General features: G+C 51.2%; 4 protein-coding genes across 16 annotated transcripts; 2 read left to right on the top strand and 2 right to left on the bottom strand.

The window, feature by feature from the left end:
- Nucleotides 1–5,059: 5,059 nt before the first annotated feature.
- Nucleotides 5,060–18,130, top strand: TMEM161A (transmembrane protein 161A). Its single transcript, XM_022558771.2, has 12 exons — nucleotides 5,060–6,510; nucleotides 9,372–9,475; nucleotides 9,912–9,992; nucleotides 10,380–10,477; nucleotides 10,590–10,746; nucleotides 11,594–11,745; nucleotides 14,105–14,165; nucleotides 14,262–14,405; nucleotides 14,509–14,622; nucleotides 14,764–14,938; nucleotides 15,057–15,153; nucleotides 15,532–18,130. Exons 1-12 carry the CDS (start codon nucleotides 6,337–6,339, stop codon nucleotides 15,783–15,785), a joined length of 1,611 nt encoding a protein of 536 aa, XP_022414479.2. The 5' UTR covers nucleotides 5,060–6,336; the 3' UTR covers nucleotides 15,786–18,130.
- Nucleotides 16,125–44,236, bottom strand: SLC25A42 (solute carrier family 25 member 42). 4 transcript variants are annotated; one of them, XM_022558407.3, is made up of 9 exons: nucleotides 42,220–44,236; nucleotides 31,052–31,166; nucleotides 26,976–27,081; nucleotides 25,443–25,468; nucleotides 25,150–25,251; nucleotides 24,584–24,750; nucleotides 24,074–24,190; nucleotides 23,437–23,588; nucleotides 16,125–16,600 (listed from the first exon to the last, which is right to left on the bottom strand). In XM_022558407.3, the coding sequence occupies exons 1-9, from the start codon at nucleotides 42,543–42,545 to the stop codon at nucleotides 16,515–16,517; spliced, it is 1,197 nt and encodes a 398-aa protein (XP_022414115.2). In that variant the 5' UTR covers nucleotides 42,546–44,236; the 3' UTR covers nucleotides 16,125–16,514. The 4 variants fall into 4 exon arrangements, with proteins under 4 accessions (XP_022414115.2, XP_022414111.2, XP_022414114.1 ...); XM_022558403.2 differs by lacking the exon at nucleotides 16,125–16,600 and adding an exon at nucleotides 19,306–21,635 and having other exon boundaries at nucleotides 42,220–43,994; XM_022558406.3 differs by lacking the exons at nucleotides 16,125–16,600; nucleotides 42,220–44,236 and adding exons at nucleotides 19,306–21,635; nucleotides 32,510–36,377.
- A 3,299-nt stretch (nucleotides 44,237–47,535) lies between these two features.
- Nucleotides 47,536–62,207, bottom strand: ARMC6 (armadillo repeat containing 6). 3 transcript variants are annotated; one of them, XM_089905321.1, is made up of 9 exons: nucleotides 61,862–62,207; nucleotides 57,468–57,637; nucleotides 56,226–56,308; nucleotides 52,658–53,231; nucleotides 50,815–50,960; nucleotides 50,005–50,136; nucleotides 49,493–49,630; nucleotides 48,066–48,306; nucleotides 47,536–47,636 (listed from the first exon to the last, which is right to left on the bottom strand). In XM_089905321.1, exons 2-8 carry the CDS (start codon nucleotides 57,592–57,594, stop codon nucleotides 48,094–48,096), a joined length of 1,413 nt encoding a protein of 470 aa, XP_089761447.1. In that variant the 5' UTR covers nucleotides 57,595–57,637; nucleotides 61,862–62,207; the 3' UTR covers nucleotides 47,536–47,636; nucleotides 48,066–48,093. The 3 variants fall into 3 exon arrangements, with proteins under 3 accessions (XP_089761447.1, XP_089761448.1, XP_022414089.1); XM_089905322.1 differs by having other exon boundaries at nucleotides 47,536–48,306; nucleotides 52,658–53,039; XM_022558381.3 differs by having other exon boundaries at nucleotides 47,536–48,306; nucleotides 61,862–62,206.
- Nucleotides 61,795–93,044, top strand: SUGP2 (SURP and G-patch domain containing 2). Of its 8 annotated transcripts, none has more exons than XR_002642651.3 (12): nucleotides 61,798–62,306; nucleotides 63,763–63,894; nucleotides 67,896–69,503; nucleotides 72,474–72,594; nucleotides 78,478–78,965; nucleotides 80,014–80,125; nucleotides 83,976–84,493; nucleotides 86,337–86,398; nucleotides 89,355–89,491; nucleotides 90,130–90,250; nucleotides 90,769–90,862; nucleotides 92,786–93,044. XR_002642651.3 is itself a non-coding variant. In XM_022558376.3 (11 exons), the coding sequence occupies exons 1-10, from the start codon at nucleotides 62,276–62,278 to the stop codon at nucleotides 90,248–90,250; spliced, it is 3,330 nt and encodes a 1,109-aa protein (XP_022414084.1). In that variant the 5' UTR covers nucleotides 61,795–62,275; the 3' UTR covers nucleotides 92,786–93,044. The 8 variants fall into 8 exon arrangements, 6 of the variants coding, with proteins under 6 accessions (XP_022414084.1, XP_022414081.1, XP_022414082.1 ...); XR_016391480.1 differs by having other exon boundaries at nucleotides 90,769–92,540; XM_022558376.3 differs by lacking the exon at nucleotides 90,769–90,862 and having other exon boundaries at nucleotides 61,795–62,306.
- The last annotated feature ends 30,336 nt before the right edge of the window (nucleotides 93,045–123,380 follow it).

Here is a 123,380-nt window from a genome sequence, read left to right as displayed (position 1 = left end):
TCTCTGAAGTCAGTGCCCACAGAGTAAGTGCCGAGTGTGGAGTTCATAAAAATGTGGGCTGCTTTCAAACGCTGGGGAGAGGGGCTTCCCTAGTGGCACAGTGGTTGAGAGTCCGCCTGCCGATGCAGGGGACACGGGTTCGTGCCCCGGTCCGGGAAGATCCCACATGCCACGGAGCGGCTAGGCCCGTGAGCCATGGCCACTGAGCCTACGCGTCCGGAGCCTGTGCTCCGCAGCGGGAGAGGCCACAACAGTGAGAGGCCCGCGTACCGCAAAAAAAAAAAAAAAAAAAATGTTGCATTCAAACACTGGGGAGCCCCAGGGCCATTTGGTGTGGCTCTGTGTCCTCATCCCTGGGAGGCTGCACTTTCACCATCTGCCGTTAGGTGGCGCCCAGTAGTGCCCTTTGGATTCTGAACTCCCCAGTCAAAATTTTAAAATAAAGTGGAAATAAGAATAAGCAAATAAAATATATCTTGGCTTCCAGGGAGTCTGCCCCATGTTTTTAGTCTATGAGCCTGGGGAACCAAAAAGGGCTGTGTCACATGTCATGTGTGTGTGACTATACATGTACAGCTTGAGGTGCTCTGGGCCATAAGGGGACAGTGGACATGCTACTAGGTTCTGGAAAGGCCTCTGGGTCCAGATCCTATCTCTGCCCCTGCTGGCTGTGTGGAGGAGGAAGCAAGGAGGGTTGTGTGGAAGTGTCCTACTGCTAGTCTTTCTAAGGACACCATGGTGATGTTGGCCAGGGCCAATGCCACTATCAGATGGGTTCCAAGTCTCCCAGGGGCTCGGTCACTGGTTGGAAGCACCATGGGAAGTATGGCCTGGGTACGAACATGATGATGGGAGTCAGAGATCTGAGAGATGCATTTTTGAGAGCACCATAGAGATGCATTTTAGAGAGCACCATAGAATGAAACAGTGTGGAATGAGAGTGTGGACCTCAGTGTAGACAGAGGTTGTGGAACATTAGCATAAACAAACATAGGGAGTGTCCAGTGAGGATCAAGGAAAATGGAATATCCAGTGTAGGACAGAATGTGGATTCACCCAATGGAGAATAGACAAGGAAGAATGTCCAATGGAGAACAGAAAACATAGCACATGAAATGTAGAATAGGAAGTGAAGAATAGTCAATGTAGAACTGAGATGCTGAGCAAACAACGAGGGATGGAGTACATGGGCCAAGAGGAGAGTTTGGCATTTGTTCTGCGTGAGGTGGGAGCCATGGATGATTGTGAGCGGAGGAGGGACATGGTCTGGCTTAAGTGTCAACAGGTGCCCTCAGGCTGTTCAGGGGAAAACAGACTGCGGGGGGTGGGTGGGAAGCGGGGAATGGAAGCCACAGGAAACCAGAGAGGAGGGGACTGCAGGTGGGAGATGGTGGAGGCTGGATTGGGTGGAGGCTGTGAAGGGAAGGAGGCTGGTTGGGACAATAGTTACACTGGGAAGGTGAAGCCATCAGGAGGGGCTAACAGGTCAGGTATATAGCAAGAGAGAGAATTCAAGGCCAACTTCAGAGTTTGGGGATAAGCACCTGGAAGATGGAGCTGCCTCTTCTGCAATGGGGAGGCTGCAGAGGGAAGATGCAGAGCTCCTGGGGCCAGGATGTGTGTGAGCTGCCTGTGGCTCACCACATGGGGGTGCTGTGGTGCCTGGACTCGTAAACCTTATGCCCATAGAAATCAGGGTGTGAATTAGATTCGGGCCTCTCAGAGTCTCAGTATCTTTATCAGTTTAATGGGGACAATTGTCCCAGCACCCTGAACTGCTGGAGAAAGCACTTGAGTCAGCCCCCCAGCTTGATGAGCAATGGGCCTGCAACAAATGTCCCCCTTTTTTTCTTGGTCCACCTTCTCTGACACCCTCCCCAGCTTCACTGGATCCCACCTGGATGCTGTAGCTCTGAGGAGTGTCTCATGACCCCCATGTAGGTCCTGGGAAATCCCAGTGACCCTCACTGCCACTGCCACCCACACTCTCTCAAGCCAATGCTCTGAGTCCAGAGGACCAAAGTCACAAATAGTTAATCCCCTGCAAACGGACATCCACATGGGCTCATATACAAAGACAAAAACACCCACGGAGACAAGGCAATCAACTATACACGATCCAGCCAAAACAATCTTGAGGGAAAAAAATGGAGCTGGAGGAATCAGACTCCCTGACTTCAGACTATACTACAAAGCTACAGTAATCAAGACAATATGGTACTGGCACAAAAACAGAAATATAGGTCAATGGAACAGGATAGAAAGCCCAGAGACAAACCCATGCACCTGTGGTCAACTAATCTATGACAAAGGAGGCAAGGATATACAATGAAGAAAAGACAGTCCCTTCAATAAGTGGTGCTGGGAAAACTGGACAGCTACATGTAAAAGAATGAAATTAGAACACTCCCTAACACCCACGGGCCTCTCACTGTTGTGGTCACTCCTGTTGCAGAGCACAGGCTCCGGGCACGCAGGCTCAGCAGCCATGGCTCACGGGCCCAGCCACTCCGTGGCATGTGGGATCTTCCCGGACCGGGACACGAACCCGTGTCCCCTGCATCAGCAGGCGGACTCTCAACCACTGCACCACCAGGGAAGCCCGGAAGAACACTCTTTGACATAAATCACAGCAAGATCTTTTTTGACCCACCTCCTAGAGTAATGGAAATAAAAACAAAAATAAATGGGGCCTAATGAAACTTAAAAACTTTTGCACAGCAAAGGAAACTATAAACAAGATGAAAAGACAACCCTCAGAATAGGAGAAGATATTTGCAAATGAATCAACGGACAAAGGATTAATCTCCAAAATATATAAACAGTTCATGCAGCTCAATATTAAAAAAACAAACAACCCAAAAAATGGGCAGAAGACCTAAATAGACATTTCTCCAAAGAAGACATACAGATGGCCAAGAGGCACATGAAAAGCTGCTCAGCATCACAGATTATTAGAGAAATGAAAATCAAAACTACAATGAGAAAAAAAAAAAACTGCAATGAGGTATCACCTCACACCAGTTAGAATGGGCATCATCAGAAAATCTACAAACAACAAATGCTGGAGAGGGTGTGGAGAAAAGGGAACCCTCTTGCACTGTTGGTGGGAATGTAAATTGTTACAGCCACTGTGGAGAACAGCATGGAGGTTCCTTAAAAAACTAAAAATAGAATTACCATATGACCCAGCAATCCCACTACTGGGCATATACCCAGAGAAAACCATAATTCAAAAAGATACACATACCACAATGGTTCATTGCAGCACTATTTCCAATAGCTAGGTTATGGAAGCAACCTAAATGCCCATCAACAGATGAATGGATAAAGAAGATGTGGTACATATATACAGTGGAATATTACTCAGCCATAAAAAGGAACGAAATTGGGTCACTTGTAGAGATGTGGATGAATGTAGAGACTGTCATACAGAGTGAAGTAAGTCAGAAAGAGAAAAACAAATATCATATATTAACGCATATATGTGGAATCTAGAAAAATGGTACAGATGAACCAGTTTGCAAGGCAGAAATAGAGACACAGATGTAGAGAGCAAACGTATGGACACCAAGGGGGGAAAGAGGGGGGTGGGACGGTGGTGGTGGTGGGATGAATTGGGAGATTGGCATTGACATATATACACTAATATGTATAAGATAGATAACTAATAAAATCTACTGTATAAAAAATAATATTAAAATAAAATTTTTTTAAAAGTGGAAAATTACCATTAAGCAAACACACAGGAATAATTGTTGCAATCAAGAATCATCAATGGGGGCTTCCCTGGTGGCGCAGTGGTTGAGAGTCCGCCTGCCGATGCAGGGGACACGGGTTTGTGCCCCGGTCCGGGAAGATCCCACATGCCGCGGAGCGGCTAGGCCCGTGAGCCATGGCTGCTGAGCCTGCGTGTCTGGAGCCTGTGCTCCGCAACGGGAGAGGCCACAACAGTGAGAGGCCCGCGTACCGCAAAAAAAAAAAAAAAAAAAAAGAATCATCAATGGGCTTCCCTGGTGGTGCAGTGGTTAAGAATCCGCCTACCATTGCAGAGGACATGGGTTCGAGCCCTGGACCAGGAAGATCCCACATGCCGCGAAGCAACTAAGCCTGTGCGCCACAACTACTGAGCCTGCGCTCTAGAGCCCGAAGCCACAACTAGAGAAAATCAGCGTGCAGCAACGAAGACCCAACACAGCCAAAAATAAATAAATAAAAATTAAAAATAAAATCATCAATAGATGCTAAAATTAGAGGTTTATGGTATGATGAGAAACAAGATATTTGGTCAAGAAGTACCTGTCCATAAGATACCTATCCATTACAAAGGGAAAACTAGTAAATTTACCATGGGGATGTCTGTCAGATAAATGATCAAAGATGACAGCAGTAAAGAGACATAGTCCCCAAAATATAATTTATTCACTGTGAAGTCCCCTGCTTTCATTCTCCTTGTTGTACTTGATAGTTGCTAAGACAGTAGTATTAAATGTTCTCACCACACACAAAGAAAAGATAATTAGGTGCTGGAGGTGGTAACCAATCCTATGGTGGCAATCATTTTGTAATACATGTGTAGCACATCATCACTTTTAAACTTACACAATGTTATATGCCAACTGTATCTCAATAACGCTGGAAAAAAATATACACAATCTAGGCTTTTGTTTAAATAAACTGTTTAATTTAGAACAATTTTAGATTTACAGAAAAACTGTGAACATAGTACAGAGAGTTCGCATATACCCTACACCCAGTTTCCCATATTATTAACACCTTGCATTAATATGGTACACTTGTGACAATTAATGAACCAATATTAAAAATTGTTATTCCTTAAAAAAAAACACAACTGGGCTTCCCTGGTGGCGCAGTGGTTAAGAGTCCGCCTGCCAATGCAGGGGACACAGGTTCGTGCCCTGGTCTGGGAAGATCCCACATGCCGCGGAGCGGCTGGGTCCGTGAGCCATGGCCGCTGAGCCTGCACGTCCGGAGCCTGTGCTCTGCAACGGGAGAGGCCACAACAGTGAGAGGCCCGCGTACAGCAAAAAAAAAAAAAAAAAACCACAACTAAACATGATCCACTCACAGGCCTCATAAAGACCCTCAGACAGTCACACCCACATAATATGTCCACACGCAGGCAAACATACTTATCCACAGAAACAGAGCTGAAAAACTTGGGCTCGAAGCCCTTTCCTTTAAGCCTTGAAACAGAAAACATCAGATTCCTGAGGCTGACATTTAGTCCTTGATCTAGCCACGCCTGAAGCTGACAATGTTTTTGGAGTTTTCTGTTACATTAGCTAAATTTTTCCCTTTTTTGCTGGAGCCCATTTAAGTTGGACTTTTTTTTTTTTTTTTGGCTTGCAACCAGGGTTCTGGCTGATAGAGATAAATAAGGCTTTTGCCAGGTGAAAAAAAAGGGGGGAGCGGGGGAGGAAGGAGGCACCCCAAGATGGAAGATGGCATTTACAGAGGCCTGGAGATATAAGAAAGTGTGGCCTGTGGCTAGCTGTATTATAGCGCGCACAATAGTGTTGGCGGCAGATTGAAGTCAGGCAGAGGGGTCTGAATTCAGTCTGAGCAACTGGAATCTAGTCACTGAGGGCCACCGAATGTTCTTTTTTAATTTATTTTTTATTATTTATTTATTTATTTTTGGCTGCCTTGGGTCTTCCTTGCTGAGCATGGGCTTTCTCTAGTTGTGGCAAGCGGGAACTACTCTTTGTTGCAGTGTGCGGGCTTCTCATTGTGGTGTCTTCTCTTGTGGACCATGGGCTCTAGGCCCGCGGGCTTCAGTAGTTGTGGCTCGGGGACTCTAGAGCGCAGGCTCAATAGCTGTGGCGCTCGGGCTCAGTTGCTCTGCCGCTTGTGAGATCTTCCTGGACCAGGCCTCGAACCCATGTATGCAGGCAGATTCTTAACCAGTTTTTTTTCAGTACGCGGGCCTCTCACTGTTGTGGCCTCTCCCGTTGCGGAGCACAAGCTCCGGACGCGCAGGCTCAGCGGCCATGGCCCACGGGCCCAGCCGCTCCGCGGCATGTGGGATCCTCCCGGACCGGGGCACGAACCTGTGTTCCCCGCATCGGCAGGCGGACTCTCAACCACTGCGCCACCAGGGAAGCCCCCACCAAATATTCTTGATCAAGGGAGTTCCACGCTCAGAAATCCCCAGCGGGAGACAGTGATTGGTTGAATAAGTGTATTCCACTCAAACGTGAGAAATACGTGCAGGTGAGGAGACTGAGACTCAGAGACACCGGTCACCCTGGGGTCCCAGAGACCCCGGTAGGAGCTCGTTGAGCAACTTTGAACTACAACTTCCGGCATGCAATGCGAGAGACTCCTTGTCCTCCTGATTTGCTCCCCCCCCCCCCGGCTCCAAGCCTGACGATTGGTTGGGTGGGCTGCTTGTCAGACCAAAGTCTGGTTGATTGGTCGAGTTCCGAGCGGGGCTCCGAGCTCCAGGCCCATGGGTCCCGGCACAGCGCTCCAGCAGGCAACATGGTAAGCCGGCAACTCTTAGCATGGGGGCCCCTGAAGGGCTAGGGGTTCCGCCGAGGGGGGTCCGGGGAGACACCGAGGAGACCGGGATCCCATTGTGGGCACTGAGGTCTCTGAGGGATTTGGGATCGCGCTGAGGGCCGTGTTTCCCTGTTTGGGGTCAGGGTCTCACTGCGGGACCTATGAGGGGGTCGGAGGTTGTACAAGGGAACTGGAAGGCCTTGAGTGTTCTGGGCTTCTGACAAGTCTCTGGGGGGCCCTCTAGGGGCCTGAGGTCCTGCTGAGGGTGTCGTCCCGTGGAGGGTACTGGGGATCTGAACACCTTCGGAGCCCCGTGAGGGAGATCTGGGGTCCCCCGGGGTCCACTCTGGGGATGGTGTCCTGCGGGAGCGTGGGGGCCACGCCGACACGGTCCATTGGGGCTCCCTACGGGTGTGGGGTGTGCCGAAGGACCAGGGAGAATCCTGAGAGGAGGGGGCCATGCGGAGGGGATCTGGGTGGGCTCAGGGCGGGGGAGGGTCCCAGAATTGGAGACAGCACAGTTGGAACCCTCAGGTCTCACGTAGTTCTGGGTCCAACCCATTGAGTTTATTCTTCAAGCTTAGCCTGGCCCCTGTGGGTCAGGCTGGTGCTGGGCGAGGGCGGAGACCCCCCAGCCCCTAGGACTGGACAGAGGGAGAGACAGGATGGAGGGGCCAGGAAGGCGGCCTGAACTTGCCTGGGGTGGGGGGTGACCCCGAGGAGGGGCGCTGGAGGTGGGTCTGAAGTAAGAGCATTGATGCAAGGGGCTGATGAAAGTGGATGTCGTTCCAGGGTGCGGGATGTTGTGGGAGGTGAGGGGAAGGGCTCTCGGAAACGGGATGGAGGAAAGTCGCATTGATGTTACTTAGCAGGATTCTGGGATCACAGATCCAGGGAAGAGCTTTGAGCAGAGGAGGGACATGGGCTGATAGGATGCTTCAGAGATCTTTGGAGATCTGCAGAGCGTGGACCCTAAGACTGGAGGCTGCTGGGGGTGGGCGGTGAGAAACATCCCTGGACAGACCTCGGGAGCCTTAGGTGGAGGGATGCATGTCTTCCCTCCTTCCCTTCTCTTCCTTCTTCATCCTTCCTCCCTCTTCTTCTCCCTTCCTCTCTCTCCCTCTCCTTCCTTTCTAACGTCCTTCCTCTCCAAGTGCTGGGATCGCAGTTTGAACCATGGGTCTCCTCCCTGGGAGGTGTCCAAGGGTAATGGGGTCAGCGATGGAGAGCCCGGGGGTCTGGGAGGGTCTCTGAGACCCGAATGGTTGGGCGCAGAGGACGCCAGGGGAGAGAGCCAGGCAGTGAGGCGGGTTGGTCCTGAGCTGGGTCCGCCTGGCCTTGTGGGCTGAGGAGCGGAGTTGGACGTTTACTATGAGACTGGGAAGGGCCTGGGCTGCCTGGAGGAGCCGAGAGCAGTGTCCATGGGAGTGATGGGTGGGTGCTGGGGCCTCCAGGGAAGGGCCTGGAGGAGGCATGGTCTGCGAGCTCGGCAGAGAGGTTCTGCCAGGGGATGATGGGTCACAAGGGAGAGGTGTCTGGAGAGCCAGGGAGACTGGGGAGCAGCTGCTGGGAGGTGCTGGGTTTCCAGGGAGGAGTGGAGGAGGGGTCCTGGGAGGAAGGGCGGGGCCGCTTTGAGGGGCCCAACTGTGCTCTGGGTCATTAATGCCTGCTAGCCAGTCTGCACTTGGGTGGGGGGAGGGTGAGCAGTGAGACCAGAAAGATGACGCCCCACCTCATTACTGAAAAAACGTTCCTGGCCTCAGTTTACAAGTCACAGCATAAAGAAAATATCCTATTAGTCTTTTATTTTAATGATGGATTTCTCAGCAGTCATTCTGAATTACAGTGCTAGGCCCGATAGCCATCACATTAGAGCTTTCCCTATTAAATTTAGCTTATTTTTGCCTGATTAAAGGATAATTTTAACAATTAGTTTTAATATTAATGTAATCTTTATTTCATTTTAGTTGTTAATACCATAATACTAGCAGACAGCCCTCCTGAGCACTTAATTTTACATAATTACGAAAGCAAATTGGTATTTACTGCATTCAAGCAGGAAAACCCAGCTTCAGACTGATTACCAAAAACATTTTTTCTAAAACGTTTTAAAATAAGTATATGAAAATGTGTTATGAATTGTTGTTTAAAAGTTTGTTAGTAGAACTTGGTAAGAAAATTCCTAATTAAAAAAAGTCATCCCACTCAAACGTGTAAGTCTTTATCCTGAAACAGGTAGTGGGCCAGAAATAGATCGCTTTCCTCCTTGGTTGATTACAAAGGGAGGGAGAGGGAGAGAGGGTGACTTCAATTATCAGGGATAATTTAAGATGGGAAAGACTTGGGGGACAGAGCCACCTGGGTGAACGTTGAAACTACAAGCTCGCCTGAGACACAGTTACAAAAACTGCATCTGTGGGACCGTGGGAGAAGAGCGCTTCCACTGGGTGTGCCCGGCTCGTTGTAGGTCCAGAAGGTGGTCGTGAGAGTACACGAAACAAAATAGGAAGCACCCCATTTCCAGATGAGGAAAACTGAGGCTTGGGGAGATTTAAATCCTTAAATCCGTAGCACAAGGAGGAAAGCGAGCCCCAGTGTCTGCTCCAGCACGTGCTCTCCGCCGCCCCACACCCCAGCCAGGTGGTGGGGAGGGACGTGCGTTTTGCTGGGGCTCGCAGGGTTGGGTCTGAGCCCACCCCAGGACCTTTCCCCAAGAAGCAGCTTGAGCCAGGGTGGCCCTGCCTCCACAACCTGGCCCCAGAGTCTCTATAAATAGCCGGGCTTCCGAGGCGGGAGCTTGTGATCCTCTGGCTGGCACTGCCCTTCATGTTTCCTCCCCGCAGGCTGTCCTTGGAGTGCAGCTGGTGGTGACGTTGCTCACCGCCACCCTCATGCATAGGCTTGCGCCACACTGCTCCTTCGCGCGCTGGCTGCTCTGCAATGGCAGGTGAGCCACACCCCCTCCCCGGGCGGTGGGCGGAGCCCCTAAGGCCCCGCCCTCCCTGGTTTTTCTCCTAGCCCCGCCTCAAGCCCTGAAAGGTGAGGTTTTTTTGTTTTGTTTTGTTTTGTTTTGTTTAAAACAAACAAACAACTTTGTTGAGATGTAATTGACGTACAGTAATCTGCAAATATTTGAAGTACACAGTTGGATCAATTTTGACAGATTGTACACATCGCTGAGACCATCTAAATACTCAGAAGAACAGCTGCTTCCCCCACTCCTGCTCTCCTTCATCCCTACTCTAGCTGTAGATCTGTTTCCCGAAACTCTTTTTGTCCCGGTTTGGGTTTCGGACCCTTTCTGAGAATCTGGTGGAAACTGTGAACTCTCTAGGGCAATTCACATGGCAGTTCCTTTCCTGACTGCCTGTCTCTGCCCTTAGTCTCTTCCGATACAAGCACCCTTCCGAGGAAGAGCTTCGGGCCCTGGCGGGGAAGCAGAGGCCCAGAGGCAGGAAGGAGCGGTGAGTGAACCCCCAGTCTTAGGTAAGTGGCTCCCTTCCAGGGGAGGCCATGAGGGCACAGGGCCTTACCTGCCCACTTCCAGGCACTGCTCTGGGCACAGGAGAATTGGGGACACCCCAGGCTGAGGAGATGGTCACTGTCATTCACTGGTTGCCTCCAGTTGGCATCTAATGCTTATTGGAAGTTTGCTGTGGGCCAGCCCTATGGGTGGGTGGTGGCCACCACCCTGGCATTCAGAGGACACCCAGGCTGGGGGAGAAGGTACCTCCTAGGCCTCCTGTGCTCTGAGGGTGACATGGTAGAGCCTCTCAGGCTGGGGTGGGGTGGACTGCCAGGGGAGGGGAGGATGGAGGATGCTGTTCTGACACATTCCCCCCTCCTCCCAGGTGGGCCAATGGCTATAGTGAGGAGAAGCCATTATCCGTGCCTCGTGACACCCCTTTCCAGCTGGAGACCTGTCCCCTCACAGCCGTTGATGCCCTCGGTAACAGCTGGGTCCCCAGCTCCCCTGGCCCTTGGCTCACACCTTGGTGGGGTTGGTGGGGGGAGCATCCTGGACGGGCTAAGCTGGGGACTCAGTTGCATCCTCCCCGCAGTCCTGCGCTTCTTCCTGGAGTACCAGTGGTTTGTGGACTTCGCGGTGTACTCGGGTGGCGTGTATCTGTTCACAGAGGCCTACTACTATGTGCTGGGCCCGGCCAAGGAGACCAACATCGCTGTGTTCTGGTGCCTGCTCACCATCGCCTTCTCTATGTATCCTTCCTCTTAGCTCCCCAGGTGGGGAAGGTGGAGGCGTGTGGAAGCTGGACCCCAGGCTCCTTGTCGCCCCAGAAACTCAGTGGTGTAAAGCAGTCACTTTTTTATGTTTGCCTGGGCCAGGGCTCAGCTGGGTTGCCTCATATCTGCTCCAAGTGGGCTTGCCTTTCAGCGGTCTAGAGCAAGCTTCCTCACCACAGCGGCCAGGAAGGAAAAGGCGGCACTGCAGGCCTCCTGAGGCTTTGCCTGAAGTCGGTCCACCCAACCCCTGTCCATTCTCTGGGTCAAAGCAACTCAGCAGTCCAGAACAGATGCAGGGGCTGGCAAAGAGACGTCCCTTCTGTAATTTTTTTCGGAAGCTGCATAGAGAGCAGAGGCAAAACTGTGACTCTGAGGACCCAAGTCAGAGACAATGTCCTTGTGGAATGGGCTTGCAAAGAAGGGCAGATTGGAGATAGAGACTGGTATCTCTTTTAGCCTCTCAGAGGAACGGGAAACTCAGGAGCTGTGAATTCAGCCAGGAGGCTGAGTGAGTCAGGGAGACTTGACCTCCTGACAGACAGACAGACAGAGACAGAGTTGGCCATTTCTAACTGACCACGGGCAGTGTGATGAGGCCAAGCTGGAGGCCTGGCTCAGGACCGCCTGCTCGCTGATGACACAGGCCTGAACAGCAGTAAGCCTCGTGTCCTGGGCTTGCCCGGCAGCTCACTCCTCTGCTCCCCAGGACTCCAAGCCTGAACTTCCATGTTAGTGCTCTGGAGTTGGGGGGTCACTGGTTGGGGGTGGTGGATGGGGGAGGGGTCACTACAGGCACTGGAGGCCTCCTTAGCCCTGCCCCCAGCAAGGTGTTCCTGACCGTGACCCGGCTGTACTTCAGTGCAGAGGAGGGGGGCGAGCGCTCAGTCTGCCTCACCTTCGCCTTCCTCTTCCTCCTCCTGGCCATGTTGGTGCACGTGGTGCCGGAGGAGACCCTTGAGCTGGGCCTGGAGCCAGGTATGTGCAGTCTGGGGCCTGGGGTTTTTGCTGCAGTCTGGGGCCTGGGGTTTAAGCCTCTAGGTTATTGCTGTCAGTGTTTACGTATTTTGAGGCTAATTGACGAGGTGTTTACAAGTTTAAAATTGCTACGTCTTCCTGGCAAATCAGCCATTTTTTTCATGATGTATGGACCCATTTTGATTCTAATGATACTTCCATCTTAGTCTAGTTTGTCTGGTATTAATATAGCCTTTCCAGCTTTCTTCCTTCCTTTCTTCCTCCCTCCCTTCCTTATTTCCTTCTTCCTTTTTTTTTGCGGTACACGGTCCTCTCACTGTTGTGGCCTCTCCCGTTGTGGAGCACAGGCTCTGGACGCGCAGGCTCAGCGGCCATGGCTCACGGGCCCAGCCGCTCCGCCGCATGTGGGATCTTCCCGGACCGGGACACGAACCCACGTCCCCTGCATCGGCAGGCGGACTCTCAACCACTGCGCCACCAGGGAAGCCCCTTCTTTTCTTTTTATTATTATTTTATTTATTTATTTATTTATTTATTTATTTATTTATTTATTTGTGGTACGTGGGCCTCTCACTGTAGTGGCCTCTCCCGTTGCGGAGCACAGGCTCCGGACGCGTAGGCTCAGCGGCCATGGCTCACGGGCCTAGCCTCTCCGCGGCACGTGGGATCTTCCCGGACCGGGGCATGAACCCGTGTCCCCTGCATCGGCAGGCGGACTCTCAACCACTGCGCCACCAGGGAAGCCCTTCTTTTCTTTTTAAATTGATATACACTTGACATGTTATATTAGTTTCAGGTGTACAACATAATGATTCAATATTTGTGTATACTGCAAAATGAGCACCACAATAAGTCTAGTTAACATCCATCACCGCACATAGTTACAATTTTCTTTTCTTGTGATGAGAACTTTTAAGATCTACTTGCTTAGCAACTTTCAAATATACAATACTACCTTTCTTTTGATTAGTATTTGTTATAGCTTTTTGACATCCCTTTACTTTCAACCTTCCAGTGACCTCATGTTGAGGTATGTCTACTTTAAAAAATAATAATAATAAATATATAGATATAGATATTTTCTTTATTTTCTTTCTTTAATTTTTCATTTGGCCGTGCTGCATGGCTTGCGGGATCTTGGTTCCGTGACCAGGGATTGAACCTGTGCCCTCAGCAGTGAAAGCTCAGAGTCCTAACCACTGGACTGCCAGGGAATTCCCTATCTGGATATTTTCCATCAAGTCGGATAGTCTGTATCATTTAACTTCAAAATTTAATCCACTTACATTTATTGTGTTTTCTGACATATTTGGCCTTGTCTCTACCATCGTACATTTTCACTTTCTATTTGTTCCTTTTCTTTTGTGCTGTTGACAGTGGCTGCCAGCTTAATTGTCCTTCTTTTTAGGTGATCTGTCATAACTTCTGACTGCTTTGTGAGCTCTTTGTTTTTGGTATTCTGCAGTTTTGCCACAGTGTGTCTAGGTATGGATTTCTTTGTATTTATCGGGTTTTATATACTTTGTATGTATCATCCATTCTGCAGACTTCTCAATAATTACCTTTCAATATCTCTTCTCCTTCATTCTCTCTCTTCTCTCCCTTTGGGGTTCAGACTTGACTTATATTGAACTTCCTATTCTGTCCTCCTTATCTCTTAATCTTCCATCACATTTCCCACCTTCCTGTCTTTCTTAGTTGGAATCTGAGTGATTTCTTCAGATCCAATTCATCATTTCCTCTTTTGGCTCCTTCTAAGATGCTGTTTAACAACTTATCACTTCAATAATTATATTTTCCTTTTGGAAGAGCTTAACTGATTCCTTTGCAAATCCACCTGATCCTCTGAGGTAGTCTCATGTCACCTGTTCTGCAATTCCAACTTTTATTTTCCTCAGGCATTTCACACAGAAGCCTTGGGGTCTAAACTTGTCCTGTTTTTTTTCTCCTGACTCACCTTTATGGTAATTTATTGTCTTGTGTGTTTGGTGATTTTGGTTGTGAGCTCACATTATTTGCTTTTACTCCGTGGAAAATGTGGGGGCCTGAACTGAGAAATCTTTCCAGGACTTTGATTTCCTCCTGTGGAGCCCTTCATGACCCTCCAGCCTCGGGGAAGCTCAGACTCAGTGCCCTCCGCCCCCATGTCCCTCAGTCCAGTCAAGGGTGTCTGTCTAGCACATTCTCCTGAGCTTCACATTAACTGGAGAACAAAATTGTCCTCATGCTTGTCACAGGGCCTGGCTGCCACTAGTGTGTTCCTACCTGGGGAACAAAAGGATGTCTGGGAGGGGGGCAGAGTAGGCTCTGAGGCCCCAGGGGTCTATTTTGGACACCACCCTCTCTTTGTCTTCCCTAGGCCTGGCCAGTATGACCCACAACTTGGAGCCACTTCTGAAGACACAGGGCTGGGACTGGGCGTGAGTCCTGGGAAGGGAGGGGGAACAGCGGCATGCTGCGACCTGCAGGCAGGGTGCTGACCTGCCGCGGGGCCCTGACCCTTCTCTTTTTCCCAGTCTACCTTTGGTCAAGCTGGCCATCCGCGTGGGGCTGGCGGCAGTGGGCTCCATGCTGGGTGCCTTCCTCACCTTCCCAGGCCTGCGGCTGGCCCAGACCCACCATGATGCACTGACCATGTCAGAAGACCGGCCCATGCTGCAGTTACGTGGGGGACCGGGTGGATGGAGCGTTAGGGCGCCTAGGGAAGGGGCCGGTGGGGATGGTGGGTGCCCAAGCCTACCCGCTCTGCGCCCTTGCCCCCAGGTTCCTTCTGCACACCAGCTTCCTGTCCCCCCTGTTTGTCCTGTGGCTCTGGACCAAGCCCATGGCGCGGGACTTCCTGCACCAGGCTCCCTTTGGGAGCACGTCCTTTTCTCTGTGCGTATGGAAGTGGGAGGCAGGGCAGCTGGGGCCCCCTCTGGCTACTCCAGACTCTGAGACTAAGGGAGGAGTGCGTCCTGGGGGAGGATCCTGGGGCAGAGGGCAGCCTCACTAGCCCCCTCGCCCCTCTCGGCGCAGGCTGTCCGACGCGGCCTTCGACTCGCTGCGTCTCTGGATGCTGGTGGCACTGTGCCTGCTGCGGCTGGCGGTGACCCGGCCCCACCTGCAGGCCTACCTGTGCCTGGCCAAGGCTCGAGTGGAGCAGCTGCGGCGGGAGGCCGGCCGCATCGAGGCCCGAGAGATCCAACGGCGGGTACCGGCACGGGCGGGGAGGGAACCTGGGCCTCAGGGCGGGGTTCCCTGTCCCTCAGGCGTGGGGTTACCCGGAGCCCGAAGGTCCCCTGCTGCAGCCACTGCTACCTGTCCACTAGGTGGTGCGGGTGTACTGCTACGTGACAGTTGTGAGCCTGCAGTACCTGACTCCGCTCATCCTCACACTCAACTGCACGCTGCTGCTCAAGACGCTGGGTGAGAACCCGCCTGGGAGACGGCGGGGGCGGGGTCTGGAGTTGGAGCGGGGCGGGGCTGAGCCTGGAGCGAGGGGCTGGAGTTGTAGTTGGGTGGGGGAGGGGAGGGGAGGGCCGGAGATTGAGCGAGGCGGGGGCGGGGCTTGGCTATAGAGGGGGCGGGGCAGAGGCTGGAGGGCCCTGAGATGGGGCGAGGTCAGGGGCGGAGCCTGGGGTGGGGCCCGAAGATGCGGTGCGGGCAGAGCCTGGGGTAGCCGAGGTGGTGGAAGGAGGCAGAGCCTGGGGCGGGGCGGGTGAGTGTCAGCATGGGTGGGGGTCCTGGAGGCCAACTCCGCCTGCGCCTCCACCCATCCCTCCCTCCACCCTGTTTCTCTCGCAGGCGGCTACTCCTGGGGCCTGGGTCCCGTCCCCCCGCTGTCCCCCACCCCGTCCTCAGCCCTCGATGGCCCGGTCGGCCCCGAGGAGGACGAGGCCCGGCAGACCGTGGCCCTGATCGCCGGGGTCCTGGGCAGCCTGCTCACGCCACTCTTCCTCCGCGGCGTCCTCTCCTTCCTCATCTGGTGGATCGCCACCTGCCAACTGCTCTCCAGCCTCTTCGGCCTGTACTTCCACCAGCATCTGGCGGGCTCCTAGCCCGCCTGCAGACACTCCTGCAGCCCCAAGGTCTGGTCCTGGGCCAGCGGGGCGCGGGCCACCCCCTCAGTGTCCCCAGGTGCAATGTGGTCCTGGGAGTCCCAGATGCGTCCGCTGTGCCAGTCCCCTTCACTGCATGCCTGAGCCGTGGCCACGCCTTGGACCCTGAGCTTCTGCCTAGAAACTGATTCCCCAGGCCCAGCGGCAGAGGGTCCCACGGCCAGCCATTGTTCCCAGATTGCATGTGCCCAGTTTGACTGCAGTGGGGGTGGGCGTGGGGGTGGAAGGGGGCACTCTTCTGAACAAATAAAGGAGCAAGCCGATTTTTTAAAAAATTAATTTATTTATTTTTGGCTGCTTTGGTTCTTTATTACTGTGCACGGGCTTTCTCCAGTTGTGGCGAGAGGGGGCTACTCTTGGTTGTGGTGTGTGGGCTTCTCATTGTGGTGGTTTCTCTTGTTGCAGAGCATGGGCTCTAGGCGCGCGGGCTTCAGTAATTGTGGCACGTGGGCTCAGTAGTTGTGGCTCACGGGCTCTAGAGTGCAGGCTCAATAGTCACACGGACTTAGTTGCTCTGCGGCATGTGGGATCTTCCAGGACCAGGGCTCGAACCGGTGTCCCCTGCATTGGCAGGTGGATTCTTAATCACTGCACCACCAGGGAAGCCCGAGCAAGCTGCTTTTTACAAAAAGGATCCAGACGGTTTGGGAAGCGGCTTTCTGCATGCTGTCAGGTTAAGTGCTGCAGGCTGGGTGGGGAGTCCGGGGCTTCAGTGCTGAAAGAAGGGAATGATGGAGGGACAGCATAGCAAAGGCCTGGGAGGAAGAAACAAAGAGAGAATGAAAGGGCGTGAGAAGAAATGGACCAAGTGTGAGAAGTGAGAGAAATGGGGGGAGAGGGAGGTGGGTGAGCCCATGGTACTGGGCAGGGGGCCATGGGGGATACCGCCCTCTTCCACAAGTACAGGGGGCTGCCTTCTTATCAAGGTCACACACAGCAAATGGGCACATTGTTGAGGCCGTGGTGACCTAGGAGAAGGAGGACGAGGGTCCATCACCAACTGGCATTTTCCTGTAGCTGTGGCCATGCGGTGGGAAACCCATGTGCGTGCACGTGTGTATTCTAATGTACATGTTGTTAAAAATCCAACAGTACATTTTAAAGATCTTATTGGCTTTATATAACAATTCATGAATCGGGCTGCATCCAATCCAGCAGATAGAAAGGAGTTCTGAGGAGCTGTATAAAAGACTTTTGTAAGGCAAAAGGGAGTGGGAACAAGGAAGTTATATTAGCGAAAAGTGGACTTGTGGCAAGGTCCCTTTCCTTTAGGGGATGGCAGCTGTCTATCAGGTAGATCACCTTACTTGTGCTGATCAGGCAATTTCTGATTGACTGGTTTCAGAGTCCATTTCTGGACGAGCTGAAACTGTAATTAAGTCTCGGTTTGGTGACATAAGCCTTAGCGTAAGTGACTCCATTTTGAGCCCGTCTTGTTTTTTTCAAAACGTAAGCTATGTAATCTTTTAGCATATGTAAAATGTACATTAAGAATAAAAATGACAAGGTGGGACTAACCTGGTGGTCCAGTGGTAAAGAATATGCCTACCAATGCAGGGGACGTGGGTTCGATCCCTGGTCGGGGAACTAAGATCCCGCATGCTGCGGGGCAACTAAATCTGCACGCCACAACTACTGAGCTCACGCGCCTCAACTAGAGAGCCGGCGTGCTGCAAACAACAGAGCCCACGTGCCCTGGAGCCTGCAGGCCACGACTAGAGAGAAGCCTACACACCGCAACGAAGAGCCCGTGTGCTGCAGTGAAAGATCCTGCATGCCTCAACAAGATACAGAGTGCTGCAACTAAGACCCGATGCAGCCAAATAAATAAATTAATAAATAAATATTAAAAAAAAAAAAGACTAAAGAAGACAAAGCAAAGCCATTTCCCTCACCAGGGTGGAAGCCAAGGGCCTAAGTGATGGTGTGGGACCCAGCATAGCTGCCCAGCCAATGCGGCGAGCGTGACCCACCTCGGGGCCTTGCACTTTGCTGCAGGCTCCCTCACCTGTGTGTGTCACCTGAGGGGAGAAGCGCTCTCACCAACCTCTCCTCCCAAGCCCAGCTGCCCCACTGATTTGCTACATATCTTGTACAAGAACAAGCAACAGGGAGCATGATTTCACTTAGGGAAGTGAGGTTATAACCAGACACCCGAAGAAAGTGCTGACATGTGGGGTGGGGGAGCTGGGAATGCTGTTGTCCTGGCCCCTAGATGGGTGTTTGACTTTTGAAACTCTGTGCTTCTGTTGCATGGATAAAAATGAAAAGTGTGTTAAACACAAGGCTTAAAGCGAACTAAATGCATCCTCTCGTGTTGATCCTTCTCAAAACGCTAGTAAAAGTATAGAGGCTACAGAACATTCCGAAGGTGGGAATTAAGAGAGGAGCCACAATTGACTGCCTGGTCCATGGAAGGCAAACACAAAGCCCAGCCAGATTTACCTGTAGAACCTTCCATAGGCACTGAGTGCACCAGGTCCCACTGGGCTGGGCTGAAGATGGCAGTGGAATATGGAGGCCTCTGGTGTGGAAGCTGTTCGGGAAGTTCAGGTACCTGTGTCCCTCCCACAGTACCACTGGGCAGCCAGAAGGAGGGAAGCCAGGCTTGGTAGGGGGTGTGGTGGCAAATGGGGTTAAGTGACTACACATAAAGCTAAATGGAGAGAGCCACTATCCCTTACCCTGTGTGCAGATTACAGAATCTTCCAGGCATGAGACTGAAGACTCCTGGGGAATCCAAATGGCCAAAGAAGAAAGAGCTAAAGACACTGGCACATGGAGTTCTCAGCCGCCAGTTGAGCTGTGCCCCCCCACCCAGTGCTTCCTGAGTACCACATGGTCCATCCCGACTGACGTCCCCAAAGGGACAAGTGTGTCCCTTTGTGCACAGGATCTCTCTGGAAGGAGACACGAGAAGCTGGTAATGGGAGACATCCCTGCAAAGGGAACTGGGAGGTAGACCTACTTTTCATGGTAAACTCTTTGTGCAGTTTGCACTTTCTAGCCAATCATTTAACAGTCCAAACAGCAATTACATTAAAAAAAAAAGTTTATTCAAAAATCTGTCGATGGGGCTTCCCTGGTAGTGCAGTGGTTAAGAATCCGCCTGCCAACACAGGGGACACGGGTTTGAGCCCTGGTCCGGGAAGATCCCACATGCCGCGGAGCAACTAAGCCTGTGTGCCACAACTACTGAGCCTGCGTGCTGCAACTACTGAAGCCCACATGCCGCAACTACTGAAGCCCACGTGCCTAGAGCCTGTGCACCGCAAAGAAGAGTAGCCCCCACTTGCTGCAACTAGGGAAAGCCCACACGAAGCAACGAAGACCCAACACAGCCAAAAATAAATAAATTAAATAAATAAATTTTTTAAAAAATCTGTCGAAATAACTTCAATCCTGTTTTTGGTTCATGGGGGGTGAGGACCAGAGCCGAAGAAGAGACATGGGCAGGAGAAAAAGTCATTTTAATTTTTATTAAATATACTCTCTTGTCACAAATCTTTAAAATATATAAACATTATATATAAACAAAGTGTCTCCATGGCGTCAAAATGTAACTCCAAATCAGGCCAGGCAATCAGTGAGAGGGGTGACTGCCGAGGGTGCAGGTCCAACTGTGTGCAGGGCTGGGGGTGGTTGGGGGCGGTGCTGCCGAGGCTCGCTTGGCTGGGAGCCACCTTGGGGAGGCACACTGGGGCCAGCAACCCTGGGGTACCCTCCCCGCTCCTGCCCAGCCTGCAGCTCAGAGGAGGGTGCTGCCTAACCATCTATTTGGTCTCACCCACCTGGGGTGGACTGCCAGTCCCTGCTGTTCTCGCCTGGGGGCCCTCACGTTCCCATCCTGTCTCCCTGTGAGGGACGCCCCTGCCTCTCCTGAGCACTGGGCAAGGCTGGGGGAGAAGGTGGGTCGGATGCTTACCCAACAGGACAGCCATCACAGGCTGCTTGGGCCCCCGGGAATGAGAGTCTGGGGACAAGACTGGGGCTGGCTGGTGGAAACATGCAGGAAGGACAGAAAGAGGGGTCTTCACACCCACGGGACTAAGGCAAGAAAAACAGAAACAGGACAGAACGAAGGGAGGAAATGAAAATCACAACTGGAAATGCATGTGCGGCAACAAAGATACCCTCTCAGACCCTTTCACACATCATGGCTACTGAGCCCACTGTGAAAACCGACCCTCTGGTGGTCCTGGTCCTGGAACCAGACTGGACTGGTCAGGGTTTACTGTGTCTAGGCCCAGGGCCAGCCAAATTGCAAAACCAAACCAAAAAAAACCAAACTCCAAATGTCATTAGGAAACAGGTGTTTCCAAGTCCCTGTGATTCCCGGTGGGCCCTGGGGGGCCTCCTCTGTGAGACCAGATCTCTGGGGTACCCTGACGCTTCCAAGCTTCCTGCCCCCAGGCCAGATGCTGTCTCGGGCTCTCACTTTGGGAGAATCAAGGCGGCCAGCTGCCTCCATGTACTCCGTTCACGAGAAATCAGACAACCCCACGGGCCTTAAATTGCCCCATGTCCCAGCCAAATAACTGCTCAGGTGGGGAGCCAGGGATGTGCCAGATGCCATGGGTCCCCCCCACGAGCCCCATACCTATGGGCAGAGGGTCAGGGCCTGAGGCCCAGCCTCCATCAGTGCAGCCAGTGGGGCGGGGATGAGAGCTTCCTGGCAACCCAGGCAGATGCTTCAGGCTGGGGCTCAGACCCAAACCCATGGCAATTCCTCAAACCCTGTTGCCCGGAGGAGGCGTGACCCTCCTGAGAACATTACAAACTGGGGCGTGGGGGGGCGCAACAGAGGGGAAGCCAATCCCAGGGGCCCGGGATAGTGTCTGGGATCGGGGTAACACTCTTAGGAGAAGGCTGTGCCCAAGCTGTAGACTGGGACAGACAAGGAGTCGTGTTACCAGGGAAGTGGTGAAGGCAGGAAAGGCGGGTCAGGCAGGGCGGGGCGAGAGATTGCATTTGTAGCCACAGCTGAGCAGGAGGCTGGTCTCATGGGGACAGGGCAGGAGGCCAGGCCTCAGCCCCACACTCTCTGGGGCTGCCCCCACCACGGACATAGACTCGGAACAACAAGGGGCAGGCGGGGTCTGGCTCTGAGCCCAGGGGGTACCAGGTCACTAGAACCAGGGGCCTGTCCAAGGACACAGAGTGCACCAGGAAGCAGTGCTGGCCCCTCATCACTCAGGGCGTTCACGGTAATACCTCCCGGGGCAGCCCCGGCCCTGCTGAGGCGGGAAGAGGAGAGCACGGGAACTCCGGCCCCCTGGTCCCAACAATGCACTTCGAGGGCCACTGGCTTTCCCCTCAGACCTGTGCGCACTGAGCCCAGGCCCCCCAGCTTGTTCCACAAGGCGCATCCGCGCACCTCCTGGGTGGAACCCAGCGCACCCTTGCTCGCTGGGCTCAGAAACAGAAGGGGTCAGCGGTCCACCGCGAACTGAAGCTCGAGAGCAGCCGACCCCACTGGCCCCTAGCTCTGCAGGTGCCGCAGCAGGATCTGCATGAGGTCAAAGGTGGTGAAGCTGATGCCCACAGCGATGGGACCCTTGAGCCAGTTCATGCTCAGGCCTTTGTAGAGGCCGCGCACCACGCCCTCCTCCCGCATGATGGTGTGCATCGTGCGCGCGATGGAGGTGCGCTGGTGGCCCGTGACGCCGGCCGTCTGCATGCGCCGCCGCACCACGTCCAGCGGGTAGGAGGCCGACTGCCCGATGAGGCCCGCGCAGGCCCCGAAGATCATGCGCTCAAAGGGGTAGGGCTGCAGGCGGCCACTGTACTCTGCAGGGGAGGGGGGGAGGGGCTGTGAGGGCGATGGGAGGGGGCGCACACCCGTGCACCCCTGCGCCCCGCGCTCACATGCGCTGGCAGTGTCACAGCTGCATTTCAGGACCTGACCGGCTCTCCTGGGCCTTCCCACCCAGGCCATAGCTCCCCTACTTCCTCACCTACTGGTCCCTCGTTTTCAATCAAATTTGAGAGACAAAAGATTTTTACAAGACAGAAAAGCACAAAGAATCATATAACCAAGTCCTAAGACCAAGAACGAGCCCACACCCAGTCACTCTTGTTTCTCGTCTAGTAAAGAATAAACATCACTCAGTGGGAAGCAGCCGCATAGCACAGGGAGATCAGCTCGGTGCTGTGTGTCCACCTAGAGGGGTGGGATAGGGAGGGTGGGAGAGAGATGCAAGAGGGAGGGGATATGGGGATGTGTGTATACTTATCGCTGATTCACTTTCTTATACAGCAGAAACTAACACACCATTGTAAAGCAATTATACTCCAATGAAGATGTTAAAAAAAAAAAAAAAGGGCTTCCCTGGTGGCGCAGTGGTTGAGCGTCCGCCTGCCGATGCAGGGGACGCAGGTTCGTGCCCCAGTCCAGGAAGATCTCACATGCCTTGGAGCGGCTGGGCCCCTGAGCCATGGCCGCTGAGCCTGTGCGTCCGGAGCCTGTGCTCCGCAACAGGAGAAGCACAACAGTGAGAGGCCCGCGTACCACAAAAAAAAAAAAAAACTGGAAAAAAAGAAAACATCACTCATGTCTGGAACCCTCTCCACGGCCCAGCCTGCCTGACAGGCACCCTCCCCTGGGTGCTGTGAGGGCAGGTGGGCTGGAGGGAGGAAGGGGCAGCAAGGGATCATTCTTTAAAAATGTGTTGTAAATTGGAAACTAAGAATTAAAAACAGGGAGATGCCCTACTCACTCAGCAGATTGGCAAAACATTAAAGAACCTGCCAGCACCACCAGGGGTGAGAAGGGGGCAGGGCGCCAGGGCAAGAGCAGTTACTGGAAGAGCAGAGGATGGAGAGTAAAACCAAAAAAACGGGGTCTCACACCCACACAAGGAGAGGAGCTCTTGATGTCAGCTGATCACAGAAAACCCACAAATGGCCTCACGGCGCCCCAACGGGGGACTCCCCCCATCCACTGCTAAAAGGATGGGTCAGAGCTGCACTACCCAGAAGTGTAGGAGGTGACCGCTCACTTGCTTCCCATAACCAGGAAACAGCACAAGGCTTGTTCCCGCTACACAAAAGCGCAGGTAGAAGGGTTTCCAACGGAGTTGAGGGGTGGAGCCCCACCCCTAATAAGGAGGCTCAGGGGAGTGGGGCTGGGGGTTCTGGACAAGGGATCTCAGCTTTACCTGGACCGTTTTCCTTCTTTAACAAAAAACATCCTGGAGCAAATAAGGCAGTTTGTTAATGACTGATCGGACCAGGCGGGGGCAGGTATGGGTGGGGTTACAATGTTCTTTGTACTTTTCTAGTTTCTCAAAATTACCAAAACACACGAGGGCACTTCCCCTCCGTCTAGGTTTTACCCGTAGGCTTGTGTGCGCACCAGGGGCCTCCAGCCCTCTGGGTGACACTCTGGACTTCACAAGGTTGCTCTCAAAATGAGGCATTAAAGGTCAGGAGTCCAGCTTCCCCGGGGCTGGCCTGATATGTGTCTTCTGATCCAGACCCTGGGCCCCTGGCCTGCCCCTCCCAGGGGAGTCTTAGCGCCCCTCTGCCTCCACCCGCCTCCAGCTCTGTGTGACCCGCGGAGGTGCTCCCCGGGCTCCACACTCCTGACCTCTGTGCAGGCTCTTGAGTGTCTCGTAGGTGAAGAAGCTCAGGCCGGCGTAGGGAATGACCCCCAGCACGGTGGGAATGAATCCGTGGTAGAGGGTCTTCAGCCCCTCTTCTCGGGAGATGCGGATGAAGACGTGAAAGATGTTGCTATACCTGCAGGACAGAGCGGGGGGCGGGGGGAGGCCTCAATTCACTAATTCTCGCCTCTTCCCACGTCAGCGGGAACAGGCCTGGATGCTGACCGACAGAGCCTCACAGAAGTCCTGGCATTCGAGGGGGCCATGCACGCCCAAGGCCATAGCCACCTTCACCACGGGGATCACGCCGCCGTGCTCAGCGCTTGGCTGTGTCTGCCTCCACATGAACACTTCGGGTTGGATGGAAGCAGAAACTGATCCTCAAGCTAAGAGACCCAATTACGGCCTTTCTGGAACAGCTGTGGAGCCGCACACCTGGCCCGCCCTGCGGTACCGGGGGAGGGGGAGGTAGCAGAGCCTCAGCCCAGCTCTGTCTGCAGCTGGATGTGGAAGCCCAGACCCAAACCCCAGAGGCCCAAGGGAGGGAGCCCACCCGGGGACCCCACTAGACACAGAGCCCCCGCTGCTGGTGAAAACGTCGCCGTGGGTGGTAGGACTCACATTTCCTTTGGGGTCACGGCCATCCGTGCCCTGACCAGGTCCAGGGGGTAGGTCAGCGAAGCGGCCGTCGTTCCAGCCAGTGCACCAGCGAGGAGGCGGGGCCAAGGGGGCAGGGCTCTGAAAGAGGGTCGGGGAGAAGGTCAGGGGCCAACGCCCCGGGTGCCCACAGGTCTGGGGTCGGGGAGGGATGGAGGAACGGCACCGGCTGCAAGGCAGCCAGCCGAGTTGAAGCGGGCGGCGCGGGGGAGAGTCTCTGGGTGGACGCCATTTTTAAGTTCCCCTGGCTGCCTCGCCTTTCCCCCTCCTCGTACGAATGAATGAACAACGAGCACCTTCCCTACCCGCTCTGGGGCACAGGTAGGATCAGTGGCCGTCCTGGGACTTAGGTTCTGAGGGGAGACCGGATAAACAAGAGAAGTTCTGAAACGCTGAGCAGGTGGAAGACAGGAGAACAGGGTGATGTAATCGCGCTGAGAGGGTTTTTTTGGGGGGGCGGGAGGGAGGGCTCACTCTCCGCGGAAGCCGTAGTAGCTGCCCAGCAGGCGCTTGTACTCCTCGTGCGCGCTGAACTGGATGGCGGCGTAGGGCACCACGCGCACCATGGTGGCCGAGTTTCCGCGCCACAGGCTGAGGAAGCCTTCGTTGAGGTAGGTGAAGTAGAGGACCCGGAAGGCCTCCTGGGGGGAGGGCAGGGGAGAGGGGCAATGTCAGTGCCCTCCGTCTCTGCCTGAGCAGTGCCTTTGCTGGCAGACCGCTGGACCTCCCTGCCCACCTTTCGTGGCCCAGCCCTGCGCCTGGGGGCAGCCATCGTCCCCCTCCCCCGCATTCTCTGGGCTCTGCGCTAGGAACCCCCGCACGCCCAGCCCCAGTCCTCCGGCCCTGGGAGCTGGAAAGCGAGCCAGAGGGAACCAGGCTTGCAAAGCAGGCTCAGAGCCCTACAGAGGGTGTTTTGTTGGCATCTGGTAGTCTAGCTTTTTAAAATATTCTTCTTTTCCTTTATCAAGGTAACACCTGCTCCGTGTTTAAAAATAAATCAAATATGACAACTGTGAGTTTAGACTGTCAAGTCCTCTCACCACTACCCCAAGGATGCGGGGGGCGGGTCTCCCGTCAATTCCCAGGGTGGGCTGTGTCCAGGCAGAGCTCAGGGTGCAGATGGGTGGGCTTGGCCCTGGTGCCTGGCAGGGGAGGCCTTGGTCACCCAGCGGCCCTGCAGCTGGCCTGGGGCGGGGGTGGCGGAGAACCAATGGGAAAAAGCACGTTGAAAAACGCTTCCCCAACCTCTACCACCCTCCTCCTCTGCCGCTGCCAGCCCAGCAAGGTGGAGGTGAAGGTCCTAGAGCAGGGGCTCCTCGACCTAGTGGCTCACCTTGGCAGAAAATCTTTTCGAGGACACTGGAAAAAACCAAAACACAACACAACAGAGAGTGTGAGATATGAAGGATGGGACCCTCCCCCCAGTCTGCATGACCCCCTCCGCAGGGGTCTGGTCTGAGCATGGGGAGTGAGAGCCTCCCCTGGGAATGCCTCCCCCCCAACCCCTACAAGGGCTGAGGTGGGGGCCTCCGCAGCAGAGTCAGCCTCCTCCCAGGAGCCTCGTTACCGCCCCCGGCCCACGTCCAGGCCCCTCTGCACACCGGCTTCTCCCGCTGCCACCTGACCCCCAGGACAGTGAGGATCTCTGTAGGGGCCTGTGGGAGGACGCACCCCCCCGGGGTTGACACCCAGCGGTCCCCACCCCTGCTGGACCCCCTTCTGCCAGACCCATTTGGGGGAGGCATCCCAGCCACCAGCCATGCGGGGGTCAGCCAAGGGGGTGTCTGACATCTGCGGCCTGCCCTCTCCTCTCTCTTCTCCACGGCCTGGCCCAGGCAGCCCTAGTGCCTGCCCACTCTCCCGCTCTCCAGGGCTGCCTGGCTCACCCCCCGATCCCCCGCTTCCCAAGCATCGGCTGTGTTCCCAGGATAGCCTTGCGCTCCCGTCTGTGTGGACGTATGCACACCACCTGCCTTCGGAGTTACACCCAAGCTCCCTGTAGGGCGCTACACTGAGCATCTGTTCCAGGAACAGCACAGCTGCCTGTGTGTGTGTGTGGTGGGGAAGGGACGTGTGCTCAGCTGCATGCCCATCCTTTCCCACGTCAGCTCACTCCTCCACCCCCTCCTCCTCAGGGAGGTTGATATCAATGCTCCTGTTATATGGATGAGGAAACTGAGGCCCAGCAGTCCTCTCCTCCCAAACAGCTGAGGGGCGGGGGTCCCAGGTTGTGACCGTCCTCCTTCCCAGCACCCCTCAGGCACTGGCCACCATCTGCAGGATAGAAAGGCCTCATCTTCAGGGGACCCTGTGCCTGCTCAACCCTAAGAAGGGAGGGAGATGGATTCTTGAACTGTGTCCTCCCCAGCGATATATCCATGTCCTCACCCCCCGCACCTGTGAACACGACCTTAACTGGAAACAGAGTCTTTGCAGATATAATTAAACTGAGGTCACACTAGAGGAGGGTAGGCCCTAATCCAGTGACATGGGTCCTTATAAGAGGAGAGGACCCAGACACAGAGGGGAAGGCAGAGACTGGGGGGAAGCGGCCACAAGCCAAGGATGCCTGGAGCCACCAGAAGCTGGTCCACCCTCAGGGCCCCAGCAGGAACCAATCCTAGAGACACCTTGAATTTGGACTTTTGGCCTCCAGAAAGTGGGAGAATAAATTCCTGTTGTTCTAAGCTGCCTGGTTTGTGGTACTTTGTGACGTCAGTCCTAAACACTAACAGACTTTCTAAGTGGATTCTACAGAGGCGTTTTAAAAACCACTTTGCAGAGCAGTCTGGGGGGCCGTGGAGGGGGAGGAGGATTGCTTGGCAGCTTCTCTATCACACGGGATAGATGGACAGGCAGCGTTTACCTTGGAAGATTATTTTGGTTCGGTCCAGGGGAGCTACCGCCGTTTTGGCAAGAGCGCCAGCCAGGGCCCCTGACAGGAGGGAGCTAAGAACTTGCCTGTGATCAGTCTGCAAGAAAACACACGAACACGCAGTCTGTCATCAGAGAGGAAGAGGAGGCGTCTGTTCTGCTTGGGAAAGTTTCCTGAGTGTCTACCGGTATTCTCCCCCTGGTCCAGGGCTGACAGACACACAGTGGCCAGAGTGACACAGCGCTGCTAGGCCCTATGCATGCTGGACACGGGCTGAGCCATGGTGGGTCCAGCAGCCACAAAGCCTGGTGGGACACAGTGAAAACCTCCTGGGCCACAGGGACCAACCACATGAGAGGTCATGCACTGGCTGGGCTGTCCCGTGAGGTTCCAAGTTCTCGGAGACGGCCTACGATGGGACGAACTCCAAACATAAGCGTCACCCTTGACCTGTCCTACTTTCAAGCCTTGGTTCCACCCACCACCTGTGTGTGAGGGATTCTCCCGTTGCAGTGTTTCAGGGTAAAGGTTCCTGGTGGTCTGGGGAGTGGGTGGGGCATATTAGGCAAGCAGACCCTGACTGTTCAGCGTGTCTCCTTTCCACAACTTTCTATCAGGACTTCAGGGGCTGGCTGGCATCTGTGGCTCTTCATCCAGCCAAGGCAAGGGCGATGGTGACAGATGTGGCTGACCAGCACTGTGCACTCCTGTGGCCAGCCTCAGAGCCAGTGCTTTCCCAAGTCTTCCTGTGGCTCCCCGAGCCCCGGCTCCAACAGCCCTCCTTCCCTAGAGGCCCAGGGAGACCTGAGTTGTCACACAGGAAGCCACCTGCTCATCGGGTTGGAGTCTCCATCCCCGCTGCTGACTCAGCCACAGAACTTTCTGGAAGTGCTCTTCTGGACACGCCCCACATGTCCTCACTCTGCAGCGTGCAAGGCTGGTGAGGAGCAGGTAGCTCAGTGATCCCGGGAATCTGTGAAGTCTGCTCGGACCAGGCGCCCTCAGGGGCCTAGAGACACATGGAGCGGGGCAGGGGCATGTACAAACCTTCACCACTCCCCTCACGGGGCTGCCAGTCCACGGGGGGAGCCAGACATGAACTAACTCTTCAGACAAATGTGTGAAGAATCACCAGTCTGGGAGGGGCTATGAGGAGGGGGCTCGGGGCTCCAGGAGAATGCGGGGTGAGAGGTAAGGAACCGAGGTTGAAGGATGAGGTACACCTAACTGCAGGGCTTGTGTGTGTGTGTGTGTGTGTGTGTGTGTGTGCGCTCATGCGTGTGTGACACTCTTAGAGGGGGAGGAACGCAACACTCAGAGGCCCCAGTGAGAAGGAGTGGGGGGCCCTGGGGGACCACAAGGAGGGCAGGGTGGCTGACACAGGGAAAGGGACGGGCACAGGGAAGAGAGAAGAGACGAAAGGTGGGTGGGGCTGGACCCCACAGAGTGTGGAGGCCTGACAAGGAGGCTGGTCTTTGCCTAAAGAGAAATGGAGAAGTGTGGAAGGCGAACAGGCTATTTTAACTGGAACCAGAGAAGAGGCAGCTCCTGTGAAACCCAGGATGGAGATGGCAGAGGATGGGACCAGGGGAGGCTGCGAGAGGGGTGGGATGAAGGGGCATTTGGGGGTACAACTGGTGGCCTGGGTCCGAGTGGGCATGGTGGAGTCCAGGGCTACGCCCCAAGTTTGCTCAGCTCAGCGGGTGGCTCAGGGGGAAGGGCTGGGTCTGTCCACACTCCTGGCCTGAGTCTGGGCTCGGTGCTCCCTTCACCAGCCCAGCTGACCTCTCCCTAAAAGAACAGAGTCCCGCAGCAGTGTTTTCCCCTCTCAGTTTCTGAGGCCAAGCTTCACCAGGGGGTTCCATCTTCTTGCTTCACAGAGGCCTGTCACGGGGGACCGCTGCCTTTTCTGGGTCACACAGCAAGGTTCTCGTCCTTTGGTCCCATTGGCTTTGAGGGTTGTGGACATCTGATGCCAGAAGGCTCAGTGGTGTTCCTGGCACCAGCTCCGAGGCCCTGTGCCTCAGTTTCCTCTCTGTGAATCAATGTGGTGACAGCTGACCTCGAGCCACCGTGAGCAAAGGGAATGCCCTACGGGGAGTCTACGTGCTCTGTGGGCACCAGAAGTGGAGCCGATGTGTACCTTCCATCTCCTTCACCAGGTTACTTCCTGCGCAACCTGTGGTACTTACAATCACAAAGCCAGCTCTGCACATGGGGAACACACATCCTTAAACCCTAGCTCTCAATGTGGCGCTCCAGGGACATGCTGTGAGCCCCACTTCACATGCTTAGTGGAGAAGGCTGCTGCTGCCTTCGGCAGACGCTCCCACTGACTTTTTTTTTTTTTTTTAAAGAGGCATTGGGGCAGCACATAGCTTATTTATTTATTTATTTATGGCTGCGTTGGGTCTTCACTGCTGTGCGCGGGCATTCTCTAGTTGATGACAGTGGGGGCTACTTTTCATTGTGGTGTGCATGCTTCTCACTGCGGTGGCTTCTCTTGCTGCAGAGCACGGGCTCTAGGTATGTGGGCTCAGCAGTTGTGGCGCACGGGCTTAGTTGATCTGCGGCATGTGAGATCTTCCTGGCCCAGGGCTCGAACCCGTGTCGCCTGCACTGGCAGGCAGATTCTTAACCACTGCGCCACCAGGGAAGCCCCCACAACTGACTCTTAAATGACCACAGCTGGCTTATTCTTTAAAGAGCTTGGTTGGCATAGGCATCACTGAATGGTCAAAGTCTCCATACCCATCATATGGAGAGATCCTGCAAATGAAAAAAGGAGGCAGGCAGCCTGACGGAGAAGAAACAGGTGATCCACAGATGGGATCCACACCAGTGGTGAACATCACAAGAAGATGCCTGGCTCCTTAACTAAAGAAATGGGACTTTGCAGAGTGAGCTCCCTGCACTGGGCTGGCCAAGCAGGCCAAGACTGACGTGGGTTGTGCCAGCCAGCGCAGAGGAAAACCGGCGCTGTGTATGTCCCAGTGCACGTCAGGCACGGGGGCCTTTGCTGGGCGTGTCCGCTTGGCGGGATCCATCTGGCCAGTGGAGGGAAAGCCACGTCTCCCTCACACTCTGACGCGAAGTTCACTCAACTGTGAGGGATGGGTGCCTGCTCTGGGGCTTGCCCCTCCCCGCCCCCAGCACGGTGATGGTGGCCCCGAGAACCAGTCCTCCTGCCCACCTGGCGTTCCACAGGGAGACTTGGAATTTGGGGAAAGGTCAGGAGGGCCAGAGGATGATGCTGCTTCAGGCTTTGAGCCCATGGACTTTGAGAACTGCCTGCGGGTGCCTGAGCCAGCCTGGCAGTGAAGGTGGGTTGGTTAGTCCATGTTCTAGGTTCAGCTGGGAGAACTTCTACTGGCTTCTATGGTGAACAAGCACAGGGCTGATCCAATTTCTTCTCTTTTTTCTTTTTCTTAAATATTTATTTATTTGGTCACGCCGGGTCTTAGTTGCAGCGGGTAGGCTCCTGCAGGTGCAGCTTACGGGCTACTTAGTTGCAGCACATGGGCTCCTTAGTTGTGGCATATGAACTCTTAGTTGCAGCATGCATGTGGGACCTAGTTCCCTGAACAGAGATCGAACCTGGGTCCCCTGCATTGGGAGCGCACGGAGTCTTCACCACCATGCCACCAGGGAAGTCCCTGATCCAATTTCCTTATGAGGGAATAAGGCTTTTGTCTTCAGTTGAAGGGCGTAATGGGAGATGAATTTCAGAGCTGAGGGTAAACTCCTCCCTGGAGTGAGGAGTTCCCCTGCAGCCCACCCCACCTTTGGCTAATTCTTCTGCGTTGGCAAATCTGAGTGAGAAAAGGGGCTCAAGGACACCTTCGACATCCCAGCCAAATTTGGGTGAGGTTTTGGCTTCTTGCCAAGTGGTAGGGCAGCTGGATCCACAGCACAAATGGGGTTATAAAAATGGAATAGGAGGCGGCCTGCATCACCCCCTCACTCCCCGGCCTCGCCCTCAGCGTGTTCGGGGTGATTTGTAATGGGGTGTGAGTACAGAAGAGGGACTGGGTGAGAATGCCCAATGGGGGGGCCAGGGTACTTGCCTTTGAAGACACATGAGCGGGCAGGATGGGCTCGGCATCCTCACGCAAACGCACCACGCCTTCCTTCACACCATTACCCATTCCAGGCCTGCTCAGGACGGCGGGAGACTCAGTCCTGGGGAGCAAGAAGGGACGAGGTGAGAATCTGGCCTCCTCCACCAGCCTGGGGCCTCTGATTTATCCTCAAGTGGCCCGATGCCAGCATTGCCCCAGTGGCACGCTTCTCCTAACCTGGCTTCTGTCTCTCTGCAGGATAAAGACACCCGAACCTACATCTGGATGTCACAGTCCCCTGACCTGACTGCTTAATCATTTACAAAAGCTCTTCTCATCAGCTCTTTTATTTCATCCTCACAAATGGGCCTCTGAGTCCTCTGTTTTTTTACCCTAGTACCAACTGCCCAGATTGGCTCAGAGAGGTTAAGCTGGCAGCAAGGTCACACAGCAGGAGGCAGGGGCATGGCAGGGTGTAGGGTGTGGAGGCTGGAGGGCTCCACCTGCCCTGGAGCCCAATGCTCTCTGGGCTTATGCCAGCTTGGACCTGAGACTCCGTCCACAGAAATACTTTTAGAAAATTAATCTTTGTCCTACTGTGTGGCTGCCTGCCCTTTGCGGTCAAGTTATAGTAAAGTGTCCTAATACTTGAGGATTCCTCCCTGGAAACCTGTAAGCAGATAAGTTAGGGGGTCCCCGGAGAAAGAGAACCAGGAATGGCTCTCTTGACATAAGAGAAGCCATTTTGGCCTAAGCCATCTTGTGAGCTAAGCCTGGCAGCAATGCTTGCCCTTGAACATGTCTCGGTAATTAATGATCTAAAGCGAACAAAGGAATGCAGGAACAGAGAAAAGGCAGTCAGACAGTAGTGCAGTGATAAAGCAGAGCCCTAGTTCCTCCTCAAGGGATAGACATAATAATAAATATATCTTTGAGTTCTCTGGGAACTAAGGCCCCCACCCAGGTTGAGGGTGGAATGATGTTGACCCTCTTGACTTCAATCAACTAAAGCTTGGACTCTGTGGACCTTTGCCCCAATTCTATGCTGAATTCTCCTCTGTTCAAGCCCCTTCATGAATATGCATGTACCCTGAGCTTAAAACTTCCCCAATTTTGCTGTTCGGGGAGACACTGCTTTGGGAAAAGTCCCCGGTGTTCCCCTTACTTGCTGAAAGTCATAATAAATCCTTACTTTTCCCCTCCCCATCTTTGGCTTGGTTGTGTCTATTGGCTTGACACCACCAAGAGATGAACCCAGTTTTCAGGTAACACAGGCTCGTGTCCAAATTTCCTCTTATGAAAGAATGTCTTTTCCTCTTGTAAGGACACCAGTCCTATTGGATCGGGGTCCACCCTAACAACCTCAAGTAATACATCCTTCCTTCTCCCCATCTTTGACTTAGTTGTGTTTATTTGCTTGACACCCACCAAGACGTGAACCCAGTTTTCGGATAACAAACCTACCTTTAACCTCCTAGTGCAGGCGCACTCAGAGCTCAGCCAACCACACGGAGGGGACCAGGAGGAAAAGAGGATGAAGGACTGGTGTCACGGAGATGCCACTGGGCACCGGTATGCTTGGAGGTATCCCTTGCTTTAAAATCACCCAATGAATCAATATGCTTTCCTGTAAAATGATGCAAACGAGGCAGATGCCCCCCTGAGCCAGCTCTGGAAGCCCCTCCTGCCCTCCAGGTCCTCCCAGGCACCCGCTGGTACAGAACATCCTAGGAAGCACAAGCAGGATTCTGTTCCAAGTGGCCTCTGCCGCTGTTTCCTACCTAAAATGGTCCCTGACTCGGGGATGAACAGCTGCTTCTAAGATGGCGCCAGAAACTCAACAATGAGCCTGGACCACCCTGAGGTGTCAGGCAGGAACCAAAGTCAATGGGACTGTGAAAATGGGACACAAAGGCAAATCAAAGAGCCCCTCGTGGCCAAAGCAGGAACGCTGAGCAACAAAATCAATAAAGCAGTGTTGGGTTTTTTTTGTTTTTGTTTTTGTTTTTGGCTGCACCAAGGCATGAGGGATCTCAGTTCCCTAACCAGGGATCGAACCCGTGCCCCCTGCAGTGGAAGCACGGAGTCTTAACCACTGGACCACCAGGGAAGTCCCAGAAGTGTTGGATTGTAACCCAAAGTGTAAGATAAATAGCCGAGAGTCCACATGGATATAAATAAATGATTGAATAAATAAATAAATGAGGGAGAAGAGACAAATCTCCCAGGCAGAAGAATCCCAAATAAATTACACAGATGCTCAGTGCTGGAGGAAGGGAAGCGTAAGCATGACCCCTTAGGTGTGGGCCACGTGGCAACTTCCTTCCAAAGGGCACAGCACAGAAAGGGGGGAAGGGAGTAACCTTACAGTGAGGACGCCTGACAGACACCACCTCAGCCACGTGATCAAGGTCAACACCACAGTGATAAGTCACACTGACGGCGCGCGTGCCCTGGTCACGTGTGTGTCTGTGTGTGTGTGTGTGTGTGTGATGAGAAAGGCACTTCCCCTCTGTGGTCCTCCGCTCCAAAGCCCAGTCCAACCATGAGAAAAACACCAGACAAATCCCAACCAAGGGCCAAGGGCCATAGAACACCTGACCAGTTCTCATCAAAACCGTCAAGGTCGTCGAAACCAAGAAAGTCTGAGAAACTATCTTAGCCCAGAGAAGCCTAAAGAGATGTGACGACTAAAGGTAATGTGAGGATCCTGGGACAGAAAAAGCACATTAGGGAAACACTAAGGAAATGTGAATAAACAATGGACTTCAGTTAATAATAATGGATCAGTATTTGTACATCAGTTGTGACAAATGTACCATACCAAAGGAAGATGTTATTAATACGGGAAACTGGGTGTGTGCAGTGGAGGGGAACTCTGTATTACTTTTGCAATTTTTCTATAAACCTAAAACTGCTCACAGACAAACAAACAAAGAGAAACTAGGCCTTAGGGATCTTTTCCAGCCAGTGGCTGGGGTGTCAGTCTGTGGAGGACACTGTGACTCTACCACCCTCCATGCGTCCGGCTGCTGCTCAGTGGCACCCCCAACACTCTGGACCCCGGGGGACTGTCCTCACACCTGGGCACCCGGATGCAGATGGTGCAGCCTTTCTTTGTTTCTTCTGGCTGCGCTTCGTAGCATGTGGGATCTTAGTTCCCCGACCAGGGATCGAACCCGTGCCCCCCGTGCCCCCTGCGCCCCCTGCAGTGGAAGTGCGGAGTCCTAACCACTGGACCGCTGGGGAATTCCCAGTGCGGCCTTTCTTAGGGCTGGGTCAGGCGTGGTGAATGTGGACACGTTCTGCAAAACTGCCCTCCTGAGAAAGGATCCAGCCCTTTAGTCCTGTCCTCATACAGTCTAGAGTCTGAGCACTTGCCTCCCTCCCTCCCCTGGCCCCGGCCCAGGGCCTGCCCTGGGAGCTCTGCAGACGGCTCAGACAGAGCCTCGGTGTGGTGGACGCAAACAGAAACAAAGGCACCACACAAACCAGTGCAGACCTACAAGAGCGTGTCACTGCAGGTGACAGAGCGCCAAGGCTGAGTCCCGGGAAGGCACCTGCAGGGGGCTGAATGGTGGCACCCCCCCGCCCCAAGACATGTCTCCCTGGAATCTGTGAATGTGGCATTATTTGAAAAAAGCCTTCACAGATGTAATTAAGGTAAAGGTCTAGAGATCCTTACCCTGGATGAGGGTAGGTCCTAACAACAATGACAAGTGATCTGATAAGAGACAGAAAAACAGACACAGGCAGGGAGGCCGTGTTTAGACAGTGGCAGAAATTGGAATGATACACACAAGCCACAAGCCAAGGAACACACAGAGCATAAAAGCTGGAAGAGACAAGGAGGAATCTTCCCCTAGAGCCTTAGGAGTGGCTCTACAGGAGGATTAATTTGGGATTTCTGACCTCCACAACTGTGAGAGAATAAACTTCTGTTGTCTCAAGACAGTTTGTGGTGATTTGTTACAGCAGCCAAAGGAATCTAAGATCCTTTTTGGAGGAGAAGCTGGGGTGCCTCAGGCTCCCCAACCCCAAGCAGAAGGGGCAGCCAGAGTCTGCAAGCTGCTTCCCTCAGGGCCCGGTGCCTCCAGGAAGCTCCCCAGGATTGCAGGGCAGAGAGAAGGAGATTCCTGTCCTGGGGCAGTGGTGGGGTTGGGGTGGGGGAGGTCTCAAGTTTTTGCCTCTTAGGCCAAAGGCTATTTTCCTAGGAAGTAAAGAGCTCTTTGCCCTTTCATAAACAAAAACAAAAAAACTCAAGACAAAGGCAAAGAAACAGCTGGGTCACTGGGAAGGAAAAAAAATAACTTAAAAACATGACAGGTACCAGACTGCACTCATAATGAGAAAAGTGGGTTTAACCTTTGGTGGGGGGCTGTTGGCATGTGTGGGGACAGTAATGCAACTGGTAGATGAGACTGAGGCAGATTGCGGGGAGCATCTCTCTGCAGGTGATTTAGCAGACGCCTTCGAATGTGTGCTGTGCCCCCAGACAGGTGAGCATGAAGCCTCATGGGCCAGTAAGGCCACAGCCAGGTGCTGGTCCCAGTGAAGGTATGAAGGTCTGGATGGGAAGCTATGGGGGAGCGAGGAGAGGGGGACAGGGAGAATGTGTGAGCTCAGCCCTCACAGGAGGACGCCACCTAGCCTGTCACTAATGAGTGAACCTACCTGAACCCAGGTGGGAGGCTGTCCCGATGCAAAGACTGGAAGCAGACCAGGTGTTTATAGAGTGCTGTCAACAGTGATGGGGGGACTTCCCTGGTGGCTTAGTGGTTAAGAATCTGCCTGCCAGTGCAGGGGACACGGGTTCGGGCCCTGGTCCGGGAAGATCCCACATGCCGCAGAGCAACTAAGCCCGTGCGCCACAACTACTGAGCCTGCACTCTAGAGCCCATGAGCCACAACTACTGAGCCCGTGAGCCACAACTAATGAGCCCGTGAGCCGCAACTACTGAAGCCCGTGTGCCTAGAGCCCGTGTTCCGCAACAAAGAGAAACCACCGCAATGAGAAGCCCGCGCACCGCAACGAAGAGTAGCCCTCGCTCACCGCAACTAGAGAAAGCCCGCACACAGCAATGAAGACCCAACGCAGCCAAAAATAAAAAATAAAAATAAATAAATAAATAAATTTATTTTAAAAAACCCAAAAAAACAGTGATGGGGACTCTCCATACAGGGGAGGAGACAAGGGCATGGAGGGAGCCTGACTGTGGATGTACATAATTTCCAGCAGTTGGCATTTTGCCTCCCGCCACTCACCTCTTCAAGAATAACAGAGGACACGACCCACGTGTGGCTGACCCAACCCCCGCTGTGCCCTTCCCAGGTCAGAGCCCCTCCCCCTGCACTCAGGCACCCCCACCTGCCCCCTACTGGCTTCCTTCCCCCAAACGGCCACAAGGTTCTGAATTTACCCCCCAACCTGCCCCGAGAGGCCTCCCTCACTGAAATGGGGTTCCCACTGCCCACACAGCATCCATACTCAGGACAGTTGCCAGGCTCCCTCTGCCACCAGCGTGGGGTCACCGTGCCTGGGACTTCTCCGCACCCAGCCCCCCAGGTTGGGCCCCCTTATCTGTGCCCAAGAACATGGGCTCTTTTGGGTGTTGTCTGGAGTCCATCATTGGTCAGATGGTGACCAACAGCCCACGTGGCTGAGGGTGAGGCCCAGAGTATATGGCGGGTGGCCTCAGCTGGCGGTTGAAACTCTGAGGCCAGAGCCCCCTCCCTCCCGACTTCCTCGAGCCCCTGCGGCCCCTGCTGCCTCCCTCTCTCCAGGGCAAGAGGCCTGGGCTCTGCACCAAGGCAGGCAACTGGGCCAGATGGTTTCTTCACATTCTTTTGTTTCTATTGTACCTCGTCCCTTCTGTTGTTGCCAGTAATACCGAATTTTTAAAATTTATTTATTTATTATTATTATTTTTTGGCTGCGTTGGGTCTTCGTTGCGGCGTGGGCTTTCTCTAGTTGAGGTGAGCGGGGGCTGCTTTTCGCTGCAGTGCGCAGCCTTCTCATTGCGGTGACTTCTCTTGTTGCAAAGCACAGGCTCTAGGCGTGTGGGCTTCAGTAGTTGTGGCTCGTGGGCTCTAGCGCACAGGCTCAGTAGTTGTGGTGCATGGGCTTAGTTGCTCCGCGGCATGTGGGATCTTCCTGGACCGGAGCTCAAACCTGTGTCCCCTGCATTGGCAGGCGGATTCTTAACCACTGCGCCACTGGGGAAGTCCCTCTTGTTTTGTTTTTGTTTTTTTACCCGGCTCTGCCCTGACCCTGCTGGCCTTGTCTTGTCTGAAATAGCAGAGGCTGCTGGACAAGCACCTTCTTCAATAATGCCCTGCCAAGAATTCTGGCTTCACAGCTGTAGGGGTTACATGAGGTCTTCCGAAGTTCATGTCCACCCAGGACCTCAGGAAGTGACTTTATTTGGAATAGGGTCTTTCAGGCATTATTAGTTACGGATATCACGATGAGATCACCTTGGGGACTTCCCTAGTGGTCCAGTGGCTAAGACTCCGTGCTCCCAATGCAGGGGGCCCGCGTTCGATCCCTGGTCAGGGAATTAGATCCCACAACTAATCCCACAATTAGCCGCAACTAAAAGACCCTGCGTGCTGCAACAAAGATCCCATGTGCTGCAACTAAGACCCTGTGCAGCCAAAATAAACAAACAAACAAACAAACGAACAAACAAATTAATCAATTAAAAAGATGAGATCTGGGCTTCCCTGGTGGCGCAGTGGTTGAGAGTCCACCTGCCGATGCAGGGGACGTGGGTTCATGCCCCGGTCCGGGAAGATCCCACATGCCGTGGAGCGGCTGGGCCCGTAAGCCATGGCCGCTGAGCCTGCGCGTCCGGAGCCTGTGCTCCACAACGGGAGAGGCCACAACAGTGAGAGGCCCGCGTACCACAAAAAAAAAAAAAAAAAAAGATGAGATCATCTTGGATTTGGTGGACCCTAAATCCAATGATGGGTGTCCTTATAAGAAGTCTCACACACACACACACACACACACACACACACACACAGGGAAGAAGGCCATGTGAAGATGGAGGTGGAGATTAGGGTGATGTGGCCAACAAGCCAAGGAACTCAAGGACTGCCTCTGGCAGCCACCAGAGATGGGGAAAGATTCTCCTTCAGGAGCCCCAGTAGGAACCAACCCTGCTGTCTTAGTTCTGGCTGCTGTGACAAAACACCACAGGCTGGGTGGCTTATAAACAATAGAAATATATTTCTCACGGTTCCAGCGGCTGGGAAGTCTAAGGTCAAGGTGCCAGCAGCTTTGATGTCTGTTCAGAATGCTTTTCCTGATTCACAGATGGTGGCCTCTCTGTGTCCTTACATAGCACAAGGAGCAAGGGGGTTCTCTTGGGCCTCCTTTAAAAAGCCGTTAATCCCATTCATGAGGGCTGCACCCTCATAACCGAATCATCTCCCAAAACCCCACCTCCTAATACCATCACACTGGGGATTAAGTTTCAACATATGAATTTTAGGGGAGACGCAAGCATTGAGTCTATAGCACTGGCCGACACCTTAATCTTGGACTTCTGAACTCCACAACAGGGACAGAATAAACTTCTGCTGTTTTAAGCCACCCAGCCTGAGGTTGTTTGTTATGGAAGCCCCAGGAAAATAATACAGCAAGAGTCTGAGACCAAGGCCCCCCAAGTGTGTACTGTCCCTTGGCTAGTGACCTGCCCATGACCCCGAGGTCACTGCACCTCTCTCTGGACCTCACAGGTTGCCCAGCTGGCAGAACTTCAACAGAAAACCTGGCTTCTCCTGATCTTTGTTGAGACCCTGGAACCCAAGCACTCAGCCGCAGCAAAAGGTATTCAGTGAAGAAAACAAATGTTGACAAGCATATTTTAAAAATAGCACAGGGACCAGGGAGGGGCCACTGGGGGAACATTCTACTTCTTAAACTGGGTGGTGGTTTCGTTATGCTTTCTACCGTCTTTCTTTTCATGCACACATTACACACTTGTATTATTAAGAAGTATTTCACACTTAAAATAAAAAATACAATGCATTTTTAAAAGAGCTGGCTTGCAAAACCCAAACAAGCTAATAGCTCTGATCATCTCAATATTCCTCTAATGTCTAATTGCCAAAATAGAAGAGAAGAACCAAAAAACGGGATGACACATGGGAAAAGGTCTGCCCTCAGTCTGATGACGCCCTCCACCTGGCACCAATAGTGGGAAATCACCGACAACTCAAGAAAATCTCAAGACAACTTCTCAAATAGGTTTAACATCTGACTTGTCTCAATCTCATCTGACACCTTCATTCTTTTGCCAGATCCCGGTGCTTAAAAAAACCCCAAAAAACAGAGCAACAGCCAACATCTCAGACCTCCCTTCCTGGGACTCCAGGTGACGCCTGCATCTCCTTCTCTAGAAGGACCGCCTCCCCTCCACCCCAACCTTCAGAGCTTTGCAGAGGAGGGACTCAAATATTTCTTGGACTGAGCTTTAGACTCTGGAAGAGAAACAGAAATCTAATGTTTAATCACCACCCCCATGGGCCAGAACACCTCAGAGACAAGATAAGAAGACTGGAGAGACCAGAACACTTGATAATAACCGTCCTGGCTGCTGGGGGAGGAAACAGGCATTCCAACTTCACAGCTGAGAGAATACTGATGACAGCACAGCCTCCACAGAGGAACATTAACCATTTAAATGGACATGCCCTTTGGCCTGGCCACTCCTAGGAAGTTGCTGCAGTTGGATGTTAAACTCCATGAAGACAGAGAGGTTTCCACATGTCTGTGCACTGCTGGAGCCCCACACACGTTTACTACATATTTGCTCATGCAAAATTCTATCTATCCATTGCAGTTTGGTTTGTAAAAGCGAAACACCAGCAACAACTTAAAAAGCCATCAGTAAGGGACTTGTTTTAAAATCACTCACCCTTTTGGTAAAATTTGATACAAATTTACCAGTGGTTTAAAAGGGGTGGTGAGGGGGAATATGCACATCTTCCTCACAACCATAGACTATCTCTGGAAGGGAACATTATCATACAGGAGAAACTATTAACAATGAGGGCCTCCAGAGGGGGATGGGGAACCAGCATGGGGAGACCTGCCTGTTTTTTACTGTTATGCCCTTCTGTACTGTTTGATTTTATTTATTTTTTTACCATGTACATCAATGACCTTGTCAAGGTTTATTCATATATTCACACGTGTGTGTGTATATATATATAAAATATATGCATGTACATACGTATATATAAAATGTGTGCATGTGTATATATGTACATATAATATATATGCATATACATACACACACATTTTAAATGACTCCTTTTGAATCTGGACAGAAAACCCCAATGGCTTCAGTTTCCACTGAAGCCGAAGGTGACAAGACCCTCCAGAACATTCCAGCACCATCTTTGCAGGGAGAGACAGGAGAAGGATAAGAAGTACTATGCAAGCGTTACAGGAAACGGCATGTTATCACTTTTTTAACAGTAAAGCCACCAGCCTCTTTCCATACTGCACGCTTGCAAATCACCCACCAGGGAACTTGAAAAGTTCCAGAAAAATCTTTATCCCCAGCACCATGCCAGGCTCCAGTTTTGCAGTTTGTGTCTAAGCGGCTGAAACATTAGCTCTCTCACTCTGAAGAGTGTTGCCTTACTCTCTCGGTTTATCAGCTTTAAGGCCCCAGGAGCTCTCCCGGGTCAGTGAGGGGCCTCAGTCTGTAAGAGCTGGGCCAGAGGGTGGAAGCCCAGCAAACCCCACCACCACCCCAGGCGACCCTACCAGCTGGGCCTGCGGCACCCTAGGTGTTGAAGCCCGGCTACCACAGGGCCCCCGTCTCCACCAGCCCCAGGGCTCTGAGACACGTGTTCAGAAAGCGACCAGGGGCCACCCCTTCCAGCTCAGCCTTTCCGGACCCAGTGAAAGACAGGACTCCTGAGGAACAGCTGCAGGGAGGGTGGGGGTCCCCTCCTCTCCCCTCCCCTCCCCTCCCTTCCCCTCCCCTCCCCTCCCCTCCCCTGCCAACCCCTCAGAGATAAACACAACAGATGGGCAAAAGTGGAGGAGGTCCGCAGAGAAGGGTCAGCAGCAATGCTCAGGAAGGGGTGGGCAATGCCACCCCAATTCAAATCGCTTTAGGTTTGTTGCTGGTAAAATGGAGATAATTCCGGTTTTGTCTGGCCCATGGGATTATTCTAAGCCCGGAAATCACTTTATAGACCGTGATAAGTGAAAAGATAACATCTGGGTGCGCTTTTCCTTGGGGGTGGTGGTGGAGGTTGCAGTGATCCTGAGATAGCAAGGCTTGGGTGAATGCTGGAAAACCTGGATTACGGAGGGGGCACAAACACAGGTGAATGTGGAAGAAAGTACGGGTGGGTGCACAGACTGGGGGTGTTCGAGTCAGAGGGGGCTGCCAGGGGTACTGGGCAGGCATGTGCATGTGTGGAGGGAGTACCTGAGGGCACTGACCCAGATTACTTAAGGTGGGGGGGCAGTGAGAGGGGCCCAGACTTGGCTGTGAGAAAAGCCAGCGAGGGGATAGGAACAAGCACAGATGTGAGTGGGGGACGGTGAGTTTCGGGTCACAGGCTCAGGTGCTGGGTGTGGAGGTGCAGGCCCACGTGTGGTGGCGCGGGGACCGGGTGTGTGTGTGTGAGGACGCCCTGTGGTGTGGGGCTGTCATCGAGGGGAAGTCTCAAGCGACGTGTCGGTGGGTGTTCATGAGCCGGGGGCGCGGTGTCAGGTGTGTGAAGGGGAATATAAGTGCGGGCACAGAGTCAGGTGCGTGTAGGGGTGCAGAGTTAACTGTGCGGGGCGCCTGGGGGCGCGGCCCCAAGGGGGTGGGGGATGTCAGCGAGGCGGACAGTCTCAGGTGTATGAGGGGAGATGTCAAAGAGAAGGGATGTGGTGTCAGGTATGTGTGGGCTGACGGAGAGAGGCTCCGATCCGGCTGTGGGAGCCCCAAGGGGGCACCAGACTAGCGGTGTTGGGGGCGGGGGGTGGGGAGGCTTTAACCTCTCCCAGTCCCCGCGATGCTGCTGTCACGCCCCGCCTCGTCCGCCCCCGCCCCGGGCCCATGACAGCAAGGGGCCTCGCCCTAGGTCGGCCCGAGGGGCGCGGGCCCCCTCGACGCCTGCGCCGCCCCGCGCCCCGCGTGCCCCCTCACCGACTGGGACGTGTCGCTGCCGCCGCCGCTGCCGCCGCCGCCACCTCCAGCCGCCACAGCCCCGCCTCGCGCACCCTCCGCGCGCGCCGCGGGAGGGGTCCACGCCGTACTCCGATTGGCTGCGTGCTGGCCAACCATCTCTGGAGACAGCTGAGATTGGTAGACATGAAGCGGACGGGCAGCTCCTGAAGCCAATCATTGAGGAGAAGAGGCGGGGCTATCGGGAGACACAGTGGGTCCCCAGGGTGGTCCTGCTGGGCGCGAGGTGCTGGGAGGCTAGGGCCTGGAGGCGGGCGAAGATTGGAGCTTTGGAAGAAGACGGGCATCCCTGGTGACCAATCGCTGCGGAGTAAGGGCGGGGCTCCGAAGAAGCTGGCGCTACTGGCGCAAGAGGAACGGAGGGCGTAGCCCGGAGAGCGACGGAGACTGGCTGCGATGCGAAAGACGGGCAGGGCCGGCGGCCAATCGTAGGGGCCGTGCGCCCTGGCCAAGACTTGGAGCAAACGAGGTGCAGAGTTTGGCCGCGAGCGCGGTGGCCGGAGGCGGCCTCGGGGGTCACGCGCAGGGTCCCCTGAGGCTGTGGCGAAGTCAGACCCTCGGGCCACCCAACGCAGAAGCAGGACCTCCAACTCGGGCCCTGAGCTTGGCCATCACGGCTGAAGGACTCGTGGATAATTCTTCATCTCCTCACTACCCGCTGTTCCCCTGCAAATGATACGGAGAGGGCAGAGACTCGCTGGAGGTCACTCAGCTGCAGTTCCGGGTAGTGCGAAGACGTGGAAATAGGTGGAATCCTACTCACGCACTTTGTGATTTTCTGGAAATGTTTGACTTCTCCGAGTTCAAGCTTTCTCCTCCACAGGATCAAATGACCTCCCTGTCGGAACCACCTCCCTGCTAAGCCTTTGGTGAATTAACCGAATCCTAACCACAAGCCCATGAGGTCAAAGAGACCACTGGCCCCACTTTACAGAAATCAGAGCACAGAGAGGTCAAGTTCCTTGCCCCTTGTCACACTGCAGTTCAGCAGGCCCAAAGTAGCCTGCTTTTTGGAAAAGGGGTAAGGCAGTGTCAGACCACAGCCACTGGGGCCCTGAGTGACTAGGGTTTGAATACTTGTCCAGCCACTGTCTGACTGCATAACCTTGAGCAAGGCATTTATGAGCCTCAGTTTCCTCACGGGACAATGATTCCTACACCTTCATCTTTCCTTTCTGGGGCTTCACCCCTGGGAGAATTTATATTCCAGCCCTCACCTTGACCTTCTGGTGAAAGCCTTTGACCCTCTGCAGGTCACATCTGGCCTGTGAGCCCCAGCTTTTCTGTGAGGTGCGGGGTCATGGGATTCTTTGCAGATAGGGAGGCAGCTGCTGTCCAGTGCTAGGCTGTGTCATTGGCACCTCCCCCAAGCCTGCCCTGTTCTCTGACTCACCAAGTGCTAGGGCAGAGAGGATTACATATGTTCCCAGATACTGGCTCTTATTTCCTCTAGGTGTGGGCTGGGGTTGGTGGAGATCAGGTTCAGAACCAGGGAATCCTGAGAGGGAGCAAGGCTGAGCTAGGCCCTAATAATGGCTCACATTTCAGGGCTGTGCAAGCCCCCTGCTAAGTGCATAATCTATAACTTCTCAAAGGGCCCCTGTGAGGAAACAATGCGGGGCTCACAAGTGGGAGTCACTAGCCTGGGGCTACCATCTGCCTCCTGATATTCCCAGGATACTCCCACCTGAGCCTCCTCTCAAATATCTCCCAACTTGGTTGGCTCTCCTGCAACTTCCAGGCCCTGGTCTCCATTCTACCCTCTGGAGAAGAGGAGGAGCTGACTGCTGAACACCTACTGGGTGTTAGGTTTTTGCTGAGCCAGGCACTTCTCAAATACCATCTCATGACCTGACTTCCAGATAGGGGTGATGGTGCCCACTTTGTAGATGGGAAAACTGAGCTTCATGCAACCACTGTTTCTTGCTGGAAGGGCCTGGGGCTGGGTTTGAATCCCTGCTCTTCCTGACTAAGCTGGCCACAGGATCTTCAGCAAGTGACTCAAACTCCCTGCCTCAGTTTCTCCAAGTAGCTCCCAGGGTTGACGGGAGCATTAACGAAATGAATGAATGGAAGCAAACCACAAACATGTTGGTCTACAGCAAGTGCTTGCTGAGTGTTGGTTGGATAAACTGTTCTTTTCGGGGCCTCTGTTTCCCTCTCTAAATAGCACTTGATGGAATGTAGACACAGACCAACTATGGGCGTGGTTTGCCACCCAAAGAGGGAGATATTTATACTGGAGGAGTCCCCACCTGCAGCACCCACCTGCCAGGTCCTGTGAGGGAGGGAGTAAGCTCCTGGAAGGTCTCACAGTACCCCCAGGGACAGTGCCAACTGAGGCCAAGTGTCAGGCAGTGGCCCAGCACTGGGCTGCCTCTCCTGATGGTGCCAGTGGCGCTGGCTGGGCTCTGGCTTCTGTTCACTCATCAGCAAGCTGGTGCTGGCCAACCTCCCTGCCACCTCCCAACAATGGCAGGCAGTGCCTCTTGGTATCAGCAACTGACACCCCCCACCATGGGCACCTCGGCTGTACCTGGCGAGGGTGCCCAGGGGATCCCAGCTTTTCCCTGGGCAGGACACTGACTCTCTGCACCGCCAGTTCCCGCTACTTCTCAGGAATCCCAGGAATCATCTGACACGACGGCCGTGAGCCAGGCCTGGGCACGGTGACAGGGCTTAATCAACCGAGGCTAGAGAGCCATTTGCCCAAGGTCATGTTAGCAACGCTGGCAACAGAGGAGGGGCATGGAGGCAGGCCGAGCCAGGTTCTCATCCCATATCGGCCCCTTGAATGCCAACGAGTCTGTTTCTCATCTGGAAGATGGGGTTCACAGGCCCTGCCTCTCAAATGTGTTCACAGTGAAAAAGCAACAGTGTTCCTTTCCCAGGATGCTGGGCCCTTCCCTGGCTGGAGGGACACATCCTTGACAGAGACGACAGTCAAGACTAACTGGTTCAAAGGCAGCCTCACTTAGCCTCCCAGAGGCTCAGAGAGGTCAGGCCTCTCCTTGAAAAGCACACAACAGTAGAGGCAGAACTGAATGTGCTGACCCCTCCCTTGTAGCCGTTTCCCCCTTAGCCCATGTTTCTGTGTCAAAAACAAGGACAGGACGGCAAGCACTCGAGTGCTCTGTGCCAGGCACCCCCTGAACCAGGCCTTGCTGTGGCCCTGTGCAGTGACACACTTAGCTCATTTCCAGGTGAGGAGGCAGAGGCTCACCTGAGGTGGCAGAGGAGGGCCTGGAACACAGGCCTGGCAGACCTCAGTGAAATGTGGGGTCTTCAGCTGGAGGCGGGGCCTCACCTAGCCCGGGGATGTCCAAACAGGCCCTGACCCACACCCACTGAAGAGGCCCTCAGGCAAGGTGGGGAGGACTGATAAGCAGGAGCCACCCGTCCTGGAAGAAGCCTGCAGCTGTAGGAAGGCTGGTTGAAAGCCCAGGGGAGGGGACTGCGGCTGCAGGGGCAGAGGTCTTCCCTCCAACCACCCTGTGTACCTATTAATTTATTCAGGTGTACATTCAAAAACATTTATGGGAAACTGGAGCAGAGCGGGGACCCAGGAGCCTGCCCATATGGAGCTCATGGATGGGGGGGAGGGGCAGACAAAGGAGAAAAGCCCACAAGTGAGGTGACCTTAGATGGGGTCAGAGGTCAAGGACACAGCACAAGTGGTGATTGGCCGGGGGAGTGGGGTGGTGGTGGTGTGCCAGGGCAGGGGAACAATAGGGGATCTCTGAGAAGGCAATGTGTGATCTGGAACCTGGTGCCAGGAAGGAACTGGCCACAGGGAGGGCTGGGGAAGGATGCTCCATGCAGCGTACATGTGCAAAGGTCCTGAGGTGGGGAGGCTGGAGTGACTGGAACTGTGATTAAATGGGAGCATGGGGAAGATGCGGGTGGGAGGTGGGTAGGGCCTGGAGGACAGTTTGGTTTTACGGAGAGGGCAATGCGGAGCCACAGGCAGGTTGAGAGCAGAGCTAAGGCAGGAATTACAGGGCTGGCACCTCAGACTTCCCCAGAAATGGACTAGTAGCACCACCCCCCCCCCACGAGACAGATGAAGAAACATGATGCTCACGGGGCCCGAGGACTGCTCCAAGGTCACAGGAATGACCTAAGGTCACATGGGTGGCCAACCTAGAAGTCAAATTGGGGCAGCCTGCAGCAGGTGTGGCTGAGTCCCCAGTGAGGAAGGTCAGGGCCGGGTGACGGGGTCAGAGGTTCTCATCAGCCCCACTAGGCTGGCAGCGCCCCCCCCACCGCCACCGATCCAGGGGTGGAGGAGGTCTGGACACCACAGGAAGGCGGGACCAGGGTGATGCTCTCCCCATAGCTATTCGCATGGGCCAATTTCCATAGAAACCAGAAGCCTTCTGGGCAAGGGCCTGAGTTGATGTCAAGGACTGAACTCAAGACATTCTTCAGCCTAGAGGAGGTGAATGACCAATAGTGGGGTGGGGACTCCGAGAGGTGAGAGGAGCTCCTAATGTATGAGCTGGAGGTGTCAGGCATGGTGCCTGGAGCCCACCAGGGGGCCTGAGGCTGCCCTGACCCTGACTGGGCCACGCGGGATGCACGAGCTGCCAGGTGACCACAACATGACCCCGAGGGTGAATGCAGAGAAGCAGAGCTGGGGTCTGCCAGGCACCGCTGCCTGGTGACCCCTCCAAGACACTTGGGGAGGATGGGCACTGGGGGCAGCGACAGTGATGCCCACTTTACAGATGGGGAAACTGAGGCTCAGAGAGGAAAGCCACGCTGCCCAAGCCAACCAGTGAGCGAGGACCTCAACGTGGCCAGGCGGGAGAGTGCAGGATGGTTCTCCTAGGGTGACTCGGGTGCTAAAGCTAGACGATCGGGTGTCTCCCATGTGCCCAGCTCTGCTCCAACACCCTTCGGAGGGGGCTCTATCCCCTCCCCTCTCCCTGCTTTACGGAGGAGCAAATCAAGGCTCAGAGAGGTTAGGTCACCAGCTCAAGGCCACAGAGCTGGGTGGGGGCTAGACACTGAGCTCTCCAGCCCCCGAAAGTCAATGCACATTGAGGAACAGCAACCTTGGCACCCTTGGACCCCAAGTCTGACAATGACCCCAGCAGCCCACCCCTCTGAGGGTGACAGTGAATCATACATCCCATGCTGCTCTCAAAACCCCTTCACTTTCATCAGTGAACCCATGACCTCCCCAAACATGCACCCCTCTCCCCTGTTCTTTGAAGCCACTGGCTGTGGCTCTCATGCCGCATGGTGCTACGGAAGAGACCCTTCCATTGATCAACCAACAGTCTTTTATTACCGGGCATCACTGGCTGGCCTGGGACACCAGGAGACAAACGAGCCTTGGTCCCTGCCCTCTGTTCAGCACAGCAAGGCATCTGTGATCCATTTACAGGTGAGAGAAGCAGTAGCAGGGATGAGAACGGACTTGTAGGAACAGAAGTGGGATCCCTGCCCTGCTATGAGATTGGCCAGTATGGTTTCCAGGTTTCAGACAGACCTCTGGCCGTAAGCAATGCTGAGGGGGCGCTTCTACTAGGAAAGGGCAGTGAGGTTGGGTGGCACAGGACGGATGAAGCCGATGCTGTCAGCCGGTGAGCGGAACAGCATGCGGGGAGGCCGGGACCCAGGGGCTGCTTTCTGCTGTGTAGGCACCTCACTAATGCTCCCTTCCCACCCCTTGGCCAATGCTTGGTACCCGTCAGAAAACACCTGCTGTTAATGGGGGAGGAATCTGGAGGCAGAGTAGCAGGACATCATTCCTGCCCCCACCCTCTCCCCAGCTGTTCCTGAGTCACATGACTCACCCAGTCACAGCTCACACTGAGCCTGGGGTCATGGTGCCAGGTTACCCTTCTGGCCTGTCCACAGCTCTTGGAGCTCGACGTGGCAGCCCAGGTCCCTCAGGGCGGCCTTGGCCACGTCCTCACAGTCGCGATGGGTGGCACGGGCCCGCGAGATGAGTGCCTCAGCCCCCAGGTCCAGAATGGGCTGTGAGAAGGTCTGGCTTCGGGCCACCAGGTTTCGGATCAGCATGCAGGCCTGTTTCTAGAAGGGAGAGCAGAAGGCGAGTGGCTGTGAGCCAGCAGGTGGGAGCAGGGGGTGGGGTCCACTCTGACCTCGGAGTCCTCATCATAAGACAACATGGCTGTAGCCAACATTCAGCAGGTGCCTACGCTATGATTCATCAGGCTAGACTCATGCCTCCACTTCATCCTCTTGGCAGCCCTGGAGGCAGGGCTCATCACCCCAGCTCCCAGGTGAGGAGACTAAAGCTTAGGGTAGCCAAGTGCTTGGCAGGTGGGGCTGGTCCCTGAGGTGTGAGACCCAAAGTCTCAGAGCAACATCCCCTGAAGCTGGCAAGAGCCTGGCTGGGCGGCAGGGGAGGAGGGCAGGGAAACAGTGGGAAAAGTGGGGTTGTGTACAGGGTCCATCTGTCAATTATACTGTTATTCATTCAGTCGGCATCTGTGCTCTGTGTCTCTGCCGGGGGTGGGTGCTGAGAAGCACCCCAACATGGCATCCACCACCAGTGGGAGAGCAGGTGAGAAGCAGGTGAGGTGTGAGGGCCTGCCCGGCGGGGTGGTCAGGAGCGGACAAGGTGATGGGCCAGCCAAGGGCACAGCATCCTGGAGGAGGGAGTAAAGGTCCCCCCAGTGGGACCAAGCCTGGTGTGTCTCAGGACCAACAAGGAGGCCCCTGTGCTGGGAGGGTATGAAAGGTGGGAGGCAGGGAGTGCGCTGGGGGCTGCTGCAGGGAGGAGTGTGGGTTTCTGGCAGGGCTGTGCATTGCCCTGTCTACACTTCACCTCTGCTGACTCCCCAGCAAGGCGTGGACAGTGGCCCCACGTGCAAAAACACAAAGCAGCAGCCTAAGGTGGGGCAGGGAACCTTTCCCAAACCCCAGCAGATCCCCAGCTGCTGGTCCCCCCAACTCCTCCTCCTCCTCAGATCCCTCTAAAGAGGCTGTTAGGAAAGGAAAAGAGCAAATGCAAGAAGAGCAAAGAAGACAGCAGCGGGCAGAATTCAGCACATTTCTGGTGGGTGGTAAGTAGATGCAGGACATCAGGGGCTGAGAAGGAAGGAGACCCTGGAGTCTTGGGTCATGATGGGGATGGGACAGGGACAAAGAGGACCTGCACCCTCCCCTTCCCGCCCCCAGCAATGTGCACGCTGGCCCCTTGCCCCACCTGCCCACCAGGCTCCCGTCCCCTCCTCCTGTCCCCCACGCCTACCTGCACGCCAACCTCCTGCGGGTGTGCCTTCATGGCCTGCAGTGCAGCCAGGGCCCCGCCGCCCTCCACGATGACCCGGCTGTTCTCTGGCTTGCGCAGTGCCAGGACACACAGGGCCGCGCAGCTCTGCTCACACACCTGCGGGGTGGGTCACGGGGATGGCTGAGAGGAGGCAGACAGGCCCCCACTGTCACCAGCTCCCCAGGTGAGTGCCCTGCAACCTCACCTGGACAGACCTCTGTCAGTCCACGTGTGTACTGGACCAGAAGTAACAGAAACGACAGCAGGTGCATCAACCAAGCTCTTAGGGGTGACGGTCTCACCCCAGGCCCCTTGCTTGCCCCACCCTGGCCCTCACTCACGCTGCCCCCAGCCTCTTGCTCGCTGACCTCACCCTAGGCCTGGCCCTGCTTCGGGAGATGGGAAAGACCATTTTGTAGATACAGATACTGATCTGGGACTCCAGCCATGCAACCCCACCTTGTGTGTCCCCCCTGCCCTGGGGTGGGTACCTGGGGACTGGCCAGGTGCCGGGTCATGGCAGACACAATGGGCTCTGTCCCGCCAGCACGGACAATGGCATCCTTCACATCATCGTTGCCTGCGATAGCCCTCAGGGCGCTCAGCACTTGCTTCACAAGGTCCTGAAGAGAGGGCAATGCATGGGTCACACCCGGCCACACCCCTCTCCTGAGAGGCACCCAGGCATTAACTGCTTGGTTGCTGGATTGTGGGAGGGGGTCTCGAGGGAGTGTCTGGGGCTGTTTCAATGTCTGCTGTCTGAACACAGGTGGGGCCACCTCAGGGTGTGCAGCTGGCATGGAAGAGCAGGGTTATTCATCACTTGCTGTATAGAGAAGGCAGGGGAGGCTCGGGGAAGTGGACCCTGTGGTTCAGGCCACCTGCATCCAGGCGAGGCGTCTGGATGATTTCAACCCCCCCAAAAACACACACAGAGGGGCGTGTGGCTGGCTCAGGCCAGCGAGCAGAGCACGGGTGGCCTCACTGAAGCATCACACACCTGAGCTGGGGTCTGGACCAGCCCCCCCACCACTAAAGGACAGTGAGAGAGAGTGGGTGGGTTTGTTTTCCCCCTAAATTTGAGGTCCTTCTCATGGGTCATGAGAAGTGAAAACTGATCTTTGGATCTGGGCTCAGCAGACAGGGCCAGAGTGTTCTGACTCAAGCCTGGCTGGCTGATCGAGGCCTAGAGGGGCAGAGTTCACTGGGAGGCCCGGAGCATTCCCCAGGTGTCGGGAGAAATGACAGAGTGAAACTCAGGCAAGAGGACTTCACACCCTAAGACAGCTCTGGACGCCCACCTGGTGGTCATTGCAGTTGGCCAACAGGGCCACCAGGACGTTGAGGCCCCCGAGGTCGACGACCTCCTGGCAGAACTCATTGCGGACAGCCAGGCGGGACAGGGTGCTGCAGAGATCACTCAGGATGCTGGGGTTGTCGGGGAACGCTGCAGACGGAGGAGAAGGAACCGCTGGGGTGAGGAGAGAGAAAACCAGCCCGCGCTCCGAGCCAGTAGTCCTGGGAGGAATCCCGAATCCCGCTCCACCAGCGAAGCCTGGCCCCTCTGCCTGGCTGGGGGGCCGCCAGTACGAGGAGGGCCCCAGGGACCACAAGGTGCGGGGGTGGGGGCGGGGTGCTGCCTGGGCCTGCAGTGCCCCCTGCTGGCTTCTGGGGAAGACACAGGACTGTGCCCCAGATAAATTCCAGACCAACTGATGATCTCGGCTAAAAAAAGAAAACCATAATAGTGCTGTAATAAGACATCCGAGACTATTTTTATGATCTTGGGTAGGGAACGACCTTTCTAACTGCAACAGGACACCTAGAAGCTGCAGAGGGACATATGGATAGAGTTGACCTGAGCAAAATTAAACACAGATGCTGAAGACAAAGCTCAGAGGCACCAGGGAGGAGAGGCATGACTGAGAATGATGGGGGGAGGAGAGTTAGGGAGTTAGCAAGGGGGGCACAGAGAGCCATAATGACACAGAGCTCAGTGATGGTCATTTATAGGGCCCCCTGGCCAGGACACAATCCCAGTGACTCCATGAATACTAATCCAGGTGTGCCGTGGAGGCATTCTCTAGATGTGGTACACCCACGGCCGACGGACTTCAAGGAAATGACCCTTGACGGTCTGCGTGGGCCTCATCTAATCAGCCAAAGACCTTAAGAGGGAAACTGAGGTCTCCCTGAAGAGGAAGAAGCTCACTGGTAGAGTGCAGTGTTGGTTCCTGCCCAAGCCTCCGGCCCGCCCCCACGACCACATGAACCAATTCCCTGCAACAAATCTCTCTCTCTCTCTATCTATATATATATACACGTATATATGTATACATATATATACAAAAATACACACACACACACCCCCTACTGGTTCTGTCTCTGTGGTAGCACTCTCACTGATAGGAGCTCCTGCAAATAAACAAGGAAGATGCAAAGTACCCCTCGGAAAAGCAGCCCAACTTTGCAGCTGGTTTTCACCCTCTCTGGAGGTGTGAAGGGGAGAATGAGGCAGGCCCCAGTCCCCCACAGACAGGGCCGGAGTCGCACACACAGGCCTAGCGAGAGAGCCAGAGCCACAGGACAGGCTGGAAAGGGGAACTCATTCTTCTAGCACCTTCTGTGCACCAGACCCCAGTCAGGCCTTTTCCAGTGGGTGCAGTGGACAGAGGTCAGGGGCTTTGGTGCCCAAACGTCAGTGTTGTGACCTCCCTTGGCTGCCTCATCAGGGTCACCCCAGAGTCAGGCACATGGACATGCACAAGAAAGGGTGGCCAAGTATGAACCAAAGTGTAAACCTCCGCCTGGGAGCGGCCCCAGTGAGTGCCAGCAACACTCCCCCGTCTTCGGGAAACAGCACCCTTATTCTTCCCTTTGAGGAGCCCTCTTTTCCACTCTCAGTCTGTGTTGCTGGACAGAGCCAAGCCCCCTCCCCAAATGGTTTAGAGATGAGCATGGGATGTGCTGTGGGCCAATGAGTGCTGGCTTGGAACTCTCCTGGAGTAACTAGGAGTAAGGACACTGTTATGATAGGGCTGCCATGCAGGTGGGACCAAGATGATAAATACAAGTGGTGCCCAGAGCCAGCCAGACCTGAAGCAGTCCTAAACCCTCACTCACTCTTGCCACACCTGCTCCTACCTTTGGCGGCCTCAATGAGTACCTTCAAGCCTCCATTCTCCTGCACGATCATCTTGGCATGGTCATGGGCACGGCCGAAGGGCACACGAATGTCATCATCAAAGGTCATGATGCGTAGGGCCCAGCAGGCCTCCCTGACCACGTCGGCACAGTGGCTGTGCCGGGCAATGGCGCCAGTCAGCAGGGGTAGCACACCGGTCTTTACCAGGCTCTGCCGGTTCTGCTCATGCTTCAGGCAGGCGTGGCGCACACAGCGGATCCCCGAGCAGGTCACGTTGGCCGAGTCAGCATTCCGGGCCAGTGTGGCCACCATGAGCTGCAGGCCCTGCGTGTCCAAGAGGTCGGGCTGGCCATCAGTCAGGGCTGACAGGGCATTGAGGGCCTGGAGCAGGAGACCCTGGTCACCTGCTGCGGCCAACTTCCAGGTGGCGAGGAGGATGGGGTAGGCCCCCTTCTCGGCTGCCAAGAAGCGGCAGGCCTTTTGCTGCTTGCACTGCTCACAAAAGCGGGCGAGGTGTGCTGACACCTCCTGGGGGTTAGAGCGGGCCATGGACTCCTGCAGGTCATCCAGGGCCTAAGGGACATGGGAGAAACCTCAGTGTCAGCTCAGTCCAAAGACGGTCACAGCGATAGTGCTGCACCCCTGTGGGATTCCCTCGTGTGGGATCTGGGCCTTGGTGGAAGTTCTGTGGGGCTAGTTCTAGCTGTGGCAGCTTCCACACCTGTGCTTTTATTTATTTAATATTTATTTATTTGGCTGTGCTGGGTCTTAGTTGCGGCATGCAGGATCTTATAGTTGCAGCATGTGGGATCTTTCGTTGCGGCATGCGAACTCTTAGTTGTGGCATGTGAGATCTAGTTCCCTGACCAGGGATTGAACCCGGGCCCCCCTGCATTGGGAGCATGGAGTCTTAGCCCCTGGACCACCAGGGAAGTTCCCACTGAGCTTGAGAGGCCATGGAGGGAGGGAGGGAGAGGGAGAGAGAAAGAGAGAGGCCCTGCCATCTCAGTGTCCCTGACAAGGAGCCACACACACGAGTAGACATTAAACATTCTAGCTCTAGCTGCCATTGCATGAGAGGCCCCCAAGTGAGACCAGCAGAAGAAACATCCAGCTGAGATCAGTCAACCCAGCAAAATCATCAAAAACAATAAAATGGCTATTGTTTTGGGTTGTTTGTTCTTTTTCGGCCATGCCACGTGGCTTGCAGAATCCTAGTTCCCTGACCAGAGATCGAACCCGGGCCCACAGAAGTAAAAGCAAGGAGTCCTAACCACTGGACTGCCAGGGAAATCCCCTTGGGTTGTTCGTTATGCAGTCATAACTAACTGACATACCAACCAATGGCTAGCTTTCTAAGAAAGGTGAAAGCCACCCTTACCAGTCCTGCCCATATCATATACCTCCTGTTCATCTCTCTCATTCACTCCACAAATATTTACTGAGTACCTGCCAAATGAAACCATGCTGTACACACGGTTGGTTTACCCACGTTCAACTCTAAGCCCTTGGGGGAAAAGCTTATAATGAGAGAAGACAATTTGAATAGGGCACACAAGTCTAGTGGCCACTCGATGCCATGACCTGAGGACCTGTCTCAGCTTGAGCCCAAGATGAACCCATGCCCCTGGAGCTTATGACATCATTTGCATCCAGCCCTGGTGAGGGTGGGTCTACAGATACCATCAGCCCGAAGTGCTTTGATTTGGCCTCGACTGCCATGAAAGTCAAGAATGCCTGTCAGCCAACCCTCGTTGAGCTCTGATTTGTGGACTTAACTAAACATATGTTATGATGAAACAGAATATTAAGGAATAGGTTAGGGCTTCCTTGGTGGCACAGTGGTTGAGAGTCTGCCTGCCGATGCAGGGGACACGGGTTTGTGCCCCGGTTCGGGAAGATCCCACATGCCACGAAGTGGCTGGGCCCGTGAGCCATGGCCGCTGAGCCTGCGCATCCGGAGCCTGTGCTCCGCAACGGGAGAGGCCACAACAGTGAGAGGCCCGTGTACCGCAAAAAAAAAAAAAAAAGAAATAGGTTAATTGGCCCAACATTGTAAATCAACTCTACTTCAATAAAAAAGAAAAATTTTTAAAAGGTGAAAGAAATAGGTTAAAACCTATTTGTGTGTGTGACTTGAATAGACATTTCTTCAGAGAAGATACACAAATGGCCACTAAGCACACAAAAAGATGTTCAACATTACATCATTAGGGAAACGCAAATCAAAACCACAATGAGACACCATCACGCCCATTAAGGTGGCTACTATGAAAAGAAAAACAAACAGAAAATAACAAGTGTTGGTGAGGATGTGGAGAAACTGGAACCCTGTGCACTATTCGTGGGAATATAACATGGTGCAGCTGCTGTGGAAAGCAGTATGGTGGTTCCTCAAAAAATTAAACCAAGAGATGCAGCAATTCCACTTCTGGGTATACACCCAAAAGAATTGAAAGGCAGAAAGGCAAAAGGCAGAAACAACCCCAGTGTCCATCAATGGACGGATGGATAAACAAAATGTGGTGTAGCCATACAATGGAATATTATTCAACCATACAAAGGAACACTATTCAACCACAAATACTACAACACGGATGAACGTTGAGGACATCATGCTAAGTGAAATAAGCCAGTTCCAAAAGGACAGATACTGTATGATTTCCCTTAGGTTCACAACCACGGCTGTCTCCCCCTCCTGCTTTTTTTTTGGGTGGGTGGGGGAGGTGGTCCATGCTGTGTGGCTTCATTTCTTCTCTTTGGATCTCAATTTTCCCATCCTTTATATGGGGATGATAACCCTACCCTCACAGGTGTCTTTGGGTGAATAACTGAAATGGCATGAGGAAAGCACCTGGCACAGAACTGAGTCCACAGCCGGTTCTCAATAAACACTAGAACCTTCTGCTCTTTTACCAACAGTTTACCAGTTTGATGGATGACCTTAAATAAAGGACTTAACCTCTGTGAGCTGTACTTTCCTTGTTTGGGTCACTGGAGAGCAAGGGCAGGCTCTGGGCCTCCGTTTCCCCATCAGGAAGCCAGAGATGACAGCACCTACCTTGCAGGCCAGTTTGAGTGCTAAGGGGATGGGCTGTAATGTGCCAGTAAAGAGTCGGTGCTCAGTAAGTGACAGCCTTACTATGATTGCACTCTCTTTTCCTGGGATTCCTGTCCAATTTTCTGAGCAAATTCAGTGGTTGGGAGGCAGAGAGAGGCTCCTCCAGGGGGCCGTCCACCCCAAGGCTCCCAATACCAAGACAAACATGAATGCTGTCTGCCCCTTACGTCTGGAGTGCTACCCACTCCCTGTCCACTCTAACAGCTCCAATTCCAGAATGTGGCACGTGGGTGGGTGGACAGATCACAGTGGTCCCTGAGAGGCCCTCTGAAGTGGACTCAAGGAGCCCTGGCTGCACACTCAGGCTTGCCTGTGCTTGCTGAGTAGGTTCTGACCTTCTGCATCTGTGTCTGCCATCTGGGAACCAGGGAAAGGGTGCCCCCGACAGAGTTATGAGGTGATGCAGGACCATGCGTGTAAGGCCCATGTGGGCTGCCCTCTCCTACCTGCAGGATGTCATGTGTGGGCTCCTGGGATCCATCCGCAGAGACTTTCGGCGTCATCTTTACAATGTTGCCCAGATCAACCCCTGCGGGGGATGGGGAAGTCAGGAAACAAGCGACAGCCATCATCCCTATGGGCCTGCTGGAGTCACACCTCATGTCCCTTCAGCTGGGACCACCCTACTCTGGAGGCCTTCAGGGACCTGCCCAGCTCCCCACCCAACTCCCTCCCTGCCTGGGCAGGGCCCAGCAGCCACGCCCACACGGGGGTGTGGGGTGTGGGGGTCTTTGTACCTTGGCCCCAGCCAATGGGAGCAGAGGAGTACTGAAGCTACACACCAGCACCACAGCGAGGGACACACTCTGTCTGGTGGGCTGAGAAGGGAGGGTAACCCATGGCCTTCTCCCTTGGGGCTCCCATTGTTCTTCACCCTGGCTGCATCCCCAGCCTCATTTGCCGCCCCCGAAGGAAGCCCCCACTGTGCAGAACCTGTCTAGGTGCCCCACCAGCCCCTGTCCAGTGTCTATACACTACTCCGTGCCCAGGACACCAGCTTCTGACCTCGAACGCTGGATCCCCAGTCTCCCTTGCCCTCTGGCGCCTGACTGGGTTTGGCCAATAGGAAGCCGGACTCAAGATCAGGGGCAGGGGGAGTGGGAGGGCAGGGTGTTCATCCCCAGCTTCCTGCCTCTGCCTCTATCAGACGACCCTCATCCCTTGCCTTGGCCTGTCATGGGAAGGGGGAGGTCCCTGCTGTGGCTAGCAGGGTCTAACCCTGCCCACATTATTGCAAAGAGCTCCCTCTTAACCACTCTCTTCCACGGCCTGGCTGGAGCATGTCACCTGTTTCCAGAGGCTGGTGACCAACTCCCCTTCTGCCTCCATGAACTCAAGCTGGGGTGCAGGTCGGGCAGGGAGACAGGTGGCCCTGTTTCTCGGGAGGTGGTCAAGAAAAGTCTCTTCAAGGAAGCGACAGTTAAAATGAGACCCACCTTGAAGGACCCAGCCCTGCAGATGTCAGGGTAAGGTCCAGGCAAGTAGAGGGTGGGCTCCAGCGAGGTGGGAGTGGGTGGCCAGCATGCCTGGGGCAGAGTGTAGACAGAAGATAGTGCCCAGGGCTGTCATTGCCAGGAGGGATGTGGTCATGGCAGGATACCACTCTTTTCACATTAAGAGCCATGGACTGGAGGCGACTCTTGGGCAAAGAGCCAGACCAGCGCTGATACCGAGCCACACTGGCCTACCTTGTGATTCAAACTGCTCCACGGCCTCTTTCACTGCCTCCTCTGGCCCCAGCTCAAACTCCTCGATGTTCTCACGAACGGCTGCATCAAAGGTCTCCTGGGTGATGTGCTTGGAGGCCATCTTCATCTCCACTGTGTGGGGTCAAGGGCACCCAGTAGTTGCTCCCAAGCTGAGAAGGTGAGAAGTAAGCATCATCAAGGGTCAGAGGGCAAATGAGAACCTGGCTACCACTTAGGGAGCATCTACCAAGGGGCCAGAGCCTATAACCACTCTGGAAAAATTCTTACAACCTGAGTCACAGGAAAGGGTGATCTCCCAACATCCACAGAATATCTAAAAGTACAGACAAGGGCAGGTAGTTCAGTATATTTTTTCTAAAAAATGGGGAATGTTAACATAATGTATGTCCTTATAGTAAAAAGTAGTAACAGTAAAATAAATATAAAATATCTTAATAATATTATATTGTATGTTGTATAATTATAATATACTATAATATTACAATATAAACAATATTATTCACATATTACTCTATTATATAGTTATGTACTTCAAATGTACTTATCCAATGAAATAATATGTTATGATAGCATACCATTGTACTAATAAAATATAAAATAAAAAATGATATTAAATACTTATTTAATTAAATAATAACAATAAGGGCAGTCCGCCTGCCGATGCAGGGGACACGGGTTCGTGTCCCGGTCCGGGAGGGTCCCACATGCTGCGGAGCGGCTGGGCCCGTGAGACATGGCCGCTGAGCCTGCGCGTCCGGAGCCTGTGCTCCGCAACGGAAGAGGCCACAGCGGTGAGAGGCTTGCGAACCGCAAAAAAAAAAAAAATAATAACAATAAGTGTTTATTACTGTTACTATAAATATTTATTATTACTAAATAATAATAAATAAAAAGAAAAGTAAATCAAAAGCTAATAGAAATAGTTACCTGTAAGGGGAGGTAGAGAAAAGGATGGTGAGAGCAGGAATAGAAGCTGCATTATTCTCTCTTAACATACTTTGTTTTACAGGTTTGAATTTGGAACTCAGCTAAATGCTTTATGTTATTAGGAAAAGAAATACGCCAAAATAACCAAAAAAATAAATAAATAAAAGCAATCCCTAAAAATCAAGAGCAAAATGAAAGCCATGAACCTAACAGTATTTCTACATGGATCAGATCATTTCATGCAATTTTTTTTTTTTGCGGTACGTGGGCCTCTTACAGCTGTGGCCTCTCCCATTGTGGAGCACAGGTTCTGGACGTGCAGACTCAGCGGCCATGGCTCACGGGCCCAGCCGCTCCGCGGCATGTGGGACCTTCCCGGACCAGGGCACGAACCCATGTCCCCTGCATCGGCAGGCGGACCCTCAACCACTGCACCACCAGGGAAGCCCATTTCATGCAATTTTAAAACACAGTGATATGACTGCATATTCTTACTGGGATCTACCCTAAGGATAAAACTGCAAAAGAAAATCTTCAACAGTTTTCAGTAATCATATTATTGGAAACCACATTAGAAATATTATTCAGAAACAGTTATAGATGTAGCAAATAAGTAATAATGTTTATATCATTAGGAATGAGCATAAAAGAAAAAAGATTCTAACATAAAATCAAAGAAGTAAAAACTCAGAACTCCTAAATTTGAACTGGAAATATGATATGAACTCATGATGTATTTTCTCTTGAGCAAATAACCAATTTTCTATTAATATGAACTGAAAATGCCTGGAGGAAATGACACCACAGCAGCAATGAGCAGCACCCTGAATACCAACTGTGGTCTCTAAACACCATTTCCCACCAAAGAAGCCAGGGCTCCTGGAGTAAGAGTTGATTCCAGGTCTGGGCAGGAAATGGGCCAAAGAAGCCAGGAGCATCAAGTGAGACCAGAAAGCAAAGAAGCTTCTGAAGACCACTGTGGTCATACCACGTGGTATGGCCAAAAATTAAAAAAATGAGAAATACATCACTTTTCAAACTTACAGTAAAGTTGCAAGAATAGTACAAGGAGCACTGTATAAGCGGAAGGATCTCCTAGCTTCACCAATTGTTAACATTTTGCCATGTTAATCTATGTGAGTGAGTGTGTGCCTACGAGTGTGTGACACGTACATCATTTGAGAGTGTGTTCCAGTCATGGGACCCCTTCCTCCTACAGATGTCAGCATGAAAAGGACACTCTCTTATACATTCACACAAAACTGAAATTTAACACAAGAAATTTAACACTGATACAATGCTATTTTCTAACATATAGCACATGATGGACTTTCTTGATTGTTGCAATATCGTCTTTTAAAACAGTTTTGTTTTTTTCTGGTCCCGAGTCCATTCCAGAATCATGCACCGTAGAAAGCACAGAAAGTGCACTAGGGGGACAAAGGCACATGGGGGCACTAGGACCGTGGCATGGGAATGTGCAAATTTGGGCTGTGAGGGAAACAAGCCACCCATGCCCTCACTTCTCTTTGTGGGGGCAGCACAGGATGTGACTATTCTATCTGTGTTTGTGCATATGCCTGGGCTGGGGGTCATGGGGAGGACAGGCTCCAGGGCCAGCCAGGGGGGCTCAAATCCCCAGCCTTACACTTAACCTCACCGTTGGTCAATTCTCACGCGTGACACAGGGGCTACCTAGAGGGCTGCAGTGAAAATTCAACCCATCAATCTCTACAAAGCACTTAGAACAGGATTTGGCACAGAGCTCAATAAACATCACCTAGTTGTTCTTTTCCTTTGTTGCTTAAGAGGTAATTCAGCCAGTTTACTGGGGGGTGGCAGACATAAGGCATCAAACACCTCACCTCACTCCCTTGCAGATATCCCCCTCTTTACTCTCCAGAACAGGGAGCCTGTTTAGGGATTGCTAAGGATTTCCAAATCAAAGGTGGAGGAAAAGAATAAGGATTTTCTGTTTCAAGATAAAGAATTTCTCACTGGGGAGCCCAGGCTGGTGGTGGTGGGATGCTCCTGGCCAGCTCTGAGGGGCTGGATGCTGCTGGAGGGACTCTGCTTCTGGCTCTGCCACCAGACGTTGCTTCTGCTACTCTGGCCATGCTTCAGACCCAAGTGGGCCATTGATGAGTGGCCACTCGGTCATAGAAGCACAGTCCTAAAGGGGAATGTCATTGTGCCTACTTTAAGGATGAGGAATCTGAAGGCCAGGATCCTATCCTGTCTCATTAACACTTTACCTCCACCTACGTCCTCTGCGGAGCTTCCACCAGCCCTTCCAGGCCGCCTCCTCATGGGAGCCTTCCCTAGCTACTCAGACAGAGTCTGTGTACTCTCAGTACCCCCCCACCCTCCCCGCCCCAAGAATCTCCCTCTGCTCAGCCCTGAGATCCCTGAGCTGGGGAGGTCAATGTCTGGCTCTGGAACCACCACTTAGGACAGTCCTTCAGGGTCCCCTGGGTCCAGCACAGACCTGTGGAGGGCAGGGACAAGGATGAAAGTACAGCTCATGAGAAAGATGGTGCTTGGGAATGGTCATCTGGGAGCCACCTGGCGAACAGGCCAGGCCAGGAGAGGAAACAGCATTACCGACCCCCACGCTGCGTCCAAGGCATGCTGAGGGGGAGGGAATTATCAAGGCTCTCAACTGACAGCCTGCTTCCCTCTCTAAGCCTTGGTTCTGCTTATCAAGAAAACGGTGCCCTGACAAACCGGGGACCCTGAATGATTCATCTTCCTCCACCTGCCACACCCACCCTGGCTCAGGTGGCCTCACCTGCTTCCTCCCTGCCATACCCTGTGCCTCTGTGCTCTACAAGGCAGCCCGAGGGAGACTTGAAAGCACAAAGACCGCCTCATTCACCTATTCAAAATCCTGCAGTGGCTTCCCAACCCTCTCAGAACAAAACCCAGTTCCCTTACCAACACTTTCTCTACCAACACCTTCTCACCTGGGCTTCCCCGCTTCTTTCTCATTCTTCCCAGCTACCCAAGGGACATCCTTCATAACCACTTTGTTTAAAGCAGCCCCGCTCTCCTACCGCATCACTCTTAGTATTTTAATACTATCTCAACATGGAACAAAATGATTCATCTATTTATTTGCTTTTACTGTCTAGTCTCCTCCCCAATGATATTTAACCTGCATGAGAGCTGGGGCCCGTTTTGTTAAACACCTTCTCCCCCAATGCCTAGGATGGGGCCGGACATGCAGCAGGCAGTCGGTACATACATAAGTGGTGAAAGAATGAATAAACGAAAAAAAGCGAAGAGCAGGGAAGTGGGTGAATTTGTCCCTGGGCGGCTTCCGTAACGATCTTTCATTACCCAAAACCAAGTCCCAGAAAGGCGCGCCACAATCACTAGTCCGACCCCGCAGCGTCCACTCCCTGCCTCGCGCACGAGGGGGCTCTGCGGCCACCGCTCCTCACCCGGTCTCCGCGGCCACGTGGAGAAACGGTGAGGTTCGCGGCTGTCACCGGCTGCGGCGCCTCTGGTCCCTTTCGGCCGCCGTACGTGCGCAGGCGCTTTGGCGCCGCCTCGCCTCGGCCTCCCTCAGCCCTGTGAACTGCTCCCGGGGTGACCAAGGGTGACCGTGAGTGCAGGTAAAGCCGAGGGAGCCAACAGGTGTGCGGCGGCGTCGTCTTTGTCTCCTTTTTCGGGCGGTTCCCGTTGCCGCCACTCCAGGCAGCGAAATTTTTTACCTCAGGAGTGTCCGCCCTGACGACAGGGCAGTGCGCCTGCGCAGAAGGGTTTGGCGGCGGCTGCCTGCGCCTGTGCATCAAGGCTCGGCGGCGGCCTGCGCCTGCGCGGCGCGGCGCTGCGGAGACCGTTGGCTCATTTGCATGTCCCCGCCTCGCGCGGTGGCGGCGGCGGGTGAGGAACCAGAGGCGGCGGTGGGGGCGGCTCCGCACGCGGTGGGCTCGGGGTGAGGTCCGGGCCAGGGCGTTGTCGACGGATGGGCCCCGGGGTGGGGGCTTTGGGCTGGACCCCGGGAATCCCGGGTCTCCACGATGGCGCAGCGGGCTCGGCCCTTGGCTGCGCGGCGGCCGCGTCGCGTCCGGGTCGGCCTGGGGGGCTGTCTGCGGCCTGCCGGGCCCGACGCCCCCTTTTCTTAGTCCTCGGAGGCCGGTAGGAGGCAGGCCGCGCCCGAAGGGGTTCATTCGTTCGGTCGTTCATTCATTCAACCTGAGCCGGGAGTGACCCCTCTGGTGGGGCGATAACGGCGGCGGGGCGCTGAATCCGGCTCTTTGCCATTTTTTAACTGGTTCCGTCCCCACAGCAACCCCCATCATGAGCTGCCCATTCCATAGATGGGGAAGCGGAGGCACGGAAAGGTTAGGTCACTTGAATTGATCCCGGGCCACCTGGCCAGGAGACCCTGCCCTTCGGTAGTAGAGAACAAGGGAGCCCCGGGAAAAGGGCTGAAGGATAGTAAAAGGGGGTGATGGTTATAAGAAATGACTATAAGGCAGGGGAAGACTTGGGTTTTGAGGCTGGAGGTTTCAAGATGGAAGGGAAACCTTGGTGGGTAAGGACACTGCCACTGGATTGCTCAGTGTTGCTTCTCAGTCTTTTTCTACTCAGTCTTCAGGGCTTTGTCCCCACTTCCAGTGCCCTGTTTTTGCCAGGTTTCAGTCTGGACTGGCTGACCTTGGATGGGTCACTTAGCCTGGATCTCCCTTTTGCATTTTTGTGTAATTTCATTCATAATAGGACCCACTTCTTTATTGGGTTCTAGCAAGAAGTAAACGGGATTGTGGGAGTCCCTCCCCTGCAACAGGACCTGGCACAGAACAAGCTCTGTCAGTAGGTCATCATCACTGGTCAGGGATTTCTCCACTCACTCGTTGAGACACCTCTCTCAGAGGGGAAGTTAGCTCTCAGAGCCTCTTCGCCATGTCTGTGAAAATAGGAAAATGGAAATGGGAAAGATCGCATCTTTCCTAACCACCATTTGCAAGGGTTATGCTCCTACTGCCCTACATTGTTGTGTTTAGTTATATGTGTTGCTTCATGTAGTCCTTCAGCAACCCCGGAGATAGGACTGCTTTTATAGAGCTTCTTTTAAGGGACTCTGGGAAAATGGGCTCAGAGATGCAAAATAAATTATCCAAGATCAACATGCTTGTCTTACTCCTTCTCAGCCAATACACACCTGTGAGGTTCATGAGGGCAGAGCTCCCCTTAAAATAATCCGGCTTCCCTCTGAAGTACCATGCCAGATTATGGATTACTGCCTCGTTACTTTGAGGAGTAGGTGAAACAGATCAGACTCTGTGAGAATTAGTTGTCATTCTTAGTGTCTTTCGTTTCCCACTTCTCACTACAGGTCAGAGAAACATGGCAGCAAGGAGAATTGCACAGGAGACTTTTGATGCTGTATTGCAGGAAAAGGCTAACCGATATCATATGGACCCCAGTGGTGAGGCTGTAGGCGAAGCTCTTCAGTTTAAAGCTCAAGGTAAATTAAAGTGCCTGTTTTTTTGGGGGGGATGGAGCGTGTGTTTAGGGTTGGGACAAGACCCCGATCTGCAAATCCTCAGATCCTACCTTCTTATTTGTTAAGGGGAGAGAAAATTTTCTCTTGGTCCACCTGTCATGTCACATCATTATGTAGAAGGAGGTATTGTCATTATCTCGAGGTTCTTCTCCCCGGGCACCTTCCCCCACCTAAAGACGGGCTCTTAAATAAACCTCCTGGCTCCATCCCCACCATTGCTACCCAGGTTTGAGCTCTTATCAGTTCTCACCTGGATTATTGCAATAATCTCCTCCTGAAAGGTCTTTCAGCTTCTGGCTTCATTTCCTCAAATCTGCTTTCCCCACAGATCTCTTTTTTTTTTTTTTTTAATTAATTAATTAATTTATTTATTTTTGGCTGTGTTGGGTCTTCATTTCTGTGCGAGGGCTTTCTCTAGTTGTGGGGAGCGGGGGCCACTCTTCATCGCGGTGCGCGGACCTCTCACTATCGCGGCCTCTCTTGTGGAGCACAGGCTCCAGACACGCAGGCTCAGTAGTTATGGCTCACGGGCCCAGTTGCTCCGTGGCATGTGGGATCTTCCCAGACCAGGTCTCGAACCCGTGTCCCCTGCTTTGGCAGGCAGAATCTCAACCACTGCGCCACCAGGGAAGTACCCCCACAGATCTCTTAATGCCAACCTTGCTGGGCCAAGTCCCTGCTTGGACCCTTGGGGCTCCCCATTTTGGGTTTATATCCTCAGACAAGTGCAGGAGCAGCCGGCTAACTGGTATGTGCAAGACAGGAGGGTCTGGGGGGCCTGTGGAGCTGCTGAACGTAGGCCCTGCCTGAAAACATTCCTTTTGCAAAGTTTTGAAACATAATGCCAGCAGAATTAAAAATGGTGCCCATGGGGCTTCCCTGGTGGCACAGTGGTTGAGAGTCCGCCTGCCGATGCAGGGGACACGGTTTCGTGCCCTGGTCCGGGAAGATCCCACATGCTGCGGAGCGGCTGGGCCCGTGAGCCATGGCCACTGAGCCTGCGCGTCTGGAGCCTGTGCTCCGCAATGGGAGAGGCCACAAGAGTGAGAGGCCCGCGTACCGCAAAAAAAAAAAAAAAAAAATGGTGCCCACACAGATTGCGGACAACTTGGAGGTCCTTCGCAGCACACGAGGCTCCTAGTCCTCATCCCCTGCTTTGGGCCTGTTGTTTCAGTTATACTGTGTGCCTCTCTGTGTTTTGAATCCCTCATCCCAGCTCTGCATGGTTAATTCCCTCAGGCACTAAGACTCAGCTCACAGGTGCCTTCCCCCAGGAGGCTCTAGTAGGCCTGGAGATTGATTTTGCACTGTGTACTTGCTCCTCTGCCATGGGCTGGCCTCCTCCAGGCCTCCTTTGGGCCTGTGCCATTTGCTGCTGCACCAGCCCTTGAGCCAGCTGAGGTGTAGAGGAGGCTTTCTCAGTGTTGGCTGGATAAGCCTAAGTGCTTGGGGTAGGGATAACTGTTATTATGTGCTTTGGACCTGGAGAAACTGAGGCTTAGAGGCTGTCTCCAGATTCTGAGTTTTCAAAAATGAGTAGCAGACAAAACCATTCCTATTACAAAAGATGGGAAGAATTAAGTAGTTAAGAATAAGATGTAAAAAGCCTCTTTGCTGTTTCCTTACCCTTCAGAAGTAACCATATCTGTGGTGTTTTGTGCATCCTTTAATTCTTTTAGCCATATGTGAATCCTGAATACTTAATGTGTTTTTATATATATATACATATACGGGGGTATATGTACATGCATATATATGTGTATGTACATAAACCTGTGTGTATATATATGGGTATTTGAATCTTGGTTTATCTTTATCTAGAGACTCAAACATTAATACATATCTTAAGTTACCTCAGGAAAGGTTGGGGGCAGGGGAGACTGTGAACCCAGTAGGGTGCTAGATGGTTCTGGAACCGTTTCTTTGTCACAGAGCTGCATGGTCCATCGGTCAGCCTTTCTCTGTGCGTGTGCTCTACTCTGCACTTTTCCAATGCCTTGTAAACCAAGTCATTGGAAGATCCTGTTGTGTAGAATGCAGCCACTGCTCTACCTCTAGTGCTACCACCCTCACCAGGCCATCAGTAACCATCACTGTCTGGATTATCTTGGTGGACTCCTTGCTGGAACATCCACATCCACTCTTGTCCCTTGTGGTCTGTTCCCCACAGAGCAGCCAGTGAGGTCGTCCCTCTGCTCCAACCCTCCCTCACCCTCCACCCCCATGGCTTTCTGTCTCATTCATAGTAAACCCCAGAGTCCTGTCAAGTGCCTGGCTTGGTCTGGTACCCACCCTGTTCTGTTTGCATCTTCTGTCATAATAGTTCCCTAATTTTGGTGCACATTAGAATCATTTGGGGGCTTTTTTAAAACCCTAATGCCCAGGTCACACCTCATTCTAGTTAATTAAGTCAGGATGCCCCAGGGACTTCAGTGTGTAGCAGAGTTTACGTTCTGCCTTCTTACCACTTTGCCCCTCTTTCCCTCTGTTCCATTCTGGCCACATTTGTCCCCTCCTCGTCTTACCTCAGGGCTTTGTCCTCACACTCCCTTTGCCTGGTAGGCTTTCCCCACAACTGCCTGTTCTGACCCCCACAGCAGGTCTCTGCTACTCAGATACAGTGTTTCAGAGTTGGTCACCTTGACCAGCCTGTCTAAAAATGTCCTTCCCTCCTCACATTCCTGCCTGTTTATTTCTTACTGGCACTTCCTTACACCTCAAGGACTTTTTATGTTTGGCTCCCTCAACTGACAGGTCCAGGAAAGTGGGGTCTTTGCTATCTTCTTTCCCTGTTGTAACTTCAGGGCCTATAACAGTGCTCACATGCTGTAGGTGCTTAGAAAGTACTGGTTGGACAAATAAACTTGGATTTATACAAAGCCCTGGCTTCCTGTGGCCTCTTGGCCCATCATTACTTCTTGGCATCTCTCTCTCCCTTTTCTTACATTTGACTTTTTGACTAGGTAATAGATTCTGATTCAAAAGCTAGAAAGTAAGAAAGGCACTCTGTGCAAAGTCTCCCTGAGGCCCACTGTTCCCATATGCCCATAGTTCACTTCTGTTGCTGGCTTCTTACAGTTTCTTTTTTTTCTTCTTGGCCGCACCACGCTTCTTATGGGATATTAGTTCCCCAGCAGGGATTAAACCCAGGTCCTCAGCAGTGAAAGCATGGAATCCTAACCACTACACTGCCAGGGAATTTCCCTTACAGTTTCTTTATGCACAAATGAGCAAATGCAAACATAGTTTCCTATTTTTCTTATTTCTCCACAGAGGAGGACAAAAGTACACAGTGTTTAGTTTCCATTGTGGCCTCTGTTGTTGTGGCTTGTTTAGCTTCTGTCTTCCCTCCTATCTGCTTCAGTCTCTGTTTTTCCAGGAATTGGTTGGCCTAATGGACCTTTCTGAGGGAGCCTATCAGCCAACTTTGGGTCAGATGCTCAGCCAAGGCCCAGCCAGCTGTGGTGGGTGCAGTGTCAGATATGGCTCCTGCCTCAGTGGCACTGTGGGCCAAGAGTTCCTCATAGGAAGCAGGGGAAGCAGACATCCTCTAGAAAACCCATCTGCTGTGTGATAGAAGTAGAAACACACAGGTGTTCTGGTCGCAGTAAAGAAGCCCAGGTTATTTGGGGACCAAATACCCTTCCCTGAGTCTAAAAGAGGGCTTGTAAAACAGAGCCAGGGCAGGAGATCTGAATGAGTGAGAGGCACTGCTGTCCAGCCTCGATGGACTGTCGTCAGGGCAAATGCAGGCCCAGTACTTGTAGGTCTTCTGTTTTTATAAGTAGTAAATCTATTTTTAAGTGAAACCACACACGTTTTAAATGTTGGCAATGAATATGAGCTTCTAAAATGCACTCTGACTGATAAAGCACCCCTGCTGGCTGGTGGTCTGTGGATTATCCGTTTGCAGCCTGTGGTCTGAAGTACCTTTGTGTTTCTTTCTGGATTGTTTATTTCAGATCTTCTAAGGACAGTCCCAAGAGCCAGAGCAGATATGTATGATGACATTCATAGCAACAGCAGATACACTCTGGGCGGATCTGTAGTTCATCCTCAAGACACTGGGAGAGAAGGCCTGAGAGGTGATATATTTCCAGGACCTTCCTTCAGATCAAGCAACCCTTCTGTAAGTGACGACAGCTACTTTCGCAAAGAATGTGGTCGGGACCTGGAATTTTCCCACCCTGACTCCCGAGACCAGGTCTTCGGCCACCGGAAATTGGGACATTTCCGTTCTCAGGACTGGAAATTTGCACTCCGTGGCTCTTGGGAACAAGACTTTGGCCATTCAGTTTCTCAAGAATCCTCCTGGTCACAGGAGTATAGTTTTGGTCCTTCTGCATTACTGGGGGACTTTGGCTCCTCCAGGCTGATTGAGAAAGAGTGTTTGGAGAAAGAGAGTCGGGATTACGACGTGGACCGTCCAGGAGAGGCAGACACTGTGCTCCGGGGCAGCAGCCAAGTCCAGGGCAGAGGCCGAGGTCTAAACATCGTTGACCAGGAGGGTGCCCTCCTAGGAAAGGGGGAGACTCAAGGCCTGCTCACACCTAAAGGAGGGGTCGGGAAACTTGTCATGCTGAGAAATGTGAGCACAAAACAGGTGCCCACTGTAAGTTGTATCACTCCCAAAACTCAGGGCACTGACCAAATTCAGAAGACCACCCCAAGTCCTGATCTGACCCTGGGGACAAACCCAGGGACGGAAGACGTCCAATTCCCCACTCAGAAAATCCCTTTGGGGCTTAATCTGAAGGATATTCGGCTCCCCAGAAGAAAGATGAGCTTCGATCTGATAGATAAGTCTGATGTTTTTTCGAGGTTTGGGATAGAAATAATCAAATGGGCAGGATTCCACACCATAAAAGATGATGTTAAATTTTCCCAGCTTTTCCAGACTCTCTTTGAACTTGAAACCGAAACCTGTGCTAAAACGCTCGCCTCATTCAAATGCTCCTTAAAACCAGAGCACAGAGATTTTTGCTTTTTTACTATCAAATTTTTAAAGCACTCTGCTTTGAAAACACCCAGAGTTGATAACGAGTTTTTAAACATGCTTTTAGACAAAGGTGCTGTGAAGACCAAAAATTGCTTTTTTGAAATCATAAAGCCCTTTGATAAATACATAATGAGACTACAAGACCGGCTGCTGAAGAGTGTCACACCCCTGCTCATGGCCTGCAATGCCTACGAGCTGAGTGTCAAGATGAAGACCCTCAGTAACCCCCTGGACTTGGCTATTGCCCTGGAGACCACCAATTCTCTCTGCCGGAAGTCTTTAGCTCTTTTGGGACAGACGTTCTCCTTGGCCTCTTCTTTCCGGCAAGAGAAAATCTTAGAAGCCGTCGGCCTCCAAGATATAGCTCCCTCTCCTGCCGCATTTCCAAACTTTGAGGACTCTACTCTGTTTGGGAGAGAGTACATCGATCACCTGAAGGCCTGGCTGGTCAGCAGTGGGTGTCCACTCCAGGTCAAGAAAGCCGAACCCGAGCCAACCCGAGATCAGGAGAAAACGGTTCCTCCTACCAAACCTGAAATTCAGGCTAAGGCTCTGAGTGGTCTGAGTGATGGTAAGGAAAGCAGCAAAAGTTTCTGTTTGTTGCGATTTGCTTGCTTTTCATGTTTTCTTGTAATGTCTCTCATTCTCTTTGATATTTGTACATAAAACTCCTTTAGCCAGTTGGAAACAAATCAGAATTTTAGTAGTAAACTCACAGTGACCAGTATACATGCCTGCCATTCATTCTGTAAGCATGTAAGCATGCGTTAGGAATCTTCTGTCTGTTACAGAAGTCCTTAGACTTTCTGGGTCAAGACTCCTTTGGGAATCTGATGAAAAGCTGTGGTCCTTGCCAGGGAAAATACATATATGTTTGTACACAATACAATGTTGCACTTTCTGGGGTGTTTGTGTCATCCTGCAGCCAAGTTTTAAGAAGCCTTGTTCCAACAGCACCCCTTCTCTACCCCCGCCAAGTTATTACTAGAAGGGAGAGTAAATGCTGGGCACAGTCTCTTAAGAATTCTCCAGGCTTCTAAGGGAAAGAAGTCACAAAACCCAGCCCCTCCTTTGCTGGGATTAAGGGGGCTATAGGAGAGGCCCCAGCTCAGCTCAGCATGGGGAGTCAGGAAGGCTATGTTTGAGCTGTTTTGAGGGATGCGTGGTGGAGGCACCTTTTCACCTGCTCGCGTTTCTAGACTGGCTAAAGGTTGAGAGATCACTTAGGTATGCCTGGTAACCTGCAGTTAACGAGTTGGCTTACTGGGGAGGGGAAAGACCTAGAAGAAGGTAATAGAAATAGAAATGACTGGCTGGTGTCCCTTGTCCCTCCCCCTTGCTCTCAGGATGGACGTTCTCACAACCCAGACATCCCAGAGGTCATGAGCACACATAGTGGCCATGTGGCCATTTAGGAACCCCCTTTCCCTCTGATAGAGTTTTCAGCTTCCATTGCCCCAGCCAAGTTGGGAAGTCTCATTTGTCCCTGAGTCTCTTCAATCCTCTCCACCCTCGTGGAGCCCTGACTGCGACAGGCACTGGGTAGGTCGCTCCGCGGATGGGCGGCCACACCCACTCCCAGAGAGAGAGCCTTCCAGTAGTGGGCTCAGGGCTGAAGCAGGACCTCTCCTCCCCACATCCCCCAAAGTAGTGGGGTGGAAAGTCAGTATAACAACGATACTGAAGAACTGTAAGAAGGACAAAAAAGTCCCCCATAACCTAAAGTTGCCTGCCACCGTCCCCTGGTTGTGCTGCTATGCAGGCATGCCTGTAGCTGCAGTCTTGCTTTACTGAAAACACTACAGTCTGCTCTTTTACAGGATTATCAAAGGCTCTTTTCTGTGTTTCTGCGGCATTTGCAGCATCATGACTAAATGTGAATTTACCTCACCTCTCCCTTGATGTTGGACTCATAGTGCCTTTTATTAGAGGCTTCTGAGGCTGAACAGAGCTCAGTTCCCATGAGATTGGCATCTGCAAAGCATTGGCTCCTTTTCTGGTCAGCAGGTAGACAGCACCAGCGCCCACGTCTTATGGGGCGCTGCCCTGCCATTACTTCAGTACTGTTAGAAATGCTGGGATGATATCTTTGGTTGCATTTATTATTGCTATTATTTTCGTTAAAAATGTTTTTGAATCCTCCCTTAAAGGAGATATTCACAGAATGATTGCTGGGCCAAAAGTAGGACCCACTTTCTGGCCCTTACTATGGTCATCTTCTCTAGAGATGGTTGCAATGATGCACAAATTTCATTGTCTTTGAAAGCTTCTGACTTTGAATCTCTTATTCTTTTGTAAAATCATATAAAACTAGCAGTTCTATAGAATAAGAGCTGACAACAAAAAAAGGGAAAGTAATTTCAGAGGGGAAATGACATGACAATTGAAGGATTGACTCATCCTATGTTAAGAACTCACATTGATGTTTAAAATACCATTCCACAGAACAAACTGGAAAACCTCTCCAGTTCAGGGGTGATTTTTATTGAATGAGACCATCTGTGCTATTAAAACTAGCAAATATCAGAAAACTAAACAATCTTAGTGTTTAAGGACATAATGCTCTTCTTTGTTGCTGGTGGCATTGTAAATTACAAGTCATTGGAGGAAATTCACACTTTAAGAAATGTTGTCTTTTCATACATTCAGCAGATATTTTCTGTGAACACCTACCTTGGAACTACTGACTTTTTTTTTTTTTGCGGTACGCGGGCCTCTCACTGTTGTGGCCTCTCCCGTTGCAGAGCACAGGCTCCAGACGCGCAGGCTCAGCGGCCATGGCTCACGGGCCTAGCCGCTCCGCGGCATGTGGGATCTTCCCGGACCGGGGCACAAACCCGTGTCCCCTGCATCAGCAGGTGGACTCTCAACCACTGCGCCACCAGGGAAGCCCTACTGACTTTTTTAATTGGGAAATTTTTCTTTGTAAATTTATGTATATGTTTTATGATTACAAAACACATGTGTGTTTAACTTTTATAGATAAAGCAAACACAAAAAATGAAATCCCTGATAAATCTACCACCCATAGATAATCTCTGTTAACTTTCTGGTATATTTCCTTCTAATTTTTTTCTGTGTGTCTGTATTTATGTATCTCTTTTCCTTTTTTTCGTATTGCAACTCACAGTTTAGATATACTTTTTACATATTTTATACCTAGATACATTTTATGTCTTTTGTTCTCCCCTTAATATTGTGAACATTCAAGTTAAGATGTATGCAAAAGGTGGTTAGGAGTTGCTGCACACCATTTTCTCCTATAGAATATGTATATATATTGCTCTGTACAGTCATCCTAAGTTTGTGACTGTTTCTCTCCTAGCGATTATGCTGTTATAGCTTTTGAGAGGATATTTTGCATATTGGTTTCGAGAATAACAGGCCCCTTTCCTCTTTTCAATGTTGGTCTGTCATGAACGAGGATTTCAGTTCCTGGTGCCTGCTTAGGCCCCATCCTAAGCCTTCAGTTCTGTCCTGGTCTTCCCAGGCCCCATGTGGTCCAGTGTGTTTCTCAGAAAAGCCCTTCTGTGTGTTCCAGAGGTCCCCCAGCGAGCAGACCACAAGGTGGTGGACACCATTGACCAGCTGGTCACACGTGTTGTTGGAGGCAGCCTGTCTCCCAAAGAAAGAGCTCTTCTCAAGGAGGACCCTGCTTACTGGTAGGTCTTTAAATGTTGCTCTTCAGAATTCCTCCCATAAAGTACATGGCAATGTTTTTGTTGCTCTGATGATGTCCAGAGAATAGGGTGAGATGCTTATTTTGCGCTGTGGTGTAGTCAGTGGAAGAGCATGAGGGTGGGTCAGGTTCATGTGGGTTCAAGCTCCAGTCTGCTGCTTACCTGCCATGTGGCCTTCTCTCATCTGGACATGGAGCACTTTGTCCCTGCTGTGCTGGTTTGAGGATGAGGTGAGAGGTGTATGCAAAGAATGAGTGTAAGATAAGGAATATATCACAGCAGTTGTTTGTGATTTATTGCTACTGTTTGTTAAACTGTCTTTTCCTTTTGCCTTATTGCCTCTTCACTTGAATAGAACTTTTTAAAATTAAAGTTTTCACCATAAATACAGTATTTGATCATTAGAGAAGGTAAAGAAGAACAGAAAATTGGGCAAAGCCACCTGTGTGCTTACTGGCATTCACTGGCATTTTTGGGTATTTGCTTCCAGCCTTTCTGCTCATTGCGAGCTGTTTGGTTTTTAACACAGTTGTGATTATGCTGTGATATACGCTACTCCTTTTAGATAACAAAGGAAAATGCTCGTATTCCCTACTTTTTGTAAACATTTCAGATGGCTGTGTTTACCGGTTCGCAGAGTAGGTGATCATTTTATCTAGCCATTCCTCTCTTGTTGGATTTTTAGAATATTTTTGATTGTACACTATTTTTAATTTTTTCTGTGAATAGCTTAATGTGTCACATTTCTGTGTGTGTTTAGGATTATCTCTAGATTAGATTGCTCGAAGTGGAAAGGTTTTATACTTCGTTAACTTTTTAAAAAATGATCAAAGTGGCATATGCCCTTTGTAAAAATAGAGAAAAGTAAAAAGGCAAAGATGGAGTTACTCAGAGCTCTCCCACTTTTCCCCCACAGCGTGTGCTCTGTAGTTGTGTCCTGTGTTTTAAACTTAACATAATTGTCCTTATTATCAATGAATGCATACTATTCCTTCTTACACAGTATACTACACTCAACCATTGCCCATTGGTGGATTCTTGGATTCTAATAACGTTATGATGAATGTTGTCTTGCTTTTATTTATGTCTACATTTCTGGCAGTTTATTACGGTAGTATGTGGGAGTAAAATTGCTAGTTTAAAAAGAAAGCTCATTTTAGAGGCTTTTGATCTGTGTCAGTGTTTCTCAACTGCAGGATTATTATTGTTATTATTATTTTTAAAGAAGATGTTGGGGGTAGGAGTTTATTAATTAATTAATTTATTTTTGCTGTGTTGGGTCTTCGTTTCTCTGCGAGGGCTTTCTCTAGTTGTGGCAAGCGGGGGCCACTCTTCATCACAGCGCGCGGGCCTCTCACTATCGCGGCCTCTCTTGTTGCGGAGCACAGGCTCCAGACGCGCAGGCTCAGTAGTTGTGACTCACGGGCCTAGTTGCTCCGTGGCATGTGGGATCCTCCCATACCAGGGCTCGAACCCGTGTCCCCTGCAGTAGCAGGCAGATTCTCAACCACTGCACCACTAGGGAAGCCCAACTGCAGCATTATTGATGTTTGAGGCTGGATAATTCTCTGCAGGGGGACTGTCCTGGGCATCCTTGGCCTCCACTCACTAGGTGCCAGTAGAAGCCTCCATCCCAGCCAAAAATACCTTCAGACATTGCTCAGTGTCCCCTGGGGGACAGAGTTGTCCCTGGTGGAGACCACTGATCTTTATCATCAGGTTATTTTCCGTGATTGACACCCTCACTGCCACTCCGTACATGTGCCATGCCCTCACATAAGTGTTTTTGACTTAAAGATAATTTCATAGTGTGATGTTTTACCTTATATTCTTTTGTTAATTAAAAAGATTATGTGTTTGCTCATAGGATTTCTAGTTGTAGTTCCTCTTTTTTGAGTGATCTGTTCAGGTCTGGTATAGTCAATGTTGTATCCATACCAAGCTCTCTATTCTTGGTGTTGTAATTTCTAAAGATGCTTGAAAGGTGTAAATTTCTGTGTAATGGCACCAGGGCTTTGGTCCTAACCAGCATGATTTTTCAGGAGAAGAGTTGGAACTTGTTATGGTTTTATTTTTACAGAATTTTTTTTTTTTTTTGGCTGCACTGGGTCTGTGTTGCTGCACTCGGTCTTTCTCTAGTTGTGGCGAGCGGGGCTACTCTTTGTTGTGGTGTATGGTCTTCTCTTTGCGGTGGCTTCTTTGTTGTAGAGCACGGGCTCTAGGTGCGTGGGCTTCAGTAGTTGCAGCACGCAGGCCCTAAAGCGCACAGGCTTCAGTAGTTGCAGCACTTGGGCTCAGAAGTTGGGGCTCATGGGCTTTAGCGCGCATGCTCAGTAGTCGTGGCGCACGGGCTTAGATGCTCCATGGCATGTGAGATCTTCCCGGACCAGGGCTCAAACCCGTGTTCCCTGCATTGGCAGGTGGATTCTTAACCACTGAGCCACCAGGGAAATCCTTTACAGAATTCTTGAATTCATCAAGATTATGTTCCTGTGTTGAATAAGATAGGCATGTAACTTAAAAGGTAAAAAAAAGAAAAGAAAAGAAAGGAAACCCAGTAACCTAATTGCCCCAGTGTCATTTATTGAATACTTTTTATTTAGCAAATACTTTTGCTTTCTGTGCACTTGGTACCATTCTAAGCACTTTACTGCTTTAAGCATTAGCTGGCCGAACCCTCATAAACAACCTTTTGAGGTAGGTATGTTGTCATCCTGATTTTACAGACAGAAAAGTTGAGGCTCAAAAGAGACCTCTTGCCTCAAGGAGGCACAGCTAGTAAAAGACAGAGCTGAGATTCACGTTCTGGCTGTGTGGTCTCAACCAACGCTCATACTGAAGGAAGGAGGCTAGATAGCCTCAGATTGACAGATGAAAGCAGAGACCATATCCTCTGGGTAAGATGTCATCTAGACTTGGAAGACCCAGGGGCAATTTCCAGGTGATTGCCGAGGTGATTGGGCTGGAGGGAAGGGGGACCCTGAGAGGACTAGGAGCATGCCTCTCTGCTGCATGACTGCTCTGCACTACCCATCAGGTTCATGATCTCTGACAGTCAGGGGTGGCAGACGGAAGCATAGCCAGAGCTGGGCGTATGTGTGGCAGTGGGAGGGGGTTGCAAATCAGAAATGAGCATTGAGCTCTAAACCAAGTATTTGAGGGAAACTGGCAGCATGAAGGAGGGCCACCCAACCCAGCAGATCTGGCACCTAAGAAGTTACTATAAGGAAAAGAAGATTGTCTACATGTGTGTAATTAATAGTCTTGGGTGGATAATACCATATTGTATCCATGAAATAGGAACTGCTTGTTATGGAAAAGAACCAATTAAGGATCTTGGAATTGACAAATGTGATTGTTGAAATGATCTCAGTGGTCGGCTGATAGAATTGACCTGGATGAAGAACAGATTAGGGAGCTGGACTCAGAGACGTGATCACCTGTGACTTCCTTCAGAAAGAATTACCCAGAGACTGTAAGAAGAAAGAGTGTGCAAAAAACAGTGTTAAAGAACTAGTAAACTTAGGTTTTTGGTGTGTATATTTGAATTCTTAAGTTAAAGTAGTACTTTACCAAATGTGATTTACCAAAAAAATGAAGTAAACACAAATGGCAAAATGTTTCTGGTATGATATTGATGGCAGAAACCATGGCTGTGTCTATGTGGCATGCAGGATCTTAGTTCCCTGACCAGGGATTGAACCCATGCCCCCTACAGTGGAAGTGCAGAGTCTTAACCACTGGGCGGCCAGGGAAGTTCCCAGTTCTACTCCTTGGAGACAGTCGCTTTTAGTTCATTAAACTACTTTTAACAGTTACTTCTGTATCTCTAGAGATGATAAGCCTATGTTGCTCTTTTTTTTGTTTGTTTGTTTTTTATGACCACACTGCAGGTCTCGTGGGATCTTAGCTCCCCAACCAGGGATCGAACCCAGGCCCCGAAAGTGAAAGCACCAAGTCCTAACCACTGGACCACCAGGGAATTCCCCAAAGCATTTTCCTTATAATGAAAAGTGTATAATTCAAGCCTCACAGCAACATGATGAAGTAGCTTATTATTATCATCCATCTCATCTTACAGATGGAGAAACTGAGGCACAGAAAGATTCAGTAAATCTCACAGCTAATAAGTGGCTACACTGGAATTTGAACCGTGCAGGCTAGCTTAGGAGTATTCTATGCTCTTGATGTTACGCTCCACTAGAACTAAGGGAGATGGGTTTGTGACATGTCCTCACACTGCATGCACTTGGCATTAGAACTGACCAGGGGAAAGGGACTTACATCTTGGGGATCCAGGTCACCTGGGCACTGACTCCACTTTCTGCCCTGGATGAGGGGCTGCGTTTGACTTGAGAACTGGAGCTTCTGTTTTGGTCAACCTTCCCTTATGTGGCAACCCTTGCTTGTTAGGATGCAATCTTGCAGGATGCTGCTGTTGGCCCAGCAGAGTGTCCAGGGCAGCAGGGGAGCCAGCACACAGGCTCTTTCCTCAGATCCAGCCAGACCTTGACTGCAGTGAGCATCAACAGGAGCTTCATATGGAGCTGCCCACCAGGGACATGCCACATCACACGGTGCTGCCAGCGTCCTGCTGTGCACTGCCACCTCACAGCCAATCAGCGTCTGTTATTGGTAATTGGGAACCTCATCTAATATATGATCTCAACTTCAGGCGTCCAAAAGCCGCATGAAATATTGCCATACTCACCAAACAGTACTCGTTCTTTAACACAAACTGAGATTGAACGTTCACAAAAAACCTGTTATGAATGAGGTTGTGTAGAAAATTACAGAATATCCCAGGAAAGGGAAGTCACGTGGGCCACATTGTGCAATGCATAGAAGTTGAAACCAGCAACAGCCAAAATAAAACAGGCTTCTGAATAACTTTTGTATGAAAGAGAATTAGAATTGGAATTAGAAACTCTTCAGAAGGAAGTAGCAGGGAGAGCATTGCATATAGAATGCATCCGTAACAGCGGTTGGGAGAAAGGTGCGACCTTGTGTGTGTATCAGAAATAAAGAGTGAAGGTAAGCATTCAATTCATGAAGCAAGAAAGAAATGGTGCAAAAAGCCCAGAGACTACAAGGAAAGGGTTAATAGAGATGAAAGAAAGTGCTAATGAAATAGTCAACAAAGTAAATAATGTGACCTTCTCCTTCTAATCCAGTCATGCCTCTTTCTAACCCATTCCTTGAGCAAATCCTTAAGTTTGCTTTATATTCTTTCAACCTATATGAAAAAAACAAATATACGTGGATGTCATGTACACAAAGCAGTTTCATATGGTACGTATCAATGTTGGTCTTCTCTAGTCTGCTGTCCGTGGGCTGTATTACGGATCTCTTTCTATGTTAGTACATGTAACTCAAACTCCTCTTTTCTGTACTGTTCTCATTATGACTCTGGCACGTGATTTCACAGCGGTGGCACACTCAGTGCCTTAATGATGTAGTTAAAAGGTCGCTGAGTGCTCACCATTTGAAGGGCATCATCTCCTGAAAGTGATGTCCAGGAGCAACACCTGCCACTTCCTGACAGCAGAGAGCTTCCATGGTTTCAGGGTAACTGGTTTGTATTGTGAGGCCACCAGGAGCTGGGAGCTCCTTCATGGCTGCTGATGACGGAAATTGAGGAGGAATCGACCAGTGTTCGCTCAGAGCTCCTGGTCACCCTGTGGTCACTCTGAGCAGGACAGATGACCAAGGCCCAGCGCTGGGTTCTTGGTGGAGCCGGGCGGAGCCTCTCCAACAGCAGGGAGGCCACCAAGTAGAAAGGGTTTGCAGAAGTGTATTTACAGCGACAATTTGGTCATGCTGGTGTATTCACAAATGTCCTGCTATTCCTGTTTTGTTATACAGGTTTTTATCTGATGACAGTAGTCTGGAGTATAAATATTATAAGCTGAAGCTGGCAGAAATGCAGCGGATGAGCCAGAACTTGCCAGGAGCAGATCAGAAGCCGATGGCGGCAGAGTGTGCAGTCCGGGCCATGCTATATTCCCGGGCGGTCCGGAGCCTCAAGAAGAGGCTCCTACCAGGGCGGCGGCGGGGGCTACTTCGAGCTCAAGGACTCCGGGGCTGTAAAGTGAGGAGAGCGACCACCGGGACCCAGACCCTCCTCTCCTCAGGCACCAGGCTGAAACACCATGGCCGGCAGGCTCCAGGCTCCTTGCAGGGAAAGCCGCCCCAACCAGATGGAAATGATGCTGCCAAGGACTGCCCGCCAGACCCAGCCGGACCCTCTCCTCGGGACCCCAGCCCAGAAGCCTCAGGCCCATCCCGCAAGCCAGCAGGAGTGGATGTCTCCGAAGCCCCTCAGACCTCTTCTCCCTGCCTGTCTACTGATGGTAAGTGCTCACTTCTGTCCCCCTCCTCTGGGCCCCAGCCCCAATGCTCATCTATCCCCAGGGCTCTCTGCAGAGACAGGTGGCTTCAGTGGGCTGGGCTGGGCAGCAGGCAGCAGCGAAAGGGACCTGGCCAGGATGGCACACACACGGGCACTCTCTCTCCTCTTGCTTCCTCAAGGGGCTGGCTCTAGACTCCTGCTGCACCCTTCCTCTTATCCTGAGTGTGGAGCTGACACGAGGTGCTGCCTGGTGACTCTGTGCTTCCCTGCAGGGTCCTTCTGCTGGCCAGCAGGGTGTGCCATGTGCCCGTGCTTAGGGCTTTGAGCTCCTTGATCCATTTCTCTCTATTCTTGCCCGTTATATGTTCCATAAGGCTGCCCGTGTTCTCGTTCTGCTTCCTCTTCCCCGCTAAGGTCTCTGTGTTTCCTTCCTTAGAGTTAGTTGACCAGCAATTTTTTTGTTTCTCCCAGCCATTACCTTCTCCTACTGCAACAGGCCTGCCCTCTGGCCAGTGCTTCCCACTCAGCACTAGGTGGGAATGGAGAGGGAAAAAATCTACACAACTGCTACATTTCTCTAGCTGTTGCTACATAACAAGCCAGTCCAAACTGTGGCTTCAAACAGGAGGCATCCAGTGTTGCTTCAAGTCAGCTGGGCTGGGCCTGCAAACTGTCTGCAGGCAGTGGCCAGTTGTCTGGAACTGTCAGCTGAGATGATAGGGGTAGTGGGCTACATGCCTGTCACCCACCAGCAGTTCACCTGACAGTCGGGTTTGGCCATCCAGGAGAGGCAGAGGAGGTGCTTGAGCCCTCTCAGGCCTGGACTCCACATTTCTGTCACATTCGTAGCCAGCAAGAGTTCCAGGGCCAGCCCCAATTCAAGGGGAAAAAAGAGAGTCCATCTCTGCTGGACAGAGCTGCAGAGTCACATGGCAAAGGGCAGGGGTACAGTGAGGGGCCGTCTTTGTAATCAGTCTCCACAACCCCACGATGTTCACATGGGAATTGGCAGCTCAGAACCAATACATGACAGTTGCTTTATTTTGTAGTTGATACGAAGACAATGGAGACTGCAGAGAAACTGGCCAAATTTGTTGCTCAGGTGGGACCAGAGATTGAACAATTCAGCATAGAAAACAGCATTGACAACCCTGACCTTTGGTATGTACCCATCACACCCCTTTAATCTGAGGCCATGAGTGTCCTGAGAGCCCACAGGAGTTCACCCCATGAGTGTCCTGAGAGCCCACAGGGGGTCGCCCCGGGATAAATCACGACTTCACTTCTGCTGAGCTCAGGGCTGTTACGGAGCATCTGTTTTGGGTTGTTGGGAGACCTGCCCTCATCTGGGGCATCAGGAAAAGCCTCCCCCAGAAGGAAGTTTAAGCTGGATCTGAAGGTTCAATGGGCGTTGGCCAGGGGAAAGGGGAGAGAATGCCCTGGCCGAGGGACTTATAGTTTCCCCAGGACCTTTGCAGAGGCAAAGAGGAGAGTGTGTCCTCGCCCATGAGTCTGAGGAGGAGGAGGGCACTGTCCCTGGTCATGCTGGCTACTCTGGGCAGGATGAGAATGTGCTGCTCATGTAGCATGTTGGTGGGCTTTGGTCCAGATGTAAGCAGCAAGCACTTCCACTCAGTGATGGCGTGGCACCCTTGTGCCAGGAGGGGGCACCATTTTCCTCTCCATTCTTCAGATGGCGTAATCATTCAACACTACACAGCCCAGAGGCCACAGAACCAGAGCCCCACTCTGCCTGCGGGGTGCGGGTTCTCCTTCATGGAGAGGCTGCCTGAGGGCCATGTGTTCCCAGTACTGAGCCGTAACCCGGCTGGGCTCCCCTTGGAGTGTGGGGTTCCCACGCTGTGTGGATTGTGTCCTATTGCCAGCTAGGGGTTCCGGGCGCTCACCCTGCTCCCAACATGCTAGAGAGTCGTGCCTCAGCTTAGTTAAGAATACAGTTAAAAACTTTACATTTCCTGGAGCATTTCTGGGACCCAGTAGTGGCTAAGCGCATACTTCTAGTTTGGCCTTACACACAATCTCTTTGTGTTTGTGGTGAGAATTTTTGGGTATCTTCCAGAAGGGGATTGTTGAATCATAGTTCAATGCAAACTAAGTTTTGTTAGTGCGAATTCCCCTCCCTGAGGGCCACTCTCCTACGAGTGTCATGAGTGCCTGTCCCCACCCCCCACCTTTTGGCATGCCTTTGAGCCAGTGGGATTGGTGAGGAATTTCTAATTTTCTCAGTGAAGTTTTAGTTTGCATTTTTCTTATGAGTGAAATTGAACCTCTTTTCATAAACTTATGTCCTTTGAATATCTTTCTGTAAACTGTTCATATCATTTGCCCTTTTTTAAAAAAAAAGTTTTGTTGAGGTATAATTGACATGCCATAAACTGCACATATTTGTCTAATAAGTTTTTTTTATTAATTAATTTATTTTTTACTGCATTGGGTCTTTGTTGCTGTGCGCAGGCTTTCTCTAGTTGCAGTGAGTGGGGGCTACTCTTCCTTGCGGAGCGCGGACTTCTCATTGTGGTGGCTTCTCTTGTTGCAGAGCACAGGCTCTAGGTGCGCAGGCTGCATTAGTTGTGGCACATGGGCTCAGTAGTTGTGGCGTGCAGGCTCAGTAGTTGTGGCACATGGGCTTGGTTGCTCTGCAGCATGTGGGATCTTCCCGGACCAGGGCTCGAACCCTGAATTGGCAGGAGGATTCTTAACCACTGCGCCACCAGGGAAGTCCCTGTCTAATAAGTTTTAATGCGTGTTTACACTCATGCAGCCATCACCAACATCAAGATGATGAACACATCCATGACTCAAAAGTTTCCTTGTGCCCTTTGTCATCCCTTCCTGCAGGCAGCTGCTGATCAGGGCTCTCTCACTGTAAATAGTTTGCATTTTCTATAATTTTGTGTAAATGCAGTTTGTTTTCTCCTTTTGTCTGGCTTCTTACTCCACATAATTATTAGGGTTCATCCATGTTGTGTGTATCCATAGTTCATTCCTGTTTATTGCTGAGTGTATCGCATTGTATGACTGGACCACAGTTATTTACCCGTTAGCTGTTGATGGCATTGAGATGTTTCCATTCTGGGACGATTTCAGATAAACCTTCTGTGAGCAGTCATGTACAAGGTCTGTTTTTATTTCTCTCCAGTAAAATACTGAGGCAGAGAAAGACTGGCTCACATGGTGGGTCTGTGTTTAACTTTTGAAGAAACTTCCAGACAGTCTTTCTAAGTGGTGGCACAGTTTTGCATTTCCAGCAGCTTGGGTGAGAGTTCTGGTTCCTCCCCATCTTCACCAGCACTTGATAGTGTCAGTCTTCTTCATGTTAGCCCTCTTGGTGCGGGGGAGGGGTGTTCCACTGTGGTTCTCATTTATGTTTCAGTCTTCTTCATGTTAGCCCTCTTGGTGCGGGGGAGGGGTGGTTCTCATTTGTGTTTCTCTGAGGACTAACAGTGCTGAGCATCTTTGCATGTGCTTATGTATTTCTTTAGTGAAGTGTCTGCTCGAATCTTTGGCCTATTGTTTTATTGGGTCGTTTATTTACTTATTAATGAATTTTGAGAGTTTGTTATGTATTCTTGATACAAGTTATTTGTCAAGTGTGTGGTTTGCAGATAATTTCTCCCAGTCTGTGACTTGTTTTCTCATTCTAGCAGTGTCTTTTGGAGGGCAGAAGTTCTTAATCTTTGCCCTTTTCTCGATTGGGATTTTTGGATTTATTCTTTCTAGTTTCTCTGACCTTTTACCTGTAATGTAATTGTATCTATTTCCTTCATAGTTGGATATTTTTCACTTTACTTATGGTATGTTCTGCAGTGCAGAAACGTTTGATCTAGTAAAATTTCTCAGTTTTATCTCGTTGCACCTGGATACAGAGTTACAGTTAGAAAGAATCTCCCTACACTCAGATTATAAAGACATTTATGTATTTTCTTCTACAACTTGTATGGCTTGGTTTTTACATTTAGATCTCTGATCGGTGTGGGGTTATTCAGGAGCAGAGAGTACAGCATAGATCCAATTTAAATATTTTTGTAAAAAGCCGCCCAGTTGTCCCAACACCATTCATTGAAAAGACTGTTCTTTTTCACAGTGATTTGAGAGGCCACCTTCATCAGATACTGTGTTTCTGGCCTTCCTCTTGGTCTGTCTGTCCATAGACAAGTACCACACTGTTTTAACTATAGAGGCCTAACACACCTTGTAATACCTGGTGGAACTGAGCCCCTTGTTGATCTTATTCAGGGGTTTCCTAGATAGTCTTACATACTCATGTTTCTATATGAACTTAAGAATCATGTTCAGATCCAGAAAAAAATTATGCTTTTACTTCTATACATTAATATTTAATTAAGGGAGAATTGACTTCATTATGAGCCTGAGTTGTCCTGTCCAAGAACAAGGGCTGTCTTTCCTTTGGCCCAAGTAAATTTTGTGTGTTTTCGGTTTCTCACACCAGCCGCAGCTCCAAGCTGTGGCTAGGGCCATTGGACTCCGAGGCTCAGAGAGGCCTTTTTGCCAGCACGTTCACGCAGCTTTGCTGCAGGACATGAGGCAGGAGGTGACACACCTCTCTCCATCTCATGGCCGGAGTATGGGAGGAACCAGAGAGTCACAGTGAGCACACGCAGGCCCAGAGTGGCCGGTGACGTAATCAGAAAGAGATGAGGTAAGGCCCAGTTCGGATCTCCTGGCTGTAGTGTTAGAGCTCGTTCTAGCATGTTCTCTGGTCGTCCCTGCATACCTTGTTCCTCCAGCTCCCTCCCCGAGAAAGCAATAAGGCCTCTTATGTTCTGGCTACTTCGTTAAATTACTAGTACTCTTCAAGCTTTCTATCTCATCGTAAAGCTGCCCATCAACCACAGCTGGTGGAAAGAGGTCATGTGTTCGCTTCTTTGTCCCACCCCCAGCTTTGTCAAGTCCATTTGGACAGTTTCAGAAAATACGAATGTTTGTAGAGAACCCTCTGGTTAACCAATGTATTTCATCTTTATCCCAGGTTTCTACATGACCAAAACAGTTCAGCTTTCAAATTCTATCGAAAGAAAGTATTTGAACTGTGCCCATCGATTTGCTTTACGTCATCTCCGCTGAACCTTCCTGCCAGCAAGAGCGCCGATTCTCAGGAGAGCCCCCTGGAGCCCATGGAGGGGGAAGGAGAGTTTGAGGATGAGCCCTCTCAGCGCAAGGCTGAGCTGGAGAGCCCAGAGGTGATGCCTGAGGAAGACGAGGACGAGGAGGAGGATGAGGAGGACGAGGAAGGGAGTGAGGAGGCCCCCACTCCTGGAGGGGCCTCCAGGCCAGCAGGAGGGTCGACCAAGTCTGAGGGCTCGGAGGGCAGCCCCCCAGCTGATGGCCTCCTGAGTGGGGTGGCCGAGGATGGCCCGGCTGGTGCGCCTGCCCTGTCACAGTCCTCTTCAGGGGCCTGCTTCCCCCGGAAGAGAGTCAGCAGCAAGTCGCTGAAGGTCGGCATGATTCCGGCTCCCAAGAGGCTGTGTCTCATCCAGGAGCCCAAAGGTAAGTGCCTGGCTATTGACACAGTGCCCCCAGCACGGTCTTCTGTTTAACACCTGAGGAGGAGTCATGGTGCTCGGTTGTGGGCCGTGAAAAATTGTGGAGACGTTGTCTGACTGTTTTGAAGAATTTACCTGGCCCTCAGCCCAAGTTCAGGTGCAAGATGACCAACTGGCCCCCGTCACCCTTTCCGCCTCTGATTACTCCAGCTAACCTGGACATTACCTTCCAGAACACTCCCAGGGCCAACACAACATGGGGTTCTTCGGTCTTATGTTTTTAACCTAAAATAGTCCTATTGGTTTTGCACACAGTCCAAAATGTTCATGAGAAACTGACGTTTCCAGTTGGTCTGAGGTTGGCACTCTAAGGAGGTGCTGCGTTTGGCTTCTAGCACCCCACATGCTGCTTGTTATTTTCCATTATTGCTCAGCTTCCAACAGGGGAGTCCTGGCTGTGGAAGGAATGGGCCTGGGTCATCTTGGCTGTTTCCTGCCTGTGATCTTGAGGCGTGCCCAGCTTTCTGAGTGCCTCCATCTCCCCAAAGACCCCAGAGTAGTGATGACTGCTTAGTGACGATGAGGCAGGAGGACACGGACCGGGATCAGTCTTGGGCAGCAGTTAGTGGGAGCTGTGCAATCCATGCTCTGCCAGCCTTGGCCATGGAGGGCCATCTCCTTCCTGCCTGTGGGGAGGGTCAAGGTTCTTGAGGTACAATTTACCAGCAGTAAAGGTGCACCCTTTTCAAGTGGACAGTTCACGGAGTTTTGGCAAAGGTGTATAGGCATGAGCACCCCAGTACAGCCGAGCTGGAGCTCGTCCCAGAAGTGTCTCTGTGTCCCTCTGCAGTTTTCTCCTCTACCCAGCCCAGGCAACCACTGACCATCATTCTGGCCTTGTGGTTTTGCCTTTTCTAGGCTGTCAGTAGGCGAATCACATCATGTCCCGCCTTTTGTTGGGCTGCTCGCTGCCCACCCAGGTTTCCACACAGCCGGGCCTGTGTGGGGCTGTTGCTGCAATGCTTGTGTGGCAGGTGGTTTTGGTGAACAGGGCTCCATTGTGTGCGGAGAGCCTGTGTGTTCTACGTTATTGAGACCATCATATTCACACCCAGCAGTGTCAGTATAGTTTCTCCTGCTAAAGGAACAGTTCTCGTGGTTTGTGTTTGGAAACCTTGGTGTTGCAATGGATTTCTAACTGTTCTACTAAACTCTTATGTCCTTCAGAACTTATCAGAGTATGGCAGCACATCAGAATGCTTGTTAAGATGGCTTTTATGGGGGGAAAGCGGAATTCTTTCTACTTTAGAAGCTCTCAGTTATTTTGATAGGGTGGTTGATGAGATAGTACCAGACCTGCTGATCTCTCCTTTGTCAAATATAATAATAACAATAATAATAACATGATGTGGTGCTGTGTATGAGAAGCATGGTTGTTTTTACTAGAAAGTTCTGAGTGGACTTTACTTCTCTATCTATGGAACAGTCACAGGGACATGAGGAGGGCACAGTGTTGCAAATAGCTCATTTGTTGAAGCAAAATGTATTCCTGCAGTCATGGAACATGATCCACGTGTCAGGTCCTTCGTCATAAACGTGGGAGTCACGCTTAGGTAGACTCTCCCATAGCGAGGCAGCTCTCAGTTGAGCCTCTGTTCTGCCTCTGCACTCCGTGGGTCACAAGATTCCTGAGAGGAGTCAGGGCCAAATGGCTGGCCCTGTGGTGCAGCTCCTAGCCACCTTCTGTCTGCAGAGGGGCTATAAGCCAAAACTGCAGCACCCTCATCCTCTAAATAATTTGGGGAAAGTACATATATGTGTATATATACATTTCTTTTGTCTTCCAGTTCACGAACCAGTTCGAATTGCCTATGACAGGCCTCGGGGTCGTCCCGTGACCAAGAAGAAGGTGAGTGTGGCTGTGAGTCCTCACGTGTGACGTAGTCAGAGTTTGCCAGAGTTCCAAAGGGCACTGGCGTGACTAAGCTATACTCATACTTCAGGGCAGGTGTCAGCATACAAAGCACAACACACAGCCTTTTCTCTCCCGGGACTTCTTAAAAGTGTTTTGCATTGCCCAAAACCACAAGAGGGAGTAATTAGTCTACTTAACGGATGTGTGAGGCCTGATATGTGCAATGGATTGGAGAGATGAACAAGATAATGTCTCAGCCAATGAGAAGTTCAGATTTAGTAGACTATAATTGTGGTTAAAAGAGTGTGCTACTTTGCTAGTAAGCTGAGCGCATGTGCGTACGCATGTGTGTTTATTAACTGGTCAGCACCTCTTGTGCTCCCAGCTCCATCTGCCCACCTAGAGGCAGCCATGAGCGGGGCTGGCAGCAATAGAAATGTGCAGGACCGGGAATGGTGGGTGCTGTGGGTGCAGAGAAGCAGGTCAAAGGGAGGCAAGCAATAAGGTGGGTTGGGGGGTACCCTTTAAGCAGGGAGGCCTAGGAGAAGCCCCAAATCAGTCACAGGTCAGCAGGGAGCCCTTTGTGCCTAGAATGGAGTGATGGGGTGAGGAAGTAGAGGTGGCAAGCACCCAGGTCACATAGGGCTTGTCGATGGATGTCAGCACTGTGGCCCTTTCTCTGGGAGAGGCATTGGAGAACCACGGTGGGGATTTGGGTGGAAGACATGGCCACTATGGTAGCTGTGTTGAGAGCAGCCTGTGGGGTGCGGGGCGAGGCAGAGCCGGGGGTCCAGGAGAGGTGAAGGTGGAGTTGGTGGGACTTGATCATGGATTGGATGTGGAACAGAGAAAGCCAAGAGCCCAGGGTGACTCCAGGGTTGTCAGCCTGGACAGTTAAGAGAATGGAGCTGCCATTGACTGAAATGGGGAGCCCCTTTGGGAGCAGGTCATTGGAAGGAGACCGGGGCACACTCCAGACAGCTGGGCTGACACATGTCGGGGCAGGTGAGGCTACACAAGCTCACCTGGGATACATGTGGGGACATCACAGGTCTCTAGAGGTCAGGGAGGTGAGTGGGGAACCAGGCGAGGTCTCTGCTGGTGTCAGGGGGTGAGCAAAGCCCAAGTTGTGGCTCAGACCTGTTCTGAGTGCATTGCATCATTATCAATGGCCAAATGAAGCATCAGTGTGACCCCAGTTACAGCTGAGAGCAGGGACCTTCCTGTACCCGAAGCTTATGGTCTTAACAGCTGTGTTGGGTTTTAAGCTGACCCAGCACCCGGGTACCCATCTGGTGGCCTGTGTGAGGCAAAGCCTGGTGAGAAGGCAGCCTTTTCAGGCTCAGCCTGGCCATCTGATCTTGGCATGTGAATCCTGAGGTTTTGTACATCTGTAAAGTGGGGCAGTTGCACCTATCCTGCAGGTAGGAGATACCTTGAGGATTAAATGAAATGTATGTTAACCCGGTGTGCAGCCAGCTGGTGTCCTGCAAACATGGGTCTCTCTTTGGGGTGACTGCAGGCAGGGAGGAGGTCTCCCCTGCAGCTCTCTGTGCACACCTCAGCCTGGCCTATGGTGCATGGCTTTGCTCCAGCCCCAGGAAACCAGGCAGGGTGATTCTTAGACACAGTTGAACACTCACAAAGATCTGTCCAGCTGAGTGGACCCCTGTTCCTCCTGTTGCTCCCACCTGAACAGCTTTCCCGAAGGAGGAGGCAAGCCTGCCATTTGGGGACCCGTGGCCAGCCTTCCCTCTGCCTTCCCCATCCTCTTCCCCTCCCACACTTGTCCCCTGCTCAGACCCTCTCCACTACTCCCAGCTGCCTTGATCAGGATAGAGGAACCTTCTCCCTGGGAGCATGTGAGGCCCTGGGGACAGGCTGTGTTCAGTGTTTAGTAAACGGATTAAAGAAATAGGCTCAGGCGGCAGGGACTCTGAGCCCCCAGCTGCCCAGCGGTTCCAGCACACTGTGGGTGCTGATGAATATTCATGAGTGAATGGAAATCCCCTTTGCTCACACTGGGCAGGCTCCTCCTCCAGAGGCCTCTAGGCTTTTTAATTTGTCTTCCCACAGTCAGCTCTGGAGCCCAGACTTCCTCTAGGGCTTCTTACCTTTCCACCCACAAGGTCTTTCCCAGGCCCCATCCTTCTTCCCAGCTGCACTGGCTCTCAGTGAGGTCTGCTCTGTGCTAGACATGGACCCCAGAGTCCAAGTGAAACCCGGTCCCTGCCCTTGGGGAGCTCTCAGAGCTCCAGACCTGGGAAGGACCAGACAGACACATAGGTCAGTCAGGTTTGCTGAGTAATGCCTGAGGGCAGCCAGGGAAGCTTCCAGGATAGGGCCACTGCTCAGAGTTTTGGAAGCCCATGGGAATTAATGAAGCAGTGGGAGAGGAGTGGGGGTCAAATAGGGAGGACCCTTTGAGCCGATTTTTCTGTACAGCCTCTCTCCACTGCCTTTCTGGATCCCTCCTGCCTTAGCCCTGCTGCCCCTCTGACTCCTGCACTCCAGGGGCCTTCCTGCCTCAAGTCCTGTGCCCTGTGTCCCTCAGCCTGGGATATGCCCTTTGGTCATCACAGGGCCACTCTCTTTATCCAGGTCTCCACTCTGGGCTCTTCCTACTCACCCTTTGGCCCCAGGACCCACCATCCCCTCACAAAGTTTAATTCACAGTCTCAACACTGCAACAAGAGTGGTCATGGTGAAGCCTGAGAGGCTGGTCTGGTGTGGTTCTGTGGGGATACCTCAGGCTGGTGACCTCCAACCTTTAGAGGTCTGAACCCACCCAGGGAATATTGCCAGGACCATGGCTTGATCTTGAGCATCTGTGGAGTCAGGGAGGCATTAAGGGTGTTAGTACTGGACCATGTCCAGGTGTAACCCAGGGCAGACCCTTGCTCCAGGGGCTTTGCTGCACCTCACGTGCCACACTCTTCTCTCTCCTCAGAAACCCCAGGACTTTGATTTCGCCCAGCAGAAACTGACCGACAAGAACCTGGGGTTCCAGATGCTACAGAAGATGGGCTGGAAGGAGGGCCACGGCCTGGGCTCCTGTGGGAAGGGCATCAGGGAGCCCGTCAGTGTGTACGCAGTGGGCGCTGGGGGCCAGGGGTGGGGATGGGCAACCGTGCCTGGGGAGATGAGGCTTTCTGTGGGATTCTGGTCCTAAGTCCTTTGACCTGCAGCCTGATCCTTGGTTTCCTTCATGTCGAACATGGCTTATAGCAGATCATTTATATATGCAGGTGTTCATACAGCTCCTTGCTGCACTTGCATAGACTTGGTCCCTGGCATTTGGCCACATTCATTATTATCATAAAAGCTTGAGTGGTAATGCTGGGTAGTTACGCTAAGAGCCACTTCCCTTTTCCAGGAGCCCACATGCAGACTAGCCAGGGTAGAGCACGGCCCAGAGTTTCTTAAGCCCCATTAGCAGCCAGCAAGCATTTCAGTTAAAATTGAGCTTAGCACCTGCTGGGGAGGCTTTCTGCTGTAATCAGGGGCTGGCTTCTGAGCACACTTCTCAGAAAGTTCGCCTGCCTGCACGGGTGAGTAGCCCTTGTTCCCCACTGTGAACTGTGTCTTTATTTTCCCCCTCCCTTGCTGTCACTGTTGTGTGTCCCTCATACCTCTGTCCCACTCAGATGACTCAGGCTGTTTTCCATCTCCTGGTGGCCGGGCTCTGGGCTCAGGTGTGGCTAACTCTCCATTTTGCTCCTTAGGGGAACTGCCTCGGAAGGGGAGGGGTTGGGTGCCGACGGGCAGGAGCACAAAGAAGACACGTTTGACGTGTTCCGTCAGAGGATGATGCAGATGTACAGACACAAACGGGCCAACAAATAGGTACGTATGTGAGCTAGTGTGGGGGACATTCTGCCTAAGCTGATGTTCTGGTACACAGAGAAGCTTCCTCCAGAAAAGTTAGTGTGCCCCACTCCTCAAAACCCAAACATCAAAATATCACTCCCCCCAAAAGATCATAAAATTTTGTGAGGGAAACAAAAGGAGTTTGGATGTGGATGTGTCCCACCTGTCACCTTCCAGGCTGAAGGAAAGAGCCCCATGCTCGCCAAGCGCCACTGCACGCAGCCCATGGTGCGGCCTCTGCACTGGGCTCCCAGGTGCGACTGTACGTGGCCATCTTGTGGAAACAAGCCACCACGGGAGTGGCCTGGTGTCTTACGAGTGTAAGGGTGACCTGGAAGCTGGTGCTGCAGAGGATGCCACTCTGCCTCATCCCTTTCTGAGGGTCTTCAAATCCTTTTCCTTCTGAGGGGCCTTTGGCCTATAAATATCCTATCTTTCTCCTATCTTTCTCCTCACCTCTCAGTTTTGAACAAAATCGTTCTCTCCCTGAATAGATGAAAACCATTGGTGAGAAAGATAAGGCTTGAAGCAGCAATTACTCTTAAAACGCCACCTCTGTCCCGGATCTGCCCTGGAACCAGTGCCCAAGTAGGTTTGGTGTGTACACGAAAAACAAACATCTCTGCAGTTTCTGGTGCGGAGGTTCCACCCGCTGGCTTTTCTTTTTCTTAAAAAAAGAACGCACCATTTCCAATCTGCTTTTGCCTTTCACCCTCTTCCAAATGCTTTTGGCAGCAAGTCTTCTCCAAGTCTCCCCTGGTTCCGCTCAGAAGGTGGGGCTGCCCTTGAAAGCACCAGCACCCTTTAAGTGCTCAGGAACCAGCTCCTGTCGGTTTTTCTGTCCTGGGACACATTGCTCTCTAAAAGTGATCTGCTTGCAAACTTGATACCGAAACAGTCACAGATCATATCTTCTCAAATTTAAATAGGGAATATAAATCAGTAATAATGAGGTCTGTGCTTTGGTACCACAGCTGTCGGCTGGAGTGCTGAAGCTCTTTAAACAAGTGGAGGTACTGGATTCGATGAACGTGTTATTTATGGAGTCTCATCTCTTAAATGCATCCCAAGAGACTTGACGAAATTTCAGCAATGTATTCAGCAGCTGTATTCAGGGGGGAGTAATCATTACACCGATGAAACTTTCCCCAAATTTACGTGTCTCTTAGAATCCACAAAGCAAACTAGTTTTTTTTTCTTAAACCACATATGGAGTCTCTCCTACAAAGGGGTGGGAGGTGTAAACTCTTCAAGACTCTTCATATTTTGCATGTGTGGCAGTGTAAAGAATTGTTTTATTAGGGCCTTTGTACAGAGCAGAAAGGATCCTCTTGGGGTGGGCTCTGCAGCTGTTTGCTATTTCAAGGCGTATGATTGCCGCCCCTTCCAGCTTCTCGCACTCTGCCTCTTGCAACTACATGCGAAATTCTCAGGCTGTGGGAATCTCTCAGCCCTTCCTCACAAAGCAGCAGTGTTGAAGTTTTAAATACATGCTAAAATCTGGAAAACAGGATCCTGCTGATACTATAAGCTTGGGGGACACAGCAGTGAGTTACCCTGTCAGCCACTTGTATTGGCTGTTATGAAATCCTTGCTTTCTCAAAGCCCGAGACCTCCTGGGCTGTAGTCCCAGGCTCCTCTGGATCTGTCTTGTCTGTCTGGCCCACGCTCACCAGCACAGCGTCACGGGCCTGTGCCAGCATCTCACGTGCCCGCCTGATGTTGCCCTTCTTCATGCCACGGGTAGTCCCCAGGGCCCTGCTTGCTTCTGGTCACTTTTGTTGCTTTGGCAACTGGCAGATCTTTATGGCCACGGACATGCTGGAGGTTCTTCAGCAGAGTTGAAATAGCCTGCAGGGGTGGTGTGGTTTGGGGGAACCACAGCTATGGGTTTTTTTTCTAATCTTTCCAACAGCCTTCCATGTTGGCTGGGGATCAGGTAAAGGGATAGAACTCTGAGAACAGGGCCTTGATCCCGCATGGCCTTTCACAGAGCACCCTTTGGTGCTGAGTGAGGTGTGCACCCCCCAGCATGGGTCCTGGCTCTTTTTTCAAGCATCATATTCGCTTTGTCCTAGTATACTCATTCTTGGCTTTCCTTTGCTTTTATTTATAAGTAAAATACTTTAGGAATTCCCAGGTTTTGAGCCCTGTTCCCACAGCCTCCGGCCACTCCTCCTCCTGGGGGTGTCCTGCTTTGAGCTGACACTGTGAGCCTTTGGCAGTCGTCAAAGGGAGCACCTACTTCTTGAGCCTGGAAAGTCCTGTAAGCACTCAGGTGGCGCTTCTGTGGAGTTGGCATTGAGGCAGTGAAGGTGTTGCGTGGGCCGGGGAGGAGCGTGGTGGTGCGTCCCTGTGCCAGCTGTCGGCTGGGGACCAGCGTGCTGGCCCTCTGTGCCCGCCCTTGCCCTCTCCAGCAGAGGCCACTCTGCGGAGAGCACGTGTGAGAGCAAGTGTGATGTGCGGTTGCATAGCCTTGTCAAAGTCACAGTGTCTTTTCTGTCATTCTAGTTCCAGGGTCTCTTCCATGAGGACGACAGGCATCCGGAAAGTGCTAACTCACCACTTTGGGTGCTTACTGTCTCTGCCTTGTTTCCATCACTGGAAATCATATAGAGAAATTTAGCGTTTTTGGTCCTTGGTAAAACCTAGAAGACGTTTGTGATGTTACAAAATGGAAGCTTTGGGTTTTGTTTCTTTTTTTTTAATCTAAGAAGTTGTGAATGTTGTTAATCATTTAGCAGTTGAAATAAATGTAGAGGAAACCTAATTTTCCATGGTATCCGTTGATGTGTTTTTAAATCAGACTGGTTGGGGAACACATGGTAGACGTTGTAGGGCCAACGTGGAGCCAGATCGTAAACACTCCTGCCTCCCAGGCATGCCCTCTGCCTGCGGGGGCCTTTCTGACTGGCTTGCTGCAGCTGGGGGGCCTGGTAAGTCACTGGGAAAGCCTAGAGGGTGCCAGAAAGCAGGTAGTGATAAGGGCCAAACATAGTGGGTGGGTCCACTCTGTTTTCTGTAGAGAGGGGGGTTTATTGCTGGGTACAGAAATCTGCCTTTGAGAGGGTGTCGGGACATGGGCGCTTTACCTGAGCTGCCCACCTCAAGGCCTTCCCTGATCTCAGGGTCGGGGTTAGAGCTGCCAGAGTTAGACCAAGGCCCACCTGGGCTTCTCCCTGAGTTAGGAGCTGGCCTGTGGGACATCTTCAAAGCTCCAGGCTGTTCCCATATTCTGCCCAGCCTGTGTATGATTCCTCCATCAGCAGCCCCTTGGCCCTTCTGGTGAGGAGGGAGGGTAAAGAGCACATAGGTGGGCAAGCCTGGCACCTACAGGACCTGCAGGGACCTCCACCTGAGCACAGTGTAATGGGCAGGAGCCTGGGATATGGTTGTGCCCGGGGTAGCAGGGAGCCCAGGAAGGGTTTGGGGGGCCTTTGTCAGCAAGAAAGGGGGGGAAGGAGGAGACAGGGCCTCTTGGGAAGCTGGTGTCAGACCCCTGAACCTCTCCTCTCACTGTGTCCCAGAGGACACTCAGGAGTGATGAGGACCCATATGATCGTGATGGGAGCTCTTGTCATCCAAGAACCTCCCACACATTTGCTGTCATCTTCACCAGAGCCCTGGAGGTTGGTGTCTGACCATGAGCTTTAGTGCCGCTCCCTGAGAAAGTTGCTCAGAACCTATAAGGACCCCACCCATTCTCCTCCTCCCTCTTGGGAGACCCCCTTCCCAGCTCTCCTTTATCACTGTGCAGGGCTGGGGAAGGTCACTTAGACAAAGGCACACAGAATGAGGTTCTCCAGCCCAGGACACTGTTCAGGCTTTGACCTCCGGCAGGTCTCTCCACCTCAGGCCTCAGTTTCCCCTCTGCGATTTGGGAAGGATTTCTTCCTCTGCTACCTTGTCATTTAGGGCTAACTGGAACCTGAACATACCATTCTCAGCCTGGAGGGCCCCTCGCCTCCACGTCCTCCCCCCACAGCCTCTCCTCTCCCTGGAAACCTTCTGGACCAGGACCGTGAGAGGCAGAGGGTGCTGCCGGAGGAGCTCCAGTCTCCAGTGTTAAAGCAGGCCTTTGCTATGCCTGCACACGGACCTACATAACATGCACACGTAATACATGCAAACCTGCCCATTCAAGCAACATGAGTACATTTTCTTTTGTAAAAGATTTTTGAAAATGCAAGACCCAGATATACGCGGAACAAAGCACAGAGGTTTCCCCTCTTTCCCACTCCCATGTAAAAATAATAAAAAATAAATTTAATAATTTAAGGCTTACCATGCATGCCGCCTAGAGACTTGCTTCCTCGTCATCTCAACTGTCTTTCCACATGAGTTTGATTTCAAGTACTGTTTGTGAATAAGTAATGCCTGGCTAAAGTCAGAAGGTACAGAAGTGTGTTCTGTGGGAAGATAATTTTCCACGACCCACAGCACTCAGGTATCAGGTCCCTATGTGTAGATTATTTTATTTTCTTTATTTTTGGCCACGCAGCATGTGGGCTCTTAGTTTCCCAGGGATCAAACCTGCGCCCCCTGCAGTGGAAGCATGGAGTCTTAACCACTGGACCACCGGGCAAGTCCCTAGATGATTTTATATATCGGCGTATTTTAGATACAGACCTTCTTAAAAATGAAAATTATACTTCACATTCTGTTTTGCCTTTTGCTTTTTTCCACTTAACTTTCCAAAAAACATTTATGTATAACAATGTCTTGGACTGTCATTTATCTCACAAGTTCCCCATCCGTAGCCATATGGGTTATCCCGAAACTTTGGCCCCAGTTAGAACACCTTTGTGGATAAAGCCCTTCAAATGGCATTTCTGGGGTCTCCCCACCTCACTGCCTCCCTCCAGTGTTCCTGTGTCATCCGACTTTGGGGTCAACCCTGGGGGTTCCCCTGTTTCCCCAGCCATGCCTGCCTCGCCAGGGCGTAGTGGAGCTGTGGACCCTGGGAAGCGCTCCACTGCAAACCAGAACCTGCAGCCCTGACCCCTCCGGACCATGTCCTTGCACTATATTCAGGACACAGGTCCAGCTGCCACCCCTCTCTTCTACCCCCAGATCCCTCTAACCCCGTCACGCCCTCCCTCCAATTTTGACTGTCCTGGAGCCAGCACAGCTGCAGCAGGTGACCTTGTTTTCCCAGGAGGCCCATCGGCCTGGGCAGGGGACCCTGCCTCTCCAGGCCTTGACTTCCCCCTCTATCCAGTAATTGGCCAACACCCACCCAAGGGGCATCATAAGGGCTGGATATGCACCAGCTGGGAGTTGGGGGGAGGGGAAGGGGAGCCTGCCACAGCAGGTGGTGGGACAATGTGCCTGGTTTCCTCCAGTGAAATGGTACAGCCGATTTGCAGGGTAATCCAGGACCACTCCTAGAGAGGGTTTAGAGGGACTGGTTTTGTTACTGATCCTTCCATATTCTGTCCTCTTGGGCCTCAGTTTCCCCACCTGTGAAGTAGGCGTTGTCCTTGAGGATCCGTAACCCCCTTCACTGTGTGCCCTCCTCACCCCTCCCTGGCCAGCCCGAGGGTGGGGTCACACCCCCAAACTGCCCCCCTCCCACTGAGGAGGGGCTGAGGCCTAGGGTCCAGCCCCTAGGACAGGGGTAACTTGTCAAACTCCCATGTGTTTGGGGCATGGGGACAGTCGGAGGGGAGGAGCAGTGGTGACAGTTATTGTTGGGGCTGGAGGCAAACATGACTCTGCCAGCTGTCCTGTCCTATTGTACAGATGGGGAAACTGAGGCCCAGAAAGGGGAAGAGCCCGGTCTCAGGCTGCACAATGAGTTCTCCAAAGTCTCAGTGCCTGCTCGAGCCTCAGTTTCCCCATCTGGGTAGGGCTGGCACTGTGCTGCAGCAGGCAGCAAACTTTTTTTTTTTCGGTACATGGGCTTCTCACTGCTGCGGCCTCTCCCATGGCGGAGCACAGGCTCCGGACGCGCAGGCCCAGCGGCCATGGCTCACGGGCTTAGCTGCTCCGCGGCATGTGGGATCTTCCCGGACCGGGGCACGAACCCGTGTCCCCTACATCGGCAGGTGGACCCCCAACCACTGCACCACCAGGGAAGCCCAGGCAGCAAACTTTTGAGCCTGTTGTTGGGACTTATGGTTGAGGCCTGGGGCCAAGTATTGGCTCCTACTCCTGGATGTCAAGTGTTAGGGAAACTCCTAAGCTGTGCAGCTGGCCATCAGTGGGGGTGACTCTCCACCCTGCCCCCAGGCTCCACTATGCCTGCCGGACCTCCATTCAACCTTCAAGGCCCACTTCCCATGTCTCCTCCTCCAGGCAGCCCGCCCTGCTCTCCCTGACAGAGGCCCTGCTGCCCCTCTGGCTTCCCCAGGTCTGTCCCTTACACCCCTGTCTTGGGGCGTCCAAGCCTGGCCCTGTCTCACCTGGGTTGAGAGCTCCTTCACCTGGGCCTTCTTGTCTTTAAACCCCCAGCATTGAATGAGTGTTTCATGAAAGGACAATGAACAAGTGTATTTTTTTTTTTTTTTTTTTTGCGATACATGGGCCTCTCACTGCTGTGGCCTCTCCTGTTGCGGAGCACAGGCTCCGGACACGCAGGCTCAGCAGACATGGCTCACGGGTTCAGCTGCTCCGCGGCATGTGGGATCCTCCCGGACCAGGGCACGAATCCGTGTCCCCTGCATCGGCAGGCGGACTCTCAACCACTGCGCCACCAGGGAAGCCCGAACAAGTGTATTTTGTACAGTGTCTGAAGAAGACCCGCTTTGGGGGTGGGACAGGCAGACCCAAGTCAAGTCCTAGACCGGGGGCGCGACAGTGGGTGACCTTTAGCAAGCCCCATGACCTCTGGGACTCCATCTCCTTCATCCATAACATTGGATGATGATGTACGAGCTCGGGGAGTCCAAGATGTACCATTAATTGAAAAGCCACTTTTCTCCAGTATTTACATTGCAGTGTTTTTGTTTGTTTGAATTTTTGGCCGTGCTGCACGGCTTGTGGGATCTTAGTTCCCCACCCAGAGATCGAACCCAGGTCTGCGGCAGTGAAAGTGCAGAGTCCTAACCAGTGGACCGACAGGGAATTCCCATACATCGCTGTTTTAATACACTGTATTGAACTATATGGAAATAGAGATACAAACTCAAAATATATACCTGCACCATGCACCGTCACAGACAAAATCTGGAAAACTCCACACCCACCTATCAACAGGGGTTCCTTGGGAAGTGGGCTGAGCTGCGGGTGGAATTTTTCCTGTTTACCTCATACATTTCTGTGTGGTTTGAAAGCTTTGCTTGCATGATTTTAGAGTGACGAAAATTCATTGTCTATGAAAACGTGGATGATAAACTGAGCCTTGGGTTTGCTTTGAGAATCAAAGGAGATCACAGGTGTCAACTTCGCATCCTGTAGCTCAGACTATATACTGTGACAAATCTTCTGATAGACAGTGGTCTCTCTGGACTCTAATCTTCACATCCAGCAGAAACTGGCCCATTTCCCAGTGGAGAAACTGAGGCCTGGGAGCCTGACTGCAGACTCACACTAAATACCAGGATTTCCAGTTGATCTCATCTGTTTTTTGTTTTTTTTTTTGCGGTTCGCGGGCCTCTCACTGTTGCGGCCTCTCCCGCTGCGGAGCACAGGCTCCGGACGTGCAGGCTCAGCTGCCACGGCTCACGGGCCCAGCCCCTCTGCGGCATGTGGGATCTTCCCGGACCGGGGCACGAACCCGTGTCCCCTGCATCGGCAGGCGGACTCTCAGCCACTGCGCCACCAGGGAAGCCCTCTCATCTGGTTTTGAAGCTCCCCATATATACACACATGTGTGCATATACATGCATACGTACACACATACAAAGACACATGTGTGCACGTGCAGGCTCAAAAACACATGTATATATATAGACACAGATGCGCGCACACACGTGCACACACACACATGCATGCATACGCACCATTCCTATTTCCCACCAAGCCCATGCTCACCGCCCTGAGAACTTTGACACTGAGGAATTGCAGCTCCACGATGAATCTGACACCAGCTGCTTGCTTCAGGACCCAAGGAGGGGGACCTCATGAGCTGAGCTTTTCTTTGCTTGATTTTTCTCCAGAGATTCCTCTGTTTGGACTTGTGGGAGCACCACCTCCCAGTTCCTGGAATTCCTGGTCCAGGTGTGAGATTTGAGGTTTCAACTTCAGGATTTCAGTGTCCACATCTTGATCATTTGCTTTGCCCAGAGGCAGCTCAGAGCAAAGCAGAACTTGAGGGTTTGAGTCCTCAGTCCAAATATGTCCTCCCTGTGCTGTGTCACCTGGGGTGAGTGATCCACCTATCTGAGCCTTATTTTCCTCATTTATAAAATGGGAGAATGGTAGTATCTGGTACCAGCCTTCTGCGAATCAGCACCAGCATGCTTCGAAGCCCACAAACGTTCACTGCACTGTTTCCATCGTTCTGGGACACTGGGAGTCTGTCATTGAGGTTTCCTGTTGGCCTGCTCCTCCTAAAAATAAAGTCCCAAGTTCGTGATGTGATGGGAGGACCACACGGGTGATCTTACAATATTCACTTCAGCCCTTGGAATCTCAGTTTCCTCATTTGTAGAATGAGGAGATTACCCCCATCCTGGAGCATCAGCTGAGAAGTGTGTACAAGCAAGGGATCTGGAGGAAAGCAATGCAGGCAGCCAACAGGTACCTGAGAAGGGGCGTCTTTGCTGACCACACGCCCAGACAAATGTCAGAACTGCTAATGCCCAGTGGTTGCCTGTATTGGCAGGGACAGCACCTCCCTCCTTGCTGGCTGCCATGAGGATCACCCCAATTTTTTGGTTTCTTATTGATGTAAAGTTCACATAACATAAAATTCACCATTTTAAAGTGAACAATTCAGTGACATTTAATACATTCACAGCGCTGTTCAAGGACCATCTCTATCTAGTTCCAGAACATACCCATCACCCCAAAAGGAAACCCAATGCTCATTAGCCGTCACTCCCCAGTCCCCCCTCCTCCAGCCCTAATAATGTCTACTCTGCTTTCCGTCTCTATGGATTTGCCTGTTCTGGACATTTCATAGAAATTGAAATTTCATATACTATGTGGACTTTTGTGTCTGGTTTCTTTCACTCAGCACGATGTTTTCACGGTTCATCCATATTGTAGCATGTGTCAGTGCTTCATTCCTTTTTATGGCTGAGTAATATTTCACCGTGCGGCTAGACCATAGTTTCCTCATCCATTCATCTGTCCATGGACATTTGGATTGTGTACTCCTTTTGGTGATTGTGAATAGCGTTGCTGAAAACACTCGTGTATAAGTTCGGGCTTGAATACCTGCTTTCAATTCTTTGGGGTCTATACATAAAAGAGTGGAATTATGGGATCCTATAGCAACTCTACGTTTACTCTTTTGAGGAACTGCCAAGCTGTTTTCCTCGGGGTTGCTCCATATTCCAGCCTTTTTTGCCAACTGATCTGGGCGTCTTTAAAAGCCATGATCCTCTCCCTCATGGGGCAAACCCCCTGAGGTCAACCCAGGGCAGGACTCTCAATGTCCACAGATATGAGGCGGAATCCTGGGAACAAAGCAAATAGAGGGAAGGTAGGGAGAAGTTAAGGGGTCTTTGGATGTAAAATATGATGACGTTTTTCACAAAACAGACCCTGGAGGACAAAATCCAAAGCGTGATGTGATTTTTGTAGGATCCAAAAGGATGAAATTGCAAAGTGTGGTGTGATTTTTGTAGAAAATATATAAAATGTAGACAGATTCCCCCACGCAGAGAGTGAGAGGGGTCTGCTCCAAACTGTCTGAGTCACGGGGAGTGTGGCGGGGGGCGAGGGAGAAGCTCTTCCCATCCCTTCCCCAGCCATGCGCCTGGGCACACCAAGAGTGCATGCTTAGGCAGTTTGAAAAGAAAACCCATTGAAGAACATTCAAAGGAAGTAAAAATGATGAAGCATGTGCTGGCGGCAATTGTCGGTCTTTGTTTCAGAGGCAGCTGTGGTCTTAGGAGAAAAAAGCACCAGATGTGAATCTAGACAGTCTCTTCCTGTGTCAAATGGGTGACTAAACATTGCTTCCTCCAGGACTGCTGTTTGTAGGCTGCCATGAAAGTCCCTCCAGCATCTCCCTGACAGTCTCTCAGTAGCCTCTGTCCATCTATCTGTTGGTTCACTCATTCACTCACTCATTCATTCACTCACTCATTCATTCGCTCACTCATTCATTCACTACATATTTGAGAAACACCTAACTGCTCCTTCCGGGTGGAACTTTCTTTCAAGATCTAAAACCAGTATGCAATTATTGGGTGGGCCAAAAATTCATTTTTTTCCCATAAGATGGCTCTAGTAGCACTTAGTTGTCTTTAACTTCATTCAAAACAATTTTGTTAGATTGTATGTGACAGCTGTCATATCAGCGTGCATTTAAAAAAAAGACATCAAAATTTGTGTAGCCATTTTAATATTGAAGATGGAAGAAAAAAAAGCAGCATTTTCGGCATATTATGCTTTATTATTTCAAGAAAGGTAAAAATGCAGCTGAGGGCTTCCCTGGTGGTGCAGTGGTTGAGAGTCCGCCTGCCGATGCAGGGGACACAGGTTCGTGCCCTGGTCCCGGAGGATCCCACATGCCGCGGAGCGGCTAGGCCCGTGAGCCATGGCCGCTGAGCCTGCGCGTCCGGAGCCTGTGCTCCGCAACGGGAGAGGCCACAACAGTGAGAGGCCCGCGTACCGCAAAAAAAAAAAAAAAAAAAAAAAGCAACTGAAACACACAAAAAGATTTGTGCAGTGTATGGAAAAGGTGCCGTGACTGATCAGATGTGTCAGAAGTGGTTTGCGAAGTTTCGTGCCGGAGATTTCTCGCTGGATGATGCTCCACGGTCAGGTAGACTGGTTGAAATTGATAGCGATCGAATCGAAACAATAATTGAGAACAATCAATGTTATACTACACGGGAGATAGCCAACATACTCAAAATAGCCAAATCAAGCGATGAAAATCATTTGCACCAGCTTGGTTATGTGACTTGCTTTGATGTTTGGGTTCCACATAAGTTAAGTGAAAAAAACCTTCTGACCATATTTCCGCAGGCAATCCTCTACTGAAAGGTAATGAAAACGTTCTGTTTTTAAAACAAATTGTAATGGGCGATGAAAAATGGATACTGTATAACAATGTGGAACAGAAGAGATCGTGGGGCAAGCAAAATGAACCACCACCAACCACACCAAAGGCCAGTCTTCATCCAAAGAAGGTGATGTTGCATATGTGGTGGGATTGGAAGGGAGTTCTCCATTATGAGCTCTTTCCAGAAAACCAAACAATTAATTCCAACAAGTACTGCTCCCAATTAGACTAACTGATGAATCTGGTCTAATTGGACTCATTTGATGAAAAGCGTCCAGAATTAGTCAACGGAAAACACATAATCTGGGACTTGCCTGGTGGTCCAGTGGTAAAGAATCCACCCTGCAATGCAGGGGATGCAGGTTCGATCCCTGGTCAGGGAACTAAGATCCCACATGCCACAGGGCAACTAAGCCCGCGTGCCACAACTACAGAGCTCGCATGCCTCAACTAGAGCCCGCGTGCTGCAAACTACAGAGCCCACACGCCCTGAAGCGCGCCCGTCACAACTAGAGAGAAGCCCTCACACCACAACGAAGATCCCGCGTGCCGCAACTAAGACCCGACACGGCCAAAAATAAATAAAAAATAAATCTTTAAAACAACAAAAAAGAAAACACATAATCTTCCACCAGGGGGCTTCCCTGGTGGCGCAGTGGTTGTGAGTCCACCTGTCAGTGCGGGGGACGCGGGTTTGAGCCCTGGTCCGGGAGGATCCCACGTGCTGTGAAGCAACTGGGCCCGTGTGCCGCGGCCGCTGAGCCTGCGCTCTGGAGCCCGCGCGCCACAGCTGCTGAGGCCCACGCGCCTGGATCCCGTGCTCTGCAGCGGGGGAGGCCACCACAATGAGAAGCCCACGCACAGCAGCGAAGACCCAACACAGCCAAAAATAAAAGTAAATAAAGAATTAAAAAAAAAATCTTCCAGCAGGATAACGCAAGACCACATGTTTCTTTGATGACCAGGCAAAAACTGTTACAGCTTGGCTGGGAAGTTCTGATCATCCACTGTATTCACCAGACATTGTACGTTCGGATTTCCATTTATTTCGGTCTTTACAAAATTCTATTAACGGAAAAAATTTCATTTTTCTAGAAGACTATAAAAGGCACCTGGAACAGTTCTTTGCTCAAAAAGATAAAAAGTTCTGGGAAGATGGAATTATGAAGTTGCCTGAAAAATGGCAGAAGGTAGTGGAACAAAACGGTGAATATGTTGCTCAATAAAGTTCTTGGTGAAAATGAAAAATGTGTCTTTTGTTTTTACTTAAAAAACCAAAGCGGGACTTCCCTGGTGGCTCAGTGGATAAGAATCTGCCTGCCAATGCAGGGGACACAGGTTCGATCCCTGGTCTGTGAAGATGCCACATGCCTTGGAGCAACTAAGCCCATGTGCCACAACTACTGAGTCTGCACTCTAGAGCCCGTGGACCACAACTACTGAGCCCACGTGCCACAACTGCGTGCCCTAGAGCCCATGCTCCGCAACAAGAGAAGCCATAGCGATGAGAAGCCCACACATCACAACAAAGAATAGCCCTCGTTCGCCACAACTAGAGAAAGCCCGCGCAAAGCAACGAAGACTGAACACAGCCAACAAACAAACAAAAAAACCGAAGGCACTTTTTGGAGCACCCAATACAAACTGCAGTCAGTGATTTGAAGGAAACATCCAAGGTACAAAGAAAGGCCCATAATGGAGCCTCATCTGGGAGATAACATTTCACTGGAGAACTGAAGGATGAATATGGACATGCCAGGCAGAAGGAGTGGCATGTGCAAAGGCCCTGAGGTGCAAATGATCTCAGCTGTGGGAAGAGGAGTGAGATGAAGAGAGGAGGGAGGGAGACAAGGGTGAGGGGTTTCTGGGGTGGGAGACAAGTATAGATTTTGTCCTAAGGCAATGGAGAATCACGGAAGGCTTCAGAGCACAGAAGGGGCATGGCCCAATTTATGCTTTTTAAAAATTGTGGTAAAAGTTACATAACATAGTTACCATTTTAAAGTGTTTAATGCCATGGCAGTTAGCACATTCCCAATGTTGTATAACCATCACCTCTATGTAGTTCCAGAATACTTTCGTCATCCCAAAAGGAAACCCTGTCCCCGTTAGCAGTCGCTCCCCATTCCCTGTCCCCCAGCCCCTGGCAACCACCAGTCTGCTTTCTGTCTCTATGGATTTGCCTGTTCTGGACATTTCATATAAATGGGATCATACAACATGTGGCCTTTTACATCTGACTTCTCCAATGTATAGTTTTTAAAAGAGCAACTTAGAAGGACAAGAATGCAAATAGGCACCGTGCTGCTCCATCCACACTCCTCCATCCCACTCCGTGTTTAACAACAGGTACCTGTGTGATTGCCTGTGATTGCCAGGGGCTCCCCTGGGCTGCTGGAGCACCCGTTGCCTGCATGACCAACAGAAGGCCAGAAGTGCCTTGAGTTGACATCCCCCAGGGCAGCCCTGATCAATAGCGTAAGGTGTTTCCAGATCTCCCAGCAGGATAGAGCCAAAGTCACCCTCCAGGGACTCTGCTGGATGCACGCTCCTCACCACTGAATCCCAGTCTCTGCTCTCTCCCCTTTTCTGAGCCTCAGTTTCCTCCTCTGTAAAATGGGTCATAGGGAGGGAGCATATTGCACTCAGTGAACAGTCAAAAGTCACACTGGGTTTACAAAAAGTGAGATCCACATTAAGAGTGCAAGGAAAGGACTTTTCTGAGTGCCGATGGGGTCCACTTTGGGAGAGGTGTCAGGCTCAGGAGCCAAGACCCAGCAGGGAAGGTGTCAGGTGGTTGGGAGCAGCTGGAGGCACAGCAGAGGCTCAGCATGTGGCTGCCAGCCTAGCCCTGGGAGGTCAGCCTCTGAAGGCTGCATTCATCTTCCCAGGAAAATCACAATTCTCTCTTTCCCCTCAGCCCCTCCCCAGCCCCCTTCTCCGCCCTAGTTTATTATTTACCCATTCAGGGCCACGATTTGTTTTTGGACGAGGACATCGCCCCTCCTCACTCTCGTGGCCACCCGCCAGAGCCCCGCGCTGGCCACGCTGGGAGAAGGAAGGCCAGAGAGAATCCAGCCTAGCTGAGAGAAGGCGGGTCCTCGAGGGAGGGTCTTGGTCACGCCTGGCTCTTGATCTTTTGTTTATCCTCATAGACAGCAACTAGGGGTGCGGGCGGCCGAATTTTCGGATTTCTCCACATTCCTGATGAACGAAGAGACTGACATGCCAGTTTACAGCACTGTGTTTGCTGTAGACAGAAACAACGTCACTTCGAAATTGACATGGGTGAGCCAGGCATGGTTTGGGGTGGGTTGTGAAGTGTCCAAATATACACTCCTTTAGTTCATGCAGACAAATAAGGATGCATTCATTTTCATTTTTAAAATTATGTTTATTTTGTTTATTAAATTTTACAAAGTTGAATTCACGCTTAGTCCCCAACTTCAACTTGGCAAACTCTTATTCATCCGTCAAAACCCAATACACAGACTCCTTCCTCCATCCTTCACACGTCCACACAAATGCTACATCTTTCTCCTCTCTGTGCTGTAAGAAAGGAATCCTCCAGTACTATGGTCACCTGTTTATGACTCTGTGTCCCTCTCTGGACTCTGTTCTAGCACCCAGCACAGTGCCTGGCATATAGTGGGTGCTCAGTAAATGTGGAGGTTTGGGGGAACATTTTTAAAAACAGCTTTATTGAGATATAATCCACATATCATTCAATTCGCCCATTTAAAATACATAGTTCAATGGTTTTTAGGATATTCACAGATGTGTGCAGCCGCCACCAAGATCAATTTTAGAACACTTTCACCACCCCCAAAATAAACCCTGTGCCCATTTCAGTCACTGCCAGTCCTCCCCCCAACCCCTGGCAACCACTAATCTACTTTTTTTTTTTAAATCTTTTTTTGTGTGTGTGGTTTGAGAGATGGAAATTATTTATTTATTTATTTATTTGTTTGTTTATTTATTGGCTGTGTTCTGTCTTTGTTGCTTTGCATGGGCTTTCTCTAGTTGCAGCGAGTGGGGGCTACTCTTCGTTGTGGTGCGCGGGCTTCTCATTGTGGTGGCTTCTCTTGTGGCTGAGCACGGGCTCTAGGCACGTGGGCTTCAGTAGTTGTGGCATGAGGGCTCAGTAGTTGTGGCTCACAGGTTCTAGAGCTCAGGCTCAGTAGTTATGGCGCACAGACTTAGTTGCTCCGTGGCATGTGGGATCTTCCCAGACCCATGTCCCCTGCATTGGCAGGCGGATTCTTAACCACTGTGCCACCAGGGAAGTCCCACTAATCTACTTTCTGTCTCTATGGATTTGCTTGTTCTGGACATTTCATATAAATAGGATCATATAAATGGGATCATACTACATGTGGGCTTTTGTGTCTGGCTTCCCTCACTTAGCATGTCTTCAAGGTTCCTCCATATGGTAGCATGTATCAGTGCTTCATTCTTTTTGATGGCTGAATAATATTCCATCGTGCGGTTAGACCACATTTTGTTTGTCCATTCTTCTGTTGATGGACACTTGAGTTGTTTCCACCTTTTGCCTACTGTGAATAGTGCTGCTGTGGACATGTACGTGGATGTTTTCACTTCTCTTGGGTATGTCCTGAGGACTCACAGTAAATGTTCCTGGTTATACTGAACCCTGTTAAACTGCAAAGAGTCACCTGGGTTCGGTAAATGAATGCTCCAACCTCACAGGCTTTGAAATCAGGAATGTGGGCTGGAATCTGCCCCCACTGGCTCATCTGTGAAGGGGACCACAGAGACTTCTGGATTCGTCGATTGCCTTGTAAGGACCTCAGGGCCCCGTGAGTGGAAAATGCCCTTTCATCGTCAGCTGCTGTAATTACTTCCTCTCTCCTGGGTCTCTCCAAAATGAAATTTTTGTTCTTTGAGGCCAGCTGGTCCACCACTCAGGGCTTTTGGGACCAAAGACAGCCCTGTCCATGGGACTGGAAACACCTAGATCTGTGATCTGGATCAGACCTTGGGGTTTTGGTGGGGGCTGATCTAGAGGCACCCTGCCCTGGGTTTATTTTGATTGAGGGTGGTGGGCTGGGTCAGCACGTTGGGGGTAGCCTGTGCCCAGGACTGTGAAACCTGAGGCCTCGAATGCATGTCCTTGGCCGGCAGGTGTCTTGGGTGGCATCTGAGGCTGAGGGCCTGGCCTGTGTCCAGTCAGGGAAGGCCTAGGTAGGCTGTTCTTGCCTCTGGACACTCACTTTGTCAAGGAAATGTCATCTCTAAAAAACAAGCCCTGGGGATTCCCTGGTGGTGCAGTGGTTAAGAATCCGCCTGCCAATGCAGGAGACACAGGTTCGAGCCCTGGTCCAGGAAGATCCCACATGCCGCGGAGCAACTAAGCTCGTGTGCCACAACTACTGAGCCTGCGCTCTAGAGCTCGCGTGTCACAACTACTGAGCCTGCATGCCACAACTACTGAAGCCCGTGCTCCTAGAGCCTGTGCTCTGCAACAAGAGAAGCCACCGCAATGAGAAGCCCGCTCACTGCAATGAAGAGTAGCCCCCACTCGCCGCAACTAGAGAAAGCCCATGTGCAGGAACGAAGACCCAACGCAGCCAAAAATAAATACAAAAAATATGTAAATTTTTTTTAAAAAGAAAGAAAAAAAAGCAATGTCATTGAGCTGTGCATTACTGTGTCAAAAATTCACAGCTGCCTCTCGAGGAATGAGAGGGCAGGGGCATTTGAGAGTCCTTGATATCCATCGCCATCTGGCCTTCCCTCCAGAAGTCCCCAGTGATCAATGTCACAGGGTTCCTGCATGCTGATTTCCCTTCAAACCTTCCACTTCTTTTTTTTTGGCTGCACTACACGGCTTGTGGGATCTTAGTTCCCTGACCAGTCACTGAACCCGGGTCCTTGGCAGTGAAAGTGCGAAGTCCTAACCATTGGACCGCCAAGGAGTTCCCCAAACCTTCCACTTCTGACTACAAAATTACTAGCTGCCAGTGCTCTGAACTGAGCCCAAAATGAATGAATATTCTGAACTTCTCCTGAAAGAGAAGGGAGTTCCAGGAAGCTGAGGCCACTATGTTCCTGTCCACATCATTTGTTTACAAATATTATGTTGCCACACTGTGCATGGCCCCACACCAAGTGATGCTGGACTCATGAAACCTCAGTCCTCAAGATCCCCCCAGTCTGGGGAGCAAAGGCAAACACAGATTCCTCCAGTCCCATGGGGTCAGGGCTGGGCTGGAGGGAGGAGGAATTGGAGCTGGAGGACCCTAGAACAGGGAGCTGGGCCTGGGGGTTTAAAGGAGACTTCCTGGAGGAGGGGGCAATGACACTGGGTGTTGAAGGATGAATAGGACTTCGGTGGGTGGGGAAGAGATGGCAGTGACCCTGACAGAGGGAATTTGCAAGAGCATGAGTCCGAGGACATTGAGCGAACATGGGGAACTGTGAGCAGGTGGGCACACGGAGGCAGGGGGGACATTGCTTAAGGATCCCCGTCTGTAGAGTGACCTCGAAGGGAAGCAGCTCCTGCAGAAGCAGTGGACAGTCTTCCTCAAGGTCAGCCTCATATGCTCCATCCCGAGACTAGCTTCCACGTCAACATCCTGCAAGACTAAAGACTAGAGAGAAACTTTCTCTTACGGAAAACTTACACTGCAGTGTAAGTGGGCATCATCTCTGTGCCTCTGGGAGCAATAATAGGACATCCACTGCATGCTAACTCCTCATGGCCGGAGGGAAAAACAGCAGCTCAGGAAGGTTCAGGGCTTTGGATTCGAACACTCGGCTGCAGGCCTGGGCCAGACGGGGCCATCTCTTCCTTGAATCACTTCATTTCATCTTCACGCCCAACACTTGGGAGGAGAGAGTCTGATCTCCATTTATTGAACCTCCAAGAGAGGATTTCTGCTTGAGGGTTCATAGCACTGGTGTCTCCAAGGAAATGCAGAGCCTGAGACCCCCACCTGCACCCATCTCCCTCTACCCCGAGCTCAAAATGGCGGGAGGCTGAGGCCCACTTTCAAGGCCAGTCCCTTCCAGAGGGAGCACCTGGAGTCACCCCAGGGTTTTACATGATCATTTTCTCCTAATTATAAAAATGTTAAGCAATTTCCTGATGGAGAACCAAAGAAACAGAAAAGAAAACAAACAAACAAAAAAAGACACAACCTGTCCCACAGTCGCTCAGCTCAGAGATAATCTCCCCTGGCATTTCATGTACTGCCTCCCAGCATTTAAAAAATGGCCTTATTATATTTTATTATCCAAGTAATGTGACTCTCCTGGAGAATAAGCAACTGACAAGATAAGGAGAAAGAAAACATAAGCAGAAATTACCTATCATTTCCAAAACAAGAACTCTTACTATGTTTTTTGACTTTCTGAATGTTATTTTATTTATTTTTTATACAGCAGCTTCTTATTAGTTACCTATTTTATACATATTAGTGTATATATGTCAATCTCCCAGTTCATCCCACCACCACCAGCCCCCAGCCGCTTTCCCCCAAGAACTCTTTCTATTTTAAAGTATTTATTTTTCTTAGTATGCAACACCTCATGTCTACTGCAAATGATTTAGAAAATACAGCTAAACCAAAGGCAGAACAGTTTCTTTTTATTCCTTCACCCATAGATGAGCCTCGTTAACTCCAGTTCTATGGTTTCTTCACACTATGAATACTCATGAGATGAAGAACAGCAAATGCTTATGAGCAAAGACTCTGGACCCAGACAGCTCAGGTTCAAATCCTAGCTCTGCCAGCTGGCTGTGTGACTCTGGACAAGTAGCTTCACCTCTCTGGGCCTCAGTTTTCTTATCTATACAACAGGAAGGATGATCATCATGCTTCCAAGGCACAGTGAAGATTGAGATAATGCACTTGCTGTGCTCAGAACATTTTTTACAACTTGATTTTTATACTTCTTTCCTCTGCTTACAAAGTTAAGATGTGCATACCATATACAAAAAAATACACACACACACACACACACACACACAGCAACAGCTAATAGGAAGGGAAAGGTTGGCAACCCCACCCAGCAAAGCCCAGCCTAAAGCAAGTTAGGGCAAGAGACAAGCTGACGTCCAGCCTCAGCCTGATCCCACGGGGAGCCCTGGAGCATGAACAGCACCCCAGAGCCTGTCTCGCTCAGAGGTGAAGGGGCTGGGCTAATATATCCAAATCCACCCTCGCAGGGGCTATTATTTCTCTCCATTTTACAGAAGAGGAAGCTGGGACCCAGAAAGGGGTAGGTGACTTGTCCACGGTCCAGACTTGATTCATGACATGGATGAAAGAGTCAAGTGATTAGGAAAAAAGCTAATTCCTAAATTTTTTTCCTTTTGTTGTTTTATTTTATTTGTTTATTTATTTATTGGATGAAACCATTTTATAGATTAAAAAATGAAACTCCTAAAAAAAATGAAACTCCTGCAATTAGTGAAAGTATATATTGGTCCATCCTTTTTGAAGTAAAATTTGACATTATATCCCCCAAACCTTATAAATATGCACGCCCTTTTGCTTAGCAATTCTGCATTTAGAAATTTATCTTGAGGAAATAATCACATAAGTGCTCAGAAAATGTTGTTAATAATAATACAAAACTAGAAACAAAACATTCAGAAATACAGTATTGCTTACAAAACTTATGGTACACTTGTACAGTGAAACGTATTTCAGAAATGAAATACGATTATGCCTGCCTATATTTATTGTTATGGAAAGACATCTATGATATGTTATAATATGAAAATCCAGGTTACCAAATAGAGTGTGCTCCTTTTAAGATATGTATAATATGTTATTTTATTTTAAATACAAAAATATTATATGCTCAGTGTGAAAAATTCAAATTTAGAGTCCTGTTGAATAAAGAGAGAAGCCCCACTTCGCCCTTTTGAGAGCAATTTGACATGCATCCTTCCAGGTGGTTTACACCTGCCAGGTATAAATATACAGATGCAGACATTATATACAATTTTTTCCCCTTATTTTTACAGAAATGTGATCCTACTCTACATATTAATCTGCAAATTGTTTTGTTTACACACTGTTCTGTGAATATATGTGCACATCTATACATATAGATCTATCTCATTTTTTTTTCCTTAAATGGACTACTTTAATTCCCCCACTGACATTTTTTGTAATGTTTTTTAAAATTTTTGGTAAATGTAAATTGATCTTTTTTATTTTTTCTTTATTATTGCAGTATGGCTTACACCCAGGAACATACATAAAGTGCATTAATTTTAGGTGTAGATTTTGGTTAATTTTTGAAATCTTTTTTCTTTAAAATTTATTTATTTATGGCTGCTTTGGGTCTTCATTGCTGTGCACTGGCTTTCTCTAGTTGTGGTGAGCGGGGGCTACTCTTCGTTGAGGTGTGTGGGCTTCTCATTGCGGTGGCTTCTCTTATTGCGGAGCACGGGCTCTAGGCGCTCAGGCTTCAGTAGTTGCGGCTCGTGGGCTCTAGAGCGCAGGCTCAGTAGTTGTGGTGCACGGGCTTAGTTACTCCACGGCACGTGGGATCTTCCCGGACCAGGGCTCGAACCCGTGTCCCCTGCATTGGCAGGTAGATTCTTAACCACTGTGCCACTAGGGAAGCCCCTGGTTAATTTTTGATATGGGCACACCCAGGTAACCACCACCCAAGTAAACCTGGCAGGTCCCCTGGTGCCCTTCCCAGTATATCATGTTTCAAATAGCTGTATGCATCTCAATATCTTCATAGAGGTTGTCCCCCACTTTAAAAAATAATTTTATTGTCTTCCATTATTTTCACTATCTGATCTTAATGTCTCAGCATTGCAAGTCTTTTTCTCCCTTTCATTAAACTTTGGTTTTTGTTTTTGCTTTCAAGTTCTTTTTTGTCTTTTTTTTTTAAATTGAAGTATAGTTGATTTACAATGTTGTGTTAGTTTCAGGTGTACAGCATAGTGATTCAGTTATATATCTATGTATATGATTCAGTTATATATTCTTTTACAGATTCTTTTCCCTTATAGGTTATTACAAAATACTGAGTATAGTTCCCTGTGCTATACAGTAGGTCCTTGTTGGTTATCTTCATTAAACTTTTTATTTTTAAATAATTTTAGATTCACGTGCAGTTGTAAAAACAAGACAGAGACTTGAAAGCATATTTTCATACTAGAACTTGCATGTGAATATTCGTGGCAGCATTATTCATCATAGTCAAAAGTAGGAACAATGCAAATGTCTACCAACTGGTGGATGGGTAAATTAAAAGTGAGACATCTATACCGTGGGAAATCATTCATCCACAAAAAGGAGTGAAAATACTGATACATGCCACAGCATGGATGAATCTTAAAAACATTATGCTAAGTGAAAGAAGCCAGACATAAAATAAAAGGTCACATATTATATGATTCTATTTATATAAAATGTTTAGAATAGGCAAATCTATATGTAGAGACAGAAAGTAGATTAGCGGCTGACAGGAGCTGGGGGAGGGGAAAATGAGAAGTGATTGCTAATGGGAACAGAGTTTCTTTTTCGAGGTGATGAAAATACTCTGGAATTAGATAGTGGTGATGATTGTACAACTTTGTGAATATACTAAAAACCACTGAGTTGAACACTTTCAAAGGGTGAATTGCATGACATGTGAATTATATCTCAATAAAACTGTTGAAAACAAAGAAAACATACAGAGAGAATTAGGGTACCCTGCATCCCACTTCAACCAGTGGGAACATCCTGTGTGACTACAGTACATACAGGAAATTGACATGGATACAATCGACAGATTTTATTCAGATTTCTCCAGTTTTACATGCACTCATGTGTGCGTCTCACAGAATTTTAAAGAAATAATAATGGCAGTAGCTTGACAGCCAGCTGCACAGCAGGCCTACTGGGACCCAATCCCACCACAGCTCTGCAAGGTGGGGACCATCTCCCAGAAGAGGCTCAGAGTTTAAAAAGGTGAACTTTTGTGTATGGCATGAGGTAGGAATCAAGGTTTGTTTTGTCCCACATGGATATTCAGTTGCTACAGAAAAATTTCTTAAAAAGTCCATGCATACCCAAGCTCACACAGGTAACCAGGGATAGGGCAGGGACTCCAACCCAGAAATATTCGACTTAACCCAGAACAGTCTCCAGGTCTCCTGTGGGCCTGTCCTAATGGCTAGCCAGCCAAGCGAGCTTTGCCCTGTCAGCAAAATGGAATGACTTTTTTAGAGCGTTTGCCAGAGGAAGCAGGGTGGGGAAGCACAGGCCAGCTCTAACTCGCTTCCTTCCTGCAGGGATGGCGAAACATCTCTCTGTCTCCTTCCCACCCTGACCTCACCTTTAAATTTTTTTCCCCTTTTTCTGCCTTCTTCCGAGGGGGAAGGTAGTTGTCTGGACTGTGTGTGCAGTCCCAGTGCGGAAGGTCCAGCATGTCTTTGCCAAGGGGACGTTCAAGTGCATGCCTACATATAGCACTTTTGTCCACTGGGAGAGGTGAACATGAGGCTCCCAGGACACCCTCAAACTGGCCCAGTTCCCCCCTAGTCTCCCCAAGTCAGGGAGAGGCTCCATCAAGCACCCAAATATCCAGGAGTCTCCCTAGATTTCTTGCCTCCCTCAGCCTCTAGAACATTCCTCCACTGGCCAAATTCTTCCCCTGTTCAGGCAGGCCATCTCTCCCTCAGAAGGTTGGGGGATGGTCATGAAGCCAGGAGGCCTAGGGGCCACAGTTGGTGCCTAACAAATGTTGAACGGAGTCATAGTTATACTCCATGCTTCCTGACACCACTGTCCCTGAGTCCTTTCTCCCTACAGCAGCCACTGGGGGCTTTCCAGAACTTAAAAACCATATCAGGTTGCTCCCCAGCTTACCCATGTCTCCCATCATCCTAGAATCCTACTCCCTGCAGCCCCCCAAGGAGGCCCAGTCCCTGCCCATCTCCTTGGCCTCCTCTTTCTCCCTCCCCACCCTTGCTCACCCTGCTCCAGCCTCACCACCCTCCTCAATGTTCCTCAAACACTCCCAGCTCCTTTCTACCTCAGGGCCTTTGCATGTGCTGTGCCCTCCCCCTGGGATGACTTTCCTCCTGATCTCAGTGTGCCTGACACCTTCTACCCTTTCTGCTCTCGGTTCAAATGTTACCTCTCCAAATGCACTCCCCTGCCATGCTCTCCCAGCCATCTCCCCTTTCCTGTTCGATTTCCTTCTCAGTACCTATTGCCATGTGACCTCTCCTTATTTAGATATTTGCCTTCTATGCTTTTTGTACGTCCCCACTCCCAGCCCAGGGCCCATGACATGGTTAGACCTCAACATATCTTTATGGAATGAATGAATGGATGGATGAATGAATGAATAAATGAAGGGACGGAAGTGGTTAAGGGACCAGAAGTCACAAGAACCTCTTCTGAGGTCCAGCTATGGGGTAGACTGTTTACACTTTCCCCAATTTGAAGAGGACCCCAGCCATGGCCACTGGGCATCTCTGGAAGGGGCCAGGACTGGGGTGGGATGTGAGGATGCAGCCCAGACCTGCACTCACCTGGCTTGGTGCCCTGGGGCAACCCCAGCCCTCTGAGCCTCAGTTTCCTTCTCTGGAAAACAGGCATAATGATTTTTCCTCTGCTCTCCTCTACCTGGTTTGGACCAGGGCAGAGTCCAGGAGTATCAACTGCTGCCATTGCTGGGATGGTTGAGGAGCTGGGAGGCCTGGGTGTCACGGTTACACTCCATGCCCCTTTGGGTTCATAGTTGGCAGAGCTCCAAGTTCTTCTCTCTGCCTCCCCTTACCCCTGCTCCAGGGGCATATGTCATCTCTGCCCTAATTGAACCCCCGGAATGGGGAGTAGGTGGGGAATTTGGTCCCTGGGGTTCCCACCCCCACCTCACCCCAGTGAGGGAACATCCACGGGACCCTGAGCTTCAGGGCAGCCCAGAAGGGGAGACTGAGACCCAGTGAGGCTTCCCTAATTGCCCAGCCTTGAGAAGGGAACTAAGGTGGGGGTCTTCCAAGCGACGCCTCTCTGGGCCTCTCCAGTACAGGCTGAGGACGGCACCAGGGGGCCGAAGTTCAGGGAGGTTACCTTGTGCACCCAGAGGTAGAGTGGGGAGGGGCAAAGCCGGGGTTCTCCTGAGACAACAGGGGCCCAGGCTGGCTCTGTGCCCTGCAGCACAATTGCAAAATCAGCCCAAACACTCCTGCTTGTGAATGCTGACAAGTGTCAGGTCTATGAGAGTCCAGCTTGTAGAAAAATGAGATGATTCTGAGCACCTTTCAATGGAGACCCAGGAAATTCCCCCTTCTTTCCTCCCTCCCCCCTCCCTTCCTCCCCCTCCTTTCTTCCTTCCTTCCTTCCTTCTTTCCTTTCCTTCCTCCTTCCCTCCTTTCCTCCCTCTCTCCTTTCTTCCCTCCTTCCCTCCTTCTCTCTAATATGACCCCGAAGGTCTTTAGAAACATCCTTGCTTTCTGGCCTCACAAGATGCTCCTGGATCCTCTGGCCCATTTCCTGCCCAGACCTGGAATCAGCCATTCCTCCAGGAGCCCCGGCTTCTTTCGTGGGAAATGGTATTTAGAGACCACAGTTGGCATCAGGGGTGCTCATTGCTGCACATCTGGTCACTGTTTCTAGGCCTTTTCAGTGGGCAGAGTGAGAGCATACTTCTTCTGTTTGAGAGAAAATACATGCTGTATTCTTACTGATTTTCCAATTCAACTATTTAGGATCGCAGAATTTTACTTAACTTCTTTGCTTTATTGGTACATCTTTCCTCTAACCCTGAAAATCTTGGTTTCTAACATTAACAAAATGACTTAGTTGCTTTATCCAAAAAAAAAAAAAATATATATATATATATATATATATATAATAGTTACAGAATAGCAACACCAGTATTATTACGAATGCTATGATTCCCCACCAGGGAATAGGATTTACGTACTGTATACTGTGTTCAAATGACTGTGTTCTAAGGTCATCTGAAATAATTCCTGTTTGTGAGGTTAAGCCAACAGCTCAGAACCACAATTAGATTCATTTGTCTCTCTCTCTCTCTTGTTTTTTCTTTTTCTGGCCACTCCGCACGGCTTGTGGGATCTTAGTTTCCCAACCACGTATTGAACCCAGGCCCTCCACAGGGAAAGCACGGAGTCCTAACAACTGGATGGCCAGGGAATTCCCCATTTGTCTGATTTTTTTATTTCAAGTTTTTTGTTTCTCTCTCTCTCTCTTTCATTTAATTTTGTTTTGTAACCGTGCAAAACATTCACATGATCCCAAAGTCACATTTACAAAACAAGATAAACTCAGATAAATCAGCTTTTAGCCTGTCCCTTTCATCCTGTTTCTTCCTTTTAAATGTTGAGGTTTATTCTTCCATTTTAAATATAAGTAAATATACATTCATAATCCCCCTTAGATAAATGATAGCCTATTACATGCACTTTTCTCCATCTTGCCCTTTGCACTTTATAACATACCTTGGAGGTGACTCTGGTAATATAGAGCTTTTACTCATTGCTTTTTAAAAATATATATATTTATTTTTTTTTTTGGCTGCATCAGGTCTTAGTTGCGGCACGCGGGATCTTTTCGTTGGGGCGTGTGGGCTACTCGTTGCAGTGCGTGGGTCTGTCTCTAGTTGTGGCGCACACGCTCACCAGTTGCAGCATGAGAGCTCTCTAGTTGTGGCATGTAGGCTCAGTAGCCCCGCGGTATGTGGGATCCCAGTTCCCTGACCAGGGATCGAACCAGCATTGCAAGATGGATTCCCAACCACTGGACCACCAGGGAAGTCCCATTACTCATTTCTTTTTACAGTGGTGTATTCCATTGGGTGGATGTATGGATAGTTCATCCCATCATCCCCTCTAGGTCATTTTCAGTCTCTGTTATTATCATGCATTTCCCACACATCTCTCTTTGGACAAGATTCCTAAAAGTAGAGTTGCTGGTTCAAAGGGCAAATGAACATGCAGATTTGCTGCATACTTCCACCATGCCATTATACTATTCTACATTCTCACCGGAGGTGAATAAGAGTGCCTGTTTCTTCACAGCCTCACCAAGAATGAAGGGTCATATTTCTATCTCCATGTATATTTTCCCCCAAACAAAATGGAAGTTTATTTTCTGTCTTGTAAAAGTCCAGAGGTAGCTGGTCCAGGGCAGGCATGATGACTGCTCCACAAAGTCCTCTGGAATTCAGCCTTGTTTTCCCTGGTGGCCTCCATGCCCAATGTCTCACGGTTCAAGATGGCTGCCTCAGCTCCAGCCATCACATCTGCATTCCAGGCATAGGAATGATGAAGGGATAGAGAAGGTAGCAAAGAGAGTGCCCTCCGTGTAGTTTTAATTTCCATTTCTCTTATTAGAGCAAGGTTGAGCATGTTTTCAGGGCTAGTGCACTTATTTAATGTGATCTCTTGTCCATTTCCAAATGTAGGGAAGTTGATTTTCTTCTTTATTTTTGGGAACTCTATATTAGGTATATTAACCCTTTGTCTGTGATATATATTGCAAGTGTTTTGTCAGACTTGGAGACTGAGGCTTAGAGAGGCCTAGGGGAGTAGGGCTCAGACAGGGGGTGGGGATCACGGTCCCATTTCTCTGCAGAGGAGCTTAGTCCGGCAGCCCCCTCCCTTCCACAGTGGACAACGTGGCCCTGCAGCTTCTCGCTGGAGCTGCCAGAGCAGACACCACAGTTCGAACACAACCATGGGTGGCTGGCCTGCCTAACCTTGCCCCCAGCATATTCTCAACTTCGTGGCACACTAATGCCCTTCCCCAGCCCCGCCCACTACGTGTGACTCCACCCCGTCTCTCCCACCAAATGGAACAATCCCACCCCCTCACTCCATGGTTCCACCCACCCGTTGTGAGTAGCCCCGCCCCACCAGCCCCGTTTAAGCCCATCCTCCCAGCTGCACAAGACCTCTGCAGAGGTGCATTCCAGCTGGCCCCACCTGATGGGGTAGCCCCGCCCCAACCCCTCTGGCAGCCAGGTTCAAGTCTTCTCCTCGATGCCCGCATCTATGTGTCCTCCAGCACCGTGCTGACCTCTCAGCCTCACCTTCCCCCTCTATACACTGAACGCAGGAATAGTGTCACCCCAAAACCTGCTCCGGCATGGCCTTGATGTGTGACCTTAGGCGTGTCACTTCAGCTCTGTGACTTCAGTTTTCCTCTCTGTACAGTGGGTATATTGAGCTCCCTCCTCAAAACCCAGCCCCTCATTTCCCAGCTATGTCAACTTGGGCAAGGACCTTAACTGCTCTGTGCCTTAGTTTACCCACTCATAATGGGCTGTTGGGAGAAATTTGAGGAGGAAGATTGGACTCTCCGTATACAGCTGGCACTCAATAAATGTTTGGAGTTGTTCGCTTAGTTCCTCCAGGTAAGGAGATAAGGAAACAGGCAGTGATTGGAGGAGGTGGTGGCTGAGGGAGACGACAGCAAGTCGGGGGGCCCAGGGCCAGCACTGCAGACCCCAGGTGTTCCCATAGAAACCACTGCCCAGGCAAAGGCATGGAGGTTGGAATATGCTTGGTGCTTTTTTCTTTTTTTTTTTTTTTCTGCTATGGAGATTTTTTTTTCTAATTTACTTATTTCATTTATTTTTTATTTTATTTTATTTTTATTTTTATTTTTTTGCGGTACGCGGGCCTCTCACTGCTGCGACCTCTCCTGTTGTGGAGCACAGGCTCCGGACGCACAGGCCCAGCATCCATGGCTCACGGGCCCAGCCGCTCCGCGGCATGTGGGATCTTCCCGGACCGGGCACAAACCCGTGTCGCCTGCATCAGCAGGTGAACTCTCAACCACTGCGCCACCAGAGAAGCCCTATTTCATTTATTTTTTAATTTTTTTTTTGCTGTGTTGGGTCTTCGTTGCTGCACGCGGGCTTTCTCTAGTCATGGCGAGCAGGGGCTACTCTTCATTGCGGTACGCAGGCTTCTCACTGTGGTGGCTTCTCTTGTTGCGGAGCACGGGCTCTAGGCGCATGGGCTTCAGTAGTTGTGGCACATGGGCCCAGTAGTTGTGGCTCACGGGCTCTAGAGTGCAGGCTCAGTAAGTTGTGGCGTGTGCGGGCTTAGTTGCTTCGCGGCATGTGGGATCCTCCCAGACCAGGGCCCGAACCCGTGTCCCCTGCATTGACAGGCGGATTCTTAACCACCGCGCCACCAGGGAAGCCTGGCACTTTTTTCTTTTTACTATTTTTTTGGCTGCGCCGGGTCTTCGTTGTGGCACGTGGGATTTTTTTTTTTTTTTTTAGTTGTGGCATGCAGGCTCTTAGTTGCAGCATGTGGGATCTAGTTCCCTGACCAGGGATTGAACCCAAGCACCCTGCATTGGAAGTGCGGAGTCTTAACCACTGGCCCACCAGGGAAGTCCCTGCTTGGGGCTTTTGAGGACGAGATTGTTGAGGCCAGCTGGAGTGGGGAGAGGGGCAGGTGCTAGGCAGCTAAAAGCCAAAGAGGTGTGTGGGCAGCGGGGAGCTAGTGCAGATCCTCCTGTTAGCAGGACACCCTCCCCATGTGGGCCAACCTGAATTGGGTCAGGGAGGAGGAGAATGCGTTAAACCTGCAGTTTCATGGGGCATGTGGTGAGGGAGGGGCTGAGAAGCCAAGTCCAGAAGCCGAGTCCTGGCCTGGAGTCTGCCTGGCTCTCCTCACATCTGCCCCCCCAAATACACCTCACGCCAACTCACACCCCAATCCCCATACAAATTAAGCCATTGGGGAGAGTTGGAAGGGTGGGAAGGGAGCCAGGCCCACGTTCAAACCCCTGCACTGTCCCGCCCCTCCTGGCCTGTGGGCCTGTGGCCATGGCCATTACAGTCCTTGGGCTCAGTTTCTGTATCTGTGGCATGGAGATGATCACGCTGAGCTTGGGAGGTCCAAATACCTCAGAGATGGGGAGGGTCTGGTCAGGTGTTGGTGGGTGTGGGGTGGGGAGGTCCTCTTTAAATGGCTGTAGAATGAGCAAATCCAGTCCACTCAGTCTAGCCACTGTTCATTATCAGTAGTAGTTTGGGGATCCCAAAGGCTGACTCCACGACGAAGACTTGAGGGCCCCTGGATTACTTGGGAGGTGACTCCAGGAAGACCTAGTTGGGGGGTAAAGACCTAAGGTGGGGGGAGTTCTGCAGGCAACGCGGTGGGCAACCGGGGCTCCATCCCACTGAGGACCTCGCGAGACAGGATAGCGCACACCACAGAGTGGTCTCACCCCAGGGGTGAAGTCACAGTGGCTCGGGCTGCTCTAGTGTCACTGACCTGGCGCTTCCAGCCAGCCCCGCAGGCCCCACTAACATAGCATTTATGTAGTATTAGGTATTATAAGTAATCTAGAGATGATTGAAAGTATACAGGAGGATGTGCATAGCTTATATGCAAATACTGTACCATTTTATATAAGGGACTTGAGCATCCACAAATTTTGGTATACAAGGGGGGTCCTGGAACCAATTCCCCCCATGGATACCAAGGGACAACTGTAAGACATATTCTTATCCCAAAGACATCCCTTGTCCCCCCACTTCTCTCCACCCCGATGCCCCCACTCAAGGTGCCCCAGTCTCTTCTCAGAGGTCCCAAGCCCTGCTTCCTCCTCCTCTCCCTACTTTGGCTGCAGCGGGCTTCTCCAAATCCTCCTGTGGCCTCCAGCCCACTAGGAATAAAACCCCAACTCCCCACCAAGACCCTGCTCCATCTTGCCCCTCCCAATGGCCCCGCCCCCAAGTGAGTTCAGACCACTCTGTGTGACTCTGGTTACACTGACATCCACCTCATCCCCACTGCTGGGCCGTTGCACATGCAGCACCCTCTATCAGAAACACCTTCTCCGGGGGACTTCCCTGATGGTCCAGTGGTAAAGAATCCCCCTTCCAATGCAGGGGACGCGGGTTCAATCCCTGGTTGGGGAACTAAGATCCCACATGTCACAGGGCAACTAAGCCAGCACGCCACAACTACTGACCCCACACACCTCAACTAGAGAGCCCACGCGCCCTGGAGCCCACATGCCACAACTAGAGAGAAGCCTTCGCACCGCAATGAAGAGCCTACACGCCGGCAATGAAAGATCCTGCATGCTGCAACGAAGAGGCCTTTATTTTGTTGGTTGGTTGGTTGGTTTTGATGTAAAATTCACATAACATCAAATTAACCATTGTAAAATGTACAATCCTGTGGCATTTAGTACATTCACAGTGTTGTGCCGCCATCACCTCTAGCTAGTTTCAGAGCATTGATGAAAGCATCCCCCAAAAGGAAACCCCATACCTATTGAGCAGTCACTCCCCATGCCCCCTTGGGCCCCACTGGGGGTCTCTGATTTGAAGCCACATTTTGCAAAGTAAATGCCTCTAATATTTATGTGCAAATGTCAGATGTTCAAAGAAATGGACACACTCATTTCTTTGATGAGTGTGGAGCAGAGTGAGATATGGGTATCCCATATGGAAATATAGAAGCTGGTGTGGCCCTAAGTATACATAAGAAACCCTGAAAACGTGTGATTCCACTTTTAAGGCTATCTCCAAAAAGCATCCCTCAAGGAAGCAACCTAGATGCCCAACCATAGGGGATGAGTTTAATAAATCACGGAAGAGCCCCCAGCTGGACAATGATGAAGTCTTTCAACACCAGAGGATAGAATGGTACTGATCAGCGTGGAAAGTGGGCCTTGACTGACAAATCATGTGTGCCGTGTGATTCCATTGTGGCTGAGATAAATAAAGGAAAAAAAAATCTAGAGTGAAATAGATGATCGTGTTAGTAACAGTGGTTTCTGGGCGTTGATTTTATTTTTAAAATTTCAGGGACTTCCCTGGTGGCGCAGTGGTTAAGAATCCGCCTGCCAATGCAGGGGACACGGGTTTGAGCCCTGGTCCGGGAAGGTCCCACATGCCGCGGAGCAACTAAGCCCATGCGCCACAACTACTGAGCCTGCTCTCTAGAGCCCACGAGCCACAACTACTGAGCCCATGTGCCACAAAGCCTGCACACCTAGAACCCATGCTCTATAACAAGAGAATCCAATGCAGTGAGAAACCCGCGCACTGCAACGAAGGGTAACCCCACTTCGCCGCAACTAGAGAAAGCCTGCACGCAGCAACGAAGACCCAACGCAGCCAAAAATAAATAAATAATTTAATTAATTAAAAAATTTTTTTCATTCACTCTAGATATTTACTGAGTGCCTGGTGTGTGCCAGCCCTTCTTTGCCAGTGTTTTTTAACTTAACAGTGAGCACCTGGCACATCATAGGTGCATCATAAAAATTCACCCAGGAAATTAAATGCTATAACAAAGGACCTTATTTAGATGATTTATGTCATGCTTGTTTGTGTTTTCTGAAACTGTTTTTATACTGAGCATATTACTTTGGCAGTCAGAAGAGAAAACACATAAAGCTAATTCCATTAGAAAACATATGCATGTATGTTTCATGCCCTCCCCCTGCCCCTCATCATGGCTGTTTATCTTCCCAGCTGCCTCTCCTTTCCTCCAGTCTGGCTCCTCCTGACTTCTCATTGAGAGTGGAGTTGATACATCCCAGTTCCTAGGGTCTGGGGCTGGGCTGGGCTCCTAGAAAGTGTGCAATTAAGATGAGATGGAGAGGGAATTCCCTGGCGGTCCAGTGGTTAGGACTTGGCACTTTCGCTGCCGTGGCCTGCGTTCAATCCCTGGTTGGGGAACTAAGATCTGCAAGCCGCAGGATGAGATGGAGAGATTTCCAGATGGGGGAACTGAGGCTCAGAGAGGTAAGTTGACCTGTTCAATGTCACATAACACGTAAGTGTCAGTGGAAGCTGTCTGCCCCCAGAGCTCTTTCTGCTACCTGGAATGGACTCAGGCCAAGCCTGGATTCCTTCCTACCCTGCAGCCATTTTATTAGGCTTATATGATGGTGGCTTTATTATTGATGGGGGGAGTTGCACCCCACATGGAGTTTGATTTCTCAATGGGCCACTGGCAGAAATCGCTGGTCTTTTCCTTCGTATACATCTCACACTGGTGCTCCTTGTTCCCCAAGAAGCCTCAGCCCCAGGCCTAGGGACACCAAATCAGATACATTTGCTCTCTGCTCCCTGGGATCAGGCCTGAGCCAGGTGCTCTGCCTGGAAAATCTGGAGGGCTGCATGGAGGAGGGGGCACAGATTTGAGACTCGGATGAGTAGAAGTGTGTTAGGTTGAGAAGTGGAGGAGGGACTTCCCTGGTGGTGCAGTGGATAAGAACCTGCCTGCCAATGCAGGCAACACGGGTTCGATCCCTATTCCGGGAAGATCCCACATGCTGCGGAGCAACTAAGCCTATGTACCACAACTACTGAAGCCCGCGCACCTAGAGCCCGTGCTCCACAACAAGAGAAGCCACTGCAATGAGAAGCCTGCGCACTGCAATGAAGAGTAGCCCCCATTCGCCACAACTAGAGAAAGCCCGCACACAGCAACGAAGACCCACACAGACAAAAATAAATAAATAAAATTATTAAAAAAAAAAAGAAGAAGAAGTGGAAGACTAGCTGGGTGGATGTGAGGATGGAGGAGCTGGGGGTGGATCATGGATGATGCCTGCATCTCTAGGAGGGTAGGTAGATGGATGGGTAGGTAGGTGAATGGTGGGTGGATGGATTGATGGATGGGTGGCTGGGTGGGAGGATGAATGGATGGGTGGATGGATGGACAATGGGTGGGTGGGTGGATGAGTAGATGGGTGCATAAGACAGAGCAGGCCACTCAGAACCACTCACCACCTGGCCGACCCAGTGGGGGCCCCACAGCCTCCCTCCCTCTTGCCTCTGATCTTCTTCTCCCTGGAAGGTGCTCCCCCAGAACAGCAGAGACACCTCAGCCCAGCCACCAGACACATCCTACCTGGGCCGCAAGGTGCAATGAGAGACCCCAACATGTGGTGAGACTGACACCCCTTCCCCAGACTCTGAGTTCCCCTGGTCTGTGCTCACTTTGGGATTTGTTATAACAAAGAA

This window comes from Delphinapterus leucas, unplaced genomic scaffold (assembly GCF_059928025.1).
Source record: "Delphinapterus leucas isolate spDelLeu-1000000601 "Yukka" unplaced genomic scaffold, BTC_Dleu_Yukka2 spDelLeu_asBTCV2_sq25, whole genome shotgun sequence".
Lineage (NCBI taxonomy): Eukaryota > Metazoa > Chordata > Mammalia > Artiodactyla > Monodontidae > Delphinapterus > Delphinapterus leucas.
This window is presented reverse-complemented; position numbering and strand designations above follow the sequence as displayed.

Coding starts and splice junctions, on each gene's coding strand:
- TMEM161A (XM_022558771.2), top strand. CDS start 6,337: ATGCGAGAGACTCCTTGTCCTCCTGATTTGCTCCCCCCCCCCCCGGCT. Junction 10,478..10,589: donor CACAGCCGTTGATGCCCTCG/GTAACAGCTGGG, acceptor TCCTCCCCGCAG/TCCTGCGCTTCTTCCTGGAG. Junction 10,747..11,593: donor CTCACCATCGCCTTCTCTAT/GTATCCTTCCTC, acceptor CCCTGCCCCCAG/CAAGGTGTTCCTGACCGTGA.
- SLC25A42 (XM_022558403.2), bottom strand. CDS start 42,545: ATGCCCGTCTTCTTCCAAAGCTCCAATCTTCGCCCGCCTCCAGGCCCT. Junction 27,082..31,051: donor CCGCTCATGTGTCTTCAAAG/GCAAGTACCCTG, acceptor GTTTTCTTGCAG/ACTGATCACAGGCAAGTTCT. Junction 21,636..23,436: donor ACTCAAGAGCCTGCACAGAG/GTCAGGAGTGTG, acceptor CCTCCCCTGCAG/AGTACAGTGGCCGCCTGCAG.
- ARMC6 (XM_089905321.1), bottom strand. CDS start 57,594: ATGAAGATGGCCTCCAAGCACATCACCCAGGAGACCTTTGATGCAGCC. Junction 56,309..57,467: donor GGAGCAGTTTGAATCACAAG/GTAGGCCAGTGT, acceptor CATCCCCCGCAG/GGGTTGATCTGGGCAACATT. Junction 48,307..49,492: donor CGCAGGAGGTTGGCGTGCAG/GTAGGCGTGGGG, acceptor TCTCCCTTCTAG/AAACAGGCCTGCATGCTGAT.
- SUGP2 (XM_022558376.3), top strand. CDS start 62,276: ATGTCCCCGCCTCGCGCGGTGGCGGCGGCGG. Junction 78,966..80,013: donor TCCCTGCCTGTCTACTGATG/GTAAGTGCTCAC, acceptor TTTATTTTGTAG/TTGATACGAAGACAATGGAG. Junction 89,492..90,129: donor ATCAGGGAGCCCGTCAGTGT/GTACGCAGTGGG, acceptor TTTGCTCCTTAG/GGGAACTGCCTCGGAAGGGG.